The 121,896-nt window shown below is 33.9% G+C and overlaps 7 protein-coding genes and 2 long non-coding RNA genes across 19 annotated transcripts; 5 read left to right on the top strand and 4 right to left on the bottom strand.

Annotated features, from left to right (window-relative positions):
* Positions 1–892: 892 nt before the first annotated feature.
* LOC148602172 (PCNA-associated factor-like) lies at positions 893–11,954 on the bottom strand. Its single transcript, XM_088556254.1, has 4 exons — positions 11,508–11,954; positions 8,749–8,829; positions 6,308–6,491; positions 893–1,313 (listed from the first exon to the last, which is right to left on the bottom strand). Exons 1-4 carry the CDS (start codon positions 11,560–11,562, stop codon positions 1,286–1,288), a joined length of 348 nt encoding a protein of 115 aa, XP_088412380.1. The 5' UTR covers positions 11,563–11,954; the 3' UTR covers positions 893–1,285.
* A 5,424-nt stretch (positions 11,955–17,378) lies between these two features.
* LOC148602171 (high affinity cationic amino acid transporter 1-like) lies at positions 17,379–44,513 on the bottom strand. Of its 6 annotated transcripts, none has more exons than XM_088556250.1 (15): positions 44,463–44,513; positions 42,595–42,717; positions 39,664–39,783; positions 38,798–38,926; positions 37,208–37,363; positions 35,289–35,428; positions 34,606–34,726; positions 32,299–32,521; positions 31,729–31,868; positions 30,240–30,342; positions 28,447–28,500; positions 25,921–26,030; positions 24,132–24,298; positions 20,997–21,105; positions 17,379–20,072 (listed from the first exon to the last, which is right to left on the bottom strand). In XM_088556250.1, the coding sequence occupies exons 2-15, from the start codon at positions 42,701–42,703 to the stop codon at positions 19,969–19,971; spliced, it is 1,785 nt and encodes a 594-aa protein (XP_088412376.1). In that variant the 5' UTR covers positions 42,704–42,717; positions 44,463–44,513; the 3' UTR covers positions 17,379–19,968. The 6 variants fall into 6 exon arrangements, with proteins under 6 accessions (XP_088412376.1, XP_088412374.1, XP_088412375.1 ...); XM_088556248.1 differs by having other exon boundaries at positions 25,921–26,069; positions 44,463–44,505; XM_088556249.1 differs by lacking the exon at positions 44,463–44,513 and adding an exon at positions 44,171–44,379.
* On the top strand, positions 43,304–50,145 carry LOC148602169 (uncharacterized). The gene is made up of 3 exons (XR_015917271.1): positions 43,304–43,362; positions 48,095–48,166; positions 49,259–50,145. It is a non-coding gene; the product is annotated as an uncharacterized LOC148602169 (long non-coding RNA).
* Positions 44,849–46,298, top strand: LOC148602170 (uncharacterized). Its single transcript, XM_088555727.1, has one exon. The coding sequence runs from the start codon at positions 45,458–45,460 to the stop codon at positions 46,196–46,198; it is 741 nt and encodes a 246-aa protein (XP_088411853.1). The 5' UTR covers positions 44,849–45,457; the 3' UTR covers positions 46,199–46,298.
* Positions 50,146–51,618: 1,473 nt separating the features above from the next.
* On the bottom strand, positions 51,619–59,663 carry LOC148602168 (uncharacterized). Its single transcript, XM_088556253.1, has 3 exons — positions 59,649–59,663; positions 53,543–53,637; positions 51,619–52,758 (listed from the first exon to the last, which is right to left on the bottom strand). The coding sequence occupies exon 3, from the start codon at positions 52,755–52,757 to the stop codon at positions 51,741–51,743; it is 1,017 nt and encodes a 338-aa protein (XP_088412379.1). The 5' UTR covers position 52,758; positions 53,543–53,637; positions 59,649–59,663; the 3' UTR covers positions 51,619–51,740.
* Positions 59,664–62,095: 2,432 nt separating this feature from the next.
* Positions 62,096–63,956, top strand: LOC148602167 (uncharacterized). The gene is made up of 2 exons (XR_015917269.1): positions 62,096–62,387; positions 63,826–63,956. It is a non-coding gene; the product is annotated as an uncharacterized LOC148602167 (long non-coding RNA).
* A 1,120-nt stretch (positions 63,957–65,076) lies between these two features.
* On the top strand, positions 65,077–76,398 carry LOC148602166 (uncharacterized). Of its 2 annotated transcripts, none has more exons than XM_088555330.1 (6): positions 65,077–65,234; positions 68,718–68,982; positions 70,391–70,549; positions 71,445–71,915; positions 73,985–74,157; positions 76,008–76,145. In XM_088555330.1, the coding sequence occupies exons 2-6, from the start codon at positions 68,745–68,747 to the stop codon at positions 76,011–76,013; spliced, it is 1,047 nt and encodes a 348-aa protein (XP_088411456.1). In that variant the 5' UTR covers positions 65,077–65,234; positions 68,718–68,744; the 3' UTR covers positions 76,014–76,145. The 2 variants fall into 2 exon arrangements, with proteins under 2 accessions (XP_088411456.1, XP_088411455.1); XM_088555329.1 differs by having other exon boundaries at positions 65,079–65,234; positions 73,985–74,152; positions 76,008–76,398.
* A 6,110-nt stretch (positions 76,399–82,508) lies between these two features.
* LOC148602165 (uncharacterized) lies at positions 82,509–90,041 on the bottom strand. Of its 5 annotated transcripts, XM_088555991.1 has the most exons (8): positions 89,887–90,020; positions 89,087–89,166; positions 88,417–88,628; positions 87,455–87,716; positions 86,830–86,988; positions 85,212–85,676; positions 84,753–84,914; positions 82,509–82,962 (listed from the first exon to the last, which is right to left on the bottom strand). In XM_088555991.1, exons 4-8 carry the CDS (start codon positions 87,687–87,689, stop codon positions 82,676–82,678), a joined length of 1,308 nt encoding a protein of 435 aa, XP_088412117.1. In that variant the 5' UTR covers positions 87,690–87,716; positions 88,417–88,628; positions 89,087–89,166; positions 89,887–90,020; the 3' UTR covers positions 82,509–82,675. The 5 variants fall into 5 exon arrangements, with proteins under 5 accessions (XP_088412117.1, XP_088412116.1, XP_088412118.1 ...); XM_088555990.1 differs by lacking the exon at positions 89,087–89,166; XM_088555992.1 differs by lacking the exon at positions 89,887–90,020 and having other exon boundaries at positions 88,355–88,628; positions 89,087–89,332.
* A 7,384-nt stretch (positions 90,042–97,425) lies between these two features.
* LOC148602164 (uncharacterized) lies at positions 97,426–107,739 on the top strand. The gene is made up of 6 exons (XM_088555756.1): positions 97,426–97,648; positions 98,588–98,820; positions 101,162–101,320; positions 102,734–103,204; positions 106,155–106,316; positions 107,245–107,739. The coding sequence occupies exons 2-6, from the start codon at positions 98,607–98,609 to the stop codon at positions 107,481–107,483; spliced, it is 1,245 nt and encodes a 414-aa protein (XP_088411882.1). The 5' UTR covers positions 97,426–97,648; positions 98,588–98,606; the 3' UTR covers positions 107,484–107,739.
* The last annotated feature ends 14,157 nt before the right edge of the window (positions 107,740–121,896 follow it).

Below are 121,896 nucleotides of genomic sequence, written 5' to 3'. Positions count from 1 at the left end.
TAGTACCTACATTATTTAATTGTTCATGTACATGAAAAAGGTACAGCAGTACATGAATAGGCATGCTGATATACTTAAGGAATGTTTCTTATTTTTTGAACAGCTTATATGACATAGCCTGGTTTGCAGCAGCTTACACTTACAGCGATTTGTAAAAGGTATAAGCAGGCCCAAATCAGGTTTAAATATGGAGTATAACCTTTCAAAAATTTAAACATTCCTTACAATCTACTTCTTAGGAATGACAGTGCAAATATTAATAACTGCTCCATAATACATTATTCTGCTTGGGATTTTTTAATTGTGAAGTGCTGACCAATCAAAATTAATGATGACTCACATGTACATGTAGTAAGAAGCCAGGTTATATACAGAATAACCTGGTTTGCTCAGAGAACTAACCAATCAGAAAGCTTGCCAGAAATCAAATTAAATTATACTAGAATAAAGAATCATAATGGTAAAATATGGATTTGTAAAAGTAGAAATTTTAAAACCCAGAGAAATATAACATCTTTGTTTTTTTTACCATATACATGTATATATGTACTTACATGTAGATCCTTCTTCTTACATTTAAGATTACTAAATTCTGAATATCTACAAGTAATTCGTGAGTGCAAATGCTTTTTCTAGCCCAGTGTTCCACGATTTTAAACATTTTGATGTCTGCACAGGAAAAAAACACCATGAAGAATAAACTATCAAATAACCAAACCTCAACAAATCCTTCCAGAAATTCTAGTTTTGTTCTTGCCAAAGGGCCAGTGAAATGGGATAATTAAGTTCCCCAGGAGACTGGAATCATCAAATACTGAATCCAAAATAGCTGTTAAAGTTAGAAACAAATTCTAACGCAGTCACAGTGAAAATTCAAGAAATCTCAGTCAAATTTTTAAATTTCCTAAAATATTTCTTCTTTTATTCTATATTCTTATTATATTTACAGACACAATATGTACATATTAATGGTAGCTAATGACGTAATGATAATTCATGACATCTATTAAAATATCAAATTTTAAAATACATGTATAAGATAAATTTATGTTTTCAATTCCATCTGCTGTTTCATTCAGTCTTGAAAGAATATGATACATACATTAACGAGTCTTGTTCTTTGCTACTAAGTAGAATACTAATTCTTCTTTTTCCACTCAGAATAACATCTGGCAATGTATCTAGAAAATAACTTTTTGACAATGTAAGTTTATCTTCAGGTTAATACACAGCTGCTGCTAAAACCTCACTTTTGCAAGATATTCCATCCACACACCAATTATTCTCATTCGTCTATTGATGATGCAGATTGTCTAAAAAATAATTCAGATGCATGACATAAATAATATTTTCTTCTTTTCAAAACTTGCTGGTAACAGTGTTACTAATATACATGTATTATAGCCAATATATTATATTAATACAATCATTTTACACGAAAGTGGACAGATTCTCCAGGTATAGTTTTATTGTTTGCATATAAGGAACTGTGACAAAGCGATGTTTCAGTAAAGTAACATTTCAAAGTACAGGTTAATGAACTACGACTGTTGGAGCATTTATAACAAGTACCGTCTTTAAAAAAAAAATAACCAATGCAGTAAAATTTTGTTCTTTTTAGTTTCTACATTTCTTTCAAGAAAATAACACATGGCATGCAATTTCAAATTTTTGATTGTTTTTTCGAATGCAATTTCAGAATTTTGATACAGTTTTTTCGAACGCCACTAAGTTAATAGTATTTGGCCAATCAGGAAACATAATTGCGATCAAGTGATTTGCATTTCCATAGAAGAGTGTCCTTAAGGTCAAAGGGTAAAAAGCGAAACTAATACTGACTGCGTCGGAAAATCAGAGATATGGAAGTAGTGTGCTAATTGAACTTTATACCAAATACAACTCAGTAACCAACCTAATACAAGTAATTCATGCATAAATGACCTAAAAGAAAACTTAATTAATAAACAATGTAAAAAATACAGTTTCCTGTTTCTGTTTAAATTAACTAAAATTAAATGTTTTAGTGGAGTCCAAGTTGCTCATTTACATTTGTTACTTTGAACGTATTTCGGTTATTACATTATGGCTAAAGACTATTCTGACGATTCCCTCTTCCCATGGTAGGCGTGGGCAATAGTCGACAATTAGTGTCAACCTTGGACACATTCCCATTGGCCCACGGTGGACACGTGGTTGGTCTCTGTCCATGTTGCCCACGCATTCTGGTGGTCCCTTTTAAATCTTGTTTCGTTTTAACAAGAATCGGAGTTGAAACTTTCTTACGTAATAAATTAACTGTCCTGTTGTATTATAAGAAGCGTATCTAATTTTATGAACTATTGGTAACAATATTTCACAGGTGTCAATAGAGCTTCTTTATAATTGACAGTCATCAATTACCTGTGGGCGGGATTAAAGCAGAGAAGCGTGAGCATTTGCCCACAAATAGAATAAATACAGGAAATCGTGGTAACCTTTGATAGATGCCATCTGATCTCTTTGATTGACAGTTAATCAATTAATGGTAGCAACAGGTTTTAATACAGTGCACCCTATCACTTGTAAAAAAATAAATTGTGTTATAGAAAAATTTTTTATTTAACTTTAATCAAGTGTTACTTGTTGAATTAGAATATATTCAGAAATACTGAATAGTTCAACATAACTTACATGTATATGAATTTGGAAACAGCAACTAATCTTGTAAGATGAATTCTGAGAAAAATACTTTAACGACCATGTGATGAAAAAGTGCAACCTCCTTTTGCTTATAACATTTAAAATTCTTAGAGAAAATCAGATAAGACTGGATGTGCAGTCCCTTTGAAAGATGAAACTATTTACAACTGCATCTCCTTTTACGGCACTGCATTATGTTGCTATGAATTTCTCATGATGGCTTAAGATGCAGGTGTTCTATCTCGGACCTTTGACTGACAGGTAATCAATTAAATAAAATGTCAAGGGTGTGGTTTTAAGTAAAGATGCAGTAATGTTGACTGACAGGTAATAAATTATAGGAATATTGAGGGTGTGGTTTAAAGTATTGTGAACTGAAACTGGACAGTTAGCAAACGACACTTACATGTACCTTAGAAGACGTATTCATGTAGGTGATTTAATCATGAGTAGACCTTCGTGCACATGTGTAGTAAGATTGAGGAGTAATAATTTTTTTTTTGTCAACAACTGTAAAAAAAATAAACGAGATATACGATGAGTGCAACCTTCATAAAATTCGAAAATAAAATTGAAACGACTGTAGGCTGGTGTTACGAATTTTAAATATGCTAAAATTTGAATAATACTCTCAACTATGATTAGTTTAATATGTATCCATTTCAACAACTGCAAGTGAAAGGCAAAATAATGCAAAAATACAAAATTTTCAGACTTATTTTTGTCCCGTTTTAGTATTGAAATATATTGGGAGATTTTTGGAAAAAAGCCTACTAAGTCGGCACACCAGTGTAAATAAAGATACCAATGAGTTTAGTTTATTCTATATATAGTTAGTCATAAAATTCATACTAGAAGAATTTTTTTTTTTTATGAGACTATGTCTGGGGGATTCAAACACTATTTTATATTTTATAAGGGATTTTAAATGTCGAAATTTTGATTTAAAAATATATCTTTGGATGTCCCTAATACGCTTCTGTAATCATAAAACATTAAATTAGGTTTCTTTTTATTCTTTAATCTAAACATTACCTAACAATTCCTTCTCGTTAATTAGCAGTTAATCGACCACTTCCTGTATATTGGCTGAGTGTAACACACTTGGGTATTAAGTAGTGACATTACACGGATAATAATGATTTGACTAATTAAGTTTACGTTGTAAACAAGTTGATTAATTTTATTTCTAGGTGGCTATGATATGAAAATCACAAATACTTTACAAGATTATTACGTTCAGTAAAAAGAAAAAAAAAACTTGTATTGAGCATGATTTTAGAAGAACAATGAACATTTAATTATTGAAATAAATATATGATTGCCCTTGTGTCATTCACCTACACTGTATTTGTATATTCATAAACTAATAATGGATATTTCGAAAATGAAAGTAATGTTTCTGGAATAAAGTTTCAGAAGATTCTAAAAAATTACGAGATTTCAAAATAAAACACTTTAACTAAAAGAAATTGATTTTCGAAGTGGATGTTGATTAATAACTTGATATGTAAATAAATTTTAATTAAAAAGTCTGACTCGTAAAATGAAAAGTTATGATTTAACGTCAACTGTTATGAAAAATTTAAGAAAACATAATTTTATATTTCCATATTTAATACATGTTTTTTGAATGACGGTGTTGAATTTTAAGTACTTTCATGTATTATTACTCTTCTTATTATCTATGCAAATAAGGCACGTTGCTCGTCGATTGATAATTGTTGCCAGGTCAACGAAATGCCAATTTACCTCATACAATGCTCAAAACAAAAGGACACACCTTTTGATAAAACATGAAACACACTGATTAGTCGATGATATTCCAAAGGCATTTATTAAATTTGCGTGTGAAATTGACACTCAAAGCATTTTTATAGTAATTGGTTTAAAATACTTATTTTTTTTTAAGAATTATTATGTAAGAAACCTGTCAGTAAAATGAGTAGTTCGCAAGTACTCAATTTTCTTGAACATTTTAATTTACAATTTATATGCTACTGTTATTATATAATAACGGAACTAATCATCATCAAAATTGTTGAACTAAGTGAAGAAAAAAAAAAAAAAACCAAAGAAATAAGTCGTTCAATTGTCTACAGTGCCCTAAATCTAAAAGAAGTAGCTGCATATTAAACTTAAGAGGGGAAATTTTCACCCATCACTATATTTGGCTAACGTGTGCTCGGATAATACGCGGTTAAATCCGTTGCCATTTAAGAACTCATGAACTACAGATTCAAAAATTCTGGATCATATATTATCTTCCAACGATGCTTCCAGCTTTCAAATTTTGTTGAAATGACACAATATCAAAATTGGTTATTTATAGACCGTAAGTTAAAGTTGCATGTGTTTGCTTCAAATCCATTCTTTCACAAAGAATATACAACTGTGTTAAATAGGTTGTCAGCACAAAAAAGGAGTTCGCAAATACCAATTTTCTTGAACATCTTAATTTGTAACAATCTGGTAACAGGTCAGGTGTACAATATTATTACATGATACATGTAGCAACTGGAAATGATAAAATTAAGGCCTTTTGAATTTCTTTAAAAATTATATCAACTTTGGTTTCCGATTAATCCAGGTTTACATTTCGAAGATACTAAATAATGATAGACTTAAGTACGATGTGGGCTGTAAGAAATAGAAAAACAAAAAACAAAACAAAACAGGAGTTTAAAGCATTTAATTCATATAAAAACCTAATTATATTAATTCCTATTGTAAACACCTGGTGGTGTCACAATTTTGGCTTGAGGCAAATTATATGTGAAAGAAAATTGATTGTCACGGTCAAGGTAGGGATTAACACATTGTTCTTTTATTTGTCAACCGTTTGAACGGTAATAAAATTGCCAATCATGGATTAAATCCAATCAACAGGTTATCATGCATCCACCAGATACTGTGGGTCTGGAACTATACTGTCCACCCGACACGGTGGGCACGTGGACGTCTGTCCACCGTGGGCAAAGCGTGGAAAACTTGATTTGTCCACTGTGGGCGAGTGGCATAGTCAAAATAGTCATTAGCTGTAGTGTAAATGTTCTTTATTGAGTATGTCTGCTTTCCATGTCTGGTCTTTGTCCCAGGATTAAATACCTCTGATTTCCTCTAGAATCTTGGTTTCCTTGATAACTCTTACTTTTAGAGCATCACTTAAAATAGTTGTAGTAAAAAATTATTTTGGTGATGATTTGCCTCAACAAATGACAAAAATCATATCTATTGAAAACAATGAGTTACTATACATTATTTTACATGCAGAGATATTTGAATTTTCAAAAGTCAATAGACCATGACTGTGGAGGCATATGAATAAAATGGATACAGAATTTTGATGCAGTATGGCTAATACAACTGCATACCAAATAACATTGACCTTTCCAGAAAAGTCAACATGAAAATCTATGCAACCTTCATAGGTTCATAAAATCTGCCATGGCCCATGATGACCTCCTGTGAAAAATTTCTGAATTTGATAATTTATTCATACTACTAATGCATCTAGCAGAATACATAGCAAGGTTGTGTAGCATATTTTTAAGACAGTAGCAAAACTTGATGCTCTAATTTTTAAGACCCGGCATTACAAACCCTCCTCTTTTTCAATACAACCTACCCTGCATCACTGCCTTGACTACTACTACATCCACTTGAACTGCCACCTGCCTCACTTTCATCAGGAGTGGCATTTTCTTTTCCTTTGCCTTTCGGTGAAGCAACCAGAAAACCACTAATACCTTTTTGCCAATCTGGTGTAGGACGATCACATACTGGGTTTCCTCCTGCGTATTTGTTCTTACCTAAAATAAATATATGTACATGAACATACAGATTTTTCAACTCCATTAACAGATGCATGAAGTTGCAACATACATTATTCTTTTCCTCTTTTGTCTACTTCTGACTTGATTTTTTATGAGCAACTCAACAGGTGTTTCTAGAAAAGCAGAGGACACTTACCCTACCAGTGCACTTGGTCCATGCTCCAAGATTTTAGTGGAGTCTGAGTTGCTCTTTTGCTTTTGTTACTTTGTATGTATGATTTCAGTTACTTTATGTTCTTTGTTGTGTTGGTCTGTTTTCCATGTTTGGTCTTTGTCCCTGGATTACATTCCTTTGATTACCACTAGAATCTTGGTTTCCTTGATTATTCTTATATCAAATTTTTTATTTTTCTACAAATAAAAGTACAAGTCTGACATCGGTTTAAGTTACCATTCTATATTGGCAAAAAAAAAGTTAACAATAGGACAAAATCCAAGTAGATGGTCTGAAAGTGATAACAGTAAACAAAAATGATCACATACACAATACAAACCTGATAAATTTGATTACATATAATTATGAATATAAGAAAAACTAATCATAACACAAAAAAAAAAAAACACAAAATCATAAGCAATTTGAACTCCTACATAATATATAATAAAACAAACAAACAGAAATGCCATCAGAAGTCTCGATCAAATTCTTATGACTATTGAATTATCTTTTACCATAATAATGAATATTCTTATTTTCTTATTGATGATTTTCTCCTTTATTACATTTGTATTTAGGCCTAAAATAAAAATGTTAGTTTGCCATATGCCAAAGGGCCAAACTGAATTTCGATCACTTTTATTTTTTGACATTGCCTCAAGAGTTAGTGATCATTGTAGGCCCAGGGCTCACGCAACTGGGCCATTCGGGTGAAATATTTGCCCTGGAGTTGCTCACTTCGCCCTCAGACGACACCAAAAGCGAAGTGAAGTCATCCTCTCATTTTCAGACATCACCCATGATCAAAAACCTTACTCTGTCTTTTAGCGGTATTTTGACCAGAGTTATCCCTCTTCTTCTAATAATTCATAAAAAAAGGTGTCTGTTCGAGAAAGTAAATTGAAAATATTTTCGAAATCTATCAAATTATCAGTTACATGCAAGTATTTTCATCAGAATTTTTGTTTCAAACAGTTAACACAGGATACGGAATGAACATTCTTCACTTTACAAATGTACATTAGCTTACGATCATTCATATTTTACCGTTCACATTTCGTTACGAAACGTGCAAATTTGTTGTGCGTGTTCTTTGGACTTAAGTTTAATTCATCTCAATTGAAAATTCAGTAGAAACCCGAAGTGTTTCTTTTGATCTTCATATTTCTTAACAGAACAGTTCATTCTCCACTTCGACGGAACATTTCTTAAGTTTGAGACAATTTCATACCTTTTTATGTGTCAATAAACTTTCAGCCTTGATTTGTCAGTAACAATTTTTTTACATGATTATTGATACTCTTGGTCAACTTAAATCTAGAGACTGGATATTTTGAACAAGTTTATTATGGACTTTGTGGGAGCAGGGAAAACATAACAAAATGAAAATTCCAACAGAATGTCACTGCCTGACATTTTCTAAATTCTATTCCAGTGCTGATAAAAAAGACAAAATCAATAGAACGATACAATGCAAGAAGCTTTGATTTGCTCAATCATATATTAATTTTACTGTAATATATTTGGTAAAGGGTAGGGGTATAGATTAGAAATTCTACTTCATGAATTCATGATCCAGTCAATCATTCAGACAGCAGGCTGATTTCATTTTGTCCAAAATGTTTAGTTACTTACATATGTACATGTAGCTTAAAGAAAAAGTAACATTTATCACAACAATGGAAAATGAATATATGGAAATGCTTGCTTATACTGTGTGCATGTAAGTAACATATAACGCATATAATTTTAAAAAGCATTACTGCCATTAGTAAATGAAGCATGTTTGCATTCACTTCTCCCTAGAGTCTCTCTGAAAGAGAAGTCACTTAGAAATAAATTACTCAAGTAGATTGAGCCCTGAGACCACATAAAAGAAATATGCCATTTCAAAGGGCCAGACAAGCGATTTTTGATGGTATTCAACCAAGAACCCCATTCCCAATTCAGTGTACTTCATGAAATATTTCAGGAACTGTTTCTCAGCTAAAACGTTAGCATACTAAATGTACTTCACATCTGTCAGACTGGGTTCACTTTTGTATATAAGATCAATAGTTTTAGACAAGAACTTACCACCACTGGGTGATGAACATGCTGAATGGTTTCCAGAACTGCTTCCACCTAAAGCTTTCCTAGGTGCACTTGCTCCTACAGCTGTGAACAAAGGAACAAATAATCAATGTCATCCACATGTTACGCTGCCCAGGTACAAATAAAAAAATGTCTGTTTCAGGTTTCCCGACCCACCATAATTTTTTCTTCCGACCCTAATACATTTTTCTCCAAAATTGACAAAATCGGTAATTTCCGCCAATTTCCGATATAATACGGATCATTTCCGATAAAACCAAAAGTACGTTAAAAACCAGGTCACAAGAGCATTTGAATAGGAGACTTATTTATATCATGTATATCCAAGTGTAAATACAGTGTACTTTGTTCAAAATTCCTACAAAAATAAAGTGTATTGTAATAAAAAACATGATTAATAGGTGGGTATGTTAAAAATTAAACTTTCTACTTAAAACCATACACTTTCATGACTTAAACATGATACTATTTTACAAATATAGGCTCAACTTAAGTCGAGGAAAAAAAAAAAAAATGCCTACCGATCTATCCTATTTTTGGGAGGAATGTAACCCTAAACAGACATATTTTTTTTGCCTTACTTTCACTAATACAAGAATATGTCTTTACTCGGCTGTAAAGTAACAGAAGTTCAACATTGTACAAAAGATACATGTCAGGGATCTCCATGGATCACATGAATACATGGCTCACTCTCTGGTTGGACAAATTTTCATCATGGCGAGTGTCCTTTCCTGCAGAAAATAACTTGCCAAAAAAGTATGATAAGGTTGAATGTGACATATTTAATAGCACCAGCTGCAGCATAGAAACCAACAATGGTACTTTTTTTTCTGTCTGTATTGTCTATTTCAATAACAAGGTAAAGTTTTCCCTTCCCTAGGCTTGATCATAGGTCCACAGCTCTAGAGAAATTAAAACCACTGGTAGGTGTGGTCATTTTGTTGATACCATTAAACCAAGTGCATTTAAAAAGTTCTTTATAATTTAACCACAAGAACTTTGACAGTAAAATGTTGTTTTTGTCTGAATTGTGTCTTTAGAAAATTCTTCAGTTTAGAACTTTTTTGAGTTGATCCAACGCATTTCCATAAGAGTTAGGCTAATTGAACTGCTTTTCTCTGTCCGATTATTGCCAAGATCGTTTATACATTGTTGTATAAATTAAGATTGTTTTCCTTCCTCTCCGATCACATCAATCTGTATCAAATTGAATTAAACTAATAATATTTTCTATATTTTATTCAATGAAGTTTTAAAATTTTGTTCATTTAAAACAAGAAAAAAAGCACAGTAGCTTAGCTTGAAATCATTCAGCTTTTTAAAAATCTTATTGCTTTTGACAACGATAATCGTAAATTTGACAAATCCGAGATGTGATGACATGCGTTTCACTCCATGACACATTAAACCCACATAAATTACCAATCAAAACGCTGAAATTACCATTACAATAAACACATGCACCAATCATAAACATGTAGATTTATGACAGGTATAGGTGGTTAATAAACAAGATCAATTGGGAAATACAGTGCCGATTTGCAATGCACGACGCAAGTAAAGTAACACATGGCGCAGCACAATGCAAATTGATGCCATGGAGAACCCTGTATGTAATGTACCCCACATTTCAAATTATTTAAGTTACATGTATGCCTTATCTGTCTTCTATCATTCTGTTCACAAAGAAATAACCCCTGCACGAAAACTCAGGTGCAAGTTACATTGTAACAATCTCAACATACAATTCAGGGGTTGAAAATTTTTGGGAAGACCCAAGGCCTGGTCTTTTTCATCTTTGGTACAATAAGCCCGAACAAAGTTTTGTCAAGTCCCAATCATAAGATATATAAATGCAATTTTTTTATCTGATATTCTTATGTTTTCAGGGAAGAAGACACAGTGTCAATTGATTCTGTCTCCCAGTGTGATGCTTTGTCATCAGCTTTCCTTTACTGTGAAATCGTAATTTAGCATCAATATTTTCCTCAAAAGTTTATCTTATCATTTCAGTGCTTGATTAATTTAATTTCTAGAATGTCAAAAAATGTGTCTGATCAAGTGCAGGTGTGATTCAGACTTGAGAATGACTAATCAATAGATCGATCTAGTGAATACCCATTCTAAAAATGAAGTTATAAGTATTTATAGGTCAGGGAATAGATCGAGAAACATGGTCCAAATAATGACAACAAAATCTTTCAAAAAAGTTTTTAATTTTTTTACATTTGCCATGCCAGGCTTATTTCATTGAAAAACTGCAAGTCGGAGTTTCAACTTCTTTAGTCCCGGGGGTCAGGCTTTAGGAAATTTCAACCCCTGGCCATACATGTGCAAAATGTCAATGTTGAATTTTCTTTAAAATATGGACTTAATGTTAAGAATACAAATGTATGAGCTTGAACAGAGTGTCCAAAGCTACATGTACACTGAAAGTATTTTCTGATTTCCTCCAGGCAGTTTTCTTTTTTAAAAAAGGGGGGGCGAATGGAGTTGTGACATCGATTGTTGTCAAAATTTTCTTACAAGCGTGTAAAATATGGTTCCACAAAATACGCAATTAAGTAGATTTCTATAAGACACTCCGTCCTGAGGCCAACCCGACAAACCGTTACACGTTATATACAGGATCAGAGGTGGTTTTGCGATATCTCAGTCCACCAAACCATAATTTGCGTAAACAAAACCAAGTACATGATCGGTTTCTATCAGTTATTCAGCATGTGCGCCATTTTTACCTTTCCTTGAAGACCCGCTGCTACCGCTACTAGTGCTAGCCTTCGTTCGAACCATCTCTCTTGAGCGTTGCCCGCGTGAATATTGCAGCTCCCGCACTTTTTTTTAATAAACCGGAAGTACAAATCAGGCGACAAGTCAGACCCGATTTAGATCGGCCTTTCAGAACGGACTAAGAGCATTAGTGAGCGCTCTCCTAACAACCCGTTTGTCCACATTTGCACTATTTGGAAAAGTTCAATCCCTATCCCCCCACCAAAAAAAAAAAAAAAATACATGAAACATTAAATGATACCCCGCCACCAGAGAATTACAGGTCTATGCTGCCATCTTAAGTTAATTGTAGTGAAATCATGAAGGGATGGCAGAATGTTTGAAAAATATGGCAAGCCAAAGTGGACAAACGTGAGCATTTTCTAATATTAAAAAATGATTTTTTAATATTACAAATTCATTTTCTAATATTGCACATTTGATTTCTTATATCACAAATCACTTTTTTAATATTAAAAAATCATTTTTTAATGTTAAAAATTCAATTGAATTTCTAATATTAAAAAACTATTTTTGAATATTAGAAATTGATTTTCTAATATTAGAAAATGGATTTGTCCTATTCAGTTATGATTTTTTAATATTAGAAAATCATTTTGTAATATTCAAAAATGTGACTGATAAGAAATTCATTTTCTAATATTATAAATTTATTTTCTAATATTACAAATTCAATTTGTAATACTACAAAATGTGTGATATTTTATAATATTACTAAATCAGGAATTTGCAATATTAGAAAATGAATTTTTAATATTACAAATTGAATTTCTAATCTTAAAAAATCTTTTCTAATATAAAAAAAAAGATTTTGTAATATTAGAAATTCATTTTCTAATATTACAAAATATTGATTTTCGTCCACTTTGGCTTGCCATAGAAAACTATGTAATAGAGGTTTTGCTTAAATCAAAGTTAACCTGAACTGTGCTAAGTTTTAAAAAAGTCAATGATTAAATTTTAAGTTATTAATTTTAAGTTATTATCTGGAAACTGTCCGGGCGAAGAGACAGAAGAACAAACACCGACTTTTCGCTGGGTATCACATTACCTGGCCACTTTGTGTTGCGGTATATAAAATGACTCCTCCTGACCAATTGAAATTTCTGCATGGGGAGAGTTCACCAAATGCATTATCTTAGTGATTGGCCCTATAATAATTATGCCTTCTTCGATGGCTATTTTTTATTTTGCTTGCATGATCGCCTCCCTTCCACGCATAAACGTCAGATTTAAAAAAAATATATATAATAATTTGAACAGCGAACGTCATGAAACATATAATCATTTTATGGGGGGGAGGGACAAATTTGAAATAAAATGGCAGGATCTAATATCATTTTGAAAATGTATTGTAATATTTCTGTTATAAAATTATTTTCGTTTATAAATTTAAGAATTTATTCGGGTTTGGTGTGTATAATCAATATCAAGTCTGATGCCCAGGTGTCCTTACTCGGGTGCCCTAGTGCCATGCCTCCGCTGCCCCAGTGTCCTTACTCTGGTGCTTTAGTGCCCTACGTCCGGTGCCCTGAGCCCTTGTCAGGATAGGGCAAGTGGTAAAGGTGCATACTGTATATAAGGAGGTAATTTCAGTGTTAGAAAGTGAACTTTTTGTCAACATAGACCACCCGGGTTAACGCGATATCGCCAACACGGTTGAACAAAAACAAAACAAATCCAAATATGTTGTCAGAAAATGGTAAGTTTCTGCTATTTATTCATCACTTTTCGGGATAATTAATACGCCTTTGAACTCGCATAGGAATGTTTATTTGACAGTACATGTAGTAACTGGATCGATTGAGTAACTTGCGAAAAACGACGTGTCAAACTAGGTACACCCCCAAAAAAGACACATTGTTTTGGTATATTTCCATCGAGTGTGGAAGAGGAGAGGAAGGTTATGACAAATCAACACCTTTAATATCTTTAACAACCATTTTACAACATTCCCATAAAATGCCATTGTCTAGATTTCCCGGATAAGGACAGTAATGATGCTCTTTTGAAACGTGGTGTAATGAAAACATTTAGTTTTTAACACGGTAGACGTTACCACGCAATCCGGTTGTCATTACAATAATGTTATCGCTTACACACGTTATGACAATATTATTTCTGGACAATAAATCTGTAGAGTGTTACCGGTCATGACGTTTAACATGTAAAATGTTACACATAAATACCATTGGAATAAAGGGAAAGCGTCAAAGGCTGTATGAACGTGTAAACCATATTTTTGTCGTTTATATTTACAGTGACTGTTCATATTATAAAATCAGATACAGACATAAAAACAGGGTTTTCATTATATATGAGTCTTTTTTATTTTGATGGTAAAGTGATGTATATAAAAGAAGAGAGGACAAAGGGGGAAACAAGCCTTTTTCAAACATTAATAAACCATATAGGTCTTTGTGATCGAGATTTTAGTATGGTTTTTTTTTTATTTACATTAATGGCATCAAAACTTATTGATTTGAAAACAGTTGTCGTTTTTATAACACAATTAATGTTTAGCGGTTGCCGTTTTGGTCCTTTTTAAGGATACCGGTAAACCAATTCGGAAACAGTACAAGACAATATTTTTAGAGCTAACAAATTGTGCTTGATTCTGTTATTTAAGGACTAATTTACCATTGAAACTACAATATTGATATGCTATATATTTTTTAAAATTTATTTCAGAATAACCATGGATGCGTTTCTGTGCTACCATTGTAACGAAAAGACAAGGGCATTGTAATAAACCAAGTTTGTAAAAATGAGGAGGTGGACAAGGGGGAGGCGGGAGTTAAGGGGTGGGAACCGGGAGTTGAGGTGGGCTCGAACCCGGGAGTTGAGGGGACGGGAACCCGCAGTTGAGGGAACAGGAACCGGGAGTTAAGGGGGAGGGAACTGTATACCCCCTGTCCACCCCTAACAAAGCCTTGGGTTATGTTGAGGCTAAATAAAGCTTTTAGTCATAGATGTTTGACCATGACTTTTGATCCATGACTTAAGAACTGAGTAAAATCTTTCAAAGCATCATTGGTTCCTACAATACACCAATTTTATTTTCACCTTTGGAAGAGAGGAAATATCTCTGAGGGTATTAAACAGACAAAAGTACTAAATATTTTGTTGCAATCTATACCTATGACCTGAAGTCAATAGCAACATGCTTTATGAGAACCTAATATAAACAATTGATTTTGTCCAAAAAAAGTCAAATGGATTTTTGCTGTGGTATTATCTTGTGACTAGGGAACAAGTATCATAACATTTTGTGTAGGAAAAATGTCATTGGTTGTCGCATAAGTCATACTTCGATTTTAAATCTGCCATACCATGTTGTTAAATGTCAATGTTAACGATAACAAAAACCGGTGTGTGCGATAACATCGACTTTTTCATAACCGTGTTAAAAACCACATGTTTTCAAAACACCACGTTTCAAAAGAGTACCATGACTGTCCTTATCCGTGAAATCTGGACGCTGACATTTTAAGGGAATGTTGTAAAATGGTTGTTAAATATATTAAAGGTGTTCATAGTGATTTGTCATAACCTTCCTCTCCCCTTTCACACTCGATGGAAATATACGAAAAAATACGTCTATTTGGGGGTGTACATAGTTTGACACGTTGTTTTTCGCAAGTTACTCAATCGATCCCGTTGTTACATGTACGATCAAATAAGCATTCCTATGCGAGTTCAAAGGCGTATTAATTATCCTAATAAGTGATGAATAAATGGCAGAAATTTACCATTTTCTGACATGTTTGGGTTTGTTTTGTTTTTGTTCAACCGTGTTAGCGATAAATACCGTGTTAATGATATCGCGTTAACCCGGGTGTAGACCCATCATAATTTTACATAGAGAGCACTGAACATATTTAAAGCAACTTGAGCCAATTTCATCGTAGACCTGCTTGATTTTACATGGACTTGGACCGTAGCTCTACTGCTAATTTCTTTCACTGTAATTTGAGTCAGGAGGAGAGGAAGAGAGATGAGAGCCAGAGGAACTGTTTTATATTATTACGTAAACTGTTGATATTTATCAACGACTTCGTGTTTAACTAAACTGAATGGAGTCTACATGTACAACAACGTTATGTATAGCCAGGACTACATGTACAACAACGTTATGTATAGCCAGAACTACATGTACAACAACGTTATGCATATCCAGGATAACACACAGCTCGGACGTGTAGTTCTCAAGTTGTTGTTTCGTGGAACCATTAAGCTCTCTTAATGTCTGTCAGTCTTTCTAAAGGGTCAAAAGTATAGTACAACCTTAAAATTCACACACAACATCCAAACACAGGGCCGGATCAAGACACTTTGAAAAGGAGAGGTACCAGCCTAAGTTTCTCAGATACAATGGGTGCTAGGACATTATTTGCCATTTTGGTTACTTTTACACATGAAATTGACAAATTACCCCCTTCTGGATCCGCCACTAAAACACAACCTGTTCGCTACAATATATTACAAACAATTTTACTCTTTGCATCGAAGGAAACAAGGCAGAACTATATGTTTTCTGAAAATAAAGAGACAGGATTGTAAATCTCATCATACCCCCACCCTTTTCCATAAAATCAACTGGTTGCTCATAACAGTCCCAGTTTTGAAATTTTATATATTTTTGTAACTGTATTACTTTATATCAAATTAATCTGAAAATTGCATCTATAATACTAGAATTTTACATGTCTACAGCTGCCACCCATGCAAGATCAAATGTGAGTTAAAGTTAACGTTCGTAACGAGCCTTTTGAATGCACAATGACCATTTCGCCAAATACATGTAATTATCCCCTCTCATACATGTAGATAAATCAGCTAATTTATTATCATTGGGCTGCAGCAACAATTTGGTTTCTGTGTTTAGAAACAAACTTTTTCAACAACAACAAAAAACTCCCTAGCCTCCTAGAAAATCAAGTGACTGTTGTGTTTACACCACACTTAAATCCTTGAGATAAATTCTCTGTTCAAGTAAGATTTGATATTACAAAGTGGATGTGCATATTTTGCAGCATTCAGTGCTGATACCGGTCATTGAATTTGTTTCTTGTAACTAGCAGGTCATCAGAGTGAAGTGGATGTCAAGTTTAATTCAGGACGTGTGACCCACATGATCTGATGCACCTGCATGGCAACTATGGTTTAGTTGCAGTTCAGGAAAGAATGTCAATAGTAGACTTCTATCAAAATCCCAGGTTTAGGGAACCAAAAGAATTTTCAGCTGCCTTAAGAATGAAAAAGAATTGATGCCCCATGATACTTAATTTATGGGTTTTTCCCAACCATTATACAACCAACAGCTGGTTGATTGGGGGTTATAAAAAAGAGGTTGTTGAGTGGGGTTATTAAAAAGAAAGTGATGCAGGGCTACTGACGATAAGAAGAAATCATACCCATTACATTACAATAAGAAACAACATTATAAAGAAGACTGAGGCCACACTTAAAACAATATTTGTTTCCCTTACCAGCCCCTACTTTATGGTTTTGTGTACATGTAGGTACATGTAGGTAGGGAAAATGTTACTTTAATTTCCTTAGTTCATCTGGTTGTTAAAATATATGAATGGAGCTTTGAATTTTTTTTTTAAAATCTTGTCTGAAAAATATTAATAAAATTATTTAAGTTTAGGGTAAGGGAAAACAAACTGAATTTTAATTTGGCCTATGCTAATGAAGTACCACTATATGTTCACAGAAACACAAATGTTCTTATTGTAAAATACATGACATCAGTCTTAGGACAAAAAAAACATCAATCAATCAATCAATCAATCAATCATAATATACATAAATAGATGACTAGAAAATAATTTATTCATAATTTTGATTTTTATCACAGTTTTATACATTGAATAATAAAACAACCATAAATGAGAACTTCCAGATAATATTCACTGATCACGTCATGTACAACCACTCTATGTTATTATCTCACATCCTGAAATGATTCAACTATTAAGTAGCACTCCAGCTAAGAATCATGCAAAATGTGATACATGGTTGGAAAGCCTACATATTTTTATTTTTGATACTTTGTTTAAAATGCTTTAGTAAACAGAAATTAACATTTGGTTTTTCATATAACCCGTGCTCATATGAAAGTTATATAGAATGCACTGTAGATTTCAAAATTAAGGGAGATAACTCTGTAGATGATACTCAAATACAATAGAGGCTACTGGATTTTTAATGTTGATTATCTCCCAAGAGCAGAAAGATCTGAATGAACTGTTACACATTGCATAATATACACCCATAAACAAGCTTAATTACAAAAATAAAAATATATAGCCTTTTTTGGGGTGTATCACATTTTTTTCAGATTTTGCATGATTCTTACAAAGACAGCTACTTTAAAATTAAAAATACATTCTACTGAAATGAAATGTGCCAGGTAACCCTGTTATTTGATTGGTCAGCTTGGTAGAGAATATCAGACCATATCCCAGTGGTACACTTGGTGATATGGAAGTGGATCATGAAACTTATTGCTTTTATGAAAGTGTAGTTAAAGTAAGTATTCAATCATACTAATACTAATTATGTGGAAAGTCACCGTCTTTTTGAAAAAGAATATGTGAAATTTATGAAAAATGACTGTATTCTTACATCATGTTATCTTCATGTGTTATGCCCTTGATGACGTGAACTGATTTGTATTAAAACACATTGCTAAACAGATTAGAAAACACTCCAGTAGAATATATATTTGTTATTTGGGATCTTCACAGGGGATATGCTCTCATATTCATTGTCATTGTTCTATATACCCTTAGTCTAAGGCTCAGGAAATGTAGAATACATAGCTGACAAGCTGACAAGGAATATGAGCCTATATCCCCTGGGAAGATCCTTAATACCTTATAATAACTGGCCATGCATTTAGTGTGTGGACCCATGGAAAGTTTCTGAGGGTTAGAACCCCCCTAATTCTGTTGAACAGTTTTTTATTTTTTTTTCTCAAAAATTTCAGCTTTGAGTAGAAATGAGCATATTACACAATGGAACTCTCTTCTTGAAATCAAAATCCTCTTTACCCTTATTAATTTCAAAATCATATGGACTGAAGTAGTTTTCTTTTTATTAAAACCCTAGTGTCAAAACTATTTTTCTTTAAATCTTTTCAAGCCCCCTCTCCTCAGAATCAAATAGTTGTCCCTTTACAACTGTCTTTCAGAACTGACTATACATATATTATGACAACTCATTATTTATCATGACAAAGCAATGTAAAAATATATTAAAATACTGTATGGCAGGTTATTATGGTGGAATTAAAATGAGGTGAATTTGAGACAGAAATGTATACAAAAAATTTGCCAATTCTGTTTTTTGACTGATGTCAAGTGGTGCACTAGATACGTACGCACACAGCAAATATTTCATTGACTTTTTTTGGGGGTTTTCAGACAGGCTGCTGAAATACATCAAAATCAGCATCCAGAAAAAATAACCCGATATTGGGAATTAACATGCACATGACAAATTCTACATTAAATAGACATTATACATTTATCAACAAAATTATAAAACATTTAACAATGATAAATTATTTTAAAACATGAGTTTAACAAATAGATATTAACAATTTATCAAGTTCCTGAAAACTCTCTCTCCTTCTCACATATACATTCTAAAGAAGTGAACTATAGATCAGGCTTTCAGGAGCCTTAATCACTCATCTGGAAAATGATCAAAACATTTGATAAAAAAGAAAATTATTGTTTATCAAGTAAATTACTAACAATATTTGGAGCAGGGATATAACAATCAGGATTAGCAGTTAAACTATATGAAAAAAAAACTAAACAAATCATGGACCAGGTGCATCGGTAGGGTAAGCGTCCTCCATAGTCAAAAGCTATTGCAAATTAAAAAATATAGTTTTGGTAAAAATTACTTCAAGTATGACAGGCCCTCATCCCCAACTAAATTAGGAAAAAATAGATTTTATCTTACATTTAACCTTGTTTTCTCACAATTTTTTTTTTGGCCTAAAATTTTCTTTACACCCATTAACCTGAAATCCTGGCTCCGCCTCTGCTAGATATTTTAGAATTTTTGCCCACCATAGCCTAGGAGTTCCACATCTTCAATATATGTATATAAACTCTGCAAAGTTTGAACAAAAGTGGTTCTATACTTCAAACAACTTAAGTTTCTTTAAGTATGATTTTCAGACTTACGAACAGACCGAGTTGTGTGACTGCTTTTACCCTTCACGACACAGTTCAAAATCAGGAGTTAAAGATTTAAAGCTAAACTCCCATGTGAACCAAAATGTTGCTGTTTAAGTCAGAATCAAATTTCAATAACTGGTACTGTACGGCACAAATGATAAATTTAGATGAACTTGGAACACATTCAGCATCTTTAACACCTCTATTCAACATCATCATCTGATGTATCATCTAACAATGGTATACTTTGACTTCCTCTACCTTCTGAACTGTTTCTTATACCATAACCAAAGTAAATAGCAAACCCTGTAAAAACCAAAATAAACATGATTAGTTTTATGTTGGACACCAGCACAGATGTTCCACAGATGTTTCCCAAATGTTCCCATAGTCACAGGAGTTTCTATGCCTTTATGATTTTTTTTTAATTTAAAACAAATGTTTACTGTCAACTGCTTTTATCTTGGAATGGCAATCTTTTTTTCATTTTTCATTCTGGCTAACCAGAAGCCCTTATGATGACCTATTTTTAAACCAAGTATCAAGTCTTTTTGATTTTTTCCCCCAATTTTTATGAATTGTTTTTCCTCTTTTAACGGTGGCCATTTAGAAATGTTGGCCATGTCTGAAATTTATTTGCATTGAAGAAATGTATAAGGCTTTCCCAGAAGAAAGTCTCACACATTCTCCTCACCAAATGAAACTTGACCCATAGCAACATGTGGTGGGTAGAAATAAAGACCAGAAGTATGCACATTTATGTCTTCTTTTATCTTTATTTCAACCCACCCAAGCAACATGGTGGTGCACCATAAACAAAGCATGAGCTCTGTCCATCATAGGTAAAGCCTAACATAATATTATTATTGCTAGTCTGTGATACTTAAGGTGTCTCTGCATTGTTTAGTCCACAGATATCTAATTATTTGTACCTGCAGCTTGGCCACATCCTTCATCTTCCCATGACATGACATTTTATGAGCAAGTAGGCGAGTGTTTCTACAAAAGCAAAGGATGCTTACCCAACCTGTGCACCTGGATATGTTCCAAGTTTTTGGTGGAATCCATGTAGCTGACTTTGTACATGTTATTTTTGTTATTTCATGTACTTTGTTGTGCATGTGTAATTTCTTTTCTAGTTGTTTTCCTTGAGTTATGTTCTTTTGGTGAACATTTGAATCCTGGTTCCCTTGATTTCCCCTTCCAACCACCTTTCCTTTAATTACATACCAATAGCCATCCACACAGCAAATCTAATCCATGTTGCTGTTGATAACTTCATCATTAGATATACATTAACAAAACAGCTCAATACTGGTAAAATTGGCAATAGAGGCACCTGAAGAGATAAACATTAACAAAACGGCTCAATACTGGTAAAATTGGCAATAGAGGCATCTGAAGAGATAAACATTAACAAAACAGCTCAATACTGGTAAAATTGGCAATAGAGGCATCTGAAGAGATAAACATTAACAAAACAGCTCAAAACTGGTAAAATAGGCAATAGCGGCACCTGAAGAGATAAACATTAACAAAACGGCTCAAAACAGGTAAAATTGGCAATAGAGGCACCTGAAGAGATAAACATTAACAAAACGGCTCAATACTGGTAAAATTGGCAATAGAGGCAACTGAAGAGATAAACATTAACAAAACATCTCAAAACTGGTAAAATAGGCAATAGAGGCACCTGAAGAGATAAACATTAACAAAACAGCTCAAAACAGGTAAAATAGGCAATAGAGGCACCTGAAGAGATGAACATTAACAAAACGGCTAAATACTGGTAAAATTGGCAATAGAGGCACCTGAAGAGATAAACATTAACAAAACAGCTCAAAACTGGTAAAATAGGCAATAGCGGCACCTGAAGAGATAAACATTAACAAAACGGCTCAAAACAGGTAAAATTGGCAATAGAGGCACCTGAAGAGATAAACATTAACAAAACGGCTCAATACTGGTAAAATTGGCAATAGAGGCACCTGAAGAGATAAACATTAACAAAACAGCTCAAAACTGGTAAAATAGGCAATAGAGGCACCTGAAGAGATAAACATTAACAAAACAGCTCAAAACAGGTAAAATAGGCAATAGAGGCACCTGAAGAGATAAACATTAACAAAACAGCTCAAAACAGGTAAAATAGGCAATAGAGGCAGCTAACAAGATATACATTAACAAAACAGCTCAAAACAGGTAAAATAGGCAATAGAGGCACCTGAAGAGATAAACATCAACAAAACAGCTCAAAACTGGTAAAATAGGCAATAGAGGCAGCTAACAAGATATACATCAACAAAACAGCTCAATACTGGTAAAATTGGCAATAGAGGCACCTGAAGAGATAAACATTAACAAAACAGCTCAATACTGGTGAAATTGGAAATAGAGGCAGCTGAAGAGATATACATTAACAAAACAGCTCAAAACTGGTAAAATAGGCAACAGAGACACCTGAAGAAACAATATAACAATAATGAATGTATTGAATATGTTAAAGAGGCAGAAACCCCACCAATGATGGTAAAAATGTCAGCTAAAGGCTACTGATGGGTCATCAATGAAAGAGGAGAAAACCCTCACACCATAATCATAGAGCAAGCTGCAGCTGGCACCAAAACTTTATATACAGGTACACCAAAACAGTGGCACTATATCCTCCAGCAACATGAAATTAAACTGAAAGTGAAAACAAAATAATAAACACAGAAGCCAGAAATTTCTGACTTGGGGGAGGCAAAAACAAATGTAGAGGGGTTACAGTACTTTGGCACAATCACATCCCTACCCCTTTTAAATCTGGCCACTGTAAAAAAAATATTGTGTTTCACAAATGCACAAACACCTCACCATATGTAATGTCAAGTAGCATTCTGAGAGTATTACAATGTCCCTAACTGGAAGAAAAATCTGTAGATTAAAATAGACTGCAAACTAAATTCATAATTTGGAAGAGCAGGAAAATGAACTTTTGCATTAATTTTTAAGCCAAGACCCATAACTCAGCAAAAAAATTAATGAACCATAAAAAAATTGAATTTGATCTGTAACTTATCATAGTAAAGCAATGCACAAAAATACAAACAAATGTCTGAAAACTGATTTCTTGGAAGGACAAATGGAGTGCAAACATAAAGTCCCCATTAGTGAAAGCTGCCAGTACGAGACTCCAAATCAAATAAGGCCAATCAGATTCAATATAATGGTTTTCAGTACACCTGATCTCTGAATGAGCTCACTGAATGATACCCCTGCTGTCAACCAATATCATGGTTCCCAGTACACCAGAACTCTAAATGAGCTCACTGAATGATACCCCTGCTGTCAATATGTAAATCACAGAAGTTGGATTTTCCTTGCATGCAATCAACAATAAATAACTTGTTTCATGCTGAGGCCAGAAAAAAAAAATCTTATTTCCTGCTACCAGCACAAAAAAAAGTGGTATGTAGGAGTAATCATGGGAGCCAAGATTCTAGCAGAAATCAAAAGAATGTAATCCAGGGACAAAGACCAGACATGGAAACCAATCACAACAAAGAACATATAGTCACTAAAATAATACATACAAAGTAACAAAAGCAAATGAGCAACTCAGACTCCACTGAAAACTGGGAGCATTGACCAGGAGCATCTGTAGGGTAAGTGTCCTATGCTTTTCTAGAAACATCCACCGAGTTGCTCATAAAAAGTCAAGTCCAGGGTAGACAAAAGAGGAAAGGTAAACTATGACATGTTGAATAAATCAGTTTTCATGGTGCAGATGGATATGTAATGATCCACGAGTTCATGATGACAACCATAAAACTTCTGTATTGATGACTTCAATCTTTTAGCAACATAACCCTGTCCTAGAAGCCTAATTTTAAGAAGTCTACCGTGATACAAAAAGTCTGTGTGTTGCCACAGATGGAAGGAAAGATGACAGTTCTGAATGAAAAGTCATCAAATTTTCATCATGGTTGGGAAATTATTTTATTTTTCAAAAAAAAAAATAAATAAATAAAAAAAAAAAAAAAAAAAAAAAAAAAAATACATTGAGTTAGTCTGAGCGGGACAAGGCACTTTGAAAAGGAGGGATGTAAGCCAGGGTTCCTAGGTAAACGGTGGGGTGTTAGGACATTATTTGCCATTTTTTTAAATTTTACACATGAAAATGATAAATTTTCCAATCCCTGCACCCCTGGGTAACGGAGAAACAATCAAGACTTTAACAGTGCTTGAACCAAATGGCCATGTATATAAATGCTTAGAAAAGGCAAAAATAAAACAAGGTAGGTAGGGTAGCAGGAAACAAACAATTTTTTTCGGGCCTTACTTGGCTTTATACGATACTTCTATATTAATACTAATACTCACCTTAAAATGAATGGGATCCTGATTCTCTGGCTGAACCCATATAGAATACATAACGGCTATTATGGCGATAAGAAATATAACAACTAAGGTGATTGCCCATGCCTTCCCATTGGATAAACTGTTCTCGGCAATCACTAATATTAAACAGAAGATTATCACTAGCACAGCTGAAATAAAACATGAAAACACCATCAGTATTGTTGGTAAATACAGATACATACTTGAAAAACTGTAAGCAAGTTCATATTTAAAGAGCACCCCCCTCTTGAATCAACTAGAGTACCCTCCCTCCCCCAAGTAAAATGAACCAATAAGTCAGATTATCTCCCTTTACAAGCATCACACATTAATGATATTTAACCATGCACATCAACATATGATGCCGGTTCTTCCTAAAAAATTCTATCAAACTCCCTTTAGCAGTTTAGCTTGTACTTATTAGCCTACAACATATTTGGATTATCTATTTTTTAAGTCCTCAAACAACAAAACCTTCCTGAGTGGTTAGGAGGGATAGGCTTGGATGATCTCCCTTTGAGTCCTCTGACAGTATTCATATTCCTTCATGCATATCTACATGTGATGCTAAACCTATACGTTTTCATCAAATTCTCTTCTGCAGAAGTTGTACTAACAAGAAACAAACAGGGAGACAGACACACAGACAGACTAAAAAAAACAGGCAGAGAGACTAACAGACAGAGGGACAAACAGGCAGAGAGACAAACAAGCAGACAAACAAACAGGTAGAGAGACAAACAGGCAGACAGACAAAAAGACAGTGTGATTTCTAAACCTCCATGTACATGTATACCTTAAACATTACACATGTTCACATCACTACCTTTTTTTTTAGCTTTTGATCACCTTGATAGAGACAGAGCTTCAGTGATGTCCAAAATATGTAGGGGCTTTGAAACATGTATGGATCAAATTCATTCTGTCTGAAATAAAGTGTGTTCAAACCCAAAGTGGGTGTGATAGAAAATCTTGTCTATTGCTATTGGTCAAAACATCCTCAATAGGGTTTGCATGCTTCTTTCTAGGTTCGTTTTCCATACCGGAATTTTCTATGTAGAACATATTGAAATCCAAAGACCGATCCACATTTTTTTGTTTACTTCTGGGACCTTGGAGCACTGCATTACAATGCAAAATCTTGTATTTATTGCCTTTCTTAACATTATTATCATGTGAATTGAATTTTCATCAGTTTTTATAATTTTTTTTTACAAGAGAAAGATTTCTTCGCTTTTATTTCTTGAACCCTGTAAATGAGTAATTTCCATGCACTTGACTGGTAGACTTGGACCCATTCTTGTGAAACCACATGTCATGTGACAAGACTTAAATACATATAAAGTAAGATAATGTTGCAACATAAACACAGTTGTAATTTAAATATAAATATCTTTGTCCATCAAAGGCAGTCTAAATCATAGGACAGTGAAACCTGTCTAACCCAAAAACCTGTCCAAACCAGACACTTTTTATCTAGTCCAAATTATGTCCATTCAAATGTATTTCAAACCTCCGTAAACTGAATACCTGTCTTAACAGAAACAATGGGGTTTGATTTGGACAAATTTCACAGTACAGTAATACCTGTCTAAACTGATTTCTGGGTAAACTAATAACCTTTTTAAACCAAACATCTGAAATCCAATTATATCAGTTTCAATATGTTCTGACTCTTTGTAAACAAAACACCTGCCTTAACTAAACAAATATCTCAGTCCAAGATGGGGTTCATTTAAGACAGGTTTCACTGTATTAAAAACGTACTCACATAATATTGCTATACTTGTTTCTGTCATTTTCTCTGTCTCTTTGGTTGGTGTTTTCTGTTCTGTATTTCTTATGAACATCCTCTTTAGGTAACTGTCTCCTTTCCTACTACTGTGTAATAAGGATTGACTAGATGACATTTCATTTTGACTATGGAAGAGAAGCCCCAATAATACTGTGAGAGTACTGTTATTTGTGGGTACCAGTCTTTTGTGTTTTTATCAATAAGGTGGATGGCAAATATGATGTTACCATGCCAACAAAAAATCAGAAGTTGATGAAATGAAAATGTACACTGACTCATGTATGCAATTATTTTTTTTTTTATAAAAGAATGAGATATCCAATTAAAAAGTCAGGTTATACAGTATACAACTTTCACATTCACTTCTGTTCCGAAAAATTTCTTCAATTATATTGAGGTCAACTGGGGTCAACAGGCATAAGATCAGGAGACAATGCAATGGGTCAAGCCAAGGGAACAGAAATTTGATAAGAAGACTTTCTGATATTTTTATGTTCAAAGACATATTTCCACACAACTTTTACAATTCTTATTATAGCCTTCAAATCCAATATCTTTTCTTTGTCTAATATAAAACTGCAAGCCAGTTTGACATAAACAATGAATGTGAAAGTGGTCCATAAAACCTTCAAAAGATGGTTTATTTTTTCTTTCAGAATAAAAACTTGTCAACGATTTAAATCAAATTTATACAAATAATCAAATAAGGAAACCAATACTATATCTTATCATGAAATCAATAAGTACTTGTGTAATTAGGACCATTGCTATTTCAAAGAATCAAAATTTATTGTCTAATAAGTTACAATCCTTGCAAAAATCACAAAATAAGTTGGTTGGCAGTTGACTATTGAAACCCATAAATATAAGTACTTTCACAGCATTACATAATATTCTATGGTATTTTTTAGGAATAAAAAAGGAAGCATTGGCAGCTGTGCCAAGCACAAAGCTTGCTTATATAATTGGATCAGAGGTTTTAAGCACAAATTATTCTTTTTCTGTGAGAATAAATAGACAATAACAGTGCACTGACTTGACTTAAAACTGATATAGGAATGAGGCTTAGAACTGGTGGAAAATGAGAGGCTCTACTGAGCATTTCACATGTTCAAGTTTAATTCATATATCAAAGTTTTTGTTGTCAGTGCATTGTTATTGTAATTATACTGCAATAAAATTTTGAATGAAATAATGTTTCAAAGAACAGTGTTTTTGATTTAAAACAGATGACATCCAGGCAACAATGTAATTTTCTTGATGTCAAAACAGCGTCATATTCAGTCAGTGATCTTATATCACATATAAATATAGTCCATTCATTTTGACTGTTCAAATTAAACAGTTGCAGTATAAATTGCTTTTCATAGTTAAAAGTTATTGGAACCACTACAGAATAATTATACAGTAAAAGCTGTTTAAACCAAACCCTTGCAAAATCTGAAAACCTGTCTAAACCAGTCATATTATATTGTCTTTCAAATTAGTTTGAATAAATTTAGAATCTTTGTGAACTGAACACCTATCTTAAGGAGACAGACCTACGGTAAGGGGCATAACTCTTGAAATCAGTGATAAGTTTGTATATATTCAATTTCACCAAAGTCTTTCAAGCTTTAATTTGAAACAGATTGAAATTAATCCAAATTACTTTGATGCTTACATGAAGTGATATAAAATGATGAATACAAACATTCCAATGATTTGTAAGAGTTGTGTCCCTTAACTTAGGGCTACCTCCTAAACTGAAGCAAATTTAAAATCCAAAAGGGGTTCAGTTTAGTCAGGCTTCACTGTACAAATTCTTTTCTTTTACTGATAAAAGATTACTTGATAACCCAATATCATAGTGTTTCCCTATTGTGTAGGGAATGTTTGTATTATTTTTTCTAATGATAAGCCCATTATATTTGTTGTATTATGATTCTATAAATAGTTTTAATTGTGAGCTATTTAGATAAAAATTTGTTTTTTTTTCTCATAATGACTTACTTTAAATTTAAAAAATGACTCTAAATGAATTAAAATGAAACTACAATAAAAAGTATAGTAAAAACATATATATAAACCAAACATGGCTTGACATTCAAAATTTTAGTCTTCTGCTGCATTTTAGGCCAAAAAATAAAAGTCTCGTTTCCTGCCACCAATCAGAAAACAAGAAGATAGATAGGTGGAAAAATTATTTCATATTTCAAAAACATTTTACATTGAGTTAATGGGGAAACAAACTTAACTTTAATGGTGCTTGATCAAAAATGGCCATCAAATGTTTTAGGGTAGGCAAAAAAAAACTAGGGTAGAAAGGGTAGCAGGAAACAGACGTATTATTTTTTCTTGGCCTTACAATTTGAAGCAAATTTGAATTTGGCTTTTGTGATGACTGTTACATTTGTTAAGGCATGACAAGGTACAAAAGCTTGTGATTGCTGAAAGCAGGTATATGAAAGCTGACACCAGACCCAGATGTCTCATTGTTATAATGTATAATTAATTTCTTACATTGAAGTATCTTCTGATAACACTTTTTTGGATTCTATACATTTCACTTTATACCTGAAAATAAAGAGCAATTTAATTTTGTATGTCTGTAATTCTGTTCTAAAGTTCAAAGAGGTACAATTTTCACAAAATTTGGTGGATCTAGAATTTCTAGAATTATGCACAACTATATAACATGTCTTAACAAAACCTACTGCAAAGTTACATAGGTATAGATATAATGGAAATGACATATGCGTTTCACATGTGATTGTTTGAACTTTGAATGCGGACAAACAGTGTGCATTATAGGAAGTGACTCCAGTTGGTCGAGACATCAGCGATATAACAACATAGCATTGTATTATTGACAAAGTAAAATGTAATTTGAGTAGGCAAAACCTAAAATCATAATAACTAGTGATCTGACCTTACCAATCTTTTTTTTTCGGTCATGCTTAACACAATTGTTTTTTAATGCTATTTACTTCAGTATAAGTACACATCAGACTACTAGTGTATAGGTAAATCCCACCTACCTCAGAATTATAACACAAAGGACCACTAGTGTATAGGCTATTCCTACCCTTTTCAGTATTAAAACACAAAGGACCACTAGTGTATATGCTAATCCTACCTACCATAGTATAAGAACAAACAAGGCTGCTAGTGTATAGGCTATTCCTACCCTCCTCAGTATTAGAACACATAGGACCACTAGTGTATAGGCTATTCCTACCCACCTCAATATTAGAACACAAAGGACCACTAGTGTATAGGCTATTCCTACCCATCTCAGTTTTAGAACACAAATGACCACTAGTGTATAGACTATTCCTACCCACCTCAGTATTAGAACACAAAGGAAAACTAGTGTATAGGCTATTCCTACACACCTCAGTTTTAGAACACGTAGGGCCACTAGTGTATAGGCTAATCCTAACTATCTCAGTATAAGAACAAACAAGGCTACTAGTGTATAGGCTAATCCTACCTAGCTCAGTATAAGAACAAACAAGGCTACTAGTGTATAGGCTAATCCTAACTATCTCAGTATAAGAACAAACAAGGCTACTAGTGTATAGGCTAATCCTACCTAGCTCAGTATAAGAACACATAAGGTTACTGGTGTAAAGGCTAATCCAACTCACCTCAGTATTAGAACAGATAGGCCCACTAGTGTATAGGCTATTCCTACCCACCTCAATATTAGAACACAAAGGACCACTAGTGTATAGGCTATTCCTACCCATCTCAGTTTTAGAACACAAAAAAACCACTAGTGTATAGGCTATTCATACCCTCCTCAGTATTAGAACACATAGGACCACCAGTGTATAGGCTAATCCTACCTACCTCAGTATAAGAACAAACAAGGGTACTGGTGTAAAGACTATGCCTACCCACCTCAGTTTTAGAACACATAGGACCACTAGTGTATAGGCTAATCCTACCTACCTCAGTATTAGAACAAACAAGGCTACTAGTGTATAGGCTAATCCTACCTAGCTCAGTATAAGAACACACACGGTTACTGGTGTAAAGGCTAATCCAACTCACCTCAGTATTACAACACATAGGCCCACTAGTGTATAGGCTTATCCTACCTACCTCAGTATAAGAACAAACAAGGTTACAGGTGTAAAGGCTATGCCTACCCACCTCAGTTTTAGAACACATAGAACCACTAGTGTATAGGTAATCCTCCCTACCTCAGTATAAGAACAAACAAGGTTACTGGTGTAAAGGCTATGCCTACCCACCTCAGTTTTAATACACATAGGACCAATAGTGTATAGGCTAATCCTACCTACCTCAGTATAAGAACACACAAGGCTACTAGTGTATAGGCTAGAAGTGTTCCAATTGACATCATATCAACCAGTTCTTGGAGATCAAATAATGTTGCCATTGTTCCTATATATAGCATTGATATACATTTATTATTAGGAATAAAAGCTGTTTTGGAAAAACAAAAAACAGTACCTGAACCAATCTGTGCAACTAAGATTGCGATCGGTCATCAATCATTGATCAGTTTCCAATCAGTCATTGATCCGCCAAAACAATCCATAAAACTGGTCATCGCATCACTTGACAACTGCATTGTCAATATATTTTACGGATGTTTTGTTTCAATTTTTACACATATTTACATAATACAAAAGATTTAAACATCAACAAATTATTTATATTTTACATTTGTTTTATTTTTAACAAAATACAATATGTGGATTTAATATCTTATATTTAGGGTAAATTCAATGAGGCAGTATATTGGATTTGTTCCAGTTGAAATTCATAAATTTACATTAACCAATAATCCATTATTTTACATAACAAAATTGCAATCACATTGGTAACCTGTCATCAAGTTATCAAACTGTCAACGATCAATCAGTCAGTGTTCATAAATCCGTCAAATAGTTTTGCAGATCGGTTGAGGGACTGTACGAGGTGCAAAAGATAACAAAATTAATCATATTTGATACAGCACATTGAGAGAAGTTGCAAAAAAGAAAATAGTCTTCCCTTGGTCAACCAATGAGAAAGTCCATGTATTGCATAAGGAAAACCCTAAAAGTCATTCAAATGGAATAACGAAAACATAAGACCTGCACAATGGCATAATGTAATAAGGAATATGTGAAAGATTCATCAAATTCCATTATGCGATTTCACAGGAGTTGCAAATTAGGACTGACACAGACAAACAGTATGCTCACTACATGAAAATACTCCAAGCTTCGTGGGGGTATAATGATAATGTATTCAACTGATTTTTATCCAGAAACTGTATACATGACAGACTATATAAATAGTTTGGTGAATTTCAATATTCTAGAGCATTCTTCACAAAATACTATGAACCAGTATCCTTAAAAATGGAAATATTTAACTTTAGACTAAAAAAAATAATCCATGCCTGATTCTTTGGTGAACAGCTACATCTATCTATAGATTCTAGCTATTTCAGTAACAGTTTTTTTTTAAATTATTTCTTAACTATGATGGTAAAATTAAAATTTTCAACATGGAAGCCATGGCTGTCATGTTAAAATCTTTATTTTAGCATTGAGAGTGGAGAAATACATTTGTTATTTCAATTAAGAAGCTCAAGGAGAACCAGCTTCTCATCAAAAATTTGGAAAATGTAAAATGGTGGGAAAACCTTTTTTTCTTGTGGAAAGATTTGATGGTGTATTGTGTAAATGGGTAGTATATGTTAATTAAGGTGTCGTATGACAGTTTATATTAATTAAGGTGTTGTATGACTATAATTAAACAGATTATCACTAGTACCTGCAAATATGCCAGACAGAAAAGTAGCCAACAAAGGTGTCTGGAATCTTTGGTTGACATTGGCAAGAAACCTGAATATCAATCCATCTGTTGCCATGGCATATATCACTCTTGGCAACGGAAACATGGCCCCTAATAGACTATAAAAAGAGGGAAATTATGAAACAATATATTACAGACCAAATACACAAAATACATGGGCTAAATCACATGATAATTAAACATTTTCACCCTTTATAGGTGCTGAAAGTTAAGGAGGTAGACCTAAAGTAAGGGACACAACTCTTCCAAATCATTGGAACGTTTGTATTCACTATTTTACATCAATCGAATGAAAGCATCAAAATAACTTGGACTGATTTCATTCTGTTTCAAAAGAAAGGCTTTGGTGAAATTGAATCAGATGATACAAACATTACTGATTTCAAGAGTTATGTCCCTTATCCTAGGTCTACCTCCTTAAATAACATAATTACTAAGATAAAATCCTATCAAAAAACTTTCTGTCAAGAACTTCTTTTTTCTGTGTAATAAAAAGTAAATTTTACCATCAAGATAAATAAAATGTACCTTGTAGAAAGCCCACATACAGCACCCACGGCTATAACATATTTAGCAACATCCCATCCAACATCATGAAAAACTTGTGGTAATGGAGCATCATTGTCAAGGTCATAATATGGCCACATCAAGGTCAAGATCATTGACATACCAGTGTAAGCCAGGAATATGGCCAAAAGAGAAACTACAATACTGATCGGGATTGCTTTCTGAGGATTTTTGGCTTCTTCACCTATATAAATACACAAAACAAATTGTTAGTGAGAAACTCTATGGCATTACCACAAATCACCTTGCCAATTTTTTTATATTTTGCATTTGATAGAAATGTATGAAAATTGTATCCCTTTGTTTCAGAAGTTTTAATACTAAAATTCAGATATTCTGTCAATTTTGTACTTTTCTGTCATTTTCCGGTCATATTTTTGGCTGAGAAAAGGTGTCCACACCCAAGAAACAACTTCATATTTAGACAATACACATTATTATTGCATAGTTTATCATATGTAAAAATAGAATGTTGTTTCTTGGATGAGGACATACATGTAGTTCAAGATGTAAATATCTCCCCAAAAAAAACCCACAAAATTTACAATTCTCTGCTGACTTTGCTTAATGACATATAATCATGGCACCATTATGGAGTCATTACAATGAACTAATGGCACTTACACAGAACATCTGTTTTCCTAATATTTATATAATTTACTATATTTTGAACAATTTCTGTTATTTCAACATATTAATATATTTGGGCCATATTCATTGCTTAATGCCCTGTCACCTTTATTGATATTGTTAAGTGTATTTTTTTCCCACAGATTGAAAATTTTAAGTGGTTTCTAGTCAATAAGGATTAGGATTTAGAACTTTTTTAACTGCTAAGATATACTTTTTAAAAGTTTGTCAAGGTAATTGGGAAGGCATTTTTGTTTTTTTATAATAGGTATTGGGGAAAATGCTCAAAGTTATTTCTTAATAGCAAATGCTATACATTTTGTATTCTGAATTCATTTACGTGAGTGGTTGGAGGAAGGGGGTAAAATGAAAAATAGTGCCAATAATGCGAATCATGTTCATGAAATTTCTTTAAGTATCATCGGTGTGAATTTTGTGCATGCATATCTGACAGCCATATGTACATTGTAAGCTGCTCAACATCTATTTTTAAATTTCATAGCAACAGATGCTTCAATTATAGATGTCAATGGAATGAACAATATTTAAAAGCCTTTGTACTATCTATAAAAATCAAATAAATCACTTTATGACTTGTGGAAAACGCATCTGGCAAAACTTAAATACTATACATGTTGAGTCGATCACCTTTATTTTTTAATGCAGTTCATGTGCACAATATACTGAATGTCATCTGCCTTGCAGGTGTACAGATAAGGTGTAGGGGCGTCAAGCTATGAAAATTGCCTAAAAATATCAACTTTGTTGCAATAACACTAAAGTTCTTCATAACATAGTAAAATACATAAATATAAGGAAAAATAATAATTTGTGGCTTCAGTTCATTGGAATGATGTCATAATAGTGCCATGATTTTACATCATTCAGCAAATACTGCTGAGAATTGGAAATTTTGTTGTTTTTTTTTAGGCATATTTACATCCAGAAAATTATTACCACACCAAAGAAACAACTTTATATTTTCACAAATGATAAACTATGTAATAATGAATGTATTCACTAAATGTGAAGTTGTTTCTTGGGTGTGGACTTCATTTCCTTGCCAAAAATATGACCAGAAAGTGACCAAAATGTACAACATTTGAATGAATATCTGAATATCGGTAAACTTATTTTTTTGCCCTTTCAATGCAAGAATAATCGGAAGTCTTTATGATTTCTCATTTGTGATGAATTCAAGTCTCCAAATTCACAATTAAATTATTCAACACAATTTTTAGTTGAATTTTAGGCCAATAAGACCCTTTATTATCCCATCACCTTTGTCATATTTTCTGACACGGACAAATTGCAGTTAGCAAGTTTTGTTGGTCCTGCACTTAAAACCCTGAAAATGGCATTAGGTCAGGAAAATTTGGCCTCCACAGAAGTCCAGTATTGTTCCAGAACTTAAAAGACTAGTTTTAAATGTGAGGTCCAATAAAATTATGTTCAGATCAGTATAGCGCAACACTTCACTGGTTAAAATGTCCAGTATCAAATTCAGATCTTCATGAAGAATTTAAATAAAGAATTCAGATAATTTATCATATGATTTTGCATAACAGACAATTTGAAGAAAAACAACTCATAGACAAACAAAAGTCATATGTTCAAATCCATGAAGTATATTCAAACCTGTAGTGGCAATGCAATCAAATCCTACAAAAGCGTAGAAGCAGGTGGCAGCACCAGCCATCATTCCAGAGAACCCAAATGGTAAAAATCCTCCAGATCCTGCAGTTGTTCGATTGCCAATCTAAGAATAGAATCATTTTAAATGGAGGAAAAAAATTTGACAAAGCAATGAAGTAGTAGTCATTGTAAAAATCATGAAAATTCTGTAATATGCGATACACACAAAAAAGGCTACACATGTTTATTTTTGATATTAAGTTACTTTATAGGTCTACATGATGACATGCATTATTATTCATTGCAATTTGTCTGCTCTTAGGAGATAATCCACATTGAAAATTGTACAGTTTCTATTGTATTTAAACGTCATAGAGTTATCTCCCTTTATTTTGAATTCTACAGTACATTCTATATGATTTTTTCCTCCTAAGAACAAGGCCTAAGTGAAGAGCGACATGTTAATTTCTGTTTACCATAATATTTTTAACAGAATATCAAAAATAAAAATATGTAGCTTTTCCGATCATATATTACATTTTGCATGATTCTTATCTAGAGTGCTACTTAAGAACATGAAACTGTATAATTGTTTTTTTTTTAATTACAGACTATTAGTGATTAGTGCGAAGAATAATTTTAAATTATGGACAGTTTTGATTAAAAAAATAATTGAATTTTCTCACCTCTTTCTCTCCAAGGGACCAGTTGTGAATATCTGCTTTAAATGCTCCACACACAATTACATAAGTTACAACTAATAAATTTACACCAGTAAATATGTTGTTAAATGTTGAGGACTCTTTTACACCAACGGCTAAAATACCTGAAATTATATGCAGTGAAATATCATATACTAAAGTAATCTGGTGTTCCTCACCCAAATGTAAAATCAACAAGGAACTCATAGCCATATGTCCCTGTCGCTACAAAAAGGTTGAAGTGCAAAAGTCCCATATAACTCTGGTAAAATTTGTCAATTCAAAATGGTTGTGCAATATGATCAACTTCATATGGTGACAAACAAGCCTACAAAATTTGAACAAAATCTGTGAAGTGATTTCCAACGAGTTGCATTCACAAGTGTGATGAATCGAATGGATGCACGGATGGACAGAAAGATGAATACCTTTATATCTATGTCCCATTCTGCCTAGTGGCGGAATAAAAAAAGGAATCCAGATGATTATGTGTTCTCTTGACAGGATGGTGATAAATGACCTTCTATATCCATATTTCTATTGGCAACTTTACCAGGTATTGTTTTTTCCGCAGTTTACAATGCCTGATGTTGTCTTTCTCAACTTAATCATGATATTAAAAAAAATTCAGTAACTTCAAAATGACTAAGTTACTTCAAATAGACTGTGTCGTTAATAAAGAGAAAAATGTTCATTTATAACATCTTAACAGAACATCAAATCTTGCTTTATCAAGCTCACTTTGACATTTTCAGTCTCAATTTTTAAACTATTATTATTCTATATGTATCCTATACCTGGTGTCAGAAGGAATACAATTTATATACTTGGGCTTAATAAGGAACTCAGGCAGTAAATAACTACCATGGTCACACACAACATTTGACTGGCAATTCATAAAATCAAATGTATACTTTTGTTTGGTCTTTGATAAAACTCTTTTCACTGCAGAAATTTGAAATCTATTTTATTCTGAACAACTCGTTATCTTCAAAGAGCTTCTTACAACGGAACCTTATAAACAAGCTTCTTTTATATGCAAACTGCAAACAAATACAGTTTAGTCATGTAAATACAGGATGTTCTTGTACAGTCCTTGAACCGATACGCGCAACAATTTGACAGATCAATGACTGTTGACTAATTGATCACTGACGGATTGATGACCGACGACCGATCAGATCGCAGTTTTTTTTATGTAAAATGGTGTAAGATCTATTTGAAATAAAAGAAATGTAAAATAAAAGTATAAATTGATGTTTAAATCTATTGCATTATGTAAATATGTGTAAAATTAACAGAGAAAACAAGAAAAAACGTAAAATACAGTGACTGCTCTGTGGTGACGTGATGCAATCACCGGTTTAATGGATCAGTTTGACAGATTGACGAATGACCAGAAAATGATCAGTGACCGATGACCGATTGCAATTTTTGTTGCACGTATCGGTTCAGGTACTGTACCACTGTAAAAAGAATTCTGAAAAATTTAGGTCTCCTTGAAAAAAAATAACTACCCCACTTTCAATATCTGTTTACAAAACTACAAAATCATGTCAAAAACATAGGCACTTGTTCTGTGGGGAAACACTACTTTGTTCATTGATAGTCAACCCCTTTTGATAGTGTTTCCCCACATTGATAGAAACAAGCACCTGTGGTCATTAATTCACGTTTTTCACCCACATTGTACCAAAGGGAAAGTGGGATATATTTAATAACTTTTCCTAACCACAATAACACTTGCTATGGGTGACAGGGAATCCTAGAGAACTGTTTTATAATAATAACCATACTCCAACACAATGTTAGAATACACATAAGGGTTTAATAAATCCGGTAAAAAATAATTATCTCCCTTTTATCTTTAACAGTATACACAACTAGTTGATACACCAACTTACAAGTTAATAGAAATGTTATGGCAAAGGCAAAAAAATCTGGATATGGAGAAAGTCCTCCAACATCCATTGGCATATTGTCCAAGAAAAAATGCTGGATGGTTTTGTTGATAAGAGAATCGAAGTAGGAACTCCATGCTCTTGCCACACTTGCAGTACCTGAAAACAGAAAAATGTAAAACAAATGTTAAAAGTATTTTGCCAGTCTATCAAGTCTATACAGGGAAACAAAAACAGAAAAAAAACCAAATATGGTGAAAGAGTAATCAAATGAACCAAGATTCTAGGAGAAATCAAAGGAATGTAATCCAGGGACAAAGACCAGACATGGAAAACAGACACACACAACAAAGAACATAAAGTAAATAAAATCATACATACAAAGCAACAAAAGTAAATGAGCAACTTGAACTCCACTAAAAACTTGGAGCATGGACCAGGTGCACCGGTAGGGTAAGCATCCTCTCTTTTTCTAGAGACACATGCCGAGCTGCTCATAAAAAGTCAAGTCCGGAAAAGACAACAAATGCACCAGTGTATAACCTAAATACAAAATTAGGTCATTCATACATGTACATTCTTGGTTCTCATATATATACATTCTTGATTCTCAAGCATTTTTGGACAGTAACAGTTATACATTTTATTGGAAACTTTTTTCCTATTGAATTATGCAATCAACACACCTAGCAAATACTCAGGTAACAGATGGTAGATTTGGGATAACATGCATTGTGAAGAGGGATAATTTGGACATTTTTTTTTATGGCAATAAAAATGGCAGGAACATTTCTAAAGCATACAAGATCTTCACTACAAAGTGTATTGAGGTTGTTATGATGCTTATCAACAATACACAGTTCAATTTTTTTTATGTATCAAAATTACTATTTTACAGATTTTTACATTCACCTGCACTAAAGTCTTGGGATTAGAACATATAAATGTATGGGACCCCAAACATAAATAGCTCAAAATTCTTCTGTCAGAAATTACATGCAATTTGGAAGTGATTGTTGGAATTTTTAATGCAGGCACTGAGCAGTGATCAAGAAAATCTCACACATTTCTGTTGGACAAGCCATCACTCCATATCTATGGTTGGAACATTAATATATTTTAATCCCTGCCTCATCTCTGTAGTACCTGACATCCCACATTGTACTTTGTGGTAAATCAGTCATTATAGTTCTTAATGCAGGCACTGAGCAGTGATCAAGAAAATCTCACACATTTCTGTTGGACAAGCCATCACTCCATATCTATGGTTGGAACATTAATATATTTTAATCCCTGCCTCATCTCTGTAGTACCTGACATCCCACATTGTACTTTGTGGTAAATCAGTCATTATAGTTCTTCATTTTGTTTATAATTTTAATAAGTTTAATGTAGTGTTATGTTATAATATTAATGTATGTAATGTATCATGCCCTTACAGGCCCATTCATATGGACAATAAAAGTTCACTTTCCTCTATAATGGTGGCACATTATCAACAAAGTCATTTTTTGAGAACAGAAAGCTCTGTCCCACATAGGCAAAACCTAAAATATATTACATGTATGTTTACTAAACCTGTAGATAACCTACCTATGACATACTCCAGTATAAGATTCCATCCAATGATAAAAGCTATAAACTCCCCAACAGTCACATAGCTATACACATATGCTGACCCAGTCTTAGGGACTCTCGCACCAAACTCTGCATAGCATAGACCTACAGATAATGTTATGAAGTCACACTTAATACTTACAATACTATTTCGTATAGAAATACTAGTGGCATTCAAAATTTTTCAAACCATCAGTATTTTTAATACTATGAAAGTACTGTAATTTGTGGTTACCAATTTTGTGGATTAGGAAGGAACACAAGTTCATGGATTCTACAGGTTTTTAGGATACATATCAATAGAAATATCCGTTTCGTTGGGAACCAAATTTCACTGTTTCCCACGAATAACCAAGAAAATTGGTACCCCACCAACAGAAAGTTGAAAATGAAGCCAAATGTTTAAATTATCTGTGTTCTCTCTTCCTGAATTCAATATATTGGTTCCAGAAAGTACATGTTGATAAAGTTAATATCCTTTAAGAGAACAATATGGAACCTGATTTCTAAGGCCAACTGCATTCTAGTTTCCTGATCAATGGGTCAAAGAGAAAAGAAAAAACAAAGCTTTTTATCTACATTGTAAATCACAGATCTTGACTCATTAGAAAATGATTCCCCTTTTTTCTGTTCAAGCATTAAATTCCACTTGAAATTACTGATTTAGAAGAAATGTACAACAGAAAATTGAATGCTTTTATATCTAATAAATTCTAGCTATGTATTTGAAAAAAAAATCATTCATATTGTTGCTAAATTTTCATTTTATCTTTCATTTTTTTCAATTTAAATTCAGTTTATTAATAAAAACACTAAATGAAAAGAATGTGAGAAGATGTTACCTGCCAATACAGAGGCTACTGCAGCAATGAAGAATGACAAAACAACAGCAGGTCCAGCCTTCTCCTTAGCAACCTGCCCAGCAACCACATAAATTCCTGCTCCCAATGTACTTCCTATACCTGGTAAGTATAAAATTACATTTTATTAGTGAGTGCTATAGGTTGTTGGTCAAGCTATTTCCTGACTTATTCCAACCTGTAAGGTGTTGGAGTATGGAGCAACAATTCCAACCTCTTACTTTGTAGGAGAAACTTTAGTTCTGACAGCTTTTATCAGTTTCACATTCCATGCCATGATGGAGAAGAAGGTCAACCACAAACCATTGTTTTTTACTCACTTAGAATGCAATGTGGCCAAAATAAATTTTAACAGGCTCTTAAACTGATCAAATTAGATAAATACATGTAAATAATAAAAAAAAAACACTTCACATTTACCAATATACATTTATACATCAAATACATGAAAAGATTACCATAAAAATCATGTAAAAGTTTTAAAATACAAGTACATGTTCATGTACATTAAAAAGTTTGTACAATGTATGATGCAAATATCGTGTAACATGTGAATTGGGTGCAACTATCATGCACTACTACAGATGTGCACATATTTGTATGAATTACATGAATAATGTGGGTGTATGGTAATAAATATTATACATACAATATCAGGTGGTCATGATGAAAATATGTGTTCAAATTTTTTTTGGCATTTTTTTTTTTAATTCTTTCTTAAATATATACCATCCTAGAAAAATGGTACTGTTACACAAGTAATATAGGAGGAAAATCAGAGGAAATATTTTAAATGAACACGGTGTATAATTATAATGTTGTTTACAACCTGCAGGTAAAAAAATCAGATCAACAATAAGTTTTTCCTGTCAGTTTTAATGATACACCCATTTGCCACCTTTGAGCCCCTTATTTTCAAAAGGGATGGGGCAAAAACCTCCAAAAAGTATAAGTCCCAGTCCTAGGAACAATGTGAAGAATTTTTTTTTTTTTAAACTGGATAAGTTTTACTTCAGTTATCGTAAATAAACTAAAGTTAACAGATGCCAGCAGTCACCAACAACTATACCAGTATACAACTGAAAATTTATTTTGGTGGTCATATAATAATGCAAGACATAACTAAACTTAGGACTGACCGAAGTGTCAGATTATACACACAGATGCCATTGTGAACCTATCTAAACATTAAACTTGTTGGGTTAAGATGTGTGTTTGGGTTTTTTTAAGGTTGAAAAGACATTGGAATTGATTTAATCACACTTTAAAAATGTCTGTATAAAACAATTTTTTTTTTCCTGATAATTAAGGATTTGTTTAAGACAGGTTTCACAGTAAAACTGATAGTTCTAACTACTGGAGGTAATTCCTACCTGAAAGTATCTTGGTTGTTTAAAAGTTTCCATCTCACATCTGTAGAATTCTAATCATGGGATTATTCATGCTTATAGCCGTTTTTGATTGGTCGAGAACGTCATTGCCAGAAAGTTCATACATTCATGAACTTTGCCAGATCATTCATACATGCATGAAGGCCAGTGAATTTGAAACCAATATGGTGGCCCAGTACTTTGAAAGAGTGTGGCAATGAACTGAACGGCATAATACAGCCGTAAGAATAGTTTATTACATGCACACTGATTTTACCGGTCAAGTTTGTTTACAGAGAGTAATTTTCAGCTCTGGGAAAAAAACTTATAACTGAGTCTGACTGAACTCTTGAAAACACCTTGTTGTAATTTTCCTTCTTCCTTGTTGTATTTTCTTAATAATTATATTCCTGTAGAATTGTTTACATCTCGTATTTTTCAATGCCAACTAGCCGCCTTCACTGTCGTTGTGCAGCTGGTTGTGTGTAAATATTCATCCACACTCCAATACATGTGCAAAGGAATGTGTATGTATTGAAGCGTAAACATTAACACAGTGTATCAATATAACCAACTAAGGCTCTAAGAGGGTAACTTTAACTGTTGGATAGAATTATAAGGATTTAACAGCTATTTTCGGCCGTTCATACATGTATGAACGGATCTCTCCACTTCCAAAACATCATGCAGTACCAGTATATTGAAGAAACATCAAAGTATTTTCAATTTTTTGGGTGTGATAATTTGTTTTTTATGGAGACATTTGTTCAATACAGGCTCAACATTTACATATGTATGATTGATTGTTTGTTGGGGTTTAACGCCCAAGCAGCAATATTTAAGCTATATTCAGGCGATGAACATGAAATGGATGATAAAATGAACATGAATGATGATAACATTAAACAAGGGATGGGACACAAGAATAATAGGGTCGACAAATTTTTATTGCCACTAGAAAAAGGGGGATGCTTAGGGACGGGTAATTTAGCCTCCAGTGGCGGAGCGCAAAGGTTCCTACTCCTATTGAATACCACAACAGGGTTCTTTAATGTGCGAGGAACGTGGCATCTTTCCCAACACGGCACACCACTATGGTTTGCGGTCAGGTTTTCCGTATTTTAGGGTGACAACCCCTAGATATATGCCAGGGATATCCCATTCCACCACCAGGGGCACACATCCCAAATGCTCTGTGGGCAGAGCGCCTAGCTCCCGGCTAGGTTCCTGAGCACTATTTACTCACCTTTAACGACAAACTTAGTGCAGCTGCGGGCCAATTCTTTTGACACCTGGACCTGCTCAGGGCACATTTACATGTGTAAAAACTATAAATTTGATCAGATTAACATTGTCTATTGTTCCTTTTCATGATTACCATGGTAACATAGAATAAATTTAATCTCCTGATACCTAAACTTTTTTAAAACCCATATGGATACCTTTGGTCCCTTCATAAGTATAACTTCGAAATTTTCCAAATATTTACAGATTTTGGAAAAATAATTATTGCCCATACACCTTAATAAAAAGGATCTCTAACCTAATGCTGTTAAATCAAAGGTTGTGAGGCATCTAGCAAGTTTGGTGTCGGTCACAGTTGCCAAGTCAACATACTTTTTCCTGACAAGTTTACCAATGAATGTAGTCATTCCCAGTTACCAACCTGAAATGGATTAAGTCTTGAAAGAAAGACAAATAAATTTCAATCAATGATTAACACACCACATTATCTTCACAGAATCCTACATACACAAAACAAAGCACAAGAAATACATACATGTATAATATAAATTATATACTTTACAATAATACAACTTATACATGTAGAAAGTTCAGATAATATTGAATGAAAACTCATGCATGTACGTATAGTTGTGAAAACGATGGAATCAAAGTGCTGTTAGCACTGGAGGTTTTATTTTCTAGTAAAAATTGTAGCATGAAAAAAAATTCAAAAACTGCAAACAAACATTTCCCAAACTAAAAATATAGTCAATAATTAAACAGCATCAATCTTACAAATTTTGTTCCATTTCAACTTAGTCCCAATTTTAAAAAATTTTCCAAAGTCTGATTTGCATTTACATTCAAAAACTATTTTATCAGAGTATTTATTCTACAAGATAATAATACCCAAATAAAACTAATTTCAGAGTCAGAAAATAATTTCCATATGACTTCCCAAATTAGACACTTTTTATCAATTTGAATTTTCCCACCAATTTCACTTGGTTATAATCACTATTTTTCACCTCCCGTTTATTTATCATAAACTATTAATGATAGAATGGAAATTGTGACCGATACTGTAAGTGCATTAAATGGAACATGCTTAACACATTTAAAGCTTTGTTGCACATTACTAAATTCCGTATTTAAATGCAGATTTATTAATAAACATAAATCAATGCCAAAAAGGAGTCCCTCAAATTTATAGTTGAATTATTTGAAGAATAGATTTTACTTTCATTTGCAGAAATAATAGAATATTATTGAACTGAATAATTGCCAGAGATGTATTTTTAAGCTTTAATGAAGTGCCGTTGGCTCATCTTAGAAATATTTTATCCAACAAAACTTACAGTTAACAATATGCTTAATATTCATTTTGATTAGTTGGGGGGGGATAGAAGCATATTGTCATCATTTGAGAAGTTGATAAATTTAAAGGGGTCAAAATAAAATTTTCTTACATCATAGATGCATGGTTGGTGGGGGGTATGGCCATTTAATTTCCAACTGGCCTACTGGGATTTTTTTTTCAGTCTCTTTTACTGATAATTATTTTTGACAAATTCATGTGTGACATGAGAACTTCTTTCATGTAATTTTTTTACCCCATTACTTCCTTTTACAAGGGAGGGGGTATTTTTTTATATGAAACAAGTCAGTCAAATGCCTTAGTCCGAATTTCCTGTGACCCTGCAACCCTCCTCTTTTTTATTTGGATACTAAACCTGACATATCAATATCCAAATAAAAAAGAAGAGGGTTGCAGGGTCAGAGGAAATTCGGACTTGTGATGTGCAAGTATATAATATAATCAAGTATTGAAGTAATGACAGTAATGTATTCGTAGTATGATACTAATGCCATGATTGTAGAAAATTGCTTACTTTTGGTGAAAACAAAGTGACTAGGTTATCGTCCTGTTTCAAAAAATAAAAACAAAAATCAAGTTTTCCTAGTATCTAGACTCAATATGGAACACTTAACATTTATGACAAAAACATCCGGTTGCCGGTTAACCATTGACACCAGTGGAAAAGTAATCATTATCACGTGCTAAAATGCGTTTTTCTATCTTATGGGTTAAATAAGTTATCAGAACATGACTTTGCATAACTATGTCATCAGATATATCATGCTACAATCACAGTTAGTAAAAATATTGTACATTGAACCTACAACGTTCTATTTAAAATCACGACAACACCATAACTTCCGGTTAGTGTTACAAATCGCTCCAATGTAAACTCGTCCCAAATTTACTATGAACGGTGGCGAAAAAATGCGCGCCAGAGTTTATGTTTAAGCGGCTTAAATTGTAATCAGGAACGGATCCAGATTTTATTTTTGGGGATTAACTAGAAGTAAAGACCAAGCCAAGCAAGGCAAGGAAATTTTTCGGGAGTGTGATTTGTGAAGAATTTCATTTATTTATTTACTTATTTATTTATAAAATAAAATAAATGACTTTAATACCTCATTTTTTTCTCAATTAACTTTAAATTTGCGACTTCATAAATGTGCCTCACGATGTATACAAAGACTGACAGTACAGTCAATGGAGGGTTAAGTAATTAAAGATTTGTAAGAGTGGTTAGTACGGTGTCTTCTAGCTATTCCAACATTTTGAAATTACATATTCTACCTATTCCAACATGCTGAGAACAATAGATGTTGTTATAGCCTAATATGTTGTTACAATAATTAGTAATTAATTAGTTTTACAGGTAAAATTTACCTGAGAATTAAATATGAAAAATTACTGTTTATAAATTTTCCTACAAAATAAATTTTGAGTGAAAATGAATTAAATTCTAATAATATAAGAAAATGAGGAATATGTTTTATTAAAATAAAAATAGAAATTATGTTAAACTTTTTAAAACCATTTTAACTTTCTACCATTTAACATGCCAATAATTGACAATGCCAAGCTGGTTTTGGTTGATGAAGCCAAGCTTATTACTTTTTAATTTATTTTAATGATTTATGAATAGTATTCACTTTTATCTTGATGCCAACTGTCAGTTCAAAGCTGAACATCCCAAGCTTTAAAATGAGCTTAAATAGTGAGGGTCAGCCATTCTGTAGTCATTCATAATAAAACATGGCAAATGCACAGTTAGACATTAGATTTACCACCAACAGACTAGGCAATCAGAACCTGATCCACAATGGCTTTAAATTCCAAGCCCGTAAAGAACAACCAATGTATATTCGACTACTCAGTTGTTTTCAAAGATCTATGTAACACCAACAACACTCCTCTTCACCCGACAACCATGTTTGTAGACTACGAAACAGCAGTACACAATGCCGCCTACGCAGTATTCCCTGGCATCAACATCAAAGGTTGTTTCTTCCACTACACCCAGTGTATATGGAGAAATGCACAGAAACATGGCCTTCAAACTGCATACAAAGATGATGAGTATGTCCACCAACTAGTTCGCAGAGCAGCTGTACTACCACTACTACCACCAAACACTGTTGAAGACGTATGGTTTAATGCACTTGAGGACATCAACGATGCTGACACCAACACTGTCACTTTAGGTTTCACCGACTACGTCACCAGCTACTGGGTTGAAGGCCATCGCAACCTCTGGAACCACTACGCCACAGAGGGACCCAGAACTACAAATCACCTTGAAGGTTGGCATGGGAAGTTGAAGAAACTTGTAAAATCACCACACCCGAACATTTTCAACATGGTTCGACTACTCAAACAAGAAGAAGCAATACACGCATTGACTCTAATACAGTATTCAGCTGGTGGTAAACGAGTACCAAAGAAAATAAAATACAGAGAGATAGACAACAGACTCGCCAACCTGAAAACCAGACTTCAAAACCAGGAACTCACACCAGTCCAGTATGCTGATGCCGCATCTTACTTGTTACACATTGACTGAAATTTACTATGTTTTATTTGTGTTTCAACAGTATATTTGTGCTTTTTGTCTTGAATTAACTTTTGCAATATTGCAGTATGATTTTAGTAATTTGTTTATATTTGTGCTTCTTTACTGATCAAAGAATTTTGTTAGTGCTAAATAATTTAGTTGTTCAATATGTTGTTTATATATAATCAAATGTACAAAATAAAAAAAAATGAATTTATTTAGTTTTAATTTCTTTTTCTCATGTTCAAATCATTTATTCCATGAAGATACCAGTAGGCATGATTCAGACAAAGTCATCACAAATATAACAGAATACAACAATACAATATCAGACAAAATCAGTTTTTATAGCACAGTTTCCCAATAAACATTAAAAAAATCAAAAGTAACTGTACTGAAGTAAGCAAAGGATACATTTACAAAACATATTAATTCTAACATTCTTACAAAAATCACCTTTTTACCTGTAATTAACATCACCAATTAAATAATGTTTTTACAAGCTAATCCGATTGTTTGTCCAATGTTTACACAATAATTCCACCTATTCCAACATGAAATTTTTGTTTTTTTAACTTAAATTTCAAAATGTTGGAATAGGTGGAATGAACCGTTAGTACATACTCTACTGTTGTACAGCCAGATAAGACACTGTCTTGCTCTCTCAAATTATTGACATTATCATGGCTAATTGATAGTCTAGCAGTGCTAGAGGCCGGGCTAGAGGTTGGCTGATAAGGTTTTCCACTTGGCGCCATCCATATATTTGGAGTATGGATGAACGGTTTTTCAAACCCTTACGTTTCAGGAATAGGCTTATATAAATTTGAATGCATTGTAAGTCAAATAAAGCTATCACACCTAAAACTGTTTCCTAGTAAAGCATCATTCACCCTTAAATTTTAACTTAGTATGAGTATAATTACCTCAATGAAGACAAAGTTATTTTACGGAACTGCAAGGAAGATTGATCAAGGGAAAAAGATTGTAGCGGGAATAAAATCCTAAAAAAGGACTACACAAGGAAAATAGACACACACAACAACGAACATGACACAACCTAAATAATACATACAAAGAAACAAAAGACTCCACTAAAAACTGGGAGCATGGACCAGGTGCACCGGTGGGGCAATTAAGCGCCATCTGCTTTTCTAAAAACACCAGTCGAGTTGCTCATAAAAATTCAAGTCCTAGGTAGACAACAGATTCTATTGTCAATGACTCTTCAAATGGACTTTTTGCAGCTTTTTTTCGGCATATGAATAACTTCTTATAATAAAGAGCATTTCATCCGTTGAAAGTTTCAGATTAATTTTCTTCTGAATCAACGTCATCATCATAGAGTATTTCAAATCTACTAATTTTATTAAGATATAAACTTCATGTACAAAGGATAAAATGCCTGTTTTATCAGACAGCAAATTAATGTGAGCGTGGTTTAAAAGCTGTTCTCATCTCACGATTATATTTCACGGATTTAAGATTTTAATTTAAAAAAAAGGCCATCAACCTTGTTTGCAAATTCTATACAAACTTTCTATATAAATGGTAAAATTGGACGTGTAAGAACCGAATCAAACAAGATAGTTTTTTTTCTATATTTTGCTTAGTTAAATCAATTAGCACAGAACTAAAAATGTAAAAACATTTAACTAAATCCTTTCATCGAGTATTTCTTGTAAAATTCCCTTGTTTGAGGTGTCACAACGATGTCACACATCACGCAAGAAATGTTTCACAACATTAACAATATTGACAAGTCATCTCGACACTATAAAATGACGCCGAGCATTCCTGAATTTAACAATAATTAGACAAGCACCACAATGGTGAATGTTTTTGAACAAATTTTCAGCGTTCTTATTTTCTTTTTCATGGTGATGATGATAATTTTCTCCACAGGATATTACTATGATGAGGGCAATGAGCGAGAGCCATATGACCGTGAGAGTCCTTATGAATGATATATAAATGGTAAGTACTACTGTATACAACACAAGAGGCCAATAAAACAGATTTTAAAACAAAAATAAAAGGTACGGTCTTTGCTTTTTTCTGACAAAAAAAACTGGAAAATGTTCAAGATTACATAAACATTCCTGCAGCTCGTTTCTGTGGATATAATTCATCATAAAATCTTTGCTTGGTTTACAAGGTTTTTTTTAATGGTTCAGTTGACATTTCTGACTGAGTTTTGTCTACGAATTTCTCGTTTGATTTTTACATGTATAACGGTATGTTTCCCCTATGTACATTTGGTTTCTCCGATTGCGTTTTTTTCTCTGTATTCTTCTCTTGTGACATTTCGGTAAGTTCTTGTTGTTTCCTACTGATTTTTTTCTACGGATTTATCCTCGTTTGACCGATCAGTGTGCATCCTTTCTGCATTTGTTTTTTCCTACTGTTTTGTTTACTGTAACAGTTTTCTCTTCGTTTCACCGATCGGTATGCTTCTTTTTCTTTAGTTGTTGTTTCTAACTGATCAGTATGTTTTCTAATGTTCAGTTTGTGTGTCTGGGTGTATTTTGTCTACAGTTTCCCCTCAATTGGTTATTATGCACCATGTTGTTCAGCTGGTGTGCTTGACTGTGTTTTGTCTATGGATTTCTCCAACTTTATTTTAACACAAGTAAAACAACATGAGTTTTAACATTAATTGAAAATTTCAACTTACATGTATTTCCATATAGCCGTCACAAAACAACAGGTCCCGTTTAACTATAATGACAACATATACTTTTCTGAATGGATCGCATCCTTAAAATATATAAAATATTAATTTGTCAAGCACCATGCCATACACGAATTGATTTATGATTTACAATTCAACTAGAAAACAAAGCTAGTTTTTACTCCAGGATCGGATCCAAGGACGGGCATGCTGGGTGAATGTTCCCACCCTAAAATTGGGAAAAATTGTATGAAATCTTGATTTTTTTTCACGCGTTGTTTGACTCGCTTCGCTCGGTATTTTATTCTATTAACGCCCCCTAAACCAAAAATGCTGTATCCGCCTCTATATTCGAAACTATTAAATATCAAATTCATTAAAAATTATACTTTCAGACACCGGACAGACACAGAATTGTACATATATACAGTATTATATAAACAGATCCATGTCACCGGTATTAGAATGATCACAGAAATCTAACATACAGAGTGAGAAGTATGCCAATATTCAGGGAATTTGACATTATTTGGTGTACTCCAGAAATCATCATTGTTTTTCCTTCATTATCAGAAGTCACATGGACAATATGGTTATCTTGTTCTTCTGACTGTTATAAGCACAATTACATGTACTTGTATCGAGAAAAATAAATACACATGCACAAAGCGTGTATAACGTTTAAAAGATATGAAAGGACTCTGGCCATACAAAAGCCGACCCCAAGAATTTGAAAAGAGGGTGGTCTAGAAAAAAAGAAGTTTTCTTTTTGCTTATTTTTGTCCAAGTTTTGTTCGAATTTATATCAAAAATGGTCAAAGGGGGGACTTCAGGGGCCTGGTCACGTTTTTTCCGCTACGACAGAAACAGGAAGCTCTATATCTTATAAATCTTTCAAAATTATTTTCTCCTGGAATATCATGTAAAATCCTCTTTCAATGTAAAGTAAGTCCAACTCATTCTGTACATATACGGAATTTTTAACCTCTACATTTTAATTTGTGGTGAAAGAATCATAATTATAGATTTGTATAATCTGGTACACGTATTCACCCGTAATATCCCGTAATATTCCGTAATATCCCGTAATATTTTCTATCAACATATCTTGATAACCTGATAACGCATATGGAAACTACATTTAATGTGGGTGTTCGTATTTATAAAATATAATTTCTTATTTGTAATTTGGAGAGATGACCCAGAGTACCTGCTAAATAACTTTAACATGTTGACTATAATACATGCAATGAAAACATTGTAAATACAAATTCAGCTGGAATTCTGCTATTTCGATTTCTTACTATCAGTCTCGAACAAAAATGCTATATGTTTGTTGGGATTTAAACATATCTAACATAATCTCACAAGCGATGGATCCAGGGGTAGGAGGGGTTGCAGGTTATCCTTGGTCAATGTTTACCTCTCCCTCAACAATTACATGTACAATGTACATGAAATTAAATTTTTAAGATTTAGAGTGGCGGTGGGGACCAACCCCATGCAGATACCCAATGGACCCACCGAAAGTAATTATTATGTAAATAAATGCACATTCTAGATATTTCATTAATGATATATCTATACAGTCGGGAAATATGGGCAGGGAGCGGTTCCCCAAAGTGAGGGACCGGAAGAGGAAGTGAGGGAGTCCGGCAGCGGTACATGTAGTAATGTCGGTGGTTATTTTTTTTTTGGAGGGGGGAGGGGGGGAGCTTTACCAATTGAGGAAAGGTATATATAGTAGAAACTGCTGCACACTCCCATTAACCGGAGACAGTTTCTTTTTTTTTTTAATTCGGATTGGTGCTATGTATTGTGTATACGAAAAAATGCAGATTCAAATAGCATTGGGCGGATGTATTATTTATCGTCACTGACCAAATAAAATCTCGATTTAAGGAGGTAGACCTAGGGTTAGAGACATAATCTTGGAATCGGTGATATGCTTGTATCATACTGAATTTCACCAAAGCCCATCAAGCTTTCATATGAAATAGAATAAAATCAGTCCAACTTACTTTGATGCTTAGATGAGATTGATGTAAAATGCTGAATGCAAACGTTCCAGTGATTTTTAAGAGTTGTGTCCCTCACCACAGGTCTACCTCCTTAAGTAACAATCAACATACAATTTAGACACCGCTCATGTTAGAAGTGATTCGAGGTGGGACAAAATCTACCCGGACAATGTTTTCTCGACCTACATATGCCATTGTTTTATGTAACAATACCCCTCCCTGCATCGAAAAACATCGTACATTTATCCAAAGTCAATAACGGTAACTCTTTCAAGGTGCCTATTTCATGTACCATCTATATTATGTATACAACCTCTATCGCAAGACAACACTTGAATGACAAAATATATTTGTGTGGTCTGTAACTATTTCTGAATAAGAATTAAAAGTGATTTTTCTAGTTTTTTTTTAATGACTTGACCCTGGTATTTCGTGTTTGGTAAAACCGTTAATGTTTGTATTGTTTGTAAGTTTTTAGCTGAGTCTTTTGTGCTCGGATATAATTTTTAGCGCAAAATTACTAATTGATAACTGATTTGATGTACCGTGTGTTTATAAATAAATTTCTAGATCTGTATACATAAATGTAATTATCTAAAGCTGCAAACAAACTTACCTCTAGAAAACGTTTTGTCTGTTTGACTTATTTCAATATCCTTTTTTTATGTTCGTTATTGTTACTTGATCAACAAAATGTGGAAAATTTATTAAATAATAATAGAAAGAATGACAAATACATATATAATTTTATATACATAGTATATTTAACAAAAACAGCAAACAATACGAGTATTTTTTTGTGTTATTGAAAACATTTAGTAATCCCGTTTCTACAAGTTACATGCTTATAAAACAACTAAAATGTGTTTTCGAAAGAAATGTCATTCTTATTTACGATAAGTTCTAGACTTCTAGATTGTCGCTTTATTCTTTGTTTTTTGTCTCGCCTTTTGCGGCGTATTTGCCATGCTTTCAATTGAATGCTATTTGTCCGATATATTTCTGTCATCGAAACAGATTTTATTTCGGCATTGCATGTATCATCCAAACCTGAAAACCGGACAGTCGGCTTGCTAAGTTTTTGGTGTCCACAAATCAAATCGCTCTCACTATCAGACATGACAACCTCATGCGAGCGTCTTTGTCGGATCTTTTCATGTCTTCTTCGAGAAATTTTTAATGCGTTTTCTTGAATACTTGTCAGCTGGAATAAATCATTCGTACTCAATGACAGGCAACCGGTAGAGTCGATTTCATCGCCGTCTGCGTTGAAAATGTCGTCACATGATCTGGTATGACCAATGATATTTGTGTCTAGTTCTGCGGAATGCGCTGTGTGCGTCGTATGATGTCTTGCATCAACGGAAGAGCACGACTCCTCCGAATCATTGCATTCCTTGGTTTTCTTGTATGAAAAGTCTTTGTGCCGTTCCTCCAAATTTTTCGCAGTCGTTTTATTATATTTTATCTTGTCTTTGTCTACTTTTGATTTACCCGCCTTTCTCAAATCAAAATAAGTTCGAATTCCACACAAGAGTGAAATACAAGATTTTTGTCTGGAAGATCTTTGAGAATGAACGAAATCGTCTCCTGTTTTCTCTAATGTTTCAAAAGGTCTGGCATCGTTTTCGTCTAAAATGTTATCGAACAATCGCTCATATGTATCGTCTGTCGATTGAAACAATGTCGGTAACGGAGATGGAATCGAATCCGTTTCGAACGACTGATAACCCAATCCCCGCTCCTCTATATTTTGCAGAACATCAGTCATACTCACAACTCTTTGTAAAGGTCGTGTCACACCATGCAGTTTTATTTTTTTCCCTTTTCTCACTCCTTTGACAAAAGATTTCAGCTTCTCACCTAAAGCCATGCTAAAAAGAAAGAACGCCGTATTTTGACAATTCAAAAAACAAGTACATTCTCTGTATGACTAAGGATACATTCGATCTGATATTCTGAACCGTATATCATTAGAAACTAAAAATTAACATGATATGCATGCAATTTGATTTACCCTCACTGACAAATACATATTAGTTAAACATGCTCATACACCTCCACCACCACCACCACCACCACCCCATTATAAAAAATAAAATAAAGCATAAATAACAATTTTAAAAACCCAACAAATTAACTGACTAATCGAGGTCCTGTATAAGATTCTTTAAAAATTACCTTGATTTAAATTCCAATATACGATTGTATTGAAGTAAGAACGCGGCTATTAATGATAAACACAACATTCCTTGTCATATTTATATAAAATATTGGGATTTCCAGAAAGTAAGAAGTATTCCTATGTCATTCTTTACCCGATAATCTAGCAAGGCATTCTTAAATAAATAAAGATGACTCTTAAAACCTTTGACTAATATTTTCTGCACTTACATTCTTGTACTAAGGTAAACTAGGCGATTCGACGCCAGAGGCCTGTTTCTGTTATCAAATATGCAGCACAACTAGTATGTAACACGAATTGTACTAGTCGGGCTGCATATTTGATAGTAAGAGCAAGCCCTGTAATTCGACAAGTAATTCAAATTGCGTGAATTAACAATGAAATTCAAATCATTATAATACTCATGCTTATGGTGAGCCAACTTATTTTGCATCATCTCCGATGATCACTAGTTATACAAAGAGAGTACATGCCATTTATTTGGATCTTTTTTGGAGAGGGTACCACTGTGTATATAAACATTACGTGAATTTCCACCTCGGTTCTGACAACCAAGTTCCACCAAAACCTATAAAATATAAATTCGCTGTTTCTCCACTAAGCATGCACGCGGCATTGATAGAATAGAGTAACGACTGGTTTGAATTAACGTGTCCGTGAGTGTTGGTATGCACGTGGTTGTTTCCATGAACAGTGAAAATCTGACTCAGCGCATCGAACAAATACAAAATACGGTCTGTTTGACTGGTCAAATGTTCTCGTCATAAAATGCATGAAACATTGCACGTTAAAGAGTAATCAAGGAAACCAAGGTTATAGCGGTAATCAAAAGAATGTAATCCAGGGACAAAAACCAGACATGGATAACAGACATACACAACAAAAAACATAAAGTAACTAAAATCATACATACAAAGTAACAAAAGCAAATGAGCAACTCGGACTCCACTAAAAACTGGGAGCATGGACCAGGTGCACCGGTAGGGTAAGCTTCTCTGTTTTTCTAGAAACACCCACCGAGTTGCTCATTAAAAAAGTCAAGTCCGGGGTAGACAAACGAGGAAAGGAAAACTAAAACCCGTTGAATAAATCAGTTTTCATGGTGCAGATGGATACACCATAACGATCCACGAGTTCATGATGACCATAAAACTTCTGTTCTGATGATTTCAATCTTGTAGCAACATAACCCTGTTCCAAAAGCCTATTTGTTAGAGTTCTAGCGCGATACAAAAAGTCTGCGTAGTTTCGGCAAGCTCTGGTATAACGTATGAGTTGTGATATGAACATTCCATACGCAGGTGCCGAAGGGATGTTGCTACAGATGAAAGGAAAGCTGACAATTCTGAATGAAAAGTCAATACGTTTGTCGTAAAGTTTGGTCAATAATTTTCCTTTACCATCGATTTCTAAGTGTAGGACAAGATATGGGGCTGACTTCACAATGTCTGTAGTAACCTTTATCTCAAGTTCTTTTGGGTAGATGCGATATATCAAATACCCGAAATTAGGATTGTTTAAAGATAATACGTCATCTATATAGCGGAAACTGAGATTGAAGGATCTAGCCAAACGATATTCTTTCTTTCTGATCAGATCAGCTATAAAGTAAGCCTCATAAGAGTGAAGGAATAGGTCAGCAAGCAAAGGAGCACAATTTGTTCCCATTGGAATGCCGACCGTTTGTTGAAAAAACACGTCCAGCACACTGGATATGTTGTCGATTAAAAATTCCAGCATTTTGTAAACATCTTCTTCTGTATATTTGGAAGATGATTTGGAATTATTACTTACAAAGTATGAGGAATCTCTACCAAGAACTATATATTTGTATCTAGGTGTACCATCTTTTTTGGAAAAACAACGATGTATAATGTTGAGTATGGGGAATAGAAGTATACAGTGTTGAAAAATCATAGGTTTTAATGCTATTATATTCAGATAATAGTCTTGAACTGATTGTCTCCAAAAGATCTTTCGTATTTTTCAGGATCCACATTGATTTAATACCACTGCGGGAGTAACAAGTGTTGGACAATTAAAACAATTTATCAATAAATCAATCAGGACTTTATACACGACTGAACATGCAGTTCTTGAGCTTCATAAAACTGATCACTCAGAATTAAAAGTTATATTAAACTAACTTGAATCGCTTACAACACCTGATTTATGATACAGAACAAACAAAAGGATGTCCATCGGTGTTTTCAACAGAAAACAATCAACCGTTATGGGGATTTAACGCGTATAAAACCTAGTTAAATACTCATCATTTCCATTTGAAATACCTACACCATGTCACGATCATTGTGGTAGTTTCCAACTTTCCGATTTGTGCCTTAATATTGCCAATTGTTGAATAAACGGACTTTTTTACACGATTCCTCTGAACTATTGCATGTATATAGAGTTTATCAGTTCGGTAATTTTGTTATTAACCTTCTTTTGAAAGGCATGTAGTCCAGTTAAAAAATCTCCAAACTATACGGGTATACGCACTCTTACTTCACTATATAATTGCTAGATGGGTCAATGCTCCAGAGCTGAAGGTAGTACAATAAAATCTTAAAATATTTTCGGAAGACGGACGTACATGTACGGTAATACAGCGTCCGTTTTACCGAACGTTTTACAGAACGTCTTATGTTCCTTCTTAGCGTAAAGCATGTAGAAAAGGGTGGGGATACAGTCTTAAAAGAGCATGGGCTATAGGATGTGTCAATTGCAACATATGTCTGTTTTCTTTTCCTGTAAATAAATGAAAAGTGAGTTCAACATTTATATCAATGGAGTGAAGGTGTCAGACTTCATGTTTATTTACTCGAATGAACTAATTGCATTTTTATCTTCCCCGTCTTCGGGTTCTCAGATATTTACTTCGAATATCAATACAGTTGGCACTGGGTAAAAAAAATAAACATACACCATACATATCGTACATGTAATCCAGTAGGAGCTTTTATATTAAAAGAAACTCTGGGTAAAAATTTACTCAAAAATGTATTTTTTTCTAAAAATGGGGACGCCTGGTACCCTATATGCAATTCATATATTTGTATAAAAAATAGTCTTTGTACAAATGTATATAGTAAAAATCTCGAAAAAAAGTTTAAAAATAAAAATAGTACAGAGTATTCATATTAAATGGGTAAAAGTGTTATGACGACAAAACTATAGAATGTATGTCATTTTTGTTTGTTGATCTTTTGCGCTTTTAAAGTACATTCATGAGATCATAGGCGTTCACGTACAAATGTAAAAGTTTTAAATTTCCGAAAGGAAACTTTTCTTTAAATTAAAATGAACCTTCAAGATGTTTACAATGCTTTATAAATAGAAATGGGTAAACCGAGTGTGACCTTAAAATAGTAACCAGTTTTTAAATGAAACGGTTGAAGTGGTATTTCAGTAACTTGACTATCATTGTGGATTATAAAACTTTGGAATAAGCTAGCTCACTTACATTTTTGAAATAGTTGAGTAACTCGAAGCTTGAAGTTCAACATTTTTTAAACGGTTAAGGCAGAGAAGATTACAAACGCATGAATTGTGGATCCAGTCCCGGGTGTCCTCACTTTTAGAAAACATCATCTTTTTTGTGTTGAATTTTTTATATAAATCTTTGCTATCCCTTTTGGTCTCTCCTCCTAAGACGATGACCGATGATTGTGATTTACCATCTATGTACTATGTACTGGATTCCTAAACCCCACAAGAATCCATACAAACAAGTTACATAGCTGGATCTGCAAAATATACCACCAAACCTCTTCTAAAACTTTTACCTTCTATACTCACAGCTGTCAAAGAGGGTCTCCAGTCTTACCACAACACTTGTTACTCCCGTAGTGGTATTAATTCAGTGGATCTTGAAAAGTTCGAGAGATCTTTCGGAGACACTCAATTCAATATTATTATCAGAATATAAAAGCATTAAAACCTATGATTTTTCAACAATGTATACTTCTATTCCCCATTCTCTGTGAAAATCCCGACTCAAAAACATTGTACATCGTTGTTTCCCCAAAAATGTTGGTAAACCTATAGATACAAATATATACAGGGGCGTAGCTAGGCCTGTTTTAGTTGTACGCAAAATTACGGCGAGGGGTGTTGGGGGAGGGGGGGGGGTCGCTCAAGGCCCCCAGTGAGTCCGGCAATACAAAGCCCTGAGGGAAACCCCTGAATTTTAACGATTTTGGAGCCAGTTTTTCAGAGCCTATACTACGTTCATGATATGCATATGTGATAAATAACCTTTATTTCATTTTTAAAATGTGTGTTTTTATTTTTGTTACTTTTTCCGAAAGTACGCAACTGCGTATTTGCGTATAGGCACCTACGCCCCTGATATAGTTCTTGGTAGAGATTCCTCATACTTTGTAAAAATTAATTTCCAATCATCTTCCAAATATACAGAGCCCCGTACAGGTCCGGGTGTTAAAAGAATAGGCCTGCAGCAGCGCTAAGCTTTTCGTAAAAGGCGACTAAATAGTGCTCAGAAACCTAGCCGGGGGCTAGGCGCTTTGCCCACAGAGCAACTGGGATGTGTGCCCTAGGTGGTGGAATGGGATACCCCTGGCGTGTTACATGCTGGGGTTGTAAGGCTATAATACGGAAAACCTGACCGCAAACCATAGTGGTGCACCGTGTTGGGAAAGATGCCACGTTCCTCGCACGTTAAAGAACCCTGTTGTGGTATTCGATAGGATAGGAACCTTTGCGCTCCGCCACAGGCTAAATTGCCCGAACTTGCCCATCCCTCCCTTTTTCTAGTGGCAATCAAAATTTGTCGACCCTATTATCCTTGTGTCCCATCCCATTTTTTTTTATTTCATGTTCATTGTATCATCCATTGCATGTTCATCGTCTGAATATAGCTGAGATATTGCTGCTTGGACGTTAAACCCAATCAATCAATCAATCAAGCAAGCAAATATACAGAAGAGGACTTTGTGATCGACAACATATTTGTCCAGTTTCATGGTCTCATCATGAACTCGTGGATCGCTACGGTGTATCAATCTGCGCCATGAAAACTGATTTGTTCAACTTGTCAATGTTTTCCTTTCCTCTTACGTCTACCCCGGACTTTACTTTTTATGAGCAACTCGGTGGGTGTTTCTTGAAAAGCAGAGGACGCTTACCCTACCGATGCACCTGGTCCACGCTCCCAGTTTTTAGTGAAGTCTGAGTTGCACATTTGCTTTTGTTGCTTTGGGTGTATGATTTTAGTTACTTTGTGTTCTTTGTTGTGCACATGTATGTCTGTTATCCATGTCTGGTCTTTGTCCCTGGATTGCATTCTTTTGATTACCGCTATAACCTTGGTTTACTAGATTACCCTCTCTACAACAATTTGCTATACTTGTAATCATACATTTTACCCATTTTTGGAATTCTCGAAAATTAAGATTTCACATTAACTGAAGTCTCCTAAGGAATTTATATATAATACGATATGGTTTGTTCATCGGACAAAAATGAAAAGAACTTTAAAGTCAAAATTCTATATGTTTATCTAGATTCTAAATATATACATGTCAATAATAAAAAAAAGTGATACGCATCGATAAATACCTAAACGTTATACAAGTACATGTACTACATTATCGAGGGAAAGTCACACGTGATTGTTTTCGTCCCATTAAGTACCCGGTATTCGATCGGCACACAGTAGTACGTATACGTGAATGGCATGATGGCAAACTTCACTCGTGAATGCGGACCTTTCAACTGAGAAAATGATCTGTGGTCAAAAAACGGTATTTGATTTCAAATACTCGTTTTACAACTAAAATTAAATTTGTCAACTGTTTGAAACGTTGCTTGAAGGCTGTCAGTAAATTTAACAAGCCGTCAGGATCATTCGTTTTTTTACAAAGGTATAAAGAAATGCCCCTCGAATGATCCCGCGCTGACCCGCTTGAATGATTTACGTGCAAATGGACAATTAATTACAATCAGTCTACCACTATATTTATTATTTACACAGGCGCGTAGCTGCCGTTAGGCAAAAAAGCTTTTGCCTGCACTTAATTTTGCCAATTTTTTTTTTTGAGATAATACATCCAGGAGAGGCATAAATGATCCTCTAAAACGCTATCTCCGCGGAGCTTCGGGGGAGGGGGGCTTCGCCCCCCTGGACCCCCTATCAGACCCCCTGCCGTAATTTTGCCTACATTTTAATTTGGCCTCAGCTACGCGCCTGTTACATGTACAAGCTTTAATCAAGGGAGAAACCATTTTGATATCTATCTGTGAAAAAAGAGGTTAAAGATGCTATTATTTCATGTATTTGTATAATCTTTTGAGCTGCTTTAATCCGGCATTTTTTTTTACTGTAACAATAATTTATACAAAAAGTAGTCTTCTTGAACGCTGTTTCAAAAAGTCATTGAAGACAAAATGACCGGCTGATGACGCATGAAGGCATTTATTCCCCTTTTCAGTATCAGTAATTCGGGGTACAAATTAAATAAATTGCATTGGAAGGAAGATAACTCATTTTCTATCATTCTATTGTAATTCGGCATCCCCTGACACTTTAAAGGCGAACAAACTGACTAACCGTACCTTTAAACTTGGAAATAATTATCTCAATCCAGTTAATTCCGTGAAACACTTAGGCATATTGAGAACTATTGACTTAAGTTGCGCATCTGACATTAACTTGTCATGCCAAATAGCTAGAAACGCGTACTTAGCTATTGTTGGAATGGGTTCCCATCTAATGAATCCATTGACAGTAACAAGTCGTTATAATAAAATAGTTTTACCTACAGTTCTGTATAGTAGTGAATTGTGGAACACCTACACTCATAAGGATTTATGCAAACTGAACACTTTCCAACAATTTATTGTCAAACACATTCAAGGATTTCACAGGAGGATACGATCCGACATTTGTGAAAGCATGTTGGATTTACCTCGCATTCAGTCGTAGTCGATAAGCGAAAACTGATGTTTCTACAGAAACTGTGTACCCTCAACACTGATACATTTGCTAAACAAGTGTTCATCTACAGACTTTTTCAATATTTTCATTATCAATTAAGGAAACAGATTGGATTCATACAGGACATAATAAATATTATACACAAATATAATCTTCAGCAATATCTTTTGAACTATATATACCATGGTGAATTTCCGTCTACGTTTTCTTGGAAAAATATTGTTAATTCTGCATGCCATCAATACCTCTGAACAAAACAACAAAATGTTTAGAATACAGTGTGATGATGACTTCGCAAGATTTAAGGAACTAACAGACTTAGGCAAACCATCAAACTTATGGAAATACGGTCTCATTTCATCTTTGTGCCTGCAGACAGCCAAGAAAATATCAAAACTATGGACTTAACTAATCACATCCGGGAATTGTCAGTTATGTGCTTCATATTCAAATGATATATTACTGCATCAAATTTCAAACTGTCCAGTCTTAAATGACAATCGACAATTAATGAACGGATAACTGTACTGTCTTCTGGGACACGACATCTACAGTGAACTTTTAAAATTGGACATTATAACACAATGCAAGTTGGACTCACGCTGACCCAGACATTACCTTATCCTGTACTGTACCCTCTAAAGACGTGCTTGTATGTACATTTCTATTTTGATTAACATTAATTTTATTTCCATTTGCATTATGTAATTGTATTTATATATTTGTATCTCCTTTTGGAGGAATTAAAGTTATGTATGCATGTATGTAAATAAAGTGCATCGCAAAGGAAGATAACTCATTTTCTATCAGTCTATTGTAATTCGGCATCCCCTGACACTTTTAAGACGAACAAACTGTCAATTCGTCTAGAATAGACCATTAACTATGTACTGACATTGTCAAAGTCGTGTGTTTTTTTCGGGGCATGATTCACTATTTTTCAATTTTTCCTAAGGCTTATATAGATCTTACAGATTCTAGCACATAAAAATGCCTTTGATCGGCTATAATAGTTATTGTGAGCACACGGCACTAAATTTCGTACATGTATATGCCGGGTGTAAACACTTCCGAATTTTTAGTATGATCGATCCCTAGCTATTACATGTAGCACGCTTCCACCATACCTCCGAGGGGTTGATTGTTAATATGATCAATCCCTAGATATTACATGTAGCTCGCTACCACAATACCTAGCACTGTTCTGTGATACATATGTTACATAGTAGTAGTACATGTTATTTGATGAGCACTGCTACGGGTTGCTTGGGCGGATCCTGACACTTTGAAAAGGAGGGGTGACAATTGGGGTTCCTCGGAAAACGGAGGGATGCTAGGAATTTATTTACAATTTTTTGTTAATTCTGCACATGAAAATGACAAATTTTCCAATATAAGGAGTGCCAACCCCCTGCAACACCACCCCCGTTTTCTGGATCCGCCACTGGAATAAAACTCTCTGTACTCATGGTTCTGACATTGATTTTTTTTAACACATGATTATACAATAACTTATTATAACAGATACCATATAAATAGCTTCCGAGTCATACGTAGATTGGTTGGAGGCGTCTTTTCGTATCAAGTCCAGAGACCTTTGGTTTGATATTTAGCCTACTTGTTCTTCACACAATTAGAGGAGTGGTGCGGCGGTCTTAACCTATCCTTAGTAGTCGATAATTGGTTAGGGACTCATTGCATTAGTTAATACCCCTGATACTCATCCACCTCATTATTTAATTGGTTTCTATAGGTCACCTCTCCTTTTCGAAGTGTCTGGCTCGGTATTCCGCCCGTGGATCCTGTGGATAAATAGCAGTGGTTTATGACCTCGATTTGGTCAAACTGAGAAAAAAAATACATATCACATGGGAGTAACTGCATGCATTACATGTACTTACTATCTTAATAACTTGTTGAATTATATTATTATTGTGAAACACAGTGCCTATCTTGTTATTGTTGTTAAATTACTTACCGGTTATCTTCAAGGTTAAAAGGATGAAATTTTATTGCCCGAATATGTTAAATTGTGTGTTATTTCACATGTCAAAAGTGTTAAACAAGTCTTAAAAGAGATATTGCATAATAATTCTAAATTCCATCGGTCATATTCCTCATATAAAGGCGATTGATTATCATGTTTCCGTATCCTTGGAATTCCAATTTGCTGAAAAGAAGGCGTTTTCACAACTCTGTAAAAACCGATAGATTCGGACATCAACAAACATAAATGAACGCATACGCCAAAATTATTTTTGCGGTCTACTTGATGGCAGTGTATGTGGCGACTCTCGTACAAGCCCAAGCAGAAAGAGCTGAGGCTGGTGAAGTTGGAGAGACGTAGATGGACAGGGGTAAGTAACAACATGTAAGACAGCGATTTATGACCATGCTTTTCTTTACAGACATCGATCTTTTATGTCCACTAAATATTTGCTTTTGTTTATGTATGATTGGATTTGTTTGTTTACTTAAGCTGACAAAGTAGTATATCAATTTACTTGTGTTTCTAGTATTAACTGTAAATATACACGTGTATACATGTACTAATGAAAAAAAAAAACTGCATATACATCCCAGTTTTTAGGTAAAAGCATTTTTTTTTAATCTCAGGAAGTGAAACTTTTCCTTTTTTGTCGACAAATGATCTACACCATTGAAAAATTCAAGTGAACGCATTTGAAGTTTTTTTACTATTGAATTTAAACGGGTAAAAAGTCTGTTTTATTAGAAAAGTCATTGTGTAAACTCTCAACAGAATGAAAATCAAATGTTTTCGTCGGAAATCATAATCACTATCCGATATTTAAAAAAGTACCCTATTTTGTAAATTCAGGTTAGTGAATTCATTTTCGCACCTATCTTTTTTTGTTAAGAAAATTTTATCATGAAAATTTGAATTGGTATTCCAAGGAAATTGGTAAAAGACAGAGATATATTAAAACATTGAAGGAAAAGCTTTTCTTGAAATGATTGAACTCGAAAGGCGCGCGCAGTTTGTTTTTTTCATTAGTATAGATCCAACATGGTAAACCAGTAGTGCTTTGTTGAATGAGAAAAGTTTTAATTCTGTTGCTTCACATCTTAAATGGTTTTCAGTATTTTGCCCAAAATGTTGCATCAAATAAACTAAATTCTCCAAAGAAAGTTTTAGCACGAAGTAAAATAGTTATTTTGTAAACGGTTGAGAACAACAAATTTATAGAATGATTGGGTCGTCTTCTAAATTGTTATTTGCATAATGTCAGTCTATCCCTTTTTATACACAGATTGTGATTGTTACATATACATAGTTGTAGCATCATTGATGTGTGTAATCTCTCGAAATTATTTGTCATTTTAAGGACCAAAAAATATCACGGTTCTCATAATTCATCAATAAAGAAAATTTGTTAAACCTACAAATCATAAATGTAAGACACTTTCGTATTAAGTTCGGGGTAACCGATGAGCTGACCATGCGTATCATTGGTTAAATAAAAATAATATCTTTGCGGTCGTGTACATTAAGCATGATTATCCGACAGCCCTGCAATTAAAACGAAAAGGTCTATTTAATTAGATTTTCCAGGTTAACTGACCAAGCCCGTTCGAGTCCATTTACGCAAGAACGACCTCGTGTCAATAAGCTCATGCAAAACAGTTGAAGTTTTCTTTATTTTGTAACTAAAAAACTTAACGCTTCTCCGTCTGGCTTTTATATGAATACATGCGCATTAAAGCTATTGAAACATGTTATGCTTTTTGTGTATTTAATTCACGATGTCATCGTCTTTTTAAATCTTATTTCAGATGGTATTATCCCAACCGGATGACGGACTGGATCAAAATTCCGATTTTTTCGGCAGCTGCTCTTAGTGGATATATTTAAGGATTCTAAGATTATCTTGTGTCCTTTTCAGAATAAAACAGTTTAACAGTTACATCATATAACTTTGTTCTTTTCCGTTTGAGGCATCCTCCCAAATCAGGGTTTTGAGTCCACCTTCGCGCCCTCAAACCCCTGACATCACTCATTATCGTTCATCAAATGACTTTCCTAAATTTGCCCCGGATCCAATATCCAATCAAATCACTCGTAATAAAACTCTGCGATATAACTTACAACATAGCTACAGATAACGTCAATTTTTTTCGGTAGACTCTAAACATAATCTACAGTCATCATTTTTGCTCATATTGAGTCATTTGTGACGTCTTACATCTATCAGTTACATATCGGATCGTTCATTACCTCGTGTTATTATTTACCTTTTCACTGATGCTACTATGTATATGTTGAATCGATTTTCATTGGTGCTTCGTACCTGCAGAAGTAACCAATTGAAATTGGATGGATTAATTGATTGATTTTTGGGGTTTAACGACTGAGTAGCAATATTTCAGCTATATACAGGCGATCAGCATGTGAAATTGATGATAAAATGAACATGAAATGATGATGACATGAAAAATGGGATGGGACACAAGGATAATAGGATCGACAAATTTTGATTGCCACTGGAAATAGGGAGAACTGGGTAGGGTCGGACAATTTAGCCTCCTAGGCGGAACCCAATGGTTCTATTCCAGGAGAATATCACAGAAGGGTTCTTTAACGTGCGAGGAACGTGGCATCTTTCCCAACACGGCGCACCACTATGATTTGCAGTCAGGTTTTCCATATTATATCCTGACAACCCCAGCATGTAACACGCCAGGGGTACCCCATTCCACCAGCTGGGGCACACAACCCAGTTGCCCTGTGGGCAGACCGCCCTAGCCTCCGGCCAGGGTTCTGACCACTATTTAGTCGCCCGTTACGACAAGCTAAGCGCATCTGCGGGCTTATTTTTTAAACCCGGGTGTGCACGGGGCTCATTGCTTGACGATGCAATTGTAACATTGATCATAATATCAATAAGTTTCCGTTTCAGTTTATCTTTTTGATATGCATGAGTTATTGTGTAATCTAAGCCATAATAAAAAATACGGTTTATCGACAATTCCTGGTCTAAACATTTAAAACGGGGCTTGACGGTATAATGAATTTCTAATGTTGACACATCAATAGTTGCTATGGTGTTCCAATTTCCATATTTAAAGTACATTAAAGCTTTACATTATGGATGGATTGCGTAACACTAATTGCAATGTGCACTATTAAGTTAGTTTATCTGAGAGGATTAGCGCTACTAGGATCTAAAACATATGTATTCATAGTAAGTTTGAAAATTTTCTATACGTTTGTGTTAATTGGAAGATAAATATATTTTATAAAAGACCCCTAGACAATTTCATCAATAAATTCATGACGACCATATATATAACAATTGAACATCATGAAAAGAAATATTATATATAATTCGGCACTTATCAACCAATATCTAGAATAAAAAAATAAGTTAAAAGAACAAGGAAAGAAACTTGATTTTGTGCTGACGGATAAAGCGGCTGATACCATGGTTATTAAATGACGTAGATATTATACAGAAGTACTTCGTAACGAAATAACCAACTCCCCAGACAGCATGCTTCGGTTGGATCAACGTTGGCTGATGGTTGGTACGTTGGCTTTTAGTTGGCCTTGTCAAGACGGCGTTGCAAAATGTAGCAGTGAGTGGTTGTGGAAAACATTTCTTTTGGATTTATTTTAAACAAAATGGTTTCTTCTTGACCACCCAATGGTTCAAAAGACATTTTGAAATTTTAAATATTTTCATTCTGTGAAAAGATTCTACATTGGATTAACGTCAGTCCAACATTGACCCAACGATTTTCAGAATAGCCATTGCATTTTATGTTTTCTTTAATAACTTGTTTTAGCAACTGTTCGTACTTTCATTTTTTTAAATCAAAACCATGATTACAAAATTTGCATTTTCGATATTTGTCCAACCCAGAGCCAACGGTGAGCCATTGTCGAAACCACTTTAGGAACACACATATTAAAACAGACCATGTCATTTTTGATGCAAAAATGTGGATCTTAAAAAAAGTAAAACAAGAAAGCAAATATCCAAACATATGAAAATAAATTTTGTGTTGCATCTAAACTGAGACACGACGATGGGCCAACATTGGCCCAACGTTGAAACACAAAACAAAATATAATGATACTGTTATAAAGTTTCGTTGGCTTATTTAACAAATTCTGTTAACTGCATGTTTGATATTTATGTAACAAGTATTCGCGTTTAATATTTAGAATTTAATAACTCAAAAAGTTATTATGAATAATTAATCGAAATTATGATGACAATAATATACGTGATATCCCCCCCCCTCTTATGCAATTTTGTAACTGAGAGCATAATACGCTTTTTCAAAACAAAAGTTGTCTTTAATTTTGAACAAATGTATGCATATTTTCAAAACAGTGACATACATGAACATTTTTCTATGAAGTGCAAGAAATTGCAAATTTTCAATATCTAATATACCAATGCTTGTAATATCTGCTAATTGTATAACATATTTTCTTGTTTTAAACTTGTAAACTGCAATCAACTTGTCTTTTGTATATTCTAACTGTAAAGAATTTATATAATAAACTGAGGGGAAATTTGAGCTTCTATTCTTAAAGAGAGAATAGCATCAACACTGTAACATACATGTATCTATTTATAAAAAAATATGTTTTAATATCTTAAAGAATACCATTGTCAGACCATTTGGTTGGGTAAACGTTGGGCTTATGTTGGGCCAACACTGGGTTTTCGTTGAGTAAATGTTGGCATTGGATTGGGGCAACGTAGGCCTAACTACATGTAATGTTTGCCTCCGTTGGGCCAACGTTGGATCTTTTTGCACTTACAACGTTGGACCAATGTTAGAAACCCTACGTTGACCAAAGGTAAATAACTCCGTAGAACCACGTTGGCCCAACGCAGGGATGCTGTTTGGGTCGAGTCCTTTTCAATACATTACATTAATTCTACTGAGAGTGAAATACATGTAAGTAAAGAATGTCATAAATCAGCTGCTTTATTGTGTACTAACACCGGCCACGTGAGCATTTTGCCTTTATACCGGATACCATGACTTTACAAAAAGTCATTCAAACCACGTTTTTTTTACCTCCCAGCAGATATTCTTCGACTAATATTTCTAAACTATAAACTCCCACTACAACCACTATAAAAAACTTTTCTATAAATTATTGCCTCAAATTTTAAGAAAATAATGATTAATCTATTTTTGGAGTTCAAAAAGTTTTTAATTTGAGGTATTACATCGACTTCATTACTCTTATGATTCGTAAGATTTTGTTGATAGTTATAACTTTTCCAACCCTGTATACAACACTGCAACATAGATTAATTAAAGAAAAGGTGTAATATTTAATTGAATGTTCTTTTGACAAATCCTTTATTTTTGTCACTTTTGGAGGGACAATTTTTTCAATAAAACTTCTGCATTCATATGGGCACTAATTGTTCCCTTCTCATAATCGTTCTATTTCTCTACTGTTGTGAATCGGAGTTCCTTCAAAATCTCGTGAAAAACATAAAGTTTAAAGCGTTTTGATCTTTTAATCTTAGTACTGAAATATATGACAAACGAGACGATTTTGATTTTAGAATTATGAATTCCCCTTTTCTTGTGCAGTAATTTACCAGTTTGCCCTGTGTATGATGTTTATATTTATCAGTTGTTAAGGTAAATAAGAGGTTCATGCAGTAGCGACTATTTTGACTTCTTAAGACGCCGCCGTTGCCGTAGAGGCAGGCTTTTGAATTAGGGTTATAATACGATACGAACTTGACTTGAGCTTGACTCAACTTTCACACATAATTAAACACTTTTTTGAAATTAACTCGTGGCTAGGATTGTCATATTTTTTTTATTGTATTTAGTTCTTTTTTTCACTTATTTATTGTTCATATATTCTGTAATGTCTTGACAACTGGTTTTATAGATTTTAACTGGTGGCAATTTTATACTGCACATTTGTGTTGAAATATACTGTAAATAATTAACTGTTGTTCCCTAGTGTTTCTAGAAAAGCAGAGGACGCTTACTCTACCGGTGCACCTGCTCCATGCTCCCAGTTTTTAGTGGAGTCCGAGTTGCTCATTTGCTTTTGTTACTTTGTATGTATGATGTCAGTTACTTTATGTTCTTTGTTGTGTATGTCTGTTTTCCATGTCTGGTTTACATTCATTTGATTACCGCTATAATCTTGTTCTCTTGATTACTCTTTTAAATATGAACAATTCTTTAAATTCCTTTTTTTGAAAATATTTATTTTTGATTTGGTAATACTCTTTACAGACAGGCCGTTGGAATTCCAATGGGACTAAGTGTGCTATTCATAGCCGATTTGTTTTTTTCTACCATTACGACTACCAGTTTATTCTTGACAACTTTAAATATCTTTAAAACATGATCTGTCGGGTGAATTTAATAGTACATTATATATCATGATGACATTTTGGCCGTTAATAATCCTAATTTAGAAAATTATGCTCAAGACAGTTGTATCTACCCAACAAGAATTTAAGTCTAACAATAATAGTAATCATACACCTTTTCTTGATTTATATATAACACTACAAGTCTTCACACTTAAATTTATAACAAAGTTTTTTTTATTTTTCCAATTAGTTTTCCATTGAAACAGAAATAAAAGAATTGCTCATTAGAAAAACACGTACAATGATTAATAATATTTATTTTTAACATTTTGACCCTCTTTTAAGCCCTAGGAAGTGTCCTATTGATACAAAATGGAAGTGAATAATCGACGCCCGAAACTAGTGTTCTTGGTGGAAAGCTGTTTAGCTTTGTTAGTTGTGTCTTGTATCATTATTGGGTTTGCTGGAAATGGGATTAGGATTGAGGAATTTGGACTGACGTATAAAAGTTTGACTAGGACAGGACTATGGTATGAAACCCAATGCTCTTATCGATATGGATGTACTTCTATATCGTTAAAGGCAAAGTTTGATGACGGTAAAATTCAAGGTGAGTCTACCTTCACTAAATTTGTCTAAACAACCAAAACAAAACAAAGATAAAGCAAATCGTTGTTTAACAAACGTTGTAAATCCAAATGCAATAGAGCATGGTAGAAATAACTTCTATTTCAATCATAAATATGAACTTATGATTCTTGTCATCACATTTCCACAGGTCACAAAAAGTTTTCCACGCTTGCAAAAGACAAGGGACATTTTAGATTGCCATTATGTAACAAAAAATAAATACTAATCTAAAATCTAAAAATACAAATATAAAAAATCCCCATAAATTTGATATAGAATAAGAACAATATAGCCGCATGCGGTCGAGCAAAGTTGTTCTGGAAAATTTGCTGGATATTAGTTAAATTTCTGCACGACAGCGTAATTTTTCTTTTGCCTTGCATGTGTCTTTTCGACAGCTTTTCATAAAGCATGAACGCCTCCGTGTAAAATGTTTGTTACTGAGCCTGTAAATACACATTAGGCTTCCGCGCTGAAATAATGATGTGTGAACGAATTACATACACTGATGGTAAGTTCAGTACAACGCCGTCTTACTATTGATTGAATTCGTTGGTGTCTAATTGTAGCTCCTAAATAAGGTCTTTTGGTTTGTGCTTATATGGTTTAAAGTCAGGGATGATTGCAGGAATACCTGTTCCTTCGTTGAAATAACCGATTTTTCACCATATTCTTTTCACCTGGGCTTCCAGAAAGCTTCCAATTTCTCGTAATTTGTGATATCGCTTTCAAAGTTAATTAATTGTGCTGTGGTGAAGATTATACAATATTTTATAATAGTATTTTGAGAGAACGCTTACCCTACCAGTTTACCTGGTATATGCTTTCAGTTTTTAGTGGAGTCCGACTTGCTCAATTGCTTTTGTTACTTTGTATGTATGATTTTAGTTACTTTATGTTCTTTGTTGTGTATGTCGGTTTTCCATGTCTTGTCTTTGTCCCTGGATTAAATTCTTTTAATTACCACTATAAGCTTGGTTCCCTTTGATTACTCTTTGTTTACCGCTATAATCTTGGTTCCCTTAATTACTCTTTCATTGACTTCAGAAAACCGATGGTACTAAATCGGGTGGCTACATCTACCCTGGCTATCACATCTTCTCATCATAATGCCTTCATGAAGGGTAATATAAATTTTACCCTTGTTACCAATCAATGAGTTAGTGTCTTACAAAACACACTCCAAGGTATGTCACAAATATTTATCCCATACATACACAACTGGTCGTTTCTTCGAACACGTTCCAGTATTTACCTAGGGTTAAAGTGTAAACCAGTATACTGTATAATGTTTTGTTATTAATTGATTACCGGTCAGAACTAGAATATATCTATAACAAAATCGGTGTCGCGTTTCTTTTTGAAAGAGTCTTTGTATTTTATTTCAGAAAAAGAGTACTATACTGAAATCGTTTACTGGCAGATTATTGTGATGTTATCCCTGTGTTTTGCTCTTTCAATAGGATGTTTTTACATACTGGCCTTATTCCAAGCCATAGATCAAAGGAAACTACGTCCTTTATTGTTGGTTTTATGTATTGCTGTAGGTAATTATTCACTATAATTTTAAAGTGTTATGGAACGACGGTAAAAAAATGGGTATTAAAGTAAGTATTTTAATGTATGGTAAAATAGATTGGTGTTTTGCAATGCGAAGTGAAATTCTCTAGTTAATAGAGTATTAGTGAATTCTTGGTTTTCTTCGTCATGAAGTTATGCAAAGCATATGAAATGGTTGCATATAAGAACAAATTCGGAAAGGTTTTACCCATGTTCATTGCTTCCATTATTTTTCAATTAGAAAATGTAAATCAGCGATGCCCGGATGAATCCACTAATCATCCAGGAATCAACAGGGTACCTTACATGATCAATTTAACAATCCTCTATGTAACACGCCTGAAACAAGCTCTCGTTTTAAAAATAAACAAGATAAAAAAATTGTGCCATCGCTACAGTTTTGATGTTATGTAAAAAATAAGATTGAAAAGAACAGAACGTTAAAAATTAACATAGATCTAATACAGGTATGCTTGTTTTTTAAGTGTAGGTTAAGAATCAGTCAATATGATACGACATGATATGACAATAGAATTTCACTCAAAGCTCCTTTCGTTATTGAGAAAGACCATTTTTTTTAATTTGACCGAGTTATAGACACTGACACTTTAATTCAAGACCATTCAAAAAAAAAAAAAAAAAAAAAAAAAAAAAAAAAAAAAATCAAGAAGTCTTTACATTGGTATAAACGACACCGCCGTGTTCCTTTATTATTTACAACTGTAACCTTTAAATATGGTTTCATGGAGTGGTATCCATTTATTTTTTTATATTCATCTAAATGTAACATTAGTGTTAGATAAAAGAGTAATCAAGGGAACCAAGGTTATGAACAAAGGAAAAGGCTGTAGTGTAAAGTAAATCTCATATCTATATTTAAAGGGGGATTTCTGCTCACGATGACAGGATTTCAAGGAGTAAAACAGGCCATTTGGCATAAACACGGAATACGGACTTTATATTTCCCATGGTCATTGTTCATATTAGCAATGGCGGGAGTATTTGCTGTCATACTTGGGGTACTTAACGTTGTCCTTGCCGTTCGCGAAAGGCACGAACTATGCATCCAGTCTAATATTACATGGAGACCTTTACCCTTTTTGTTAGAGTTTGTTCTAATGATCATTAGTTTCATATTCCAACTTGCTGTACACGGAGGTGATGGGTTGACTATAGATGAACATGATATTTACAAAATATTGGAGAAAGGAACTGATGTCGTTAATACAAATATAACAATTAGAGAACACTTCGGAGTCTGGTATGTGAATTATTACAATGGAACTGAATGGAGGACTATGTCAAGGAGCCAGTATAACTTACTTTTAAACGGTGACAATGAATATGGACAAGGTAATTACTTTTCACCTAAGCTTACAGGGGCGTATTAATTGCTGTTATATTTGCGGTTGTGAAATAAGCAATAAAAGCCAGTACACATGCAATGAGACTATTTAACATGTTGACTTTATATTATAAGTGTTAAGTAATAAGAATCATGCAAAATGTGATTCATGGTTGGAAAGCCTTCATATTTTTATTTTTGATATTTTTGTTTAAAATGTCATAGTAAACAGAAAGTAAGATGTGACTGTTCTTATAAACCTTGTTCTTAGGAGATACAAATTATATAGAATGTATTGTAGAATCCAAAATTAAGGGAGACAACTCTGGAATTGACACTAAAAAACAATAGAAACTATTTGATTTTCCATGTGGATTATCTCATATGAGCAGACAGATTGGAAGGAATGATTATACATTTCATCATATAGACCTATAAAGCAACTTAATAACACATATAAGAATATGTAGCCCTTTTTTTTTTTAGGTGTATCACATTTTACAGAATTTGCATGATTCTTACAAAGACTGCTCCTTAAAATATCTTGTTATTTTTTTGGTTTGTTTTTTTTTCTTTTGATTTTAAATATAAAAATTGCTTTAAATTGTTAGTAAAAATTTCGAATATAGATGACTGTACGTTTATAGAATTACGGCGTAACATAAACCATTTCGTGTTTATTCAGTGTAAAACGACCCAAAGTCGTTTATATATTTAATTTCAACCAACAATTGGAAACAATCATTCAATGAATTATTTTATTAAGCAGTTTAAACCATTCAGAAATCTTCTTACTTTATATATATATATTACAAACTTTTTCGCCTTTGCTTTAATCAGAAGTAAACCTCGCCTCTATATGAATAAGCACCATACATCAGGGGTAGATTCCTGGCTTAGTAATGAGTAGTAATAATTGTACAAAGAACATTTTCAAATCATATTTCAATGGTTTTACACATCTATATCATACTGATTCGCGGATTAGTAATGATTAGTACTCATGCTTTGTGAAAATATTCACATCCTGTATAGCAGAGTTTATATTATAAGGTAGCGAATTGATACATATTAAATAAAAAATAGGGGTGAAATACGAAAATGTCAATGATATATATTGAAAATTTTGAAATGCTGTACACATGTTTCAAGTAGTAACCTCTCTTCAGCACCATTTAATTAAAACGTGTAGGAAGATTGCAATCCACAAAATAATTGTATACAAAAGAATTATCGACAAAAGAAGCAAAATTCATCACTGAGAGGTTCTACCATGTGCAAAACAAGGCATCAGTGTTTCAGGTATTAAATAAGATCGGATATAATTCGGGGTCAGATAAGCGTGACAACTCGTTTGGTGATTAATCTATCTAATTAAAATTAAAGCCCATTAGTTGTTCCATTCAGTCACTGCATGTAGGATCTAACAACTGTCCACTCTACTTTCTGTCCTGATGATGTTTTCAGAATCCTCAGGGTTTTAACTTTGACTAATGCTTTTTTTAAAATAATGTCAGATTCTTTAAATTTAATTGGCAGAAAGTAGAAAAAGGACATCAGAACAGAAAGTAGAATGGGATTGCTATTTGATTTATATACAGTGACTGAATGGAACGGTTGATTGGTCTAATTTTATTAGATTGTTGAATATCCTCAGGGACCTTAGATCCACCTTTAGGAGATTTGACCTGTAAATGTAGATAAATTGTGTGAACATAAGTCAAATACACTCATTTACAATTAGACCATAGTTTAGTATGCAAATACCTCATTATCAAAACTTAAACATATAACACTATGTTAAGTGCATGGCGAGAGTTTTAACATTTGAAAACGGGTATTTCTACAGGCAATCTTACATATGCCGTATAGTGGAACAATACCTACCATATCTTCAATAATATAGGCTTCAAATAAAGATAAAATAAATATCATCACTTCTTATATCACATGTAATATGTAATATATTTGTTTGGTATTTCTTTCATTTTCAGTGTCTGTCTGTAATTTAGTCTGCATTTCTTACCATTACTTGAGTCTGATTTATATTGCAAAGATTTACAATTTTAATTCATAGATTTTGGAGAAAGGATTTACATTGGATTTGCAACTGTCATGTCATTAGTTATAGTCAGTACTTTAGCAGCAGTGATACTATATGGAGTAGGACTCAAGAACCGCACGAATGACTTCATGTGCAAATATCATATTCGGATTTATATACTAACTTGTACAATGGTAGCTGGTAAGGTAACTTTTTCACACTTTTGAGAAAAGGATTTATAGGAGAATGAACTGTAAATAACCAAAAATATGATCACGAGTGCCGAAGAACGCCTAGATTTAACGTGTGTGCGGCGCACGAGTTCAATCTTAGTGCGTACGAGTGATCATTTAGCTATTCATGATAACCAATTGATTATCCTATTCAGTTTATAGATCTCCTCTATTGTTTGTTGCTATTTCAACATAATTTTCACATTTTGGGAACGGCGGATTGATATACGTGTTGTGAAGTTTTGTTAGGAGAAAGCTCGAGAGTAAACTTACAGAATTTATTTATCAGTGTGAAATATCGAACAATTTTTACACTGAAATATTCGGTAAATCACTGCTATCTATACAATGAATTATTATTCTTATTTTATCAGTTTTTAAACATATTTGTTGCATGTGTCTATTTTCTCTGGCTAGTCGTTATCATTGGATTTTTATCTACTGATTACAATTCGAATTCTTTCAAAATCATTTGCTTTCCCTAGGCCATGTGATATTTGCTTATCACACTCACGAAAGCGTTCAAAATATGACGTTTGCGACTACATTTAAACGATGTGGATACACAAGATTTTCGACAAGTATGGCGTTTCAAATTGGCGTACTAATCTCAAAATATATATTTAATGTGAGAAAAAAAAATCAAACACTACGATAAAATGTAAGTCTAAGAAATCTCAAACACCCTCGTGTACGATTATTATGTTCTTGTACTCTGCCCTAACCCTAATTCTTGCCCCTAACTCTAACCCTAATCCTAACCGTAACCCTTACCCCTTACCCCTAACCCCTTACCCTAACCCTAACCATAATCCTAACCATTAAAGATGTTGAAGTCATTTCCTTAGGTGTCCGTTTGTCTGAGATTTTCTGTATTACAATCTCAGTAATGTTAGATCCTTAATTTCTCAATAAAGAGACTAGGATATTCCTATTTAAGCCATGTGATATTTCTTTATACATCACGAGTGAGGCCAAACCAGCGACATTTATAACGCTAAAATAATTTTTTTATGACGTCTGGTAAATTAAAAAGACTTTCGGCAAGTAGGGCGTTCTGTATTTTTTTAATTGAGAAAAGAAATAGACACAGCTAAATATGCAATACTGGGAAATCGCAAACACCATCGGGTAAGAATTTAATGGTCCAACTCAGAGGTGTCTCTTCAGAGAACCTGAATTTTTATGCTTAGGTGTCTGAGATTTCTTTGTCTTGCACTCTTAATTGTGTTAGATTCTAGATATCTTCCAAATCGTTACCAATTAATAGTCTCTCACCTTTTTGTAGAAAATAAGAAATCGCTTATAAGAATAATCAAGGGAACCAAAATAAATCACTTATTTTTTAATAATAATAATAATAAGTTTTTTCAATGTTAACGTTAAAATCTACTTATAGAAAATATAGGAGAAAGTATATGTATTCTGTACGTAATAGTTTCTGAATTGTATCCTCAAATTGTAGGAAAATCTCGACATCGGGACATCTCCTTAATGTGCAAAATTTGGATTGGATTCTGTGCAAATAGACCAGGAACTTACACAGTTACATTGTAGTATGCATCTGCTGGTACTCCTCACTAAATTATTATTTTTTTGATCCGAAATATTTGACAGCGAAGTACTCGAATCGTGTAAACTTACCACCTGTACGATGTATGATGATTCAGGATAGAAAGGCAAGTTTACACGATCCTAGTACTTTATATGATACTTTACTAGTATTAATGTATCGTGTTTATAAAGTGTTTCATGGTTACCCATCGCTTACTTAGGTAACCAAACATCATTTTGTATAAATGTATTTGTTTTTTTTATTTCAGGTGTAATTGGTTTAGATCTTTATGCTTCTGAAGCTTTATGGCAACAATTAGATGGAAAAGAAGTTGCTTTACCGAATTATACATATTACTTCGCGTGGGGCCTGATGTTGCTTGGACTTTCAGCTGTTATTGATTTAGCAGTAGCAGGGATGAATCTTGTTATTCTGTTAAAACAATACAAAAGAAATGACTATGAACACATTCAACATGTTGAACTATCAGATACCACAAGAGAGTAACCATCGTTCAATTAAGGTACTGTTATAAACAAAGAAATGCTGTCCTACCTGTCTTAGCAAACACCTGTATAAAGCAATACAGTGTTAAAGTTACTCGATAAAAAAACTTTTGTTGTGTATTTTAAATAAAGTCATCTTGTCTTATATAACAATTATTTAACTGTCACTTAAAAGGTCACTGAAGACCCCCCCTACCCACACACACGCAGAGGAAACATAGTGGAAATAAAAAGTCGTCAATCCTCCCAACAAAAGAAGACAGTGGAAAAACGAGATAGATTTTAAACTTCCTGTTTCGCAACTTTGTTTAAATGTTGCCCATATGGTTAATGGAGTGCGGAACAAAGGTATCATTTAAGGAGCTTTACTAACCGTAATTTCTTGTTTATGTCAGTAATTTGATATTAATATGTTTAGGTTATCATTTTAAAATTTCATGTCGAGAGAAAGTAATGATTTAATAAAATTTCAAAACGGGACCAAAACTACTTTCACGATATTTTCCTATTATATAACGAGAATGGATATGATGAATAGGTCAATGAGACAACAGCCTCACCGGGATGAAAAATGTCAGCTCAAGGCCACCCATGTGTCTTCATTAATTGACGAGGAAACCCTCAAACCACAAGCAGGCTGCAGCTGGTCTCAAAACAACACTTAACACAGGTACAGCGTAATAGTTTCCCCCATATACTCCAGATCATAAAAGTGAATTGAAAATTGAAAACGAAATAATTCAAATAGAGACCCGAAATTCCTGACTTGGGACAGGCGCAAAAATGCGGCGGGGTTAAAGTACATTTGCGTGATTACAGCCCTACCCCTTTTAAATCTGGCCATTGTGGAAAAGAATATATGTGTTGTGCGACAAAACAGCAGTTCAGGGTGTCTATGTCACAAAAAGTCGTAAGTTATGACGTCATAATGCTATTTTTAGTTTTGACGTCATGACTTACGATCATCTTTATACTTACGACTTTCTGTGAAACGAAGCCAGGTGCTACACAATACGATCAAGTTACAATACCGAAAGTACATTATGAGTGAACTGAACTGGCAACATCAAAAGGACAACATAAAAGTCATGGGGCGCCAATGACGAAATAAAACGAAAGCAAATATTACGAATGTTTTTCTTCGATATTATCTCAGAACAGGACTGTTTACTAGACACGGTCACATACGTTTTTGTGTTGTGCCGTTACAAACTTTACAATGTCTATTTCAATGGTATATAAGATTCATATTTGGTTTTCAACTCCTTCACGTGCTGAATTTATTATCTTATATCATTTCGTTAATTTGTCCGTATTTGTAATTGAATTTTGGACGGCAATATTTTAAGTTCAATTCCGTCTAAGAATCAGGCAATAGGTGGCGCATCATTTTTCTAAATTTGGTCTTTTTTGCTAAACACAGCTGGCTGAAATAATGACTGAAGTGACCATGCATAGTCAAAATATAACTGATGGAAACAAATAATGGCTATTTAAACGTTCATTTCGTTAAACTTAGTTATATTTTGACCACATCAACACATAAAATGTTCATTTAAAATACAATTTGTTTAACTCAACACAAAAATACGTTGTCTTAAAACATCATAGTAAATTTAGTGTTGAGCACACAAAATGTCTAACACAACGTTTTTGTGCGTTGAGGTGGGCACATTTTGTCTACCACAATGCAAAAAGTGTTGACGTAGACATTTTATGTCTAAACCAACCCAAAAAGAGTTGACATCGACATTTTTTTACTATCAACCAAAAAGGTGTTGACATAGACAACAACATTCTGTATAAACATTTGATTTGGTTTCAATTGACCACAAAATGACTGATTCAACATTTTGTACTGTTGTGGTAGACAAAATATATTTCTTATAGGCAGATAATGCGTTGATTGAGACATTTTGTGTTCGTATTAGTCAAAAAACGACTGTGGATGGTCATGTCAGTCATTATTTTGTTTGTGGTGTAAATTATACTCAATACATCTAGACAACAAAAAAGAGAGATTTTCTTATAGTGCATTTCAACTAAATTTGACCTATCAATATATATCTTAAAAATGCAAATTTTACCAACACATTGATATTTATTTTTGGAGGTTATCAATGAGTAATCAAGGGAACTAAAATTCCCTAAAATCCAGGGACAAACCCCATTTAGGATAAGTTATCCCATAAAAAAACATCTTGGAACACAATTTAAAAAGAAACACATTGCCATCTGAATAATCAAAATCGTATAATAAACTTTTTTTATCAACCATCATGACAGCACCTCTCTAGAGAAGCAGAGGAGGCCTACCCTACCGGTGCACCTGTACAATGCGCCCAGTTTTTAGTGGAATACGAGTTGCTCCTTTGCTTTTGTTTCCTTGTACATCTTTTTTTTGTGTTAGTTCATGTTGTTTTTAAGGTGTGTATGTTTTTCACGTCTAGCATTTATCCCTGGATTGTATTCTTTTGATTATCTTGGTTCCCTATATAACTTTCCCCTGTAGCCCATTACTTTCAAAAGTGCTAGGACAAAAACTTAACAAAAAGTCACTCCACCATCTCCCCCGGACCATCTTGTAAACATTTTATAAGGATCATATATTTTTAACGAAAATTATCGAACGCCAACAGCGTATACGTAGATGACGGCACCGACAATAGGATAATGCCATTGTAAGTCGGCAGTATTATTTTGCGGTCATATAAAAAGTTACATTTTTAACTTATAGCATATGATAAATCTGATAATTTAAGAGCGTATACGTTGAAAGTAAATATATTGTTTTCGATGCAAACTCATAACTCATGTAAGCTTACTAGGTTCACAGCTATTTGATACTAATCAATATATAATTCTGACACTTGGTAGATGTGAATAAAAACGCTGCCTTAACGGTCTACAAACGCTGTATTTATGATGTAATTTTTTTTCGTACTTAGATCTCAATATGATGCATTTGTACACTCTGGCTATTTTCAAAAACGAAATATGTACAAATTAATACCAAAACCAGTGCGTAGTCACATGTTTGAAACGTTGTTGTAACAGACCATACATCTGGACGATGCAGGAAACGGTAATTAACCACTTCTGAACCCCAGTTTTGAACATATCACACTTGCTACATGTAAAATTTGTGTTGAAAGCTTTGAATATACACAGCTAGAATTTCCATTTTCAGTCCGGGGTTTAACTGAAACGGGCTTTGTTAGACACGTTTTGATATAAAAAAAACCCCGAATCTACCAACCGAACCTAACACTATAATTTGTATAATATTGTACTAAATAGCTCGCTTGCTATGGCTAGACATGTTAAATTCTTACTAAAAAAACAAATATAATATATGATACCCAAATGTCTGTGTTTTAAACCCCTATGCACCGGGAACTTCTAACTGATAATTAGCGATTATATATTTTATTCTAGAGTGAAACCAGTAAAATATAATTTTTTAGACTCCTTAGCATTGCCGTTCTATTTAAAAACTGACTTCACGTGAAGTCACAATTAATTTAATTTTTATCCCAAAACTTTAGCCCCAAATGAAAATGGTTATGTGGTATGTTACAACTGAATATTGTAAAAGAAAACGAATGGTACATGTATATTGTATATCATATTCTTTGACTTTGACTTAAGTTACCTGTAATCATAATGGAGTTTTCCAGTAATTTCTAGTTTTTAACTTTATGATATACCAAATCTACCGTAGATCCCCCTATGCTGCATGTTTATAATGTGAGTACGATTTACACCTGCTCGTCTTCTGCTAAATTGATGTCATATACGATTTTGTTGTACGTTTTGGTACTTCGATGACTCAAATGACATGCAGGCCTAATCATTCCCTTTCCCAATGGAAGCGTAAAAATATGTTATACAGTACGAAAACAAAAAAATGCCCAAAGGTTCGATATAGTTCCATCTTTTCTAAAGTAATTTCTGTACACCTTTTAGAAGGTAATACATGTTTACAGGCAGAAATGTACTATTTCTGCTCATAAGCAACCAAAGTAATTTTTTTAATTACCTTTTAAAAACAATTTGGGGCTTTTAATTAACATTTTGTTTTAATTTTGAGTCTATTTCCAGAAGTCATTTCAAAACCGGTGATGTGTTTTTATTAAAGAAGATAACACAAAAAAAGGAAATGATTTCAGTCACCCACCAAGTGGCAAGCAAAGAACAATTAAACATTCTACAGGTCACCACACAGTTTTGAATGAGGCAAACCCCAAACAATAAAACAAGCTGTAAAAGGCCCCGCTATTGGACTTAGAACATGTAAAGATATGGGGTGGGGTTAAACATGTTAGTGAGTGCCGAGCCCTCCCCTAATCTGCTACAGTAGTGCGCAATACAATAGGACGAACTTTAAAAACATGTTTAACTGACCGGCGTCTTTGTTGCCACTCTTGCTAATCAGTCCAATTTAAAATAAAATAAAATTGCAATTCTTTAAACTTGGAATAGTGTTAAAGTCTGGAATTAATATCAGGAACACTTGTCCAATCGCTGTGCCCGGACGTATTTATCTGAGGTAGATACCTGAAAGACCAACTGTAAATAAAGAGATTTAGTAGTATCATTCTACTTATATGCACCCTTGTACCCATTTCTTGTACAAAGGGTATACTGGCTATTTTAAAGCTTCACACCTCTGCCACACTCAGGGCCCAACCCCATTCTGGATTTATTATTAGTATGCCATATAAGCTAGCGGATGGATACGTAGAAAATTAGAAAGTAGTTATAGGTCTGCGGAGGAGATTGCAATGTAACTGCCTATTGACAAAAAGTGAATACAATATTCCAATAGAATATTGATATGGGACTGTCGTTAAAAATGATTGGCTAAATATACATTTTAATACAAAATAAAGATATGTGTCGGTTGGCTAAATTCTAAAAAAAAACAAACACATGCTATGTCTTGAATTAATCCATTTTCAAATTTTCTTAAATGTCAAAATTGCTCATGATACCATTATCTATATCGGCATAAAATACTGCACTATGGAAACTGATTAACTCAATGGGTCATAGTTATCCTTTCTTCGTTTGTCAACCCCGGACTTGACTTTTTATGAGCAACTCTGCGGGTGTTTCTAGAAAAGCAGAGGACGCTTACCCTACCGGTGCACCTGGTCCATGCTCCCAGGTTTCAGTGGAGTCCGAGTTGCTCATTTGCTTTTGTTACTTTGTATTTATGATTTCAGTTACTTCATGTTCTTTGTTGTGTATGTCTGTTTCCATATCTGGTCTTTGTCTCTGGATTACATTTTTTGATTACTGCTATAACCTTGGTTTCCTTGATTATTCTTTCAGAGGATTAAGCTTTTAGGTGTAAGTATGTGTAAGAAACAGGCAGATTTAAAGAAAAAACTGTTCATGTTTTATGATAGAAGATTTGTTTGTTCTTGTTTTGTCTGTTAAGTGTCTCTAGCTTTGTTTTTTCCACTGATTTCCAGCGAGTTTAGGTACATTTGGTGTTCCTACATATACATCTATTCCCTTAAACCTCAAATCTTACAGAAGCATACTTCGAATGCGAGGAATGTTGGGAGTGACCTGCATAGCTGCAGGCTGCCTTATATGTGACTTTGTGACTTAGCACATTAAAATTCCGTCTCAGCATGTTCGACTTGCACAAAGCAAATTTTGTTTTGAATAATTAAGGAGTTAGACCTAGGGTAAGGGACATAACTCTTACAAATCATTGGAACGTTTGCATTTACCATTTTACATCAATCTGATGTAAGCATCAAAGTAACTTGGACTGATTTCATTCTGTTTCAAATAAAAGCTTGAAAGACATTAGTGAAATTTAATGTGATATAAACATATCAATGATTTCATGAGATATGTCCCTTACTCTATGTATACTTCCTTAAATCGTCCTGAAATGTATCAAATATCAACCATAGGGCATTAAATGTTCTCAATAATGTGACCGAGTGGAGTAACCTGGTGGCTGTGAAATGGTACAAAAAAGGTCTTTTTGATTAAACCAAACCCCGAAACGAATCGTATATCTAACAAAAAGTCTTTTTGATTAAATAAACCATGAAACGAATCGTATATCTACCAAAGTGCATGAAATTGCAATCGATCAGTCTATAACTAACTGCCAAAATACGAAATATGTCTCCTATATTTGTCATCTTCTTAGACTCAACCATCGACAGCTTGTTTTCAACTTCATGTCTAATGCATTTTCATATTATCCTTGTTATTATCAATAAAACAACTTCATATTAATAGTATTTTATTATTCAATATACAATTTTACAAAAATAAGTGCATGAAATAATCTGAAGAATTCTAACAATCAAGTAAAATGTATTTAATATATTATTTGATATTACTTATTTTTTTTTTTATAAAAGATCGGCCACTTTCTTGAACATTGTGTTTTTCAATCGTTCAAGTCAACACTTTGTGATGTTTTAACATCATATGTATTAGGTGATATATATGTATGTGAAAGTTGAACGTGCTGAGTGTTTTCATATTCATGTCTATTATTTTGACATGACAGAACAATAAGATTCATCCCTGCTACGACTAAATCGATAACAGCTGAGAGTCCGAGCAACAGCAGACCCCAGGGGAAGTGATACGTATATTTTGGTATAGTATCTTCTTTCGTTATTAATTGTTGCCACCTAGCTTCGAAAGCGCATACATCTATACCTATGACAGCTGAAATAGAATATACAACTTCAGAAATTACATAGCCTATGGTTAAAAGAGGGATGGCAATCATTTGCCATACATTTGTTTTGGATAAGAGTAATCAATGAACTAAGATTCTAGTGGTAAACAATATATTCAAGTATCTTTTAAGGACAAAGACTAGACAGAGAAAATAGACACACACAACAAAGAACATAAAATAATCAAACATAACGTACGTACAACGAAACAAAATTAAATGATCAATCTGGACTCATGTATCAAGGGCATTGGAAGCATCTTCTCTTCCAGAAACAGCAAAGAATTGCTCATTACATTTCACATCCGTGACAGACGGAAAACTGAGAAAAGGTGAACATATAGGTTCTCACGGTGCAATTATATACACCATACTGATTCACGAGTTCATGATAATGACCATAAAATTTCGTTAGCAATGATTTTAATTTGGTAGCAACATTACCCTATTCTAGAATTTTAGCTCGGTTCTTAAAGCCTGTTTAGTTTTGGCGAGTTGAAATTTGATGTAAGAAATCCATACACAGGCGACAGGTTGCTGGTACAGATAAAAAGAAAATTGACACTAAGGAATGAGAAGTCGTAGCGGTAAATGTGTATTAAACCAAAAGTAAGTTAAGATGTTTACAAAATGCTGGAATTTTTAATCGACAACATATTTGTCCAGTGTGGTGGACATGTTTTTCAACAAACGGTCGGCATTCCAATGGGAACAAATTGTGCCCCTTTACTAGCTGACCTATTCCTTCACTCTTATGAGGCTGACTTTATAGCTGATCGGATCAGAAAGAAAGAATATTGTTTAGCTAGATCCTCCAATCTCAGTTTCCGCTATATAGATGACGTGTTATCTTTAAATAATCCTAATTTCGAGGATTTGATACATCGCATCTACCCAAAAGAACTTGAGATAAAGGATACTACAGAAACTGTGAAGTCAGCCTCATATTTTGACCTACACTTAGAAATCGATGGTAAAGGAAAACTATTGACCAAACTTTACGACAAACGTGATGACTTTCCTTTCATCTGTGGCAACATCCCTTCGGCTCCTACGTATGGAGTGTTCATATCAAAACTCATACGTTATGCCAGAGCTTGCCGAAACTACGCAGACTTTTTGTATCGCGCTAGAACTCTAACAAATAGGCTTCTGGAACAGGGTTATGTTGCTACAAGATTGAAGTCATCACTACAGAAGTTTTATGGTCGTCATCATGAACTCGTGGATCGTTATGGTGTATCCATCAACACCATGAAAACTGATTTATTCAACGGGTCATAGTTTTCCTTTCCTCGTTTGTCTACCCCGGACTTGACTTTTTATGAGCAACTCGGAGGGTGTTTCTAGAAAAGCAGAGGACGCTTACCCTAAATTTTGGATCTAAAAATTGAAATTAAAAAAAAGCAGAATATTGCATGGACAAAGAAATACGACGCTTACCCTACCGGTGCACCTTGTCCATGCTCCCAGTTTTTAGTGGAGTCCGAGTTGCTCATTTACTTTTGTTACTTTGTATGTATGATTTTGGTTGCTTTGTGTTCTTTGTTGTGTGTGTCTGTTTTCCATGTCTGGTCTTTCTCACTGGGTTGCATTCTTTTGATTACCGCTATGGCCTTGGTTCCCTTGATTACTCTTATCAAGGATATTAACACCAGTTTTTTGGGATAGGTTAAGATTAATTGGTAGATTCTGTTATGAATAATGATAAATGTTAAAAATTGCATGATTCGACTGGGTTTACTTCCTACTGAATTTGTATGAATACTATACGTACCCGCTACCATTGCACATGTTAGTATATACATCCGAATATGGTACGTGAAGGTGTTTGTGCGTTTCTTGAGTCCTACTCCATACAATATCATAGCTGCTAAAGTACTACCTGCTACCATTACCATGGTGATGGAAAATTCTATGGAAAACGCTTCGGTCATATCTATAAAGAATAGTTGGGTAATACATGCAAGATTTGGTTAAGTTTCTTAAGTTTACCACCACTGTGCCGTCTTTAGTGTTTGAATATAATTCAATTTGTTTTGGCCCTTTTTTGGTTTTTTTTTTTTTGTTTGTTTGTTGGTTTTCGTTTATTATTTATTATTATTTTCCTGATCAGACCTAATGCCCTATGTAGCACAGCACGTTTATTTTTGAAATAATAGAGCCTTTCTCAATCATTTAGTTGTTCAACAAAACATTAAATCAAACAAATAAAAATTACGGTCATGGCACTTACCATAAAAGAAGTCATTATCACCATTAAAAAGTACGTTGTGTTGTTTCCTTGACATTTTTCTACATTCAGTTCCATTACAAAAAGTAATATACCAGATTCCAATCCGTTGGTTGGTCGTTCTATGAAAAATATCAGTTCCGTTTTTAATTGTGTTGGAGATCTGTCTCTCAACAATAGCCATCCCATCACCTCCGTGTATAGCAATTTGGAAGACAAAACTAACCAACATTAAAATAAACTCTAACACAAAGGGAAATGGTTTCCAGACACTGTTTGAATCAATATATACTTCGCGTCGTTTACAATCCATCATTAAAATGTTTAATGTTCCAAGTATGACGGCAAATACTCCCGCAACAGCTAAAAAGAATAACGACCATGGAAAATGTAAAGCTTGTATTTCGTGTACATGTCTAATCACTTGTCGTGTCCCCTCACTGACTGCCATCAAAAGAAGGAGTCCTCCTAAAAATAGAATTATAAGACTATTATGAAAATACATCGCACGTTTAGTTTCTAACGTGTCATTAGAAATAATTTATCTATCATTTATTCAGATGTAAATGAGTTTTAGGATGTATCTTAAAAGTTTTTAAACGGGTAAATAAGTAATCTAAGTTCTATGACCTCATAATATGACGAATAAGGTGAGCGAATTCCACTCAGCGGTTTTAGATAAATTGCAAATGTGATGTCATTATACCTGAAAAGTCATTTGGAAAGAAAAAAAAAACCCACATACACATAGAAACCAAACACACAATCAAACTAGGAGGTGCACCATAGTATCATTCGAGTTTTATCAAATTTAATCCAAATTCAGCTGTTTCACAAAAGTACGGGCAGCATGATGACATTTGCACAATTTCAAGAAATTTGAAAATAGAATCAATTTAGTGGTGTAGGCAGTGTAGTAGTTAACATATGGGTATTCCTCTGCCTTACCGACACACGGACGTTTTGATGCCGTCCTCTTTATTTTTATCATTCAAATACTAATTTTGTTTACAATGTGTTGTTCAGTGGTTGATTGATCAAGAAAAATTCCATCAAAGGTGATAAAACGGAATTGTCTAGTTGTGACTCTCTAATGTATATAGAATTCTTGTGCTTAACGTGTCAAAACCTGTATCAAACCAATTTACATATGCAATTGTTAAATATTTCTTTCACTTTTTATCATTTACTTCTCAAAGTTGTTTAAACTGGTACAACTGTAAGTATATATTCGCTGGCAAACCAAAACTTTTTAATATTTTCACTTTCAATTTGTAGAATTCATGTAAAAAAGTGCAGAATTACCAGGCATTTCAACCACTCGATCAATAAATTGCGAAGCAATGACGCAGCGCGGTCACGTGACCACATCGCCAATCAAAATTCGTATGGCTTGGGACATCGTCGATTTTGAATCAATTTATCTTCAATTAAACAACGTAAGTGACTACAACAGGTATTTGTATGATATATATTAGGTGTAATAATTCAAATAAATCAAAAATTGAGGAAAAAAAAGTGATGTCTCCTCTAATAATTATACGAAGAAGTTAACGTATATAATTGTAGTTTTTAACTAATTTTTCATTGTTTGATCAAAATGATGAAGATATATGATTACCTATTATGATACATAAAACTAGAACTAAAGGACGTATTTTCCGTTGGTCAATGACCTTGACTATGGTCAGGATATAAAACAATCCAATCAGTCCAGCAAAACTCAGCGATAACGTCACAATCACCTGCCAGTAAACGATTTCGCCATAGTATGTGCTTTCTACAAAATGTATATTAAACAATTATTGAAGACCTTTTTTCTAGTTCATAACTTTATCTTAGCCTAAAAATGAAACAAGAGCTTAGGCTTTGTCTTTGGATTGGTTTAGCCTGATTCTAATTATGTAATCACCTTGACCGAAAGTAAACGAAAACGTGCTTGATTGGCAACCAGAAGACTTGGCGCTCCACCAGCGGAATATAAATCTGCAGTGTGGAGGCAGAAATTAGCATAAACTAAAGCTTGAACAAGCCATCTGATTACTGGAACCAATAACAATAACATTAATATCTTGTACCATAAAAAGACATCTTCTGTCAAGTAAGGATCGTGATATTTATCATATCATCTGTCAGGTATGGTGATATGTGATAGTGAAAGTGTGATTTTTTTTTTATTTATGTTTCGCGGGGACGTATGTATGGCTTTCATTACATGAACATGATTTTATGAAAGGTGTACCTACCACTAGTTTCACCATCATCATACTTCTCTTTTAATGACTCAGATGAACATCCGCCATGTTCTGTACATAATGTCTCATACCAAAGTCCAATGCTGGTCATATATCTCGAAGATCCATTAATCCTTATTCCATTACCAGCAAACCCGATAACAATACAGACCAGAATCACAAATGCAAAACAACATTCAACAAGGATCACTGGATTCAGCTTTAGATTTCCATTACATTGGTCCATTTTATATAAACACGAAAATGTCTTGCCCTTTAAAGAAAATAAATTTATAAAAATGTAATACTAGTAATAATATTTTATGGTGTTTTTTTAATAACGTTTCCGGAGTTTCTGTGCTCAAATATCTTTAGCCTGCATCATGTTTTCTTCAGGTTCCCAAATATTTCCTTTGTCATTGCAGTTGCTTTGTAAGAAATAGATAGTAAAGCAACAACGGATTCAGACGTTTTTAACTGTCTTTAAGTTTTTAGGTGTGTAATCAAAAGTACATTATACCCCACGTGTCCCCATGTTGGATACTCAAATAAATTTGTTTGTAAGAGAAATACATTTAGAAGGACCCCGCTAAAAAGAGGAATAAGAATGTTTTTTAGGCTATAAACCTTTAACTTCTATTACTCAGAATCTTATTTTCAAACTCCTGACTGTGATTTCTTTGCGTTTTAGTTACTGCCAACGGTTTTTGCACTATCCGTTTTATGATGACATCAATGGATACAAATAACGGGACTCTTAATGTAATCTAACAAATGTAAACCAAAGTATCTTTAGAAAAATACACTAACTATACATTTACCTTTTAACAAGGCTCAAGGCAAATACACTTATGTGAGAATACGTTTGTCGTTAATTAAGAGTATGTACAAGTGAAATATACACATAAATACATTAAGATAGGAATTTGTTTTCCTTACAAATCAATTGTGTGCAAAGTTGAAGCATTGCTTACATTTTTGTAGAAATAAACTTGTTGTTTACATTCTGTTCTGCATCAGTGCATAACATATTGAAACGATAAACATCAAGCTTCGTTTTTAATAACCTGGCACATTGGGATCAAGTCTAGTACAAATCCTTGTAAGAATCATGCAGGGACTGTAGTAACTATGACGCGTCACTCTATTTGTACAAATGCATCTGATCAATTGCAAATGGGTTGAACTGCAACGACATAATTTCATGTCATGACAATTTCCTTCGATTCCAGCAAAGGATTTCTGAAAATTCCGCAGATACCACTTTTCTGTAAACAATTTCGCAACATTTTTAATTTTGCGTATAACATTGTTCTTGCGAACTATTTTGGTGTTTTTTTCTTGATCACAAAATTAGTAAAAGTAAAGATACGTCAACAGTATCATAATAGAGTATTTAAAAATCTTATCATGTGGCTCCGTGGTTTCACGAGAAGTGGTCCTCATATACAATTCAAATGCACGAATATTTGTCATTTACAGAGGGTAAAGTTCAGTATCAAGAGGTAAACAAAGAAACTTTTCACATGATTTAAGTGTAAAAAAAACATTACATAGAAGTAAACAATGAGATGCAGATTAGTCTTCGGATTTCAATTCTTTCTACATCGGAAATTCCAGTAGGCAAAACGACACAAGACTTACAGGCTCTATCCTTCAGGATTCCGCATAGGTTTTCAAGAAATGTTGAACGCATTGGATATCATCAGAGGCAAGTTAAAACTCTACAAATACGAAGTAATCCAGGGATACCTAAATAACATTACTGACTCTTTAAAATGAAAACAAATAGCTGAATTCTGTGCCTAGAGTCGTCACGCTTGCTTTCCGGTAATTAAAACTCGTGTACTTAACGCTTGTCTAATAACAAAATAATTATGAACATCACATTTCCGTCGTCCATTCACTATCATATAATATTTTTTTAAAAACTAAATTGAATATAATTGTCCTAATTCATTCAATGATAAAAAAATTAAATAACACTAAAACCTATAACAAGGCACTGTAATTCTAAACAAGAAAAAAAAAACGAACTAATAACAGTACATTTATCAGGGAATAACACCATGTCTAAAACTTACTACAAAACAAGTCACGTGTACAGCATTAAATTTCGCTATTATCTTTAAATAAATGTTGAATTGATGAATTTCTTCATCTCACTGAAATACATAGTGTTACGTAATTTGAATATATTAAAATTGTGAAAGAATAAATCCCGAAATAAAACTGTACCCTCATTTATCACATTTAAGATACTGAAAATACTAATTATTTTAAAGAATCCAGTCGATAATGTAATCAGAGCCTCTCGATAAAACTAAAACTAACTTAAATCACCCTACTCTGTATTGTGACGTTTAGAATTTCAATACACCTGCTTATAAATGATTTTTCAACTACCCATTCCCTACAGCACAAAAGCGAATAAAATAACTCACCACGAATAGATACACTGTTGTCTTCAATATCGTTAATATCTTTGATTAGCAACATTAAAATGCTATCGTCAGATCATCGAGTTTGCAAATACACAGCTAAAGCAATATGGGTGTGTGTACACTATTAAGAATTGTGTAGTTCAAATTTAAAATGGAAAACGTGTCTTTAACGTATTTACCTATAGTTTAAAACTAGGCATAAAAACAAAATTTTAACATAAACATGCCTCTGGCTTTTCCGACAGACCATACTATCAAAGTATGTATCATGTAAAAATGGGTGAAGTACAATGCATTGTAAACGTTACTTTTTGTACAGTCAATCCAGTCTTATTGACGAACTTTACCCATCAGTAACCTGTCTTTATCAACCATGATTAAAATATCCCTTAATAGGGCATTTTTATGTTAAATGAACTTGATATTCAGACTAATGTTAGAAATGTCATTTTTTTTCTAGTTTAGATTAACATTACGCCATTATAGAGATTTATGTAATATCTCTTCTTTTATCCTTGACTGAATGAAAATAATTATTTCAATTAAGTTAATATTGGTATCTCAAAGAGAGTTAAAAACTTAAATAATTACAAAAAAAAAAAAATATCAAAGGAATATATTTATATTAGTCAGTTGTAAATCAACCTCGCAAGTCAGGGTTTCAGGGAGCAAAGGTGGACTCAAAACCCTGACTTGGGAGAATGGTTCTAAATGTTTTGGACTCAATACTGGTTTACTTATTTGACAAGGGACTGACAGCAGTCCATTAAACAGACTTGTAAAATTGTCGTCTGTTAATTGATGGGAATGACAAAAGATCCCATTTGGGGGGTTGTATGGCCCCAACTAAGTTTTGAGCCTTTGTACAAATATTAATTGCAGTCTGATCATAGAATTCGACCAATATGAAATACTTACCAGTGTTATCAAAACATATTAAAAAAACAAACAAACAGTAATAGTGCCATAAAAAAACAGAAGGGTTAAAATAAGACTAGGGGACTCATAAATATATTTAACTATCAAATATATGGCTTAGACAATTTCAAGACTATAACAAAATCAACACAAAATTGAAATACTTTCATACGGTTATTCTTGGAAAATTGTAGCGGTCTATATTTTAATTTAGTATCGAGTAACCACCATTCCCGAGACGGGATACCTAAAACATCCATTTTGAAACATATTTGATACTTGAAAGCAAAATTTATCTCTCATTAAATTGATTATTTCAATACATTTATATTGTATTCATAGACATTTCTGTAACAAAGCTAAGACATTCACCTCATTTTAAAGAAGATATCTGCATTAATCATTTTCAGCACGGGGAAGATAAGCTCGGGCTCGGGACACCCGAAATACCGACTCCCTATAAAAAGATCTACAAAAGTTACATGGGATCAAAGTTGTCAAACAACTCCATGTAAGAGTTATTGCCTTTGAAAGGTGAAAAACGACATGTTTAATTTATTTTACAGTTATCAGCCAATATCTTGTAAATTTTGATAGATCGAATGAAAATTTCAGTTGCTGAAATGATCCTTATGATAAGTCCTAATAAAGTTTTCTTTGAGTCAAAATTGATGGACAACTCCTTGTTTGTAGTTTTTGCACTTGTAATGCGAAAATTTAACCAGGCGAGCGATTCAGACTACTGGGAACATTGTTTATTTAGTCCCATTACCCGAAGTCTTAAAATCACAAATCTTCATAGAGCTTTCATTAATGAAAAGAAACTATTCATTGGATTACAGAACAGGTTTGAAGACTACATGTTACAGAAAATCGCCCAATTTTCGAATGAATAAAGTCCCAACTACATATAACTCAATAACCAGAAATTGGAAATTAATTAAAACCAGAAGGTCACATCAATCAAAAGAAACAATTCACCAAAGTTTCACAAAAATTGGTGAAAGCATTGTTTACTTATTGATCGAAGTGTGAATGACTGCCAAACGGACCTGGTACATTGTATACCATAATACACCTAGTCTTAAAAGAGGAGCATATCAAAAGAAAAAAAGTTTTAAAAAATTGTCTCAGCATTTGTGACATAATTTAAAATGTGAAACTTTACCAGACAGATGGAAGAGAAAAAAAATGTTACATGTCACAACTTTGTTGCAAGTGATTACTTAAAGCTTGTATAAATTTACATGTTTATGTACATTTTGTACCTTTATTTTTCAAATTCACTAATATTAATTTCTAAAAATAACATTCCTTTAAAATGTTTAATGAACAGTTTAAAAAACAGTAGGAAATAAAATATACAAGAAAAACCTCGAGTGAACTCTCCTCGCCTCTGGATGGTTTCTGGTTCTTTATATCAATACCCAAGTGTCTTCAAAGTCTGTGTTAAATCCTGAAAGGAGAAACAATTATCCACAAAGAATCAAGAACAAATGCAGCTTTAAAATATAAGTAATATTTATGGATTTTATTTTTTTTACCAGACTTTAGTTTAAGAATACTAAGCGCTCTAAATAAACTGAAAAGCCTCAAAGACTTAAATGTAGTACTCTATTGTAAACACAAAATTTATCAAAAAACAGCTGTATGAGGCTCTGCCGAAAACTAAATAACTGCAGTACATACTTTTTGTACTTGTATGGTATATACACAAAGTTGATAAAATTCCAGTTTTAAGTGGAGTCCGAGTTTACTTTTGTATGTATGATTTTAGTTACTTGATGTTCTTTGTTGTGAATGTCTGTTTTCCATGTCTGGTCTTTGTCCCTGGATTACATTCTTTTGATTACCACTATAACCTTGGTTCCCTTGATTACTTTTATAGATGTTTAACACGGAATCAGTAATTGAACTTTAAATTAAATTACTTGAGGTTTAGACGAAAAAATAATTAATTTTACTGCATTTTCTCATTGCCATAATAAAATGAAATTAAAAAAAAAGCAAATAGTCCGAGTTGCTTACATGTATTTGCTTTTGTATGTTTTTTTTTAGTTATTTTGTGTACTTTGTCGTGTATGTCTAATTTCCATGTCTGGTCTTTGCTCTGGATTACATTCTTTTGAATACTGCTAGAATCTTGTTTTCCGTGATTACTCTTTGGTAAGAGACCTTTTAAGACGCATTTCTTCATATAAAAAGGAAACTTTTGTGGCCATTTGCAGGTACAAACATAGTTAATGTGTCTTTCTTAAAAGGCTTAAATTGATGCTGCTAGATTAAATTGTGAGTTTTGTTATTTGATCCATTAATGTTATCATAAAACGGATGTTGAAATAGCCGGGGTCAGTCAAGGCTAAGTACTTAAACTTATTCTTTTAATATTATGATTTATATTTAATGTAGATTTTGATAATCTGCATTCTTGTGAATATTTAATATGTAAATTTATATGTAATGGAAATGTGATTTTTAAATTTGTATACCATGTGTTATCATATCTTTTGCTAGTTCCCTATTTTTTGCAGGTTGGGGACAAGGACAATTCAAAACATATTCAATACACGAAACACATCGGTACAACCTGGTAAGGAATCCGGAAAAAAAGTTTCATTTTGTGTTTTGCTTTGTTTGTATGTTTGGTATTTTAAATGATTCATTTAAGTAAATGACAGGTTGAACAACAAGTTAAATACATGTTAAGTTTTAACCACTAATTAAGGATTTTTTATTATGTATTAAGGTCCATGGCAAGTTGAACAGAAACATGATGCGTACAGAAACGACTATAATCTCGTAAAAATATGACGCAAGAAGACCGATAAAGCATCATCGTTCGGCCTTTTGTCTTCACTATAATTCCACGCTACTTAGTGTCTAATTTTTTATATTGATTGATACATAATAAGTGTAAAACTCAGAGGTTTACATGCACATATGTCAAAATATTTATTAACCTTAAACTTAGAAGTTCTGGCTGTAGCCTGTGCTTGAAGATAAACAATATACATGTACTTTTTTATACCGCAACTGTTTTTTTGTCGATTCGAGTGTGTGAGGTGACATGTAAGAAATAGAGTTATGATGGTTTTGTTCAGAAGCGGAGTGGAAGGCTTTCTCTAGGCTGTTGTAGAAAGGCACCCTTTCAATGAGCGATTGCTTCCATTACCTAAAGGATAGTAACAATGTGATAAACTAAAAGAATACAAATGAAGATGATATGTTCGAATAACGAGCCGCTTATATCCTATAATTCATGAAATATCTCCTTTTGAAAACATTAATATTTCACAAATAAACACACCTAGAAATGTGTTCAAGAAGGCCTGAGTACCTTGTTTTCTTTTAAACTGTATCTAACACAGCAATCGCAATGAAAACGGAAACATCTAGGAACCTGAAACACACGCACAAAAGATCACAATGCCAGCTTAAAATAATTGAGCCGAGAAACTTCGAAAAAGTAATTAAATAAAAACCATAAAATATAAAATTCGTTCATTGCTCAAATAACATTCGTTTATTATTTTTTCCTTAAAAGGGCAAAACACGTTATTGTTAATATAGAATGGACGAGGGTAATGGAAATCTAAAGCTGAACCCAGTGATCCTTATTGAAAGTTTCTGATTGTGGTTTGTATCATAATCGGGTTTGTTGGGAATTGACCTCGGAATATACGACTACAATTTGACTTTGGTATGAAACAAAATGTACTGAACACGGCGGATGTTCTTTTAAGTCATTAAAGGAAAAGTATGAAATGGTAAAATTAGGGGTAGGTACACCTTTCACATGGATACTTCTCTACCAACAACAAAAATGATAAAAGTAAAAAAATACACCTAATGTATCATCTAATTAAAGTTGAACAAAATAAAAGACGCTGTAGAATTCAGATATTATACCGAAACTGTTTACTGGAAGGTGATTGTGACGTTATCGCTGTATTTTATGGAATGGTTGGATTATTTCATATACTGACCTGATCGTTTCAAGGTCGTTGACCAATATACGTCCTTAAATTTTAGTTTTGTGTGTCATCATAGTTTATCATTAATTTATTCCTTTTTATCAAGCAATTAAAAACATTTTGGAAAATATAGTTCTTAAAATGCAACTCTATTTTGATATAAGTAAACGTTTTTCGTATATTTATCAAATTTGATTGTTTAGACCCCATATTGTTTATCCAATATCGCATACCGTTCATGTACATCGCACCAGATACGTATATAGTTTTCCCTATATTACGCACCTAGTCCATATTAGCACATATGTCCCCTTTACCACAATCTTTGACCTACATAACCCAACCTTTTACCATTTTTTTAGTATCTCATCCCGAAGTTTTTATCTTATATACCAGATTTTGATGTGAAATAATTATCATGCCGCATAAACATCTGTATCACATATCGGACGCCTTGTGATACAGGGGTCTTGGTTTGATACATAGTTTGACATCATCAGCACAACAGACTATATCTTTACTGGATAGTCCTGTCCAGACAATTCTGATTTATTTTCTTTGATGGAATGTTCTTTGAGCAATCAACCATTGGTTAACGCATTGTTAATAAGTGATAAAATTTGACAGGAATTCGTCAAAATGCCCATACGTTGTTCGGATAAAACGGCATAAAAGCTAAATATCAATTATGTCCTTTTAAACAGAACGCTGTTTGACCTGTCATATTCGTCTACCCTGGACTTGACGTTTTATGAGCAACACGGCGGGTGTTTCTAGAAAAGCAAAGGAAGCTTACCTTACGGGTACATATAATGTACATCTGGTCCATGCTCCTAGTTTTTATTAGCGGAGTTCGAGTTGCTCATTAACTTTTGTTGTATTGTATGTACGAGAGTAATCAAGGGAACCAAGGTTATAGCGGTAATCAAAAGAATGTAATCCAGGGACAAAGACCAGACATGGAAAACAGACATACACAACAAAGAACATAAAGTAACTAAAATCATACATACAAAGTAACAAAAGTAAATGAGCAACTCGGACTCCACTAAAAACTGGGAGCATGGACCAGGTGCATCGGTAGGGTAAGCGTCCTCTGCTTTTCTAGAAACACTCGCCGAGTTGCTCATAAAGTCAAGTCCGGGGAAGACAAACGAGGAAAGGAAAACCATGACCCGTTGAATAAATCAGTTTTCATGGTGCTGAAGGATACACCATAACGATCCAAAATGTAATACTTCGGTCATTTTATGTATTTTGTTGTGTTGTTTTCCATGTCTGGTCTTTGTCCATGGGTTACATTCTTTTGATTTGCGCTATAATAATTTTGTTTACCTTGATTGCTCCTTTATATGTGCATGGTAAATATGGTGTGATTTCCATGGAGTATCTTATTGTTCTGGAATTTAGACTAATGACACAAGTTTTAACGCTCCTGAAGGAGACAATAATAGTTTTATTTTCAAGCGTGTTCTGTATACTTATAAAAAAACAATAGAAACAAAACGAAATGAAATAATTATTTAAAAGAGTTTCCTAGTGTGTAGTTACAGTGACTGTGGTGAAAAGCTTAAAAACAGAGATGATACCCTCTGTGCAGGATATAAGTACTTGTGTGCATTAACGTCGAACGATACTATTTCTTTTTATTTAACGTTGATCTTCCGTGTATAAAAATCTTCCTCAGATTAAAACTTTTGTAATTTGAAAACAATTGTGCGACAATTTAAAAAGCGATAATAATCAGACTTTGACAATATTCAAATGTTATATAATGTCGATATGTTTATGAAAACGTTCACATCTTGTTCTGACTTTTTTACATTGAAAAGGTCCCTAACCATCGTCTGCTACATAATAAAAAAATCATCGGTTTTGCTATGACGTTAGTAATTAAGTTCAGACTGAAAAAAGTGTCAAATGAAGTCCCGCCATTGTTTTTATAAGGTAACTTACGTTAAAATTTTCACTTTTGTCCTTAATGAGGAAAAATAGTTCATTTCTGCCTGCAAACATCAAACGCCATACACAAGGTGTGCAGAAATTTCCAGTCTCGTACTTTTCAAATGTCTTCGTACAGAGTTACATTATCTTCCCTGTATCAATTTGGTCCGATGGAGCAGTGTAGAGAATATATATACAACGTCTCAGAATGTGACGATTCTATTAGCTACACTGCTCCATCAGATCAAATTGATGCAGGGAAGATAACGTAAACCTATAGGATCTGAAAAATTTCCAACGATGTTAGAGCTGTCAAATTTGCGAAGCAAACATTTGGTCGTTTCCTCCGAGGGACTCAAACTCGTACCGCTGTGACATCTATGGCAACACCGCCTGCACAAATCCAGAGTGGTCTAGGGAGCCTTATATATATATATATATATATATATATATATATATATATATATATATATATATATAAATATATGTTATGTTTATCTTACATAGAATGTACAACGAAGGCATACTTTAATTATAGTCTTTAGAGACAGGTAGTGTTGAGTATGGGTGGTCATGAAGACAGTTTTGACTTTTTCTCCATCAATTCAAAAGTTACTTCCTAGTTTTAACAAACACAAACAATGGACTGAAATTTCATCCTTTTAAACGTTAAGATATAGTCGCATACGTAAAATGTACGGTCTGAAAACGGCTTAAGACACTTCGTTCTCAATTTAAATCATATTATAACGATACAGTTTAATAGTTTACTCAACCATTTTCCTGTAAAGACTAACAATGCATACTTTTTAATGTTATAAATTTATCGGAGGAATATTAATTGCAAAAAACACCAATACCAACAGCATGTGAATATTGTTGATTGCAAGACATACACGTTAAGATTAAAAGTGTCTTTATTGGTGGTAAGTTGAACTTTTTTTTCAAATGATTACATTATATGGGGATCAGGAAGTAAGGAGACGACAGACAATGTGTAGATAAAAAAGACGTTGAAAGAAATATTGAACGTCAAGATGTATTACAAAGTAATCAAGGAAACCAAGATTTTAGCCGAAATCAAAATAATGTAATTCAAGGACAAAGACCAGACATGGAAAACAAACACAACACAGAACATAAAGCAATTAAAATAATACTTACAAAGCAACAAAAGAAAAGAAGCTATTCGGACTCTACTGAACACTGGGTGCATAGACCAGGTGCACCGATAGGAGAAGCGTACTCACGCGTTTTGGCTTCTTAAAAAACGAACACAACGATTTTCGACATTTAAAACATCCTCCATTATGATATCACCACCGTTCTCACCGTCGGTGTAATCGCCTGCGTTGTTTACGTCTTTTTGCCTTTGTTTATTGATAAATTGTGTAAAAATAATCAGGGTTGTTTGTGCTTTTCTATGGTTTTTGCAGTAGAGTTTATAAGAAAAACGGGCTAAAGGGTGGCTATCATTAGAATGAATGAGTTGAAGGGGTTCACACCTAATAAAAGAAACATTTTTTGGTCAGATTTCGGATTATTTTTCGAAGAGATTCCCCATAAAAATCCTTATCTGCATTTGTTGATCTGATTTAGATTTAACTTACGGTAGACAATGCGGGACAAGTCCACAAACAAATATGTAAAGTCAGATTTTGAATTTAGAAAAAAAATAGAGAATCCCATTGAATATTCTGCCGGTGTTTTTCTATTACATTACAGATATTTCCTACTTTTTTTTGATAATGAGCCAAAGGAGGCCTCGGCTCCGTAATCAACTTTTAATTTTTTCGTTTCGATTTAAAAGCATTTTGTTAATTAGCAAAACACCTTTGAATATGATTCTTTTTTATTTAAACTAGAATTTCCTGTTGATACAGGATGGAAGAGAGTGATCAAAATCTAAACCCGATCTTTGAAAGTTGTTTAGCTTTTCTAATTCTGGGCTGTATTATAATTGGATTTGTTGGGAACGGCCTAAGAATTCAAGGTAAAACCAGCACTGGACTTTGGTATAAGACAATATGTGGAGGTTTACGTGACGGATGTTCATTTGAGTCATTAAAAGCACAATTTTATGATGGTAAAACAAGTGGTAAGTACACTTTTTTTTCAATTTTATTTTTTTGTAAATACCATACATGGTTAAAGCTAATATTGATGATAACGATTGTCCGTTTCCTGATGCTAGTATTCATATCGATAATGGTAAACTTAACACTAAAATTAACGATGAAAGGGATGATTGTTCATTCGGTAGTGTCAACTATCTGTTTTTAGATGGTGAAGTCTCCTTGTCACCTGTATATGGTGTTAACCTTTTACATTTTGTTAGATTTCAATACTGATTTTGGTAACTGATTTTCACAAAGGGAATCTTTATATAACCAAGAAAATACTACATCAAAGTTTTTGAAATCACAAGCTCGAATAAATATTCCCAAAAGTTTTCAACCGATTTACGGATCTCATTCTAAAATACAGATATGCTTGTAAAGATGTCTTACGTGCGTGCTTCTCTTACCCTTTGTTTTTCGATTATATTCTACATAAAAAGCACGGAACGCTCGACACTCACCTGATAAGTTAACTAAACTGTTGAATATGCTCATTCGTAAGCGATATAGTAATGATTTTGTTTTCAGACTGTTAAGGACAGCAGTTTTTGGTATTAAGATTGATTCGCTGATATGGTCTTTACATAAAAATTAACACATTATATTTAAAACGAATAATCAAGGGAACCAAGGTTATAGATATAATAAAAAAAAATGTAATCCACGGATAAAGACCAGACATGGAAAACAGATATACACAACAAAGAACATAAAGTAGCTAAATCTATTTAAAGTAATTGCATTTAAAGAGTAATCAAGGGAACCAAGGTTATAGCGGTAATCAAAAGAATGTAATCCAGGGACAAAGACAAGACATGGAAAACAGACATATACAACAAAGAACATAAAGTAACTAAAATCATACATACAAAGTAACAAAAGTAAACGAGCAACAAGGACTCCACTAAAACTGGGAGCATGGACCAGGTGCACCAGTAGGGTAAGCGCCCTCTGCTTTTCTAGAAACACCCGCCGAGTTGCTCATAAAGTCAAGTCCGGGGTAAACAAACGAGGAAAGGAAAACAATGACCCGTTGAATAAATCAGTTTTTATGGTGATGATTGATACACCATAACGATCCACGAGTTCATGGTGATGACCATGAAACTTCTGTAGTGATGACTTCAATCTTGTAGCAACATAACTCTATTCCAGATGTCTATTTGTTAAGAGTTCTGGCGCGATACAAATTATCTGCGTAGTTTCGGCAAGCTCAGGAATAATGTATGGGTTGTAATATGAACACTCCATACACAAGTGCTGAAGAGATGTTGCCACAGATGAAAGGAAAATTTACAATTCTGAATGAAAAGACATCACGTAATCGTAGGGTTTGGTTAATAGTTTTCCTTTACCATCGATTTCTAAGTGTAGGTCAAGATATGAGGCTGACTTCACAGTATCTGTAGTATCCTTTATCTCAAGTACTTTGGGGTAGATACAATGTATCAAATCCCCGAAATTAGTATTGTTTAAATATAATACGTCATCTAAATAGCGGAAACTGAGATTAAAAGATCTGGCCAAACTATATTATTTCTTTCGGACCAGATCAGCTGTAAAGTCAGCCTCATAAGAGTGAAGGAATATGTCAGCAAGTAAAGGAGCACAATTTGTTCCCATTGAATGCTGACCGTATGTTAAAAAACGCGTCCACAACACTGGAAAAACATGTTGTCGATTAAAAATTCCAGCACTTTGTAAACATCATCCTCGGTATATCTGAAAGATGATTTGTAGTTATTTCTTACAAAGTATGAGGAATTTCTACCAAGAACTATATATTTGTATCTAGTTTTACCTGCCCTGTTTCATCGTCGTTCATTGAAGACTAATGGTTGGCCTTGGACTGATATTTTCATCCAGGTTGGGGTTGTTGCCTATTTGACGTATTCACCTACCTATTCGCGTTATAAAATCCCCCAAAACAAAAGAAATCACACTTACCAATTCAATAAAACAGTAACAAAGGGAACCAATGTTCTAGTGGTAATCAGAAGAATGTAATCCAGAGACAAAGACCAGACATGAAAAACAGACATAGGCAACAAGGAACATAAAGTAACTTAAATAGTACATACAAAGCAACAAACACAAATGACCAACTCGAACTCAACTAAAAAACTGGGAGGATGGATAAGGTGCATTGGTACGAAAAAAATACAATGCAATGAAAAAGAGCGGGGTCTCATTTTTATCAAAATGAATACTAGTAGTGTTATTGTGCTCTTTTGTTGTTTTCTATTTAAAGTTTATAAATTATAAAGTAAAGAAAAGGGAAGTCATCCAATTATTATTCTTCATATATTTTTGTTTTAGAATTAACATACTATGGCGAAATTGTTTACTGGCAGGTGCTTGTGACGTTATCTCTATGTTTTGCTGGACTGATTGCATTGTTTTATATACTGACCTTAGTCAAGGTCATTGACCAACGGAAAATACTTCCTTTAGTTCTAGCTTTGTGTATCATCATAGGTAATATTTTAATTTATTCCTTAGAATCAAAGAATGAAAAACATTTTTTTTGTAATTATAGTTTTAGAAAACTACAAATTTGTTGCTCTCGTACATTTTAGGTGTTAGTCATAGATACAACCTTTTGTATACGGTTGGTGAAATAAAAATAAAAAGAGGAAAATAAATCATTACACAGAGATTAAGAACGAATTCAACTTACACAAAAAAGAAGAGGTTAACTTAGGTTAGGAGGAATGGCTCGTGAAATCAGCATCATATCCAATTTCTTCAAAGCCAATCAAGCATTAATATAAAACAGGATGAAATAAATCTACGTAACGATTACAAGATATTTGTTTAAAATGGTTTACAAAACTATTGATAAAAATATACTCTACGGATACGTCCTGAAATAAGACTTTTTCATTTCGTTGGCAACATTTAAGATCAGACAATGACTTTTGAATACTTAATAATGCATCTTGTGGCATTCATTCGACAAAATTGAAATGGTGTATAGCGTGACGAAATCTTTTTAATTTCTATTGTAATGGACGAGTGTATGTTTGTACAGAGAGTGAATTGTATCTAGACTATTTGAATTATGTGAAAAAAATTAACACAATAATGAAAAAGAACTTACCTTGGTATGAAGAGAAAATTGATTTTGTTTATATTATAGTTAGCATCAGAAAGTCACGACTGTGTAAATTCAGGGTTGATAACCCTCTCATATGTGAATCTAAGCAATCAATATAAATTGTGTAAAACGGGTAGTAATCTTTATCATTAATGACAACATACTAATGACGAGCAAAAAAAGAGGGCATTATCAAATTCGCATCTCCTCAATAACCACTAAATGGAATCATATGACACTCTTTGTCATGTGTTGCCATTAAGCATTTTCATTTTGTTTTATATCTGAATGACTTCGGAGGTTTTCTAGATGGTTTATGGGGAAAGGGGGAGGGCAAAGGAATCGCCAAGCGAGCATAAATATTAATTTTTTTCAGTTACTTTATTAACTTACATTTACTTATTCATTCATTAGTTAAATGGCTATCAAAATATTGTCTTTCTTGTTTAAACTATACATTACAAACCAGACGAGGACATTTATTAAGGTATTACTGTAATGTTCATGAATTGAAAAAGGTTTGTCAAGGTAAAATGCAATCGAAGATACCACTTTAGAAATACTGTAAAAAGAACTCTTGTTCATGGTTTACTCAATAACGTTAGTCAGGTCAACTAAGATATTTTGATTCCCAACGAAAAGGATTATCTACTTTGAATTGTATGACATGATCTTCAAAACCAAGAATTGAAGAATCCATGAACTTGTGCTTTTCCACTAAACCACAAAAACCGATAACAACGAATATAAGTAGTTTCACTGAATTATAGAATTCTAATTTATATTTCCAGGAGGATTCCTTCTTTTGATGACCATAAGTAAGGGAACAAAACAAGTGATTGTGTATATTCACGAACTAAAAAGCGTACATTTTCCATGGTCGTTATTTTTTTTAGCTGTTGCAGGGGTATTTGCTGTCATACTTGGAACAATTATTTGTTCAAAAATGACTTTTCAACGACGCGAAGCATGTATCGATTCCAACAATATTTGGAGAGTTGTACCCTTTGTGATAGAGTTTATTTTTATGCTCGTTAGTTTTCTCCTCCAACTTGCTGTACATGGAGGTGATGGGATGGATATAATTGAGACAAGGATCTTCAGCATAACGCATAATGGAACTGACGTTCTTTTTACGGGCAAAATGTTGGAAGAACGGTTTGGAATCTGGTATGTTACTTCTTGTAACGAAACTGAATGCACAAAATTGTCGAGGAAACAACACAATTTACTTGTGAATGGTGGTTATGATTTAACTCTTGGTAAGTACCATGAGCGTATAATTAAGTGGTGCATTGTATATTAATCTGCCATATTTTCGTGGTATTTGTAGACGCGAATACATTACCGTCGATTTTTTATTGTGTACACATGAAATACATGTATTTGTAAACACCACGAACATTAAGTACCGATCCTTATAATAATCAGGAGATTATTAATACATGACACTAGCCAACCAAATCCACTTCAATTTCTAATTCAGCAAGAATATAGTATGTATAAATAAAACCATTTGAGAAAATACAGAAATAGAAACGTTTCGTTTGTTTGATCAGTTTGGTAATTTTTATGGCATGTCATTTATATAAACACTTCTAAAAGAGTAATCAAGGGAACCGAGATGCTAGCAAAAATCAAAAGAATGTAATCCAGAGACCAAGATCAGCCCTAAAAACAGACACACACCACAACGGACATGAAATAACCAAAATAATGCATGCAAAGTAACAAAAGTAAATGAGCAACGCGGACTCTACGAAAAACTGGGGCAAGGACCAGGTGCACCGGAATGGTAAGAGTCCTCTGCATTTCCAAAAACCCCGCCGAAGTATTTACACAAAAGCCAAGTCCAGTGATGACGAAAGAGAACACGGAAACTATGACACGTTGAACAAATTAGTTTTCAAAATACAGATGGATACACAAATACGATACATGAGTTCATTATGATGACCATAAATTTCCTGTAGTGATGAAGTTAAGCGCAAAACAAACAGTCTATGTAATTACGGTAAGTTCTGGTGTTACGTACAAGTGGTGATATGACAACTCCATACCAAGGTGCTGTGGGGATGTTACCACAGATGAAAGGAAAGTTGACAATATGGAATGAAACGTCTTCGTGTACGTCGTATAGTTTGGTCAATAGTTTTCTTTTATCACCGATATCTAAGTGTAAGCAAAGATATGACAGACTTTACAGTGTCTGTAGTATCCTTTATCTCAAGTTGTTTTTGGTTAGATGCGATGTATAAAACACACAAAAATAGAAATAATTCCTTAGAATCAGATCAGCTATAAAATCAGCCTCAAAACAGTAACGGAAAAGGTCAGTAAGTAGAGAAAAAATTTTCTTCGGTATATTTTGTATACGTTTTGATTCAGCTTTTTACAAATCAATCTCATATAAGCACAGAGGTAACTTGGAATTATTTCATTCTGTTTCACAAGTAACTTGAAAGGCTTTGAAATTTATCAATGATTTTAAGAGTTGTGTCCCTTACTCTAAATCTACCTCCTTAAGATGAATCAAACCTATTTCATATAGCACTCTTATCAGTCATCTTGCAAAATCATGCATAAGTATATATCCTCAATGAGTAAATAGTGTTTGAAAAGATGTAAACATTGTCTCGAATTTATTCAGAGATTTTTTTGCACAAACCAATATATGGTGACATTACATTATTTTATAAAAGAGTAATCAAGGGAACCAAGGTTATAGGGTAATCAAAAGAATGTAATCCATAGACAAAGACCAGACATGGAAAACAGACATACAACAAAGAACATAAAGTAACTAAAATCATACATACAAGGTAACAAAAGTAAATGAGCAACTCGGACACCACTAAAAACTGGCAGCATGGACCACCGGTAGAGTAAGCGTCCTCTGCTTTTCTAGAAACACCCGCCGAGTTGCTCATAAAAAGTCAAGTCCGGGGTAGACAAACGAGGGAAGGTAAACTATGATCCGTTGAATAAATCAGTTTTCATGGTGCAGATGGATACACCATAACGATCCACGAGTTCATGATAACGGCCATAAAACTTCTGTAGTGTTGACTTCTATCTTGTAGCAACATAACTCTGTTCCAGAAGCCTATTTTTTAGAGTTCTAGCGCGATACAAAAGGTCTGCGTAGTTTCGGCAAGCTCTGGCATAACGTATGAGTTGTGATATGAACACTCCATACGCAGGAGCCGAAGGGATGTTGCCACAGATGAAAGATGAAAGGAAAGTTGACAATTCTGAATGAAAAGTCATCACGTTTGTCGTAAAGTTTGGTCAATAGTTTTCCTTTACCATCGATTTCTAAGTGTAGGTCAAGATATGAGGCTGACTTCACAGTGTCTGTAGTATCCTTTATCTCAAGTTCTTTTGGGTAGATGCGATGTATCAAATCCCCGAAATTAGGATTGTTTAAAGATAATAAACTTTCGTTCAGGAGATAATTGACCGGAAAATGTTCTAAAGAAATGTAATGGGATTTATTTTCTTATTTAAAAAATAACTTTGGTGACCTCTAATTTTCTTAATGAAATAATAATTATTTAAGATAAGTGTCCATTATACAAATTTTAGACATTTTATCGAACAGTTCTTTATTGGTGAGCAAAACTGTAAAAATTCCCAATAAAATCTTTATGGAATATTCAATTATTTCGAAATTAAGTACGGTAATATATATTTGTTACCTTACAATTTAACGGTATGTTCGTTTCAAGTTTATCATTGAGACAAAATAGGTAAATATATCTACTAAAAGAAATAGGTATGGTGAATTTTAAGATGGGTATTTTAAAAAAAGAAACAGCACATATTTTATTTGATAATTCCATCGACACCAAAAAATAAGTATTCTATTTGTCATTTTAATTGTAGTTGATTTTGTTACATGACAATTTAGCATTGTGGACACATAATGTACCGCGTCCATATTCCAAGTTTTTGTTACAGTTTGTGTTGTTCAATTATCTGGTGTATGTAGTTTTTAGTGAAGTTTTGGAGTATTATTTTGGTTACTTTATTTTCTTTGTTGTGTTTGTCTGTTTTCCATGTGTGGTCTTTGTCCCTTAATTATATTTTGTTGATTTCCTCTAGAATCTTGGATCTTTTCATTACACTTGTATATAAATGTTTCTTATTTCGTGTCGTTTGTCCTATTATTTTAGAAGCTTATAAAAATTTTTCATTTTCTACTCAAAGATACAACTACAGCAGAATACATAGAACTCTCCATCTTCATGGTTATAGCAACAGGCTGTACTTTAGTAGCAGTGATATTGTATGGAGTAGGACTCAAGAAACGAACGAATAACTTCACAAATTATGTCCGGATTTATATACTAGCATGTTCAATGGTAGTGGGTATGTAATAAATTATATCAAATTCAGCTAGAAATTTAACAAAATATTGAGGTGTAAAATGTCGCGGATCATCTGTTTTTTTTTTAATATTCAAGACACAATTTACAATTTCTCCATGATTGAAAAGTGGAAATATTCAAATTGTTAATGCTTAATATTGTAATTGCCCATTTTCTTTAAAAAAATCCCAAATACAAGTAACTTAATCTAAAAAATATTCAATACCTTTGGTTTTGTTAATAATAAGCTCGACCCAAATCCTGTGTAGTTTATATGTGTGTTGTGTTAGTATGAATAAAATTTGTTATAATGCTATTTTCAATACATGAACACCTTTGGCATCGGATTAAAGAAATAGTACATGTGCATATCCAGAAATTCAAATTTATATGTACAAGCCTTAGAACGTGTGAGATCTCAAGGGTATCTCGATTTGGACTGTTTTGCAGTTAGTACAAATCTGATATTTTCCGCTATTGTACATTTATTGTTTTTATCCTGCAACAGTTTAATATCGTGAAACTTCGTATATTTATATACATGCATGAAAAAAAAGATAATTTGTATCATTCCATGTCGTCTCCATCTCCAGATGTAGTAGAAAATTGTTTCCTGATTTTTGGGTCCGGATTTGTTAAAAATGGGAAAGGTAAACAGTACCGTATTTATAGTGAAGAAAGCGTAGTTGGATGATCATTAAACAACATTTTTATTTTTACGACAAAGACCAGATATGGAAAACAGACAAACACAACAAAAAACATAAAACTAAAATCATACATACAAAGTAACAAAAGGGTTCCACTAAAACTGGGAGCATGGACCAGGTGCACTGGTAGAGTAAACGTCCCCTGCTTTTCAAACAATTGCAATCCCTTCTTAGCCATTGGTTATGCTTTGTAAAGTTTTTTTTTTGTTTTTTTTTCAGGTATCATCGGTATAGTTATATGTGCTACCAATGCAAGGTGGCAACAATTAATGAACAAAAACAAGTTTTTCCTGTTTTACAAGACAAAGCATTACTTCGCCTGGGGTCTGTTGTTGCTTGGACTGTCAGCTGTTATCGATTTAGTCGTTGCACTGGTAAATCTCATTGCACTTTCATGCCGAGATAAGAGAACAAGACTTGAATATAGTCAGCACGTTGAACTGCAACAAATTTCCTGATATTGCAAATGATGCTCACAGATCAAAAAGTGTTACTCTTAAAGACTGACGTCGCCATGAACCTCGTTTTATTAAAATATTTATATGTATAGATTATATATGGATTTTTAAAATGTCAACTAATTACTTTTCTAATGTTTTAAATTGTAAATAATATCTTCATCTTGAACTTTGCGCATCATCTCGACACAATGCAGGATCTATTTCTTGGCTGGTATCTCTTGTATTCACTCTAAAATTAAATATCGATTGCTCATGTCGTCATCATTGTTTTGACCAATGACTTCACCTTTTTTGACCGCTAGCAGTTGTATCTTCTCGTTTGTGTTGACAAAATACCGGGCATACTGCGAAATAGGTTTAGAACTTTATAAAACCTAGTTTAATCCATCGTTCCGATCTCAGGTGATTCTACCAAGTCAGAACCATTGCGGCGACTTCAAACTTTCCAGTTTTTATCCTGATATTGCCATTTGTTATTTGCACTTTCCTTTTGTTCGATACCTACATCTCATCATTTCGGTAAAAACCTCCTACCGCGAAGTCGTCCGGAGATTTTTTGTATTCTCATTGTGTCTTCATCTTATTGCATGTATTATCATTAATACAAATGTGATTTATAAAGTCGCTTACCACGAATTTAGTCGGAGACTTCTTGTTATTTTCCCCTATTGTGTAAATTTCAAAGTTGTCCGAATTCGATGAAAATGACATCTAGGTTTTTTAGACCGTCTAGATAATAATAATTGGCCCAGCTGACGATTTGAAACACGTATCGGCTACAGATCTTAAAATGGCCGCCTAAGAAGTGGAATCCCCAACATGGTCCGTATTAGATACAAATCGTTATCTTGGTACATTAAACCGTTCCAACTCATATACTGACAATATGCAACTCAAAAAGATACTTAAACATGAGGCAAATTATACAAACTTCGCTGAAACGTAAATTTGATATTGGTTTTTATTTTAACTATCATGTAAAAAAAAATAACCTGCAATATTTCTCGGAAACAAAAAAAAACAAAAAATTAATCACATGACCGCTTTTTTCAAATGACCACCAGACTGAGAATGCCACGATTTTAGATAGAAAAAAACCTCATTTATCTCAGAAACTGTTGATATGAAATTTAAAAAAAAATTATATATGGTATACATTTAAGGCTCATGGATCCAAAATCTGTATGTTCTTTGTTGTGTATGAGTCTGTTTCCCACGTCTGGTCTTTGTCCCTTGCATACATTCTTTTAATTTTCGCAAAAATCTTGGTTCCCTTGATTACTCTTTGAAACACATTCCCTAATTGACACTACAACAGTCTTCATATGGTAAAACATAGGAGTTATATGTTTTGTCTTCATATTTTATTGTGGAAGAAAAGGTATTTTTCGTTCTCGGAATCAGTTCTTTAATATATTTCCAGATTTCTTTGCAATTTTTAAAAATAGAAATAGAATTCTTAAACTAGTCTTGCTTTGATGTATTGATTAATACTGATGTTTTATTTCTTCACAAGTTATAATTATACCAATCTCTCTTTAAATAATAAACAATTCTCCAGTATATAGCATTTCTAATATCCCCATTAAAACATTCTGACTGTTTGAATAACTTCATCAACTTGACTTTTATATGGGCATGGTTATCAATAATATAATATAATATAATATAATATAATATAATATAATATAATATAATATAATATAATATAATATAATATAATATAATGTAAAGTAATGTAATGTAATATAATTCATTCCATTTTTACATTGCTATATCAACATCAATTCAATAATCTGAAATCGGTTGTTTATCAAATCTGTAATAAAGGTATCCTCATTGAATCATTTAAAGCATGTTATATTTAATCTCAATGCAAAAGTTCCTTTAAAACTTTGGTAAATTTACCTATTTTATCACACTGGATAATGGTTAGTAACGGTATAGAGAACAGCATTACAATTTAACATATTTTCAGGACTTGTGTGTATATGATCAATTAGAGTTTATGTTGATTTCAGTGACTCTTGTTAGACTTTCAACAATTTGTGAAATGTAATTATTTTCAATAAAATCAACCCCATACTAATTGTAATTCTTTAACAAGTCAATGTTGAAATTACCCATCATAATTACATGTATTTTTCATCATCATCATAATCTTTATTTCCTCTTTACAGAGATTTACATTCAATAAATATGGTATAAGTATACAACAAATATATATTCAATACATTATGATCATTCACACACACAAAAATTCATTTTGAAAAGATGTGTCAGTGACAAGTTTCAACTAACATAATTATTTATGTACATGCACCATTCATGCAAATGTCCATGACGACTGTAAGGGTATGAAGGGAATAGCCGTGATAGTATATATGTAATGTTCATGGGAAAATACTGTTTATGAAGACCTTATAGGATTGAAATACAGACAAGTGAGTGAGATTACATGAAAACTCATAATGCTTAACACGACAAATTTATATATATATATATATATATATATATATATATATATATATATATATATATATATATATATATATATATATATTAATGAATGCCGATGAAGACTTCAAGTCATTTATAATAAGATATGAATACTCTTCGTAAAGACCAATGTTCGTTATGGAAACAAAAGTTTTGAAAATTTAAGACTTGAAAGTTTATAAGGACTAGTTGAATGAAAAACTTAATGAATTAATAAGTCTAAAGATAGAGAAAAAGTCAAAAATATATTATAATCACAAAATATATGTACAATACAGCACAGTTTAATATAAATTTATTCTAACTGACATTCTAAAATTAGAAAGATATGAAATGTTCATGAGCCTTAGAAAATGGAATGACAATCTCAAAAATCCTCTTTTGTTGAGTCACTAAATTTGTCATCAGGGAGAACTTTACCCATCATTGTTTGAAGTTGTCCAGATAAACAAACAGATTAACGTCATTGTCAATTACTTTGTTCCAGAACGCATTCCGTAATGGTTCAGTGTACGAACATTCAATAACACTGTGATATATTGTGTCCTGGTGCCAATTGTCACATTTCGAACAAAGTTTATGTTGCTGTTGAGGTGGACATGTAATCATTTTTGACACATAGAATGAATCTCGTAGTTCAGAAGCCGTCTTTGGAATAGTCCAAACAGACTAGGGACATACTTGTTCTGGATTTCTTTGAATCTTATAAACTCATTATCATTGTTCATTCGGGATTGCAATTCGCTAGTTTCAAAGGTATGCATTGCATGGCTGAGAATGTTCTTCCATACTGTTTTACTCGGGAATGTATGCTTGAAAACATAGGCGTTAAAGGCATATGTGAGGTTGTACTTGACAAATAGTTTGAATACATCCGGTAAGAAACCAATTTGATTGCCAGGCTTATACACAAATAAGTAGAGTCATTTTAGAAAGATTTTCTTAATAGTTGACGAATATGGTAAGTTTGTAAGTTTTTGAAAAAAAAAGAGAGTTTCCTCCTGTCGATTTCAGCTACCAGTTTATGTATACCAAATAAACTTTCACACATATCCGAGCACGTAAGTCTACGAAAGTTCTGTATAATTTTGACTGCATAATGCTGAAAACGGTTGACTTTTGTGATATCAATTTGACGTAAGTTAGTCCATGTTTCACAGCCATATAACACTGTTGGTATGACGACTGTTCGGAAAAGTTTTAAAGTAGTCACTGGGTTTATATCCGTTTGTTTGTGTCCATATCCAACAATGGAATACAGAGCATTACGACCTTTTTGACAAGCTTTATCAAGTTTAAGTTCCTGTTTTAAGTTATCAGTAATATGAATACATAAATGACATTGTGTATCCATTACTTCGATAACGTCTTTTCCTAATGTCCAAACATGCCCAACCACATGCGATTTATGTCCAAAAACTAAAATAGAACATTTAGCTGGATTAAACTTGAATTTCCAACGCATCGAATCATCATAGCAACAGTTCAGCATGACTTGCAGATTATGAGGAGTTGTAGCTATTAAAGCAATATCGTCAGCTAACGTCGGCGAGCCAGAATATACCATCTTCACAGTGGCTCCGATATTCAGTTCTTCAAGTATGTCTAAAAGTTTATTAATATTAAGTTGGTAAAGGAAGGTGGACAGTACTCCTCCTTGGCGTACGCCTTGGCGAATCTTAAAGTTTGAAGACATTGCACCATCAAATAGCACAGTTCCACAAATATTTTGGTATGCATTATATATAAGCTTGTGAATGTCTTCCGTAATCCCGAATTGGTACAACTTGTTGAGTAATCCAGAATGCCACACAGTATCAAATGCCTTTTGCGTGTCTAAAAAGGCTACATAGACTTTATTATTACGTTCAATATTTTCATTTATTGTTTCATGCAGTGCGAATGAAGCTGTGGAACATCCTACGTTTTTCCTAAAACCGTGTTGTTGTTCGTTTGGAAAGTCAATAGAAGGTATTTCAATCCAATATAGAATTCGATTTAGCAGAATCCTTTCAAGAAGTTTATATATCACAGGAAGTAATGTTATTGGTCGATAACTGTTAGGATCAGCCTTATTTTTCGGGTGTCCCTTGTACACAGGGATTACAATACCAATTTTCCATTGAGTGGGAGTGTATACGGTTCTTTTTATATTATTAAATAGATTAGTTAATACATCAATCAAGGCTTTACCACCATAACAAATATTTTTGGAATGTATATTGTCAACACCCGATGCCTTTCTCAGCTTTAATGATTGAATCGCCATATCTATTTCACCCGTTAAGAACTCCTTATTCAAAATATGATCCTGATTTGCGGTGTCCGGGAAGCTGTACTCAATTGTACTGAATTCGTTATTTGAATCTGTTATTGCACTAAAGAAGTTCATGAAAGCATTGGCGATACCTTGTGGGGTTCGGATTTTAATTTCGTTGACTAAGAGAAGTTGCACAATTAGAGGCTTCTCGACTGCCTAGAACGATAAAGTTTCCAAAATTATTTTATATCACAATCAGCCACTTCTTCAAGATCACGGTTTTGCTTATCCTTATAGTCATTATATGTGTTCATCTGGACATTAGTAAAATTTCGCTTAGCTTCTTTGTAATCAATATAACACAAATGTTCAGTTCCACTTTCTTCCATTTTCGATCCAAATCTTACGTTTAGTTGATGCCGCTTTGTGGGCTGTCTTTACATCAATAGTCCAGTAAGGTTTCAAATACGATTTGTAACTATATTTAGGTATACAACTATTTTCTGCCTGATGGAGTATGGCATTCAGCAAGGTGACACCATTTTCTATATCTGCCTTCGAATCAAAAGATAGATTTTGTTCATGAGTGGTCAATTGTTCGTTGATTATAAGTTGGTAGTTTATCAGATTGTCTATGGAGGCTTTACTCCAAGCTACTGTATTGTTGTCGCCGTTTACGCTTTGATTTGCAACGGCTATCGGCACGTGTAATGTACATATTATTGGATTAAGATCGGAAGCTACACACGTTTCTGGATTATCAAACACAAGACAGTCATGAATATAACCTGTTATAGAGCGTGAAATTAGAATGTAGTCTAGTGTCGAATGCATTGGATTGTATGCATGCTCCAATCCTCGGGAAATGTTGGATTTATTAAGTACCGTAATGCCATTTTCCTGTAGAAATTTGTGCAGTTCATCTGATTTACGCTTGGTAACTGTTGAGCAGTTCAATTCATATGTGTAGTTAGCATTAAGATCACCAGCTATTATCACATGTCCAAGTTGAACAAAGTGTTGATATACGTCAGTTAAGACAGTGACACAGTCTTTATATGATGTTAAGTCATTATCACTGGGTAGATACGCACCAAATATAAATAACCATCTTTCATCGTTCCCGTAAAATAAACGTAAGCCAACAATGCGATCGCTACTTTCAATTTCAATTTCTGAGACGTTATTCCATGAGTTCACACTGTACCATTTACGGCAAGTCACATTTGGCGTCCAAAAGTCCGGTGATAAGATTTGTTGCCCATGTTCGCTTGGCACATTTAGTTTAGCAGATAAAGTATTATTCTTGGAGTTAAAGAGTACTAAATGTGTTGCGTGAATACCTTTATTTGTCAAGAAAGTAATAATGCCTGACTCAGTAGATCGAGAGTTAATACTGCGGACATAGAATCGTGAGGTTCTGTTGCGCGTAACACCTATAAATATGTCTTCGGACGTCTTAACTGTTTCCGGTATCGTAGTGTTTCTACCGACACACACAGGTATGTGATATATAGTATTATGTGTTTTAAAGGACGAATTATGTTTTTCACCACTACACTTTTATTTTTCAGATGAATCTATGTTACTATGTCTATAAATGTTATTTTGACTTTCACTCATTTCGTATTGAGAAGACTCATGCGTATTAGGTTCTTGATTAGTGTTAGGTCTATTTACAGGTGACTTATCCGTTAAATCACTAACGGGACTATTGTCGGGTTTCACTGGTGTAGTCGTTACACGGTCTGGTGAACTTTGTGAGCTCGCGTTTGGTCTATTATCAGGGGCACGGTTGGGAGTAGCGGCAGTGACTTTAGCATACGATTGTCTGTTTGTCTGAATGTCTTTGATCATACCTTCTAGAACCTTTGTGTATTTACGAAGTCTTTCAAGTTCATTGTCCGATTGAATTGTATGTGTTTTGAATTCTGTTTCAGTGAACGATCCAATTTTATTTACTACTCCCATCAATCGTTTATTGAATGCCTCAAACTCTTTAGTGGTAGATTCATGATTGCTTTCAATGTCTTTAATCTTATCATTTACTATTTTATTTGCGGACTTCAATCATTCTATTTCCGCTAATTTTGCATTTGTATCTTTCTTAGACTGTTCTAAAACGTGTATACGCTCAACCAGTTCATGTATTGTACAGTTGATATCTATAAGGGAGGGCTGAGTCAGGGACATTGTCATTGTACAGTTGATATCTATAAGGGAGGGCTGAGTCAGGGACATTGTCATTGTACAGTTGATATCTATAAGGGAGGGCTGAGTAGGCTTGTCAGGGACATTGTCATTGTACAGTTGATATCTATAAGGGAGGGCTGAGTAAGCTTGTCAGGGACATTGTCATTGTACAGTTGATATCTATAAGGGAGGGCTGAGTAAGCTTGTCAGGGACATTGTCATTGTACAGTTGATATCTATAAGGGAGGGCTGAGTAAGCTTGTCAGGGACATTGTCATTGTACAGTTGATATCTATAAGGGAGGGCTGAGTAAGCTTGTCAGGGACATTGTCATTGTACAGTTGATATCTATAAGGGAGGGCTGAGTAAGCTTGTCAGGGACATTGTCATTGTACAGTTGATATCTATAAGGGAGGGCTGAGTAAGCTGAGTCAGGGACATTGTCATTGTACAGTTGATATCTATAAGGGAGGGCTGAGTAGGCTTGTCAGGGACATTGTCATTGTACAGTTGATATCTATAAGGGAGGGCTGAGTAAGCTTGTCAGGGACATTGTCATTGTACAGTTGATATCTATAAGGGAGGGCTGAGTAGGCTTGTCAGGGACATTGTCATTGTACAGTTGATATCTATAAGGGAGGGCTGAGTAAGCTGAGTCAGGGACATTGTCATTGTACAGTTGATATCTATAAGGGAGGGCTGAGTAGGCTTGTCAGGGACATTGTCATTGTACAGTTGATATCTATAAGGGAGGGCTGAGTAAGCTTGTCAGGGACATTGTCATTGTACAGTTGATATCTATAAGGGAGGGCTGAGTAGGCTTGTCAGGGACATTGTCATTGTACAGTTGATATCTATAAGGGAGGGCTGAGTAAGCTGAGTCAGGGACATTGTCATTGTACAGTTGATATCTATAAGGGAGGGCTGAGTAGGCTTGTCAGGGACATTGTCATTGTACAGTTGATATCTATAAGGGAGGGCTGAGTAAGCTGAGTCAGGGACATTGTCATTGTACAGTTGATATCTATAAGGGAGGGCTGAGTAGGCTTGTCAGGGACATTGTCATTGTACAGTTGATATCTATAAGGGAGGGCTGAGTAAGCTTGTCAGGGACATTGTCATTGTACAGTTGATATCTATAAGGGAGGGCTGAGTAGGCTTGTCAGGGACATTGTCATTGTACAGTTGATATCTATAAGGGAGGGCTGAGTAAGCTGAGTCAGGGACATTGTCATTGTACAGTTGATATCTATAAGGGAGGGCTGAGTAGGCTTGTCAGGGACATTGTCATTGTACAGTTGATATCTATAAGGGAGGGCTGAGTAAGCTTGTCAGGGACATTGTCATTGTACAGTTGATATCTATAAGGGAGGGCTGAGTAGGCTTGTCAGGGACATTGTCATTGTACAGTTGATATCTATAAGGGAGGGCTGAGTAGGCTTGTCAGGGACATTGTCATTGTACAGTTGATATCTATAAGGGAGGGCGGAGTAGGCTTGTCAGGGACATTGTCATTGTACAGTTGATATCTATAAGGGAGGGCTGAGTAAGCTTGTCAGGGACATTGTCATTGTACAGTTGATATCTATAAGGGAGGGCTGAGTAGGCTTGTCAGGGACATTGTATTGTACAGTTGATATCTATAAGGGAGGGCGGAGTAGGCTTGTCAGGGACATTGTCATTGTACAGTTGATATCTATAAGGGAGGGCGGAGTAGGCTTGTCAGGGACATTGTCATTGTACAGTTGATATCTATAAGGGAGGGCTGAGTAGGCTTGTCAGGGACATTGTCATTGTACAGTTGATATCTATAAGGGAGGGCTGAGTAAGCTTGTCAGGGACATTGTCATTGTACAGTTGATATCTATAAGGGAGGGCTGAGTAAGCTTGTCAGGGACATTGTCATTGTACAGTTGATATCTATAAGGGAGGGCTGAGTAAGCTTGTCAGGGACATTGTCATTGTACAGTTGATATCTATAAGGGAGGGCTGAGTAAGCTTGTCAGGGACATTGTCATTGTACAGTTGATATCTATAAGGGAGGGCTGAGTAGGCTTGTCAGGGACATTGTCATTGTACAGTTGATATCTATAAGGGAGGGCTGAGTAGGCTTGTCAGGGACATTGTCATTGTACAGTTGATATCTATAAGGGAGGGCTGAGTAGGCTTGTCAGGGACATTGTCATTGTACAGTTGATATCTATAAGGGAGGGCTGAGTAGGCTTGTCAGGGACATTGTCATTGTACAGTTGATATCTATAAGGGAGGGCTGAGTCAGCTTGTCAGGGACATTGTCATTGTACAGTTGATATCTATAAGGGAGGGCTGAGTAAGCTTGTCAGGGACATTGTCATTGTACAGTTGATATCTATAAGGGAGGGCTGAGTAGGCTTGTCAGGGACATTGTCATTGTACAGTTGATATCTATAAGGGAGGGCTGAGTAGGCTTGTCAGGGACATTGTCATTGTACAGTTGATATCTATAAGGGAGGGCTGAGTAGGCTTGTCAGGGACATTGTCATTGTACAGTTGATATCTATAAGGGAGGGCTGAGTAGGCTTGTCAGGGACATTGTCATTGTACAGTTGATATCTATAAGGGAGGGCTGAGTAGGCTTGTCAGGGACATTGTCATTGTACAGTTGATATCTATAAGGGAGGGCTGAGTAGGCTTGTCAGGGACATTGTCATTGTACAGTTGATATCTATAAGGGAGGGCTGAGTAAGCTTGTCAGGGACATTGTCATTGTACAGTTGATATCTATAAGGGAGGGCTGAGTAGGCTTGTCAGGGACATTGTCATTGTACAGTTGATATCTATAAGGGAGGGCTGAGTCAGCTTGTCAGGGACATTGTCATTGTACAGTTGATATCTATAAGGGAGGGCTGAGTAGGCTTGTCAGGGACATTGTCATTGTACAGTTGATATCTATAAGGGAGGGCTGAGTAAGCTTGTCAGGGACATTGTCATTGTACAGTTGATATCTATAAGGGAGGGCTGAGTAGGCTTGTCAGGGACATTGTCATTGTACAGTTGATATCTATAAGGGAGGGCTGAGTAAGCTTGTCAGGGACATTGTCATTGTACAGTTGATATCTATAAGGGAGGGCTGAGTAGGCTTGTCAGGGACATTGTCATTGTACAGTTGATATCTATAAGGGAGGGCTGAGTCAGCTTGTCAGGGACATTGTCATTGTACAGTTGATATCTATAAGGGAGGGCTGAGTAGGCTTGTCAGGGACATTGTCATTGTACAGTTGATATCTATAAGGGAGGGCTGAGTAAGCTTGTCAGGGACATTGTCATTGTACAGTTGATATCTATAAGGGAGGGCTGAGTAGGCTTGTCAGGGACATTGTCATTGTACAGTTGATATCTATAAGGGAGGGCTGAGTCAGCTTGTCAGGGACATTGTCATTGTACAGTTGATATCTATAAGGGAGGGCTGAGTAGGCTTGTCAGGGACATTGTCATTGTACAGTTGATATCTATAAGGGAGGGCTGAGTAAGCTTGTCAGGGACATTGTCATTGTACAGTTGATATCTATAAGGGAGGGCTGAGTAGGCTTGTCAGGGACATTGTCATTGTACAGTTGATATCTATAAGGGAGGGCTGAGTAGGCTTGTCAGGGACATTGTCATTGTACAGTTGATATCTATAAGGGAGGGCTGAGTAGGCTTGTCAGGGACATTGTCATTGTACAGTTGATATCTATAAGGGAGGGCTGAGTCAGGGACATTGTCATTGTACTGCTTTGATTTACAAAACACATCTTTTTTGTCGGATTTGTCTCCGTGTAAGAAAAGGTACAGACTATGACAGTCTTCGGCGTATTTTTCGACATTAGTATATCTCGCAGTTGATCTACGTGTAACTATTTTCCCTCGGGGACACCCCTGCCGTTCCCTGGCTCTGTCGGCCAATACATTACGATACCATGTAATAGTATCCTCAGAATCATTACACAGGGCAATTAATTGTCTTATATATGCATCATTTGGAAGGGATAATAGTTTATTATCCAAATATCTATAAAAATCCTGATTTGGTATAGGGTTATACGTAGAGCATTGACTATCGGTGAACACTGTTGGATTGTTTATATTTTGTCTATTTGGTGTTCCCATTTGAAAGAGATTCTTCAAATTCTGACTATTCATCGGGGGTGACAGATTAAATGAATGTAAAATCATACAGTAGCTCTTCAGAGAAGGGATAATTGTCAACAGAAATAATGAGATTTAAGATATTAAAATAGTAACTCTTTAGTGACAATAATTATACCCTTCACAGCTACATGTAGCCTAAATAACATATCAAAATGTTTGCCTCTTATCTCTTTAACTCAGGATTATGACTACGGGTCTAAATTCTTAATTATATAGAAAGCACCAATGGAGATGATTATCGGTTAAATTAACTTTGAACAGGACATGTGTAAAATTGGTGTGATTTCAGGGGAGTCGCTTGTATTTGTTTTAATTTAGTCTTACGACACTTGTTTTATTTTTTATATATCTAGTCATTCATACGAAACCACATCCTGACATGTGACACAATCATGTTTTTTATTAAAAACAAATGGTGTTCACTTTTGTCAATAGGCAAGTACATGTGCAATCTCCTCGAAAGAAACTATAACCACTTCCTAATTCACTACGTATCATTCCACTAGCTTATAATGCATGCCCAACAATCATGAAAAAATCCGCGAAGCTGTTTCCGGTATACTGTAATAATTTACATAAATGAGTTGGGTTTAGTGTAGCAGAGGTGTAAAGCTTTGAAATAGCGAATATATCCTGTATATTGGTACAACGATACTATCTTCTCAAGAAAATGTAGTTAAATTTAAAAAGATATATCAGTTTTAAGACCCGTCATTGTATAAAAAAGATAACTTAAAAGGTTTCACTGTTTATTTACGGAAAGAAATGGTAGATTTGTCCCTGTAAACATTTATTAATCTATACAGATGCATATAAACTACTCTAGAGTACAGGATTTTATGTCTGAATTTTGAATATTTTTTCCCTAATGAACAAGTATTTTTACGCTTTCAATGAGAGAGTAATAAAGGGAACCAAGGTTATAGCGGTAATCAAAAGAATGTCATCCACGGAAAACGACCATACATGCTAAAAACAGACATGCACAACAAAGAACATAAATGACTAAAATCGGACTCCACTAAAAACTGGGAACATGGACCAGGTGCACCGGTAGGATAAGCGTCCTCTGCTTTTCTAGAAACACCTGTCGAGTAGCCTATAAAAAGTCAAGTCCGGGGTAGACGAAAGGGGGGAAGGAAAAGTGAATGCTGGGGGCTGCATTGTATTTGATGCATCGTAATGCTTGATAACCAAATGTATTGTGAAATCCTTTTAGACATCATTGTAACACAAAACGGCATATCATATAGAAAAAAAACTGGCAATTACTAGAGAGACACCATAAATGCAACTTGTCACACCTTTTTTGTACTTTAATGATCTTCCACTCAGTCTGAAAACTGTCATATATGCAATAGAATTCATACTAATCTACTACAAGAACTAACGTTGAAGAAATCGCACCAGATAAAAAAACCTTAAATTTGTTTAATTTTTTAATTTTAAAAAGCAAAGCTGGCGAAGCATGACATATGTTTGGCTAATCTTGAATACAAAAATAAAAAAAAACACGACAGCCGCTACCTGCTGCTAGATCCTTGTTCAGTTAAAAATCATCGTGGTGTTTTAGAGTTGAAAACTGAAATATAAAAAAAAAAACTTTGTACAAACGCAACAAAGACGAAAAAAAATACTGCTACATACATGTATACATAACATCTATTTATCGAACAGAACATCGACCATTGTCAACACTCATGATAACATGTATCACGTTCTTAATAAAAATCAAGCAGGAGGTGATCCGTGCATGTCAAACACACAAGGATTTTACTTTTACTTCTAATTCGGAAACAATTACAAACCACATAACAAGTCTTCGGGGGCCTTTCAGATCTAGAGCTTACATAAAGATAATATGTTTACCCTTGGTGAAGACTTTGGTAATCTTTGTAAATATTTACTATTTCTGGAAAGCTTATACGATGCTGCATTCGTTGAATCTGATCCCTTTTCTGTTGCATTTTCGAGAGAAAATTATACAGTTTGTGCATGAAACACCATGAAGACAGTTTGAATGGTACATAATTTAAGGAAAAAATAAGGATAATTATTTTATTTCATGGCAGCAAGTTAGTTTCGCCTTTCTCGCCGACAATATTAATCGGCCCTACAAGAAAACTCTGGTCAACAAACTTTCATGGTTGATCGCAGTCATCTACGCTTTCGTTGTTGCATATCATAGTTATTTACCATTTTGTTGTAAAAAATGGCGATGAAGACTAATGTACATTGTACTTACCCGTTGTTATTTCGTTTCTCCAGCTTCGCCAGCTTCCGGCGCTTCATATTGTGCTTGGGCAAGAGTTGCCACATATACTGCCATGACGTAGACAACAAAGATGATTTTAGCGCATGCGTTCATTATTCTTTAACGGATTTCTTTTCTTTTCTTTAAGTTGCAACTGGGTAGTCCTCGTCAATCTGTCCACTATGGTTTATAATCAACACTTGTTTGAGTCTTCAAACTTTCCCGGGTTATATGTTGAGGACTATTATGCCAGCCGCAGAGCTTTTGTAAATTCACAACTTAAAAGTTGTTGAATATATTGCTTTGACAAGCCGTTTAAAGTCTGGTGATTGTAAAATACTTCTCAATCTTTTATATGCTTAGAATTGATGTTGTTATTTTGTTATTTTGTTAAAATTTTGTTCACGGCATTTTGTTAACATTTTAAACAAGTTTGACAATAATAAAACATGGTTGTTCAAATGTATCACGCTTATGTATGATTTGTATCACTTCCATGTTGAGTGTATATATCTCCGCCTAAAGGTAATCAATGTGATTATGATGTTGTTTTTTTTATAATTAAACATCATGTTTAGTTTAGGTTTGCCTCATTCGAAAGGTGTGGTAAACAATTTGCGCATGATACATATGTATGCATGTCAGATGTTAAGTACTGTTCTGTCTAAGAATCAGACAAAATATACTAGGGGTGGCCCATGAAGAAAACGGCGCAGATATTTGTTTTGTATTATCCAAGTATTTATACTTTACACTCAAGAATTATCCATTAAAGTGTTTGTAAAGTTTGCCTTTTTAAGATATTGATGGGTCAAATTTAGTTGAAATATACAATGGCAATATGGCGGGAAAATATTCCCACCTTTGTTTTCTGTATAAGCAGTGGAAAAATATCTACCTAACAGATGCCCCAGGATAAATCTAAATAGCTTTTCTGTTGTTTTCTAGATGTGTTGAATATATTTTAGGCAAAAAAGACCAAATTTAGGAAAATGATGTGCCACCCATTGCCTTATTCTTACACAGAATGGTAC

Source organism: Perna viridis, chromosome 12 (genome assembly GCF_037379345.1).
Source record: "Perna viridis isolate PV_CMFRI_1.1 ecotype Kerala chromosome 12, ASM3737934v1, whole genome shotgun sequence".
Taxonomy (NCBI): domain Eukaryota; kingdom Metazoa; phylum Mollusca; class Bivalvia; order Mytilida; family Mytilidae; genus Perna; species Perna viridis.
The sequence above is the reverse complement of the archived record's forward strand: the minus strand, read 5'-3'. Positions and strand labels throughout refer to the sequence as shown.

Excerpts from the sequence above, each read along its gene's own strand:
- LOC148602170 (XM_088555727.1), top strand. The coding sequence starts at position 45,458 with ATGGCTTTAAATTCCAAGCCCGTAAAGAACAACCAATGTATATTCGAC.
- LOC148602171 (XM_088556248.1), bottom strand. The coding sequence starts at position 42,703 with ATGACTACATTCATTGGTAAACTTGTCAGGAAAAAGTATGTTGACTTG. Across the intron at positions 35,429-37,207 it reads CATAACATTTCTATTAACTT|GTATTTTAGCCGTTGGTGTA; the intron begins GTAAGTTGGTGT and ends ATATAATTTCAG. Across the intron at positions 26,070-28,446 it reads TTATCAGAAGATACTTCAAT|TCAAAATGAAATGTCATCTA; the intron begins GTAAGAAATTAA and ends TCTCTTCCATAG.
- LOC148602168 (XM_088556253.1), bottom strand. The coding sequence starts at position 52,757 with ATGGCTTTAGGTGAGAAGCTGAAATCTTTTGTCAAAGGAGTGAGAAAA.
- LOC148602164 (XM_088555756.1), top strand. The coding sequence starts at position 98,607 with ATGGAAGAGAGTGATCAAAATCTAAACCCGATCTTTGAAAGTTGTTTA. Across the intron at positions 98,821-101,161 it reads TTATGATGGTAAAACAAGTG|AATTAACATACTATGGCGAA; the intron begins GTAAGTACACTT and ends TTTTTGTTTTAG. Across the intron at positions 103,205-106,154 it reads TGGTTATGATTTAACTCTTG|ATACAACTACAGCAGAATAC; the intron begins GTAAGTACCATG and ends TTCTACTCAAAG.
- LOC148602166 (XM_088555329.1), top strand. The coding sequence starts at position 68,745 with ATGGAAGTGAATAATCGACGCCCGAAACTAGTGTTCTTGGTGGAAAGC. Across the intron at positions 70,550-71,444 it reads GGTTTTATGTATTGCTGTAG|GGGGATTTCTGCTCACGATG; the intron begins GTAATTATTCAC and ends CTATATTTAAAG. Across the intron at positions 71,916-73,984 it reads TGACAATGAATATGGACAAG|ATTTTGGAGAAAGGATTTAC; the intron begins GTAATTACTTTT and ends TTTAATTCATAG.
- LOC148602172 (XM_088556254.1), bottom strand. The coding sequence starts at position 11,562 with ATGGTTCGAACGAAGGCTAGCACTAGTAGCGGTAGCAGCGGGTCTTCA. Across the intron at positions 8,830-11,507 it reads CAGCGGGTCTTCAAGGAAAG|CTGTAGGAGCAAGTGCACCT; the intron begins GTAAAAATGGCG and ends CTTTGTTCACAG. Across the intron at positions 1,314-6,307 it reads AGTCAAGGCAGTGATGCAGG|ACAATCTGCATCATCAATAG; the intron begins GTAGGTTGTATT and ends ATTATTTTTTAG.
- LOC148602165 (XM_088555989.1), bottom strand. The coding sequence starts at position 87,689 with ATGGACCAATGTAATGGAAATCTAAAGCTGAATCCAGTGATCCTTGTT. Across the intron at positions 86,989-87,454 it reads TGATGATGGTGAAACTAGTG|AAAGCACATACTATGGCGAA; the intron begins GTAGGTACACCT and ends TACATTTTGTAG. Across the intron at positions 84,915-85,211 it reads TGATAATGACTTCTTTTATG|ATATGACCGAAGCGTTTTCC; the intron begins GTAAGTGCCATG and ends TATTCTTTATAG.